Source organism: Engystomops pustulosus, chromosome 4, assembly GCF_040894005.1.
Source record: "Engystomops pustulosus chromosome 4, aEngPut4.maternal, whole genome shotgun sequence".
Taxonomy (NCBI): Eukaryota; Metazoa; Chordata; class Amphibia; order Anura; family Leptodactylidae; genus Engystomops; species Engystomops pustulosus.
In genome coordinates, this window is record NC_092414.1 from 222,459,944 (window position 1) to 222,604,122 (window position 144,179).

At 44.1% G+C, this 144,179-nt stretch overlaps 6 protein-coding genes across 8 annotated transcripts; 4 read left to right on the plus strand and 2 right to left on the minus strand.

Annotated features, from left to right (window-relative positions):
- Positions 1-14,726: 14,726 nt before the first annotated feature.
- LOC140128364 (cytochrome P450 2J6-like) lies at positions 14,727-56,636 on the plus strand. Of its 3 annotated transcripts, XM_072150016.1 has the most exons (10): positions 14,798-14,938; positions 19,293-19,910; positions 25,376-25,538; positions 26,605-26,757; positions 30,298-30,458; positions 35,381-35,554; positions 35,983-36,127; positions 36,214-36,401; positions 37,952-38,093; positions 47,897-50,872. In XM_072150016.1, the coding sequence occupies exons 2-10, from the start codon at positions 19,896-19,898 to the stop codon at positions 48,076-48,078; spliced, it is 1,323 nt and encodes a 440-aa protein (XP_072006117.1). In that variant the 5' UTR covers positions 14,798-14,938; positions 19,293-19,895; the 3' UTR covers positions 48,079-50,872. The 3 variants fall into 3 exon arrangements, with proteins under 3 accessions (XP_072006116.1, XP_072006115.1, XP_072006117.1); XM_072150015.1 differs by lacking the exons at positions 19,293-19,910; positions 47,897-50,872 and adding an exon at positions 56,540-56,636 and having other exon boundaries at positions 14,727-14,938; XM_072150014.1 differs by lacking the exon at positions 19,293-19,910 and having other exon boundaries at positions 14,728-14,938.
- Positions 56,637-60,430: 3,794 nt separating this feature from the next.
- Positions 60,431-61,652, plus strand: LOC140128736 (olfactory receptor 1500-like). The gene is made up of 2 exons (XM_072150434.1): positions 60,431-60,466; positions 60,726-61,652. Exons 1-2 carry the CDS (start codon positions 60,431-60,433, stop codon positions 61,650-61,652), a joined length of 963 nt encoding a protein of 320 aa, XP_072006535.1.
- Positions 61,653-67,099: 5,447 nt separating this feature from the next.
- Positions 67,100-90,987, minus strand: LOC140128737 (olfactory receptor 11L1-like). Its single transcript, XM_072150436.1, has 3 exons — positions 90,662-90,987; positions 69,760-69,838; positions 67,100-68,023 (listed from the first exon to the last, which is right to left on the minus strand). Exons 1-3 carry the CDS (start codon positions 90,985-90,987, stop codon positions 67,100-67,102), a joined length of 1,329 nt encoding a protein of 442 aa, XP_072006537.1.
- Positions 90,988-92,405: 1,418 nt separating this feature from the next.
- Positions 92,406-96,357, plus strand: LOC140128738 (olfactory receptor 11L1-like). The gene is made up of 3 exons (XM_072150437.1): positions 92,406-92,501; positions 93,437-93,486; positions 95,355-96,357. Exons 1-3 carry the CDS (start codon positions 92,406-92,408, stop codon positions 96,355-96,357), a joined length of 1,149 nt encoding a protein of 382 aa, XP_072006538.1.
- A 7,986-nt stretch (positions 96,358-104,343) lies between these two features.
- On the plus strand, positions 104,344-105,267 carry LOC140128739 (olfactory receptor 11L1-like). Its single transcript, XM_072150438.1, has one exon. The coding sequence runs from the start codon at positions 104,344-104,346 to the stop codon at positions 105,265-105,267; it is 924 nt and encodes a 307-aa protein (XP_072006539.1).
- A 7,039-nt stretch (positions 105,268-112,306) lies between these two features.
- LOC140128740 (olfactory receptor 10C1-like) lies at positions 112,307-113,227 on the minus strand. The gene has a single exon (XM_072150439.1). The coding sequence runs from the start codon at positions 113,225-113,227 to the stop codon at positions 112,307-112,309; it is 921 nt and encodes a 306-aa protein (XP_072006540.1).
- Positions 113,228-144,179: the final 30,952 nt, after the last annotated feature.

Here is a 144,179-nt window from a genome sequence, read left to right on the forward strand (position 1 = left end):
AGTAAATCTGCCCCAATATGTTTAGTATTTATCTACGAAAAAAACTGAAATTTGGCTTAAAATTATGTGAAATGGGATGAGAAGAGTTATACTTGCCTGACTGGAGGAAGGGGGGTTATATAGTTAAATGGGGGCAATATCACTCAAAAGAGGGAATTCTAGAAAGGACATTTAATCCCTCATCTGAAGGGAGGTAGTAGTTTAGTGGGGTAAAATCCTGTGACAGGTTCTTATTAAATGTAAAGTGTCGCCGATCTCTTAGCTGTTCATCAATTTGGACTTAAGGTCATAATTTGCATTATATTGTCAACATGGGTGTCAGGATTTAGGATCAGTGGATCCTCTGGACAACCACGGTGGTACAAGCCAAAATCTGGGACCGTAGTCTAAGAGGCACCTGGTCTTCACCAGAGCCCGCCCTAAAGCGGGATGGACTTGCTGCGGCAGGGTACCACCTGGTCAATCCACATGTGCGACTAGTCCGTGGTGGCAGTCGAGGTACCTTAGCAGGAGACAGTCTCATGGTCAGGTTAAGGCTCAGGGTCAGGGCAGGCAGCAGAGATGCAAGGTCAAGTCCAATCTAGGGTCAGAAACGAGAAGTCCAGGCAGATAGGGATGGAAACACAGGACACAGGAACGCAGGAACACAGGAACGCAGGAATAGGAACACAGAGTGGTGGGAACACACAGGAACGCAGGAATATCACTGGGGAGCTTTCTCTAAGGCGTAAGCACATAGATCTGGCAGAGAGTGCAGGAAGAGGCAGGTTTAAATAATATTGCTGAAAATAGCCAGTGCTAACTTACGGCTGGCGGAGTCAATGCTGGATTGTGGCCAGGTGAGTGACTTGTCAGGGACCCGGGAGATAGGTCGCAGGAGCACCCGTGACAGTGGGGATTGGTTTTGAGTGTTTGGTAATTCAATAGTTATTTATATTATTTTATTTAAAAAGTCTTCAAAGTATCATAGTATGTAAAGCTGGAAAAAGACTCAAATCAATCAAGTCCAACCATAAATCAAATTTAAACTAAACCTAAAACAAAATTTTGATCCCCATAACCCGTGATATTTTTACTTTCCTTAAAGGCATCCGAGCTTCTCCTTAACATGCACAAAAGAGTCCACCATAACAAACTCCTGCAGCAGAGAGTTTCATGGTCTCACTGCTCTTACAGTAAAGAATCCTTGTATATAACAATGGTAGAACCACCTCTCCTCAAGAAGTAGAGGATGCCTCCTGTCTATGGTCATGGTAAAACCGCCTCTCCTCTAGGTGTAGAAGATGCCCCCTGTCTATGGCGATGGTAGAACCTCCTCTTCTCTAGGTGTAGAGGATGCCCCCTGTCTATGGCTATGGTAGTTCTTCCTCTCCTCTAGGTGTAGAGGATGCCCCCTGTGTAAGGTGATGGTAGAACCTTCTCTCCTATGGGTGTAGAGGATGCCCCCTGTGTAAGGTGATGGTAGAACCTTCTCTCCTATGGGTGTAGAGGATGCCCCCTGTCTATGGTCATGGTAGAAACTCGTCTCCTCTAGATGTAGTGGATGCCCCCTGTCTATGTTGATGATAGAACTGCCCCTCCTCTAGGTGTTGAGGATGCCCACTGTCTATTATCATGGTAGAACCGCCTCTCCTCTAGGTGTAGAGGATGCTCCCTTCTATGGTGATGGTAGAACTGCCTCTCTTCTAGGTGTAGAAGATGCCCCCATCTATGGCGATGGTAGAACCTTCTCTAAGTGTAGAGGATGTCCCCTTGTCTGTGACAATGGTAGAGCTGCCTCTCCTTTAGGTGTAGAAGATGCCCCCTGTCTATGGCGATGGTAGAACCTCCTCTCCTCTAGGTGTAGAGGATGCCCCCTGTGTATGGTGATGGTAGAACTGCCCCTCCTCTTGGTGTTGAGGATGCCCCATATCTAATATCATGGTAGAACTGCCTCTCCTCCAGGTGTAGAGGATGCCCCCTGTCTATGGTGATGGTAGAACTGACACTCCTCTAGGTGTAGAGGATGTCCCAGTCTATAGTGATGATATAATCTACTCTCTAGGTTCAGAGGATGCACCCTATCTGTGACAATGGTAGACCGGCCTTTCCTCTAGGTGTAGAGGATGTTCCCTGTTTATGGTGATGGTAGAACTGCCTCTCCTCTAGGTTTAGAGGATGCCCCTGTCTATGGTGATGGTAGAACTGCCTCTCTTTTAGGCACAGATAATGTTCCCTGTCTATAGGGATGGTAGCAATGCCTCTCCTCTAGTTGTAGAGGATGTTCCCTGTCTATGGGGATAGTAGAACCTCCTCTCCTCCAGGCGTAGAGGATGACCCCTGTCTATGGGGATGGTAGAGCTGCCTTTCCTTTAGGTGTAGAAGATGCCCCCTGTCTATGGCGATGGTAGAACCTCCTCTCCTCTATGTGTAGAGGATGCCCCCTGTGTATGGTGATGGTAGAACTGCCCCTCCTCTTGGTGTTGAGGATGCCCCATATCTAATATCATGGTAGAACTGCCTCTCCTCCAGGTGTAGAGGATGCCCCCTGTCTATGGTGATGGTAGAACTGCCACTCCTCTAGGTGTAGAGGATGTCCCAGTCTATAGTGATGATATAGTGATAATCTACTCTCTAGGTTCAGAGGATGCACCCTATCTGTGACAATGGTAGACCGGCCTTTCCTCTAGGTGTAGAGGATGTCCCCTGTTTATGGTGATGGTAGAACTGCCTCTCCTCTAGGTTTAGAGGATGCCCCTGTCTATGGTGATGGTAGAACCTCCTCTCCTCTAGGTGTAGGGGATGCCCCCTGTCTATGGTGATGGTAGAACTGCCTCTCTTTTAGGCACAGATAATGTTCCCTGTCTATAGGGATGGTAGCAATGCCTCTTCTCTAGTTGTAGAGGATGTTCCCTGTCTATGGGGATAGTAGAACCTCCTCTCCTCCAGGCATAGAGGATGCCCCCTGTCTATGATGATGGTAGAACTTCCTACCAAACAGGTGTAGTCTGCTGTTGGGGGGGGGGGGCGCATTTCGATTTTCGCCTCAGGCAGCAAATAGGCTTAAATCGGCCCTGGCCCAAACTGCATTTATTATAATCTGCCATTGACCTTTGTTCAGCTTTAAAACTATGCAAACACTGATGATACATTGTAGAGGTTAAATGATGTGTTGCATTTCCTTTAAAAATTATTATTGTTTTTGTCCTCAATAGACTAACCAGCTCCCAGGACACGCCATGACTAGAAGGTCTCTGTGGTTGTGTTTTACCCATCGTGTAGGTATAAATACATCTCCTTGGTTTGCTGTTTGCTCTCAGGCCTCATGAATTTCCTATCACACTGACTACGCTGTAAATTATATTTTCTATTCTGCTTCAAAAAACAAAGGAATCTCTGGACAAGATCTATGCAGGAGCTAAAATCTTCATGAGGTTAGTACTCCCAGACACATTCCCCCATGTTTGACCAGCACAATCCATAGAATAACAAGGGATGAGATCTAGATTCCTGAGGTGGAGCTAAGTCTATAGAATCCCAGGCAAGAGATCAGGATTCCTGGAGACGGAGCGCTATATATTTGATCTATAATTCTACTCATGAAATAATGGAGAAGTGGCTGAGTAGTGTGGAAGCAACACAAATATTTTAGAAAAATTAAAAAAGAGGATTATGGAATAGTGTGGGCTTATTGCAGGTGTGAGATGTTATTAGGAAGTTCAATTTGAAATATCAACACTATTATTTTATGATAACTTAATGTTTCCCTAGTGTTTCTTTCTTGTGATGCAGAAGAACAACCTGACTGCGGTCACCGAGTTTTTCCTCCTGGGATTCCAGGGCAGACAAGGCTTCAGAATTTTCCTGTTCTGTCTTCTCCTGGTGGTTTACTGTGGGACAATATGTGGGAACCTCCTGATCATCACCCTGGTGTCCACCAGCAGGAACCTCCACACTCCCATGTACTTCTTCATCTCCCAACTGTCCATCACTGACATCATGTTATCTACAAATATTGTCCCTAAGATGCTGTACATACTACTGAATAATGGGGGGACCATCACTTATGTTGGTTGTATCACTCAATTTTGCGTTTTCGGTACCTCAGAAACATCTGAGTGCTATCTCCTGACTGTGATGTCCTATGACAGATATGTGGCCATCTGTAACCCCCTCCGCTACACTTCCATCATCACAAGTGCCTATTGTGTGAAGTTATCCATCATCTGCTGGTTTCTTAGTCTTTTTGTCATATTGACCAACAGGTTGACAACATCATTTCTTACATTTTGTGGATCCAACATCATTGACCATTTCTTCTGTGATCTTGTTCCATTGTTGGACATCGCCACTTCTGGCACCTTTATCCCCGAAACAGAGGTTTATATACTGAGCCCTTTCCTACTTATTGTCCCAGTGATCATCATTACAATATCTTACATTAAAATTATTGCCATCATATTAAGGATCCCATCCAGTATCAACAGACAGAAAGCCTTCTCCACCTGTAGCTCCCACCTCGTTGTGGTCTCCATATTCTACAGCACCATGTTAAGTGTTTACCTTTTACCAACAAGAAAATCCCCCAAAATCAGTAAGATCCTCTCCCTGCTCTATACTGTGTTTACCCCATTCATTAACCCCATTATCTACAGTCTGAGGAACAGGGAGATTATGAAAGCTTTACATGAAACCGTGCACAGGCACCTCAGACTGTAGGTTTCTGTAACTATTATTACGCACTCTATAAAGAGAAATGTGCCATCAAGCTTAACCAAGTTTTTTTTTTTGTGTTTCCATAAGCCGTTAAGGAGGTTAATGAAGAGTCATCTATTCAAGAATATTGCCAGGGGATGTCCGCCATGACTGCGGGATTGGCCCAGATGACCAGATGTAGGCATATGCGTGGTCATCTGTCTACTGAGGGCAAGTTACCCTGTGCAGGGACTCCTTTGTAGCTAAAAAAATCTGGTACATTGAGCTCAGTAGTTTGTGTGCACCGTGCAGGGACTGCTTCAGCAATGAAGGAAATGGGGTTCCTAGCAGTCATTGACCTATTAAGTACTGTATTCTATTACTATTATACTTGTTGTGTTTGTATCACATTTGGAGGACTTCATTGGTCTGAGGAACTTTTGTTTTATTAAATGTCCTGTTGAGCCGTTAATTCCAGTCTCTGAGTTTTTGAAACCTGTTTCCTGTCGTAGTGAAGACCATTAACCAGACCTTACTGCCAAACTATGGGTGGGACATTTCACTGCATATAGGGTAAGCACTTGTTCACCTCTCTCAATTGACATAATTTACTGGATATGAGATAGTAACCTGGCAAAAACTTAACCATGATTAACCCCTTAATGACTTGACTATTTTGCGCCTTTCTGACACGGCCATGTTTTCTAAATCTGACATGTGTCACTATAACTGGTCATTACTTAGGAACGCCTTAACATATCGAGGGCATTTTAAGACTGTTTTTTGAGATACTTCATGTTGGTGAAGATACTTAGGCAATATGTTTAGTGTTTTTTCTATGAAAAACCTTACATTTGGCTAAAAATTTTTTAAAAAACTGTTTTCCAAATTTAAAATTTTCTACTTTTTGGAAAGTTAATCATTTCACCAAAATAACTTTATAACTAACATTTTCCATATGTCTGCTTTAATTTGGCATCATTTTTCAAACATCCTTTCCTTTTCAGGATGTTAAGAGGCTTATAACTTTAGGTGAGATTTCTCTGTTTTTCCTGAAAATCATCAAAACCTATTTCTGGAGGAACCAATTTAGCTAGAAGTGACTTTATAAGGACTGTATGATAGAAACCCCCATAACAGAAACCATTTTAGAAACTACACCCCTCAAAATATTCAAACTAACCTTTGCAAAGTTTGTTAACCCTATGCAGTGTAACAATATATTAACAATATATTCATTGAACACTAGATTCTACAATGTTCTGTGCGATTCCATCTGAGTGCCAATACCCCTTATTTATGGGCACAGGGGGGGCAATTGAATGGGAAAGAGGGTCGTTTAGGTTTTGGAAGACAAAGTTTTCATGTGTCAGGAGGCATTTGGAGAGCCCTAGTGGTACCAAAACAGAGGGGACCCCCAACAAGAGACACATTTTGGAAAGTACACCCCTTGGAGTATTTAGCAAGGTGTAATATGTGGTGTAGTGTAATACACGTGGTGAAATAAGCATTTTGAACATACAGGTGGTTTCCTAATATTATGTACAATGGAGCCCAAAATGAAAATTGCAATTAGTTTAAGGAAAGTTTGGTGCCCATTTTGTGACACCCAGTTTGTGCCACAGTGAAATGTCAGGCCTCTGATTAGGAAGCCATTTGTCCTGACGTAACAAAGACCCAACATGTGATCCAGAAAATACAGCAGGGCTCCGGAATGATACAGCACCAGGGGTATTTCAGGCAATCCTTTAGACAAATACATGGAATGTTCTAACAAATGCAGAGGCTTGGAGGGGAAGTAGAACCCCCCCCCCCCAAAAAAAAAAAATGAAACAAACAAGGCATATCGGAGCTGGCTTGAAGCCACCAGACGTGAATCCTTCTACTGATGATTGGTGATGTCCCAGAACGTGTGTTGCCCCCATTATCCCTGTGATAGCAATTGTGCCGAAAATTTCTGCAATTGGCTGGTCTGTATCATGGATCTGGGTGGGGGCGGGTTGTCTGTGAAACCCCTCTGTACCATGGGAAGATGGATGTCTGTTGGGGACAGTCACCATCTTGCCCTGATCACCAGTGATCAGTATTACTGCCGGCATAAATTAATTTGCTGCTGTTGGCTGGTCTGCTCTGACCAGCCAAGAAAAACAATCAATCCAGGGAGGGTGGTGCAACAAAACCTCTGCGGTCCATGAGGCAAGCCGGTTGGCTGTCAGGGAAAGCTGCAAGCTTGCCCTGATCACCGTGTCTGAACTGTGTCGGCAAGTCACTTTTCGCCAAACCATTTCATCACGGTGGACATCGGGAAGGGGTTTAAAGGCTATACGATCTTTTTCTATTTATTTTTTTTGGCAATTTGGACAAATAAGGGCTTATTTTTCACAAGACTAGAAGCACTTTAAAAATACTTTATTTTAGTGGATCTTTAGCTTATTGATGGGATTTTATTAACTCTTTAATGTATGGAGAAAAAATAAATCTACAGTTCTTGTTTTGGATTTTTTATTTTTTTTGGGGGGGGGGCTCTACAGGGCTGGCAGGCTATACACGACTGGGGGCTAGCAGGATATATACTACAGGGGCTGGCAGGATATATACTACAGGGGCTGGCAGGATATATACTACAGGGGCTGCCAAGCTATACACGACAGGGGGCTTGCAGGCTATATACTATAGGGGCTTGCAGGCTATATACTAAAGGGGCTGGCTGGATATATACTACAGGGGCTGGCAGGCTATATACTAGAGGGGCTGTCAGGCAATATACTGCAGGGGGCTGGCTGGCTATATACTACAGGGGGCTGGCTGGCTATATGCTACATGGAGCTGGGTGGCTATATACTACAGGGACTGGCAGGCAAAATACTACAGAGGCTGGCAGGCTATACATTGGAGGGAGCTGGCAGGCTATATACTGGGGGCAGGCTATGTACTGGGGGGCTGTGACCAATGCATTTCCTCGCTCAGCTTATATTCGAGTCAATAGGTTTTTCCAGTTTTAGTGTTAAAATTAGGGGTCTCGGTTATACTCGGGTCAGCTTATACTCGAGTATATATACGGTAATCCCGGTCAGGTATTCCTGGAGACCTTCTGAAGCCTGGTGCCTTCAGCTAATGCACCTCTGCTACGTCTTCGTCAGGAGTCTGAAATAGTTCCTCAATATTTTATTCAGTTCCAGACCTCGGCCTCTGAAATAAGTTGCAATAAGGAAGCTGTGCCTCAGCTTTCGAGAACATGTCATTATAAAACAGAGGTTAAAGCATCTTAATTTCAAGCTGGCTCCCAAATGTCATTCCCAGAAGAGCCTATGCAGTTAGGACGAGCCAAACTCTTACCAGAAGAGAAAGAGACAACTGCTTAAAAATTGACCTGTGTCCTTGTTGTGCAGGTTCTGGTCATCAAGTGAAAACTTCCCTTAAAAAGACAGAAAACTTCAGGACATGGACATAGCAGGAGGGGTTGCCATAAGTTCACCATGTTTCTCTTCTTTTTAAGAAATACGCTAGTCTCTATATACTAACAAAGACCAACAGAACAGTACCAGCCTCTATATACTAACAGAGACCAACAGCGCAGCGCCAGCCTCTATATACAAACAGAGACCAACAGAGCAGCCCCAGCCTCTATATACTAACAGAGACCAACAGAGCAGCCCCAGCCTCTATATACTAACAGAGACCAACAGTGCAGCCCCAGCCTCTATATACTAACAGAGACCAACAGGACATACCAGCCTCTATATACTAACAGAGACCAACAGCGCAGCGCCAGCCTCTATATACAAACAGAGACCAACAGAGCAGCCCCAGCCTCTATATACTAACAGAGACCAACAGAGCAGCCCCAGCCTCTATATACTAACAGAGACCAACAGTGCAGCCCCAGCCTCTATATACTAACAGAGACCAACAGGACATACCAGCCTCTATATACAAACAGAGACCAACAGAGCAGCCCCAGCCTCTATATACTAACAGAGACCAACAGAGCAGCCCCAGCCTCTATATACTAACAGAGACCAACAGTGCAGCCCCAGCCTCTATATACTAACAGAGACCAACAGAGCAGCCCCAGCCTCTATATACTAACAAAGACGAACAGCGCAGCACCAGCCTCTATATACTAACAGAGACCAACAGAGCAGCCCCAGCATCTATATACTAACAGAAACCAACAGAGCAGCCCCAGCCTCTATATACTAACAGAGACCAACAGAGCAGCCCCAGCCTCTATATACTAACAGAGACCAACAGGGCAGCGCCAGCCTCTATATACTAACAGAGACCAACAGGGCAGCGCCAGCCTCTATATACTAACAGAGACCAACAGAGCAGTGCCAGCCTCTATATACTAACAGAGACTAACAGTGCAGTACCGGCCTGTATATACTAACAGGGACCAGCAGAGCAGTACCGGCCTCTATATACTAACAGAGACCAACAGGGCAGCGCCAGCCTCTATATACTAACAGAGACCAACAGGGCAGTACCGGCCTCTATATACTAACAGAGACCAACAGGGCAGCGCCAGCCTCTATATACTAACAGAGACCAACAGGGCAGTACCGGCCTCTATATGCAAACAGAGACTAACAGTGCAGCTCCAGCTTCTATATACTGACAGAGACTAACAGTGCAGCACCGGCCTCTATATACTAACAGAGACCAACAGAGCAGCCCCAGCCTCTATATACTAACAGAGACCAACAGGGCAGTACCAGGCTGTATATACTAACAGAGACCAACAGGGCAGTACGGCCTCTATATACTAACAGAGACTAACAGTGCAGTACCGGCCTGTATATACTAACAGGGACCAACAGAGCAGTACCGGCCTCTATATACTAACAGAGACCAACAGGGCAGTACGGCCTCTATATACTAACAGAGCCTAACAGTGCAGCTCCAGCCTCTATATACTAACAGAGACTAACAGGGCAGTCCCGGCCTCTATATACTAACAGGGACCAACAGAGCAGTACCAGCCTCTATATACTATCAGGGACTAACAGGGCAGTACCAGGCTGTATATACTAACAAGAGACCAACAGCAGCACCTGTTCCATCCATATACTTTAAAGGATCCTGATTGGTGGTTTGGGTCTATGGGGTCCTGCTGGGTGGTGTCCCAGGGAGTGGGGATAATTCCATAGATTCAGCAATTTGTGGGGTGAGACGAGTGCCTCCGAAACCGTGGTAGTGGTTGGGGGTAATGTGGATATTGGCTGAAGATTGGCAGTGATGGCTGTCGTATCTCCAAGGACCTCCTACAGGGGAGAATGTTCAGAAAAATGTATATATATATATTTGTATATGTATATGTAGCTGTTATTCATGTTAATTACTATGTTCATTAGTAAAATGGCTGCTGTGGACAAATTTATCCAACGAGAAATCGGTGTTTGTGTCATTTGTATTCAAAGCTGTATGGAGGTGGAAGACGGAGCAGCTCCACATTGCTGCAGTCAAGGGATTTCTACTGATAAGAAATGTTTGCACATGATCAACATATACATTGGCTATAAGTCATTATTTACCTGCCTTTAGCTAAGAAGATTCTAGCAGCAGCTTCTGCAAGTGTAAGAAACTAATGCACTGGATGATTGGTTATTTCCCCTCCCCCTGCTCTCTTCCTCATTGGCTGCCACAGTTTGTAAAAAGATATTGGATCATTCAGAGATCCTCAATCAACTTTTGGAGGGAGATTGCTGCACTGAAAGTAAAGGGGCAAATAATATAGCACCCCCCACTTTTCGGTTTATTATTTTTTACATGTGTTTAAAATATCCAATAAATTTCATTCTACTTCACAATTGGGTCCCTGTATATATATAATTTATCAAAAAATCTACAGCACCATAAATCAACATTGTTCGGTAGTGTGCATGACACATGGTCTTGACACACCAGACAAAAAAAGATGAGGCTGTACTCCATCTAAGTGGCAAAATGGCTGGATACTTTTTTAACCCAAGGGAACATAAAGTACCTACCTCTTTTTCACTTAAATTTATTGCAACCTCATCTTTTTGGAATATATAGAGTGTGTGTGTGTATATATATATATATCTCCCTGCCTGTCTCTCACTCACTCTGCCTGTCTCTCACTCACCACCCCTACTTGTCTCTCTATCACTGACTCTCTTTCCCTGACTCTCTCTGTCACTCACTCTCCCTGCCTGTCTCGCTGTCACTCACTCTCCCTGCTTGTCTCTCTGTCACTCACTTTCCCTGACTCTCTCTGTCACTCACTTTCCCTGACTCTCTCTGTCACTCACTTTCCCTGACTCTCTCTGTCACTCACTTTCTCTGCCTGTCTCTCACTCAATCTACCTGCCTGTGTCTCTGTCTCACTCACTCTCCCTTGCTGTCTCTTTGTCACTCACTATTCCTGCCTGTCTCTTTCTCTCTCTCTGCCCATCTCTCTTTCTCTCTGCCCATCTCTCACTCTCTGCCCTTCTTTCTCTCTCCGGGGCCTATCTCTCTGTAACTATCCATCTTACCACACACACGAGCGCCTTGCGCTTATTGCCTATAAAAAGATTTATATACATAAAAAAAAGAAAAATTGGGACACTCTAAAAAAGTGGGGTTACTTTATTCCAGGGTGCAAAGTTTCAGCTCCTTTTCACGAGCCTTTCTAGCAGTGTGAAAACATGTTATATCGGGAAGTGACATCACATCAGTGAGAATCGTTACATATTTACGTGAATAAAACGTGATTCTTATTACTTTCTCATAGTACAACAGTGATCTATATCCATATAGTGAAAATACTACAAATAGACTGGACGCTCACGGGTAGTAATGACTGCAGCGGTTTCCTTGGCGTTCACTCCGGAACACTGCGCCTGCCCAAACATTACATAATAAAATTATCCAGACCGGCAGCCTATCGTAGCACGGACACCCCTCCCCACATCATCATTGGATCACCTACACATCATCAGGACATCAGTTCTGTGCCAGCGCCAACCTTGTTAACCCCTTAAGGACACAGCCATTTTATAGCTTAAGGCTCAGTGCAGCGACCCCCCACACGTGGCCGTTACTTGTGTTATGGGGGCACAGCGAGGCGCAGAAGGGAAGGAGCACCCTGCAGCTGCCAGGATTTTAGTTTTCTCGTTGCCCCCTTTTGAAGGCTATAAAATTTTCACTTTTCCGTTATTGGGGCCATGTGACGGCATTTTTTTTGCGGGATGAGATGCTTTTTCCAGTGTTACCATTTTGGGGTTGGTATCACCTATTGTTGAAAATTTAGGAACTTTTTTTGAGGTCATGAGTAGAAAAGGATCAATTCTGTACTGGATTTTTTACTTTTTTTTTTTTTCGTGTTCACCGTATAGCCTAATAATCCTGTTATCTTTATTCTATGGGTCGATACGATTACGGGGACCAGACATGAATATATTTTCTTATGTCTTACTAAATTTGCCAAATAAAACCCTAATGTGGGGAAAAATCTATCATTTTTGCATCGCCTTATTCCAAGTGGCATAACATTGTTACTTTTTTGGCTACAGAGCTGGTTGATGGCTTGTTTTTTGCGGGACATGTTGTTCTTTGCAAAAGTACCATTCTGGAGTACATATGTTTTGTTGATCACTTTTTATTGCATTTTTAGTGGGATATAATAGGTAAAAATCATAATTTTTGGCGGGTTTTTAAAGTTTTTTTTTACGGCGTTCATCATATGGGTTCAATAGTTATTTAGTTTTATTTTATGGATTGTTACGGACGCGATGATACTATATATGTGGGGTTTGTGTTATGATTTAGACTATTTTGAGCGTTATATGTCTCTTTATATGTTTTGGGGCTTATGGGCATTTTTAGTGATTTATAAAGTAATTTTTTATTGAAAAACATTTTTTTTTAAATTTTTTACTTGATCCACCATGGGATATGAACGAGCAATCATCTGATTGCTTGTTCTTGATAATACTCTGCAATACTAATGTATTGCAGGGTATTAGCAGTGCCAGCCTATGCAGATGCATAGGCTGACACTTTGCCTTTAAGATGACGTCACAGACGCCATCTTAAAGGCAATCCCTCCAGACTTCTCTGGGGTCCCGATCGGACCCCAGAGGTGCCAAAACAGCGATCGCCCCCCCCCCCGAAAACGGTGCGGGGGGGGCGATCGTGGGGTAAAGACCCCCAGAAGGCATGTTAAATGCCGCGGTCGCATTGACCGCGGCATTTAACGGGTTAAACACCCGCGATCGGAGCCCACTCCGACCGCGGGTGTTAGCCGGGGATGTCAGCGGTAGATTACCGCTGACATCCCGCGGCTAACGATGCCGGTTCGGCTGCTGTGCAGCGCTGAACCGGCATCGTCTCCGCGCAGTAGCTGTACTGCGCTGAGCGCTAATCGTCGGAAGCTGCGCAGTACAGCTACGGCGCGGAGCGCTAAGGGGTTAAGGGAAAAAGGGCAACCCTTGCCCTAAATGCATCTATGATATATATAAAAAAAACACTACAACCCAGCTCCTTTAGGCCTTAGAAAAAAAAACAGTGCACCATGCGACATATAACGTCATCCGGGTGAACAAACTTGGGGAGCACCATGCTTACAATTGCTACACATAACAAGAAGAGCAGACAAGGAGAGACCGAATACCGCTCATAGGGTAGCTTTGTTATGTATTATATGATGGTATTAGAAATATACGATTAGAGGCTTATTGGATCCGGTCTGCTGGATTAGGCAAAACAGTATTTTTCGCTTGTTGGGCTCTGGTGAGGGTATCTTAGGTGCTGCCTGTAATCGAGACATGGTTGTCAAGGCGGTCTGGATCAGGATCAAGCGGAGTGTGTGGGGGACTGTCAGGGAGGTGTGCACACAATGGGGCACATTTACTTACCCGGTCCAGTCGCAATCCCGCGGCGCATTGTCTGACGCTGATTCGGGTCTGCTGGGATTCACTAAGGTCCGTGGGCCTGATATCCACCAGGTGTTGCTGCTGCACAGAGGTCCGCCGGAGTTCACCTGCTTCTTCCTGGTGCATGTAAGTGCATTATCTTGCGACACAAATGGTTTTTTAAATTCCGAATTCCAGTTTTTCCGAATCCGTCAGGTTGTCCGACGGCCACGCCCCTGATTTATGTCGCATGAAATCCGATCATGTGCGCAAAAATCCCAGAGCAATTCGCCGATAAACGGAAATCGCCGGGAAATAAATCTCTGACCCAAAATATCAAAATAAACATTTAACCAAGCCTTAAGACGTGAAGCTATCGATTGGGGGGTGTATTAACGTACTTGCACCACAATTCTGGTGGTTGTGCGCCTAAAACACTGTCTAAAATGCCTTGCACCACAGTTATGAAGGCTTTTAGACCATTTTTGGCAGCTTTCTGACTTGTCTGAATAAGGGGCGTGGCCTTCAGGAAAATGGGCGTGGTGTAGAGAGAAAGGGCGCTTATGGAAAATCAACCGTGCGCCCAAAATTCGGGCACACAGTTTAGACCAACTAAAAGTAGGTCTAAAGTAGGAACCAACAGTCTTATCCTGCTGGCGGAACCTGAGACACATTGTTACATCCTCCCCAATGTGTGCGCCCTCCCTGACAGTCCCCCACACACTCCGCACTTTTATAGCTCCCACACGTGGTCTCACCTATTCAGTCCATTTAGAAGCAATGGGAAGAATGAACCTGGAGGCCAATATGGGTTTTTACCCTCTATATTTACAAACAAACAGCTACATAGAGGAGTCGATGTACCATCCATAGATTGCTGCCACTGGAGTTAAAAACCACCAAAAATTAAGTAGTAGTAGAAAAGTAGTGACATCAGGTGCGATTTTGTGTGACGTCCTCCAATGAGCTATTATGGTATCACTGCCGGAATTCTGTTCTCTCCTCTAATTTTCTTCCACTCCTATAACTATATTTGAAGAACCTTATCTCCATTTTATGCAAAACTTGTGATACGTTCCAAGTTTTCCTTTTGTACTCTGCCCTTTGCCTTCTTCTGCTATTGTGTGTAGTACGAGTCATTATCGGAGTCTCGTCTCTGGGCGTGGTCACATTCTGTATTGCAGGAAGTTACTTCCGAGCAGAAGCCACTTCAGAATCAGCAGCCAAGCCCCTGGATGATGGATCTCAGCACAAGTCTTCTCCTGGGACTCGTTATTCTGGCTTTTTTATGGCGCAAGGTGTTGCGTAGCAATGACTTCCCTCCAGGACCGGTCCCGGTGCCGGTGTTTGGTAACCTGCTGCAGATGGACTTTACAAATCCTCTGACGGGTCTGAGAAAAGTGAGTAAAGGTTCAGAGGACGAGGGGAACAGGTTCTATTGTGTCATTCAATAACTTGATATAAACAATGGAGTCTTCTTATCACTTGTGCAAACAGTTCCTCATTTACATATGCAGATTTTCTCATGAACCTGGATAGAGAAGGTCATGTATTTTCTCCTTCCGTTGTAGGACATGAGAGAATATCTGTCTGCACCTTGGTGTTAGGACATATACACGGCTTCCATATTCTGTAGGATACAGGAGATCTTGTAGCACCAGGGAATTCAGTGCATCACCCTGTGTAATCCGGCTGCAACCAGATTCATTCGCTTGTCGTACATACCAAGGCGTGTGACATGCAAGCAGCACAGTTAACCCCTTAATGACCTGGGGGCAGTTCTGACTCATTTGCATCACTTTTAAAAGTTGATTTTAGCAGGAAAGTGTCCATGGATAAGAAATATAAAGTTTTCTGTAGTCACAGCGCCGGGATCTATGACTATGTGTCCCTGGTTTATCTACGGTTTATTTTCATGGTAGATTTCCTCTAAATAGTCAACAGCCATGATCAATATTAGCGCAGATCACACGTGTTAGCTGCAGGTGTTTGCTGCATTGAGACAGAAAAGCAAATTGGCGACATTTATTAACCCCTTAAAGGGTTTGGTCATGCGTAATGAAAAGTTATGGAATTTATCCAATTTTCCAATACACTTTCTGTATTAATTTCTTATGGTCTTCAAGATATCAGCTTGCTGTCCTGCTATATAGGAAGCTTCTATGTTTACTTCCAGTGGATATAATGGGGCACATTTACTTACCCGGTCCATTCGCGTTCCAGCGGCGGCTTCTCTGACGAGCGTTCGGGTCTTCCGGCGATTCATGAAGGTCCGCCGGGATGCGCCAATGTCCGCCGGGATGCCCCGGAGTTCATAGTCTTCATCGTGGTGCATGTGAGTATGGCCCCTGCGACCAATTTTTTTTAAAAAATGCAGCGGTTTTTCCGAATCCGTCGGGTTACCGCTTGGCCAAGCCCCCCGATTTCCGTCGCGTGCATGCCAGCGCCGATGCGCCAAAATCTGATCGCGTGCGCCAAAATCCCGGGGCAATTCAGGGAAAATCGGCGCAAATCGGAAATATTCGGGTAACACGTCGGGAAAACGCGAATCGGGCCCTTAGTAAATGACCCCCCAATCTGTCCGTGGTGATGTGATGGAGTTGCAGGTGCAGGAGCCAATATTATCACACAGCTCCTATTACTTATTACTTATTACTGTGATAATAAGCGCTCCTGCAACTCCACCACATCACACGGATAGATTTCTCTCCACTGGAAGCAAACATAGAAGCTTCCTATAGCAGGACAGCAAGCAGAAACCATCTAGAAACCCGTGAGGAATCTATACAGAAAGTAACAATTCACTGAAAGTGGAAGACGTTTTTTTTCCGTTCATTTTCGTTCTCCAACTTAAAAAAAAATTCATGAATTTTTCCCTTTTTCGTGTACAGAGCCGTGTGAGGCTTATTTTCTGCGTGACAAATTTTACTTCTCATTGATGTCATTTATTATTCCATGTCATGTAAGTGATGAAAAAACGCATTTGCGTCACTTTCTTGAGGGCTCAGCTTTTACAACTTTCACTGTGCGCCCCTAATACTATGTCTTCTTTATTCTTTGGATAGGTGCGATCACGGTGATACCGAACATTTTTGTGATTTTTACTGTTAAGTTTAATATCGGTTCACGGTTTGAATTTTGTTTTTACTATTTTTTAGACCCTTTACAGAACCTTAACCCTAGATGGTCTGATTGTTTCTATGCAGCAATAATACTGAAAGCAGTAGTTACGAATCTGCAGATGCCATACAGCCTTGTCACAGGGAGCGATGTCACAGGGAGCGATGATCAAAACAAAGATGGCAGTGCCCATGCGCCTCCGTCTTTTAAATTTTGCCAGTGGAATCAAAGTGTTAATACTCGTACCAATTGTGGGTGTTTGCTGCAATATGCCCAGTGAGCCCTCTTTATAAAGTGTCAGCAGTGAGAGTTAAGAGGTTGGGCAATGTGTGCCCATTTTCTAGCTTCGATTGCACATAAATGCAGTGTGCAAGTTTCCAGTCTTCATCACGTTGCGCTCGTGGTGCAGTTTGCCTCTCTATTAGTAAATGTGGTGCGTTTATAAAACTGACATGTTTCAAAAGGACAAAAGCACAATCAAAAAACGTACGAAAAAGCCACATGTGTCACCAGCCTAAGCTGCATCTCCCACTGCTAATACCACGGAGACCACCAACTGAGCAGCGGAGCCAATCTGAGCTCCAACTAATCAACCCCGGACCACTGCACCAGGGTGCACTCAAAATACTTGATCCACACACCTTGTCTTGTGCAGCATTACTTGATACCCTACCAACAGCATGTGGTGGGCACCCTCCTAGCAGCCTGTGGCGGGCACCCTCCTAGCAGCCTGTGGTGGGCGACCTGCCAGCAGCATGTGGCGTACACCCTGCCAGCAGCCTGTGGCGGGCACCCTCCTAGCAGCCTGTGGCGGGCACCCTCCTAGCAGCCTGTGGTGGGCGACCTGCCAGCAGCATGTGGCGTACACCCTGCCGGCAGCCTGTGGCGGGCACCCTCCTAGCAGCCTGTGGCGGGCACCCTCCTAGCAGCCTGTGGTGGGCGACCTGCCAGCAGCATGTGGCGTACACCCTGCCGGCAGCCTGTGGCGGGCACCCTCCTAGCAGCCTGTGGTGGGCGACCTGCCAGCAGCATGCAACGAGTACCCTGAAAGCAGCCTGTGGTGGAAACCCTGCCAGCAGCATGTGGTGGTAACCCTGCCAGCTGCCTGTTTACAGTTCATTGTGGGCGTCTCTAGCTCAGCAACAGATAAATCCTTAAAAGCATAAAAATAAATTGAAGGACTGTTTTGCGATCACTTTTTCTAGTCTCCCAAAAGAAAATATCAAGACTCCTTTCAGGAATAATCTTCTCAATCAGAACTTCAGCTGTGGTACTTTACTTTCACATTTTAACAGGGCTTCAAGCACTTTACTCTAGAGGGGAAGGCATACACATAGGGGCATGTTTACTTACCCGTCCCGTCGTGATACCCGCCATGTGATGTCCGACGAGGATTCGGATCTTCCGCGATTCACATAACTCGTGCGTCGATTTCCTGCATCCGTCGCTTCCCCTGCTGAGGTCCACCGGAGTTTACCTTCTTCTTTCGTTTTTAAATTCCATGGTTTGTCAGAATCAGCCGGGTTGTCCGAAGTCCACGTCCCCCGATTTGTGTAGCATGCAAGCCGGCACCGATGCGCCAAAAACCCGGAGCAATTCAGAGCAAAACGGTAAAAATTAGTAAAAGACCCCTCACTTTTCCTCTGTGTCAATGAAGTTCAATTATTCAGATTTTTGGTATCAACCCCTTTTTAAAAAAATATTTTTTTAAGTGCCGATTTCCTACGAATGTATTAATATCAATATATGTGTGGAAATCCAGGACTTAGTTGGTGTGAAACCGGTGTCAGAGCCAAGTTTAATGGAGTAGAGTTGCCATGCCAGGCTCCCAAGTTACAACCCTGGCCGGGGCAGCATTTGAAAGACATTTCCTAACTGATATGCATAAAGACAGCACATTGTGGGTGAACTTAAAAGCAACCAATAATCTTCCAATCCAAACCCTGGGACTCTCAAGTGCCAGTTATCCTTGGCATGAATGTGTTGCAAGCCATTGATGGACTCATGGCTCGTGAATTGGGGCCTAAGTATTGGAAACATGTTCATTTTAATCGTCCACCCCACAGAGCCTTACAGAGCCTGCAAAGCTTTCAGACAGTGCCAGATCAAGACAGAGCTGGGAGGAGTCACTGGCCGACTAGGAAGAGTAAGAGTACCGCATTTTGGAGCATTACATGTGCCGGCAAGGCATGAGTTGCTGGTCCCACTGCCTATAGGCACAGGACTAAAGTTGCAAGGTACTACAGTGATGGTGAAACCCGGTCTTAAATTGGCAGGAGTGGCTGTGGGCTGCACCTTGTGCGATGTGCAAGATGGCCATGTCCTGGTTCGGGTAATGAACATGTATGACCATGTAGTGACAGGTCTGGTTAGTCACAGACCTGAAAAAGCACTCTAAGCACGAAATAGTCCGTCGTTTGTGGCGTGTCCGGCACCTCTCTACCTTTTTCTGTTGGCTACAATAAAAGACTGCATTTTTGGTGAGTGACCCGCTTATCTTCCTCTTTTGCCTTTGATTTACATGTATTCATTGGATACCCACCGTTGATTACTATTGCCTGTGGTTCCACTACATACCTTTAGTGCGATATGTGCAGAGGACTCAGTTGCCTGTTTTTCTCTCCTGTTTTATAGTTTTGTCTACTTAGGTACAGATGGGACACTATCCTAAACCAGATGAGCGAGATGACCTCTCACCAAATGGCAAGAGTCTCTGACAGCAGAGAGAGAGGCAGACAGTCCAAGCGGGGGTACTCTACAGGCAAGTGCAGCTACCCTCAGAGATGGGCCTGACCTGACAAGTGGTGGAGCCTTCCAAGGAGGTGGAGGGAATAGTACTGTGGATGCATGAAAAAAAGGACACTTTGGTTCTTCCAAATCTTTTTTCCAAAACAAAGGTATTATTTCCACCCCAGCTTAAGGAGACTAACTGTTGATGTATGTAACAGATGCCGGAATCGTGGACTTGCTCAAGCATCAGAGCAACAGGCACCAGTAAGAAACATCCAAACTTGTTGTCCATTACAGTTACTAATGATGGACTACCTCACTGTGGCAGAATCTCTTCAAAGTTTCAAATACTTGCTGGTCATTATTGATCATTTTTGTTTGCAGTTAATGTCCCAACACGTGACCAAACAGCGGAAACAGCCACCCTGGCCTTATGGAAGAACTTTATTCTGGTGTATGGATGTTCCAATTAACTGAGAAGGTGTAGAGTCAGCTCACCTGAAGATCATGCAGCAGCTTCTGGTAAGGTTGGAGCATGGACAGCTCTTCTTCCAAGTCCAGCACAAGCAAAAACGTGTAGCGGATCAAGCTTCACATAACCATCCAGGGTCAGTAAAAACATAGCAATTTATTTCATATTCTCTAAAAATTCCCAGAGGCACATGAAGATATAGGAGAACACAGATATACACAGCATAAATGCCTTCGCGTTCCGGAAAAAATCCTTCATCATGGCATATCCACGATGCCATGATGAAGGATTTTTTTCCAAAACGCATAGGCATTTACGCTGTGTATGTCTGTGTTCTCCTATATCTTCATGTGCCTCTGTGAATTTTTAGAGAATATGAAATAAATTGCTATGTTTTTATCGACCCTGGATGGTTGTGTGAAGCTGGATCCGCTACATGTTTTTGCTTCCAATTAACTGCACTCTGATCAAGGGGCCTGCTTTGAAGGACAAGTCATTAAAGAGCTATGCCTTCTTTACCAGATTAGAAAGACACGGACCACCCCTTATCACCCACAAGGTAATGGTGCTTGTCAGCGCATGAATAGAACTTTACTGCAAATATTCTGAACCCTGGAAGAGGAGAATAGGGAAAGGTGGCCTGACTTTGTGGCTGAGCTAGTGTGGGTCTACAGCAATACAGTGCACTCTACTACAGGATATTCACCTTTCTTGCTAATGTTTGGGAGAAATGGTCAATGTCCCTTCAGCCTCATGATGGTCCCAAAAGAACATGAGTTGGAAGAATAGACTCCTCAGACATGGAATGGGGAATCATCGTAAAAAAATACAGGACGTGTATACAGGGTCGGACTGGGGTGCCTGGGGCCCACCAGAGGAATTGATTCTAGGGGCCCACCACACCGCTACCGCTGCATTGTGCTTAGCACTACCTTACCAATAAGAATAACGAACTATAACCCTTCACCTCCTCCGTATGTTTTCTGCACCACATAAGAACAAGGTACTGACATTATAGAAATAGTCTAGATAGTTAGCAATTACAGTTACCAGACTCAGAAGTGGGATTCAGTTCCTCACATGTCACACGTCTTCTCCTTTGGGTACTGAACTGCAGGACGATTTCTCCCTTTTTTTCTGAACAATGAAGAATTTTCCACCAGATATCTTCATCTCTGTGAGGCACATCTCCCCACTGTGCAACTAAAAATATCACCGTCACTACAGCACAATGTCACCTGGATAACACTGTCCTACTCTGTGCTCCTAAATAATATCTACCACTCACGACACAACTGACCCCACTGTGCTCCACACAAATATCAAATATACCCCCATATCAAAAAAACCATACCCCCTCTCCATAAATCAAATATTGCATTGCGACTCCTCAGTATATTACAATACACACCCCTGAGTAAATAATATGATACACCTAATAAATTAAATTGGACATAATTCCCTTTAATTACATAATATATAATTTCCAAATAATCATTTCATCTATACAGTCTTACAGTGCTCCTACTTATTTATTATGTTGTATTTAATGCTCTCCTTAGTTATTCTTCTACTGTTTAGTGCTCCTCTTATCAAATATTTTATATAAAAGTCCTAATAAATACTCCTATCCTGTATATATAGACACAGCACAGTACTACTACTCCTATCCTGTATATATGGACACAGCACAGTACTACTACTCCTATCCTGTATATATGGACACAGCACAGTACTACTACTCCTATCCTGTATATGTGGGCACAGCACAGTACTACTACTCCTATCCTGTATATGTGGGCACGGCACAGTACTACTACTCCTATCCTGTATATATGGGCACAGCACAGTACTACTACTCCTATCCTGTATATATGAGCACAGCACAGTACTACTACTCCTATCCTGTATATAAGGACACAGCATAGTACTACTACTCCTATCCTGTATGCATGGGCACAGCACAGTACTTCTACTCCTATCCTGTATATATGAGCACAGCACAGTACTCCTATCCACAGCACTCCTATCCTGTATATATAGACACAGCACAGTACTACTACTCCTATCCTGTATATATAGACACAGCACAGTACTACTACTCCTATCCTGTATATATGAGCAGAGCACAGTACTACTACTCCTATCCTGTATATATGAGCACTGCACAGTACTACTACTACTCCTATCCTGTATATATAGACACAGCACAGTACTACTACTCCTATCCTGTATATATGGACACAGCACAGTACTACTACTCCTATCCTGTATATATAGACACAGCACAGTACTACTACTCCTATCCTGTATATATAGACACAGCACAGTACTACTACTCCTATCCTGTATATGTGGACACAGCACAGAACTACTACTCCTATCCTGTATATATGGACACAGCACAGTACTACTACTCCTATCCTGAATATATGGACACAGCATAGTACTACTACTCCTATCCTGTATATATGGGCACAGCACAGTACTACTACTCCTATCCTGTATATATAGGCACAGCACAGTACTACTACTCTTATCCTGTATATGTGGGTACAGCACAGTACTACTACTCCTATCCTGTATATGTGGACACAGCACAGTACTACTACTCCTATCCTGTATATATGGACACAGCACAGTACTACTACTCCTATCCTGAATATATGGACACAGTATAGTACTACTACTCCTATCCTGTATATATGGGCACAGCACAGTACTACTCCTCCTATCCTGTATATATGGACACAACACAGTACTACTACTCCTATCCTGAATATATGGACACAGCACAGTACTACTCCTCCTATCCTGAATATATGGACACAGCACAGTACTACTACTCCTATCCTGTATATATGGGCACAGCACAGTACTACTACTCCTATCCTGTATATATGGACACAGCACAGTACTACTACCCCAATTCTGTATCTATGGACACAGCACAGTACTACTACTCCTATCCTGTATATATGGACACAGTACTGTACTACTACTCCTATTCTGCATATATGGACACAGCACAGTACTACTACTACTACTACTCCTATCCTGTATATCTGCACACAGCACAGTACTACTACTCCTATCCTGTATATATGGGCGCATCACAGTACTACTACTCCTATCCTGTATATATGGACACAGCACAGTACTACTACTCCTATCCTGTATATGTATATGTGCAATACCCCACCCCCCACCCTCTATTACATATTGTGCCCCCTTACTATACTATATATTTCCCCTATATATTGGCCTTTTATATTCCTGTAACCAGTCCCATTATTGTATATAGTTTTCTAGTGCCCCATTGGAGTCCCTTATTATGTGTTTTCCCTTACCACTGTGACCCCCTATGATATATTTAGTTTAGAAGAAAAAAATAATAAATTTCACTTACCTGTCGCAGCGCTCCCGCGTCCTCCGCGTCCTCAGCGTCTCTTCTCCTGGCGACCGGGAACAAGGCGCAGAGCAGCGCGGCAGCGCGAGTGCATCATCACGCTGCCGCGCATCAGGGGTCACAGTGCGACGCGTGCCGGCAAAAAAATGGCCGCGTCGCACATTCACAGCAACAGCCGTATATTACTGGTACTCGAGTGGCCGCGTACGGCCACATCGAGTACCAGAGCTATCACTCAGTGGCAGGGGCCTCCATCCCGGGGTCCACTGTGGGGACGGAGGCCCCTGCCGTAGTGAAGGTATCGGGGGCCCACCGGAGGATTCTCCGGTCCTCCGGTGGGCCAGTCCGACTCTGCGTGTATATCCTGGTTGCCCACCGTCTGGGCCCTTGTGATCTGGTAGCAAATCGAAAGCTGAGAGAGCTACCCTTGCAGATTGGAGACTGTGTGATGGTGAGAAACAAGACTGCCCAGAGGAGAGGGAAGCTGTGTTGGCGGTGGGAACCACAAACATATGAAGTTGTTCGGCAGCCAAACCCACACATGCCGGTTTTCAAGGTAAGACGAGAAGGGAAACAGGGACCCACGAGGATGGTGCATCGAAATTTATTGAGGCCATGTGCCTTTGTTACTAGACCACCTAAGCAAAGAAAGTGTCCCGCAGCCTCCGGCTACCCAGATTATCGATGAGGAGTGGTGGCTCTCCCGAATGGCTGGTCAACCACCGCTGGAACCCAGGACAAGTGTGCTTCTCGCAGAGATGAGAGAAGACAAAGAGAGTAATACATTGGAGGAAGCTAGCCCACTTCGACACTCTCAACGTTCCAACTTTGGCAGGATGCCAACTCGATTTGAGGATTACGTTGTGCAAACTCAGGTTGTCGGGATGGCAGCCCTTATACCCTGGAGAGAAGGTGTAACAAGGGGTTGCAGTGTAGATCTTTGTCCAGTAGATGGCACCGGAGTGCAGAAGAGGAGCTTCTGGGAGGAGCAGGAAAAGGAAGTGATTTGGTGTGAGAGGTCAGAGGAGCTGGCAAGAGGCAGGAGCGGTTGTGTGGCTGTGTTCTCCTGGCCAAGAAAGACGCTCCTATTAATAAAGGAAAGTACTGGGCCCACAACTCTGGTGGTGAAAGAAACCCCATTATATGATACATTATTATCTGCATTATATGGACATTTTCTGTATTTCTTAAACCTTCAGCAATTGTCTGTCGTCTCCCCTGCTAAATTATATCAGTAGCAGCCAGAGCATCTGATATGGGGCTCACAGCGTCAGGGACTGCAGCAACCTTAGCCAGAGTTCATACTGCGCATTGTACAGCATAATATGTATATAACAGTCTGGCGAGAGATGGAAGAGAAATAATTCTCATGGGGTTGTAAGTGAAAAAGTCATAAAATAGTGGGTGAAATATTCGGGTGAATCATTTTTCAATAGTCGGGGTGCAGCCTAACTCCTCTTGTAGCCTCACCGTAGGATAATGCGCTTCTAAGCTACAGATGACGCTAGAATAAGTCTCTAATTTTACTTGAGAAAGGGACCTTAGAATCCAGAGAAATCTGATTAACCCCTAATAGAGGTGTGAGCCCTCATTTCCTCCTACACTTTTACCCTACACTCACTGTATATAACATCTTCCACAGCATGAAATGGTAACTCAGATAGCAAATGTCGGGAAGAGGTAGGGAAGAGCAGAACGACAGGACTAGGAATCTCCCATCTCTAATTCCAGCAGCTACTCGGGCAGATCTGTATAAGTGTATAAATGTATATATTCGTGAATAAATGTGTGTGCATAAGTGTATATAGAAGTATTTTTTGAGCAAATGGAGGGAGCCCAATTCAGAAGTCATCTATGAGGCCTCTCATGGTTAAGCCCCTGGGGTCAACTGAGCTGGAAACATCTAGGGTTTGTTCAGAAAGTCTGGGGCATAGACCCTGGATCTCATCACACAATGACACTCCTGCCCTGGAGTATACTCTGGCCCAGGACAGGTACCTCCATACCTGGGTATAATTGTATGATCTGACTTTGTTACGCAGTTGGTGTAGCTACAAATGCCTCTTTATCTGTATAATTCACCAAACCATTATATTGCTTTACCAGTTTTCGGATGTATATGGCCCCGTGTACAGCATCTATCTAGGGTTTATTCCAGCTGTGGTAGTTCGAGGATTTAAAGACCTGAGAGAAGTTCTTGTGACTAAGGGCGTTGAGTTTGCAGACAGACCTCAGTCCAGGATTGCCGACGCCATCTCTGGTAAAAAAGGTAATTGCTACATTGTCTTACAATTTTTAGATATATTTGTCAAATTTACACTTTGGGTTGAAATGAAAGGATCTATCAATCTATACAAAAAGCTATCGATGCTTCAGAGATTGTACATGGCCTTAGGCTGCATTCACACATAGGGGGTCATTTACTAAGGGCCCAATTCGCGTTTTCCCGTCGTGTTACCCGAATATTTCCGATTTGCGCCGATTGTACCTGAATTGCCCCGGGATTTTGGCGCACGCGATCGGATTGTGGCGCATCGGCGCCAGCATGCGCGCGACGGAAATCGGGGGGCGTGCCCGAACGAAAACCCGACGTATTCGGAAAAACCGCCGCATTTAAAAACCGAAAATGTGTCGCTTGGGAAGCGCTTACCTTCACCTGGTCCAGCTCGGTGTATTCCGGCGCGTTCCGATGCTTTTCAGCGCAGCAGCGCCACCTGGTGGACGGCGGAGGAACTACCTTCATAAATCCCGTCCGGACCCGAATCCTGTGCAGAGAACGCGCCGCTGGATCGCGAATGGGCCGGGTAAGTAAATCTGCCCCGATGTATGCCCGCTGTACTGTAGTATGGTGGACATACATCGGCTCCGGGGAGAGCGCCACTCACCTCCCCCCCCCCCCCCCCTATAGCTTAACATAGAGCCCGGTGCCATATTACGTCAAAAGATAGGGCATATCCTATATTTCTATGGGCTACGGAAAGATATAATGCCGCACATGGCTGCACCATACCGCTTTCATATGGCGCCATAAGGCCATTGCGATGTATGGGGACATATATACGCCGTAAATAAGTCGGCCATATATACATCCCCCATATGTTTGTGTGAATGTAGCCTTAAGAAGATTGTTTAATCAACAACTCCCAAAAAAATGGGCAACAGGGTAATTCTTTCCCAGGGCAAAGTAATTGAAGGGAATAATATTGATATAATGGATATTGATAAATCTCACATTGATTTGTGTACAGAACTACGGAATTATTGGCGCTTTATCTGTAAATAATAGTTATTGTATGTCATTTGCCTAAGTTAAATACATTCTATACATTTTCCAGGTCTTGTTGCTGCCCCATATGGAAGGGGTTGGAAGGAGCACCGACGCTTTACCTTGTCCACGTTACGCAACTTTGGTCTAGGTAAAAAGTCCATGGAACAGAGAATTTATGAGGAAAGTGGATACATAGTCGAGGAATTTAAGAAAAATAAAGGTGAGTCCGCAGGGATCGATGCAGAAAGGTTGGCAAACAAATCCACCTCAACATTAAACTTATGAAGGCAAATTTAAGGTTTTTTATAAATCTTCTGGATTTTCATAAAATTTGTCAGCTGAAGAACTTCTGCAGGATTTTGTTTAAAATGAAAGTCAAATGTTAATATCCGTCTATCAATTCATTGTCTTATGGGGGTTAATAAAATGCCATTGGCAAACTTCAACTAATGTCTTAAGAAAGCAGAACTTCATGTGCCTGCAGGAATCGTAAGATGAATGTAACAAGAGCTTACAGTCTATGAGGATGAGGGGGGACACAAGAGCTTACAGTCTATGAGGATGAGGGGGTGACACAAGAGCTTACAGGCTATGAGGATGAGGGGGGACACAAGAGCTTACAGTCTATGAGGATGAGGGGGTGACACAAGAGCTTACAGTCTATGAGGATGAAGGGGGTGACACAAGGGCTTACAGTCTATGAGGATGAGGGGGGTGACACAAGAGCTTACAGTCTATGAGGATGAAGGGGGGGCACAAGAGCTTAAAGTCTATGAGGATGAGGGGGGACACAAGAGCTTACAGTCTATGAGGATGAAGGGGGTGACACAAGAGCTTACAGTCTATGAGGATGAGGGGGGCATAAGAGCTTACAGTCTATGAGGATGAGGGGGTGACACAAGAGCTTACAGTCTATGAGGATGAGGGGGGACACAAGAGCTTACATTCTATGAGGATGAGGGGGTGACACACAAGCTTACAGTCTATGGGGATGAGGGGGTGACACAAGAGCTTACAGTCTATGAGGATGAGGAGGTGACACAAGAGCTTACAGTCTATGAGGATGAGGGGGTGACACAAGAGCTCACAGTCTATGAGGATGAGGGGTGACACAAGAGCTTACAGTCTATGAGGATGAGGGGGTGACACAAGAGCTTACAGCCTATGAGGATGAGGGGGGGACACAAGAGCTTACAGCCTATGAGGATGAGGGGTGACACAAGAGCTTACAGTCTATGAGGATGAGGAGGTGACACAAGAGCTTACAGTCTATGAGGATGAGGAGGTGACACAAGAGCTTACAGTCTATGAGGATGAGGGGGTGACACAAGAGCTTACAGTCTATGAGGATGAGGGGGGACACAAGAGCTTACAGTCTATGAGGATGAGGAGGTGACACAAGAGCTTACAGTCTATGAGGATGAGGGGGTGACACAATAGCTTACAGTCTATGAGGATGAGGGGGTAACACAAGAGCTTACAGTCTATGAGGATGAGGGGTGACACAAGAGCTTACAGTCTATGAGGATGAGGGGGTGACACAAGAGCTTACAGTCTATGAGGATGAGGGGGAGACACAAGAGCTTACAGTCTATGAGGATGAGGGGGAGACACAAGAGCTTACAGTCTATGAGGATGAGGAGGTGACACAAGAGCTTACAGTCTATGAGGATGAGGGGTGACACAAGAGCTTACAGTCTATGAGGATGAGGGGGACACAAGAGCTTACAGTCTATGAGGATGAGGGGTGACACAAGAGCTTACAGTCTATGAGGATGAGGAGGTGACACAAGAGCTTACAGTCTATGAGGATGAGGGGTGACACAAGAGCTTACAGTCTATGAGGATGAGGAGGTGACACAAGAGCTTACAGTCTATGAGGATGAGGAGTGACACAAGAGCTTACAGTCTATGAGGATGAGGGGGTGACACAAGAGCTTACAGTCTATGAGGATGAGGGGATGACACAGGAGCTTACAGTCTATGAGGAAGGGACACAAGAGCTTACAGTCTATGAGGATGAGGAGGTGACATAAGGGCTTACAGTCTATGAGGATGAGGAAGGGACACAAGAGCTTACAGTCTATGAGGATGAGGATGTGACACCAGAGCTTACAGTCTGTGAGGATGAGGGGGTGATACAAGAGCTTACAGTCTATGAGGATGAGGAGGTGACACAAGAGCTTACAGTCTATGAGGATGAGGGGGTGACACAAGAGCTTACAGTCTATGAGGATGAGGGGGGACACAAGAGCTTACAGTCTATGAGGATGAGGAGGTGACACAAGAGCTTACAGTCTATGAGGATGAGGGGGTGACACAATAGCTTACAGTCTATGAGGATGAGGGGTGACACAAGAACTTACAGTCTATGAGGATGAGGGGAGGACACAAGTGCTTACAGTCTATGAGGATGAGGGGGTAACACAAGAGCTTACAGTCTATGAGGATGAGGGGGTAACACAAGAGCTTACAGTCTATGAGGATGAGGGGTGACACAAGAGCTTACAGTCTATGAGGATGAGGGGGTGACACGAGCTTACAGTCTATGAGGATGAGGGGGTGACACAAGAGCTTACACTCTAGGAGGATGAGGGGGGGCACAAGAACTTACAGTTTATGAGCATGAGGGGGGGCACAAGAGCTTACAGTCTATGAGGATGAGGGGGTGACATAAGAGCTTACAGTCTATGAGGATGAGGGGGGCACAAGAGCTTACAGTCTATGAGGATGGGGGATGACACAAGAGCTTACAGTCTATGAGGATGAGGGGGTGACACAAGAGCTTACAGTCTATGAGGATGAGGGGGGCACAAGAGCTTACAGTCTATGAGGATGGGGGATGACACAAGAGCTTACAGTCTATGAGGATGAGGGGGTGACACAAGAGCTTACAGTCTATGAGGATGAGGGGGTGATACAAGGGCTTACAGTCTATGAGGATGAGAGGGGTGACACAAAAGCTTAGTCTATGAGGATGAGGGGGTGACACAAGAGCTTACAGTCTATGAGGATGAGGGGAGGACACAAGAGCTTACAGTCTATGAGGATGAGAGGGGTGACACAAAAGCTTACAGTCTATGAGGATGAGGGGGTGACACAAGAGGTAAAAGAGCTTGTATTATTGTGTTGCCCTCTTTTATAAGGAAACGGAATACAAAAATGTAATAACTAGAAAAGCAGCAGCTTCAATCAGTCATCAGCCGCATCTTATATATATAAGTCTATAAGTTAGTGTGACTGCAGAGAACCCTGAAGCTTGGTGTCTGCTGTTTGCCAGATAACAAACAGGAGGAGGACACAGGACCGGTCCTTAAAGAGAGAGTTAAAATTTCATGAAGTTTGTGAGTGTGATGAATTTAAAAAGCTGGGTTTTAAGAGCACGATTGATGCTTTGGGGTTTGGGTTTAGTCTTATAATCTGGGGAAGGGCATTCCAGGGAATTGGTGCAGCTCGGAGAGATCCTAGAGATCTGTGTAAGAGATTAACCTAAAGTCACTGGTAGATGAAATGTGAAAAATTTCTTCTTCATATCAATAATCACATCGGAGCAGTTTTACTGTAGTTTATAAGAGAGACTCATGAGCTCTTGTCTTCTGCACTTTAGTTCTATCAGACGGCTTGATAAGTGTCACATGAGATGTTAAAGCAAAAGTCTCTCATTTTTCAATTCATGCCTGAGTTTTTTCTTGGCAATGTAACGGATTTGTGCCTAAATTTGAGCCTCTGTGATATTGAATTCTACGCTGATGTTTTTCAGAGCCTCTTTATGACCCGCACTTTGTTCTTGAAAACGCTGTTTCCAACATCATTTGTTCCATTGTTTTTGGGAGACGCTATGATTGCGATGACTCAACATTTCGAGATGTTCTTACTCTTGTGCGCGAAAATATGAACATGGCGACTCAATTCTGGGCTCAGGTTTGAAAATTTCTGTAATGACATTTGACACCAAAATATCAGTAAACTAGAACTAAATTCTTCACCATTGAAGAAACTCCAAAAATACCTCAATTTTGAATTGATTGTTAGTAGAGATGAGCGAGCACTAAAATGCTCGAGTGCTCGTTATTCGAGACGAACTTTTCCTGATGCTCGAGTGCTCGTCTCGAATAACGAGCCCCATTGAAGTCAATGGGAGACCCGAGCATTTTTCAAAGGGACCATGGTTCGGGAATAAAATGTGTTAATTAATTGAAAAAGAATGTCTTCTGATAAGTTAGCAGATGTATGCAAACATCTGCAATCTATTCTTCACTGTTCCACGCGTATATTATCTCCCGACAAGTTAGCAGATGTGAAGAACAGTGAAGAGTAGAATAAAAACAGTGAACACAGTGAACACAGGATCATTTAAGTGAAAAACGCAGTGAAGAATAGATTACAGATGTTCGGCACATCTGCTTACTTGTCGGGAGATACGCTGTCCCGGGATCCGCTGCTCTTCTTCCACTGAAGTCTCCCCGATGTCTCCGTGCCGCTGCCCGATGTCTCCGTGCCCCGATGTCTCCGTGCCCCGATGTCTCCGTGCCCCGATGTCTCCGTGCCCCGATGTCTCCGTGCCCCGATGTCTCCGTGCCCCGATGTCTCCGTGCCCCTATGCCTCCGTGCCCCTATGCCTCCGTGCCCCTATGCCTCCGTGCCCCTATGCCTCCGTGCCCCTATGCCTCCGTGCCCCTATGCCTCCGTGCCGCTGCCCGATGTCTCCGTGCCACTGCCCGATGTCTCTGTGCTGCTCCCCGGTGTCTCTGTGCTGCTCCCCGGTGTCTCTGTCCTGCTCACCGTGTTCTTCAATGTGTTCTTCACACATATATATTGTTCTTCCGACAAGTAAGCAGATGTGCCGAACATCTGTAATCTATTCTTCACTGTGTTCTTTACTGTGTTTTTCACTTAAATGATCCTGTGTTCACAGTGTTCACTGTTTTTATTCTATTCTTCATTGTTCTTCACTGTGTTTTTTTAATTAAATGCTCGATCTCGAGCAGGGGAAATACTCGTCCGAGCAACGAGCCGTTTCGAGTACCTTAATTCTCGAACGAGCATCAAGCTCGGACGAGTATACTCGCTCATCTCTAATTGTTAGGTAATGCAAGAGCATCTCTGTTAACCCCTTAATGAACCTGGAGGTAAATGCACATCTATAGGGCTCCTAGTCATGCCCCACCATGATCAGGGGGGGCTGATCATCTCTAGAAGACCCCAAAGTACCCTTCAGCAGCACAATGACAGATCCTGTCAGAGACAGGATCTATCATTGTCCTTGTCAGCCTCACTGCTGTAATCCCCTGCCATACAACAAAATCTTTGATTTCTTATTGATCTCTTTCTTATTTTATCCTGCATGAACTTGTAAATCTTAAAGCTAAATAAACATTTTATTGTCCAAATTTGCAAATTCCGTATACAACCTCATTTTGGGGTTTTTTTTGTGTTCAATGCTTAACAAAGGCTGTTATGATTATTTTGAGGGGTGAAATTTAAAGATGTGGTACTTTGTGGGGGTGGGTTCTAATAAATAGAACTTTTAAAACCCCCATAAATATGACTTGGCCTCTAAAAAAAATTGAATCTTACATTTTTGTGGAGAATTGCTGATCGTTGTGTACACGATCCTTACGTCCTAAGAGAATAAACTAACATAAAATACAAAAAACAGACATACGGTTAACGTTATTTAGCAAACAATTTGGAAGTTGGAACTAATTGTATGATGAGCAAAACATTTAGAAATCAGAAATTTTTTTTCATAAATAAATGCAAAACATTTCAACCTAAATATACCACTAAGGGGAAGTACAATGTGGGACCAAAAAAACAGTCTGAAAATCACCTTAGTAAATTAAAGCAATGTAAGGTTATAGTCATGTAACTTGACACATGGCAGATTTGAAAAATCGGGCCGGTTCCTTAACCCCTTAATGACCCCCTATCGGGATTCTACGGGGGTCATTAAGGGTACTTCTTCTGACGCGACGCCTTTCTACGGCGGCGCGTCAGAAGAAGATTTTGGGACACTGGGTCTTGCTGGTGCCGGTGTCGGGCTGTGATATCACAGCCCAGACCCGGCACTAACACCCGGGATCGGAAAAACTCCGATCCCGGGAGTTTAACCTCTCACACGCCGCGGTCAAGCATGACTGCGGCGTGTAAGCGTGTCCCACGTGGATCGGACCCCCCCCTGTGTGCTTACCGGGGGATCCGATCCCTCCTGCCGCTGCCCCGGGTCCGGCGAGTGACCCGAGGCTTCCGGCTTCTCTTCCCGCCGGGTCCTGCCTTCCTGGCAGGACCCGGCTGTATGTAACTGAGCATAACTGAGTGATCGGATGATCACTTGTTCAAGCCAAAGGAAGGAAAATGTAAAAAAGTAAAAAAAAAACCATTAAATAATTTTATAATAATAAATAAAGAAATAAATAAAATAAAAGTCCCATAATCTCCCCAGTTACACATATAAGGCAAATAAAGTATATAAAACACAAAAACATAAAAAAAGTACATATTTGGTATCACCGCGTCCGTATTAATCTGTACAATAAATCTAAATCAATATTGAACCCACTCGGTGAACACAAAAAACTTCCCGTAATATACAATTTTTCATCAAACACCATCACAAAATATGTTCTAAAAAGTGATCAAAAAAAGCTAAGTTCTCTAATATGATACGAATGAATAGAACAACTCTTTTCGCAAAAAATAAGCCCTCAACCAGATCTGACAACAGAAAAATACAGAAGTTATGGCCCTGAAAAGTTATCAATAGTAAAAACAATGCGATTTTCTCCAATATTGGTTTTGCTCAGTAAAATTGAGCAAAGATGAGCAAAACTATATAAATGAGGTATCACCGCAATCGTAGTGAACCAGAGAATAAAGATAAAATATTATTTTTACGTTACAGTGAGCGGGGGAAAAAAGGGGCTAAAAATCCAAAATAAAAATTGATGATTTTGTTTGTGTCCCCCTTGAAATAGTTAATAAAATCTCATGAATAAGCTATAGACCCCCAAAATGAATTATCTATACATTGTATCTCATCTCGTAAATAATAAGCCCTCATATGTTTACATTACCAAAAAAAAAAAAATTTATAGCTTGTACAATGTAACAATAAAAATCTGCTGTACATGTCGCTGCTTTGATCCTATGCCTGGCCGTGCGTCCATACAGCAAGACACCACCACATATGAGGTATCTCTACACTCGGGAGAAATTGGGCATCAACATTGCAGAGTGTTTCATCATTTTATTTATTATGAAACTGTCAGTTTTGGCCTAAATGAATGTATTTTCCAAAAAAATTTAAAAGTTTCTAAATCGCAGGTCCATATTGTTTTAACCCATGTGAAACACTTAAAGGGTTAATAGACTCAATAGAAGTTGTTTTACACACGTTGAGGGGTGAAGTTTCTATAGTGGGGTAATTTATGGGGTTTAATTATTATTTAGGCCTTTCAAAGTCACTTGAAAGCTGAGTTGTCCCTCAAAATGTGAGTTTTGGCAATTTTCATGAAAATGAGAAAAATCGCACCTAAAGTTCTGCGCCTCATAACATTGTAGAAAAATGACAGGACGCATAAAATATCAGCCCAACATAAAGAAGACATTCCGAAAATGTTAATTATCAAGCTTTTTGGGTAGTTTTACTTCCTGTCTGGATAGCAGAACATTTCAAACTTGGAAAATGAAGAATTTTTACAAACTTTTGCCAAATTTTCACTTTTTTTCAGAACGAAACGCAAAACTTATCACTTAAATTTTATAACTAACATGAAGTACAATGTATCACGAGAAAACATTCTCAAAATCACCTGGATATATTAAAGCATTCCGAAGTTATAACCAATTATCGGGAGACATGTCAGATTTGAAAAATCGAGTCTGGTCATTGGGCAGAAAACTAGTGTCGGTGATAAGGGGTTAAAGGGGTTATCTGAGTTTAGGAATAGTTAAGGGCCAGGCTGGGTTGGGCTATTTAAAAATAATAAATGTGTACTTACCTCCACAGGCGCTGCTGATGTCCCGCGCCGCGGTCCGTCTCATCTGTGCACCGGTTTGTTTACAATGGAGCACAGGGAGCTTCCGGACGGCCAGAAGCTCCCATCCGACACCATTTCCCAGATCTTACAATGCTGAGAGATAGGGGCGGATGGGAGGAGCCGGCCACATCACTGGCCAAAAGCTCTGTGTGAACGGCTTATAAAAAAACAGGGGCACGGATCAGACGGACCACGGCGTGGGACATCAGCGGCATCGGAGAATGTAAGTACACGTTTATTATTTTTAAATAGCCCGCCCCAGCCTAGTTTCTTAAACCCGGATAACCCTTTTAAGGTAAAAATTAGCTTGAGCGTTAAGGGGTTAAAAGGGTTGTCTGGGTACAGTTAATAAATATTATTGTTTGTATAATGAAAACTATTTTTCACTATGATTTCTATTTCAATTCCTTCCGGTTTTCTAGATCTTTTCCTGCTGTCATTCTATAGGAAGCTTTATTGTTGGTTCCTATGGCAAAAAAATGGTCCGTGGTCATGTGATGTGACACAGGTGCAGCAGACAACTCTCATTACTGTCTGAGATTGTAACAACCCGTGCACCTGTGGAACATCACATGACCATGGATCGTTTTTTATTTCCTGGAGGTAAACGGCTTCCTATCGAATATCAACAAGGAGGAATCAAGATGGGGAAAAAAGTTGCAATTATTGGTCGAATTGTAAGGAATTTCAAAATTTTCAAGGATTGTATAGTAGAAAACATAAAAGCGCTAATCAATGTCCCTAATTGTGCTCCAGGCAGGATTTATTTTTAAATTTTCATTTCTTACTTTATTTTCTTAGCTCTACAACGCATTTGGATTCCTAGAGCATCTTCCTTTACCTCATCGAAAGATTTTCAGAAACGTAAAGACTGTTAATAGTTTTCTCCATGAGGTATTGATGGAGCACCGGAGAACCAGGGTGCCTGGAGAACCCCGAGACTACATTGACTGTTATTTAGATGAAATAAACACGGTAAAATGATCAAATATAGCTAAAAAATTATCTCTCATAATTGAAGGGTTTGTCCCATCTAAGCCAGCTAGGTGCCTAACTTTCTGATCAGTGTGGGTCTCAGTGATGGAACCCCCACTGATCAAGAGAAAAGGGGGTCTGATATACCCCCATCACACCCAGAGATGAACGGAGCACATTTGCCTCACTATCTCCGTCAACTCCATAGAGATGAATGGGGCAGCCCGCGCATGCGTGATCGGGGGTACATCAGATCCCCTTTCTTGTGATCTGTGGGGGTCCCATCATTGAGACCCCCAGCGATCAGAAAGTTAGGCACTATCCTGTGGATAGGGTCTAACTTGCTTGGATGGGACAACCCTTTCATTTTTAGGTTGGAGAGGAGCGGGTTGAATGTTATATGACCTCTTAATTTATGTTGCCCATAGGCTCATGAAAAAAGTTACCAGTCAACCTTCGATGATGAAAATCTATTTACGTGTGTGGCAGATCTTTTTGTGGCTGGCACGGAGACCACATCTGCCAGCTTGGATTGGTGCCTTCTTTATTTGATGCTGTATCCAGATATTCAAGGTATGGAAGCCGCCATTTTAAGTCCTGTCTATTTAATCTGCATTTTTCCCATAGCATCTAATCTAATTTTAGCAATGTTATGTTAGAAAAATGCAGAGAAGAAATAGACAAGATCCGAGGAACCAGAGACCATATTGATTATGACGACAGAGTGAATATGCCTTATACGCAGGCTTTTCTACAGGAAGTACAACGCTTTGCATCAGTGGTTCCACTGGGAGTTGCTCACTCACCTATAAATGATGTAAAACTCAATGGTTATACTATCCCAAAAGTGAGTAAAATACATAAATATAATACTTTGAAATAGGTAAGTACATGTAAAGTATGTTTTTGAGAAGAGGTGCATACAGTGGCTTACCTACCAGGGGGGCAAGGGGAGCCGACGCTCAGGGCCCTTGACTCACTCACCCATGCTGTCAAGAGCCGATTGTCACAGTTCATAGAGGCAACTCTCATGGGCAGAGGTAAGGGTACTAGAGTCTGTGGTCCCCCTGGACCACCTCGGGAGATGGTACTAGCCGACACTCGGGATCAGAGTCCACGCCTCCGTGGAACGACCTGGAGTCTTCACCAGAGGTGCCACCAGGTCATTCCATGGGTGCGACTAGGCCCACGGTGGCAGCCAAGGTAGTGGGGATGCTGGAGACAGTCCGAGCTTGGGATGACAGCAGGAGAACAACTTAGAAGGATACACTGGAACTCACGACAGGAACACATTGAGCTGGCACATGGAACAGAAACGCTGGGATGGAGTGGCACACGGCACAGGAATGCAGGAACAAGAATACTGGAGACACAGGAGGACTTTCACTTAGCAGGAATGATGTTGAAGATCCTCAGGAGCGTTCAGAGGTAATTCCGGGCTTATGAAAACTGCAGCGGGAGACACAGCACAGAGAGGGGCATGGTTGTGCCCCTGATCCATGACATGGTTTGCAGGGGCACCCGTGACACCGATATTCACTTATGGAAGCGGTGATCCCTTGGGCTCCATTCAGCTAATGAAATAATTATTTCTCCTCTGCTGTAGGGGACAGATAATTATTGTGTCCTGCAGGTAGCAGCAGGTGAAGCTGCCTCCTGCTGTTGTTAACTGCCCTGATCTGACTACGGAGGATGGAGTAGTAGGAGAATGATCTCCCATCATCCCTGCTTCCCTCCCTAGAGGTTGTGATGTCATGTCCGTACCCCACCGATGCTGTAGCCTTTGTTTGCATCCTGTGTATCACTTAATGGGTGGAGTGGGTGGATTCTATGGTCATGAGGTCACTGCTGGCCCTGTATACATACAGAGACCAGTGGTGACAAGATGGAAATGGCTGGAGGGAGGTAAGTACAGCTTCTATAGCCCCCCAACTCTACTGTTGTTGGTTATGTGCACATGGAGCAGGTAGGTGCAGTGGAACTGCAAATAAAATACATTTTTTAATCATTTTTATTCTGTTTTACCTAAAACTTTGTGTTTGTAGAAAGAGCAATCACACATAAGCTGCATACATCACCTTCATATACACAGGTCTGATATAACTTATCGGCAGTATCATGTAACAACTTAATTACACCAGACATCACTTTAGGCTCCTTTAAGAAGAAGATATTCTATACCTGGTCTGGGACCTGGGCATAGCATATCGTCGGCTGGAGCAGGGGAGGGGTGTGTGTTTGCCCCCCCCCCAATTGAACTGCAACTAGCCACACCAATGGGGGTGGACCATGCTAACTGGATTTTTAGAAGGTATTGTATCATACAATCATACATTTGTGTTATTTACGGAACATATTTGTGAAATAGACTTTAACAAGCTATATTCATCTGTACAGGGGACAGCAATTATAACGGATCTGTCATCACTGAATAATGATGAAAGTCAATGGAAGTTTCCACATGAGTTTCGTCCTGAGAACTTTCTGACTGAAGATGGAGAGTTTAAGAAAGTAGATTCCTTTCTACCATTCTCTGCAGGTATTCAGCAAAGACAATAAAGAAAAACAATGGCGCCTCACGGTGCAAAGTGACCACAAAGGAATGGCCAATGCCACTGGGGTAGTAAGAGGTTGAAATATTTCACCTCTGGTGCCCGTGCTGATCAAAGGGTTGATTTTCAGCAGAATAAGCCATTGCTGCCTATCTGTGCTGGAGACAAGTTGGGCAACCTTAATCATGAAATGGTTACAATTACTAGAGAATAAGGGAGCAAAAAAGGCTGCTGGGTGATGTCCAAAAAAGAAAGGGGAATATGGATAGTGTCCAGAACCTTGCTGCTTGCTGACTGGATCTGACTTGGGTTAGGGAAGGGAGCCTGCTGGGTCTCACTTTACAGTGCTGTGACAGCTCCCCGCCCTCCTAGAACCGGAGTGATATAGATGCCACCACTCATCATATATAGGTTGACAAGACACCTAAGCTATATTATGCATCAATATAACATTATAAGTCCTAAATTAAGCATACAATCGTAGAACAAAAAAGCTCTTGTTAAATTGAAGTTTAATATCAAAAGGACAGCGCTTACAATTACAAGGGTTATTTTACAAAATGGGTGACACATTAAACAGACATAAACATACAATACAAAAGATAAATGTTTGATTACATAAAAAGGGATAAAGAAAACAGAATTTAATACATCACGTGAGGTGTCTGGCGCCTGGGGAAGAAGAAAGGCCGGATCACACTGTCCACATGGGACCCACAAAGAATGACCCATTTTTAGATGGAGAGTTTAATCTTAATAGATTATATCATTTCCTGAGCAGCCCCCTGCTTGAGCTGACACCAGGAGACCTGGCATGGGATAATTGCCTCTTATCACTAGGAGGTGTAAACCTTGTCTGCCTCAGTCTTTCCCGGCTGATCTCTTGCCCTGTGGGCATCCTATAAACTGGGTTTTAATTCCAGCTTTTCCCTCCTAATACCCCACACAGATAAATACTATACATGACGAGTTTATGGCTTATGTAATTGCTCCCTGTTGTAGTGCAACCACCTCTTCGTGGTTGACATAGGCACAGCAGAAGCCTGCCTGTACTTATCAGGGACATTGATGAAGCTGAAATATGAATTATGCCACATTTTCCTTTGATATATAAATCCAGATGGGGACTTATATCTGTGACCTTAAGTATAGCCATAACCTATAGTTGAACTGGTTAAAGGATGTTTAGAGGCTCTCCTCCCCCCATTATTTTTATGAGGGGGTTTGTGTGATAACTGCATGTGTTTTATTGCCCTGGCCGCTGGCATTGGAGGCCAACCGGTTAGTGGTGAAGTAATGATGGTCGGTACCTTGACTGCACCAGGCGTTGTGGAACTGGAAATTAGATAAATGCTGCTGCTCATGCCCCATTTCCAGCATGTGTAAAGTGTGTTGTGAGAATATCTATTTATTGATAATGATGAAGCGTAGACACTTCCACCACTGGTCATAATCTGGTTCTTTTCCAGAGATGAAGTTTACTTTATTTAATTTCAGGATCAGAGACAGCGATAATATATATAGCAATCGGCCCTCCTTAAAATACTGACCCTTCCTACATGAGTTGTCACTCTCTCCTTTCTTGTACATTTCTAGTTCCCACAGTAAACTCTCCCTGCAATTGGGGGTCATTATTATTTTACAACAACCTGACAAATATTCTCTTCTTTGAAACTGTGGAAGGAAAATCATATGACAGGATCCTTATGTTTAGATCTATGTCATTATACATACAGATGTATGTTTTTATGCCTGAGGAAGAACTCAGTTCGAGATCGAAGCAGTATACAAATAAAAAATACATTGGGGATCATTTACTAAGGGCCCATTCGCGTTTTCCCGACATGTTTCCGATTTGCGACGATTTTCCCTGTATTGCCCCGGGTTTTTGGCGCCCGCGATCGGATTGTGTCGCATCGGCGCCGGCATGCACGCGATGGAAATCGGGGGGCGTGGACGAACAAAAACCCAACGGATTCGGAGAAACCGCCACATTTTTTTAAAAAAAGGGTCGCGAAACATGCACTTACCTTCACCAAGTATAGGCTCCTGCCTAGTGAATCGCCAGAAGACCTGAATCCACCGCAGAGAACGCGCCGCTGGATCGCGAATGGGCCGGGTAAGGAAATCTGCCCCATTGTTTTAAGATTTACCTGAAGTATATGCAGCACCTTCACTGTAGTCTCCAATCATCTCCTTGCGTGCTTGTATCCTATATTGCCCTGAGCAATAGCAGTGGGATCTGCCCATTTGCTCTGAGGACGGAGCCAACGGCTAGCAGCAAACCATCCACACTCAAAGCCTATACCATCTTATAACAAGGTGAGCAGAATACATATATTAGTTTTCTACCTAACTATACGTTAGTTACTCCTTGAGTCCTGAGTGCTTGTCCTCTGCTTTTTTCGATATTACCTGGATCCGTCTCGAGATCGTGCAAAGACGTTCCCCTCCAGGATTTTCCAGTTTCCTTTGTCTGCATTGCAGATACGTATAGTGTGAACACCGAAAGGTGCATAAATCGCACACGCTTTATGCAGCAGCTCTGGAATGTCTGCAGAATTAGCCAGGATGTTCTGTCCACAAGTTTAGCGCATGCACAAGGCTCGGGATGTGCATAGACCTGGATTGGTCAAAGGCTGCTACTCATTTCCGTCTTCTAAGCATTGCTAAGGCCTAAGGAAATTAAAAGTTTTTGTAAATATTTTATGTTTTTTAAATAGTTTTGTTTTTTGTAAAGCTTCTGTATTTCCAAAAAGCTTAGTTTTTTATAAGATATTTCTGTTTTTTAAGTTTGTTTTTGTAAATAGTTTAAGTTGATCCAGGAAGTTCCTCTAGGGATCAGGGAGGAATTTTCTGTTAGGATTGGTACACAAAAGACAGGGGATAGTGTGCCCTGAGCTTGCCCCAACCTCTGTCCCTTCCTATAGCCCCCCCACGCTAAACCGTGGGGCGACTACTTGAAGACTCGAAATATTCTGGGTAAGTGTGGGAAGGGGAACACAAACAGACTGACAAACATAAAACATAAAAGAATCGTAAACAAGCCGGAGTCACAACTAGAGGGTACGTCAAAAGCAGAATCAGTAAGCAAGAGTCAAAGTCCAAAACTAGCCGAGTTAGCAACAATATAGATACAGATACAGAGCAATACAAACTAGCAGCAACCAGGTGGAGAAAGGGATTTTCAAACACTGGCACTGGTGACTAGTGAAGCTGCAATTTATGCAGCCAGAACTCCACCTCCAGAACCTGATAGGTGCTGGACAGCATCTGGGAATTAACCCCTCATGGTGCAGAAACAACCAAGCACCAAGCAGAGGTTCAAAGTCCCAGCCACTCCTAGACAGCGCGAGATCTTAGCAGCCGCTGCCCAGGACGAGAGGTGGAGTTTGCGCGGATACGCGCCGGGGTTCGGAGAACGCTGCTGGTACCACCAGAAGAACCAGAAGTCCCAGCAATCTCCCTAGCGAACCTGACAGTACCCCCCCCCTGACGGGGGGCCTTCGGACCCCTAGATCTTAAAGATGGCTTCTGAGGGTAGGTCTGATGAAATAACCTGAGTAACCGTGGAGCATGAACATCTCTAGCCGGAACCCAAGACCTATCCTCAGGACCAAAACCTTTCCAATGGACCAGGTACTGCAGGGAGTTACCTACCCATCTGGAATTCACCACCTTTTCCACCTCAAATTCCAGATTCCCCTCCACAATAGATGGAGAAGGAGGGTCAGAAAGAGGCAAAACAGGCTCAACATAGCGCTTCAGAAGACTCTTATGGAAGGTGTTATGGACCCGCCACCCTGCTGGAAGTGTAATCTTGAAGGAAACCGGGTTAACAATATGAGTAACAACAAACGGACCCACAAACCTGGGCGCAAACTTCAAAGAGGGGACCTTCAATTTAAGGTTTTTTGTTGATAACCACACTTTATCCCCCACCACAAACGTATCAGATTTAGTGCGCCTTCTTTCAGTTTGTTGGACCATAGAATTTTGTGCCCTCTGAATATTCTCCCGAACTTGTGACCAGAGCGAGCGCAACTTGGATGTAATAGCTTCCGCTCGAGGAATATCAGAGACAGGCACAGATGAAAAAGAGAAACGTGGATGAAAACCATAATTGCAGAAAAACGGAGATACCTGTGTGGACGAACTACAGTGGTTATTAATAGCAAATTCTGCCAACGGAAGGAATTTCACCCACTGGTCCTGACTGTCCGAGACAAAGAGTCGCAGATATTGAATCATCTCCTGATTCATTCTCTCGGACTGACCATTAGACTCAGGATGAAACGCTGAGGAGAACGACAGATTAACTTCCAGTCTAGAACAAAATGCTCGCCAAAATTTGGAAACAAATTGTACGCCCCTATCAGACACAATATCATCTGGTATACCATGGAGGCGTACAATGTTCTGTATAAACAAATCAGCCAATTCTTCAGCTGAAGGTAACTTTTTTAATGGAACAAAGTGTCCCATCTTGGAGAAACGGTCCACTACCACCCAAATCACTGTATAGCCTTGAGATGCTGGCAGATCAGTGACAAAATCCATTGACACTTTAGACCATGGCCTGGTGGGAACTGGAAGCGGAAGAAGAGGCCCCTCAGGACGTCTCCTGGGAGTCTTTCCTCGCGCACAGACCTGACAGGCTTGGACAAATGCGTGCACATCATTAGTCATGTGAGGCCACCAGTAACTTCTCTTTAAGAGATCCAAGGTACTCCGCATTCCCGGATGACCTGCCAATACTGAGCAATGCGTCTCCTCCAACACTCTCAAACGGCAAGAAAGAGGAACAAATAATTTGCCTTCCGGAAGGTCTTTGGGTGCAGATTTTTGTCCTGCTAAAATTTGAGAGGAGAGGTGGGAGGAGACAGCTGCCAACACAACACCTGGAGACAAAATATTACTGTCCGTAGTCGCTGGAAGCTCAGGAGTCCCGAAGCTACGGGACAAGGCATCAGCCTTCACATTTTTTGACCCAGGTCGGTAGGTGACCACAAAATTAAAGCGAGAGAAAAACAAGGCCCACCTAGCCTGACGTGAGTTCAAACGCTTAGCAGTATCCAAATATACTAAGTTCTTATGATCTGTGAGCACAGTTATCGGATGAAGAGCTCCTTCCAAAAAGTGTCGCCAGACTTCAAATGCCCACTTAATGGCAAGGAGCTCTCGATTACCAATATCATAATTCCTCTCACAAGAGGAAAACTTTCTAGAGAAATATGCACAGGGCCTAAGTCTGGTGAGAGTGGAGGACCCCTGAGACAACACTGCACCTACTCCTACCTCGGAGGCATCAACCTCCACAACAAACGGTAGAGAGAGGTCAGGTTGAACCAAAACTGGGGCTGACGAGAATGCCGCTTTTAAAGTTTCAAACGCTGAGCAAGCGGCAGGGGACCAGTTGTTTGGATCAGCACCCTTACGGGTTAGATCCGTGAGGGGTTTGGCGATCACAGAAAAGTTCTTTATAAAGTTCCGATAATAGTTAGCGAAACCTAAAAATCGTTGTAGGGCCTTAAGATTGGTAGGCCGAACCCAGTCCGTGAGCGCCTGAACCTTACTCGGATCCATCTGTACATCAGAGGGAGTCACAACATAACCTAAGAAGGAAACCTTCTGGACGCAAAAAACACACTTTTCCAGCTTAGCGAAGAGGTGGTTTTTGCGCAACCTGGTAAGTACTTGGCGGAGATGTTGCTGGTGAGAAACCATATCAGGAGAGAAAATCAAAATATCGTCTAGATACACCACCATAAACACACCGATGTAATCATGAAAAATGGAGTTCATAAAGCCTTGAAAAACCGCTGGGGCATTACTCAAACCAAAGGGCATAACCAGGTATTCAAAGTGCCCCAAAGGTGTATTAAATGCGGTTTTCCACTCATCCCCTTCTCGGACCCGAATCAGGTTATAAGCCCCTCTGAGATCTAATTTAGAGAAAACTTGGGCCCCAGAAACCTGATTTAAGAGATCCGGGATCAAGGGGAGGGGACCTGAGTTTTTTACCGTTATCTTATTTAATTCTCGATAGTCAATACACGGCCGTAAACCACCATCTTTTTTCTCAACAAAAAAGAACCCGGCCCCAGTGGGCGACTCAGAGGGACGAATATGTCCGATTGCCAAACTCTCATCAATATAACTCTTCAGTGCCTCCCGTTCTGGTACCGACAAGTTATATATACGACCCTTTGGCAATCTAGCATCAGGAAGAAGGTCAATTTTACAATCAAACTCCCTGTGAGGAGGAAGGACTTGGGACAAGGGTTTTGAAAACACATCTGAGTAGTCCGAGAGAAAACCTGGAAGACCCTGATCTTCCGTCACTACTGTACATAGTGAAACTCTGGTCAGGTGCTCCTTACAGAGAGGACCCCAATGAACCAGCTCCAGAGTTTCCCAATTAATTACCGGATTATGGATCCGGAGCCAGGGTAGACCAAGAATGACATTTTCAGACAGGTTTTCCATAACTAGAAAAGAACACCATTCTTCATGCATAGCTCCTACCATAAGCTTTATCTGCGGGGTTCGGAATTTGATCAACCCTGCCTGTAGAGGGGTCAAATCCGCACCCGACATCTGGATAGGAGTGGACAATGGAATCAATGACATGCAAAACTGAGAGACAAAATTATAATCGATTAAATTAGTCGCAGCACCTGAATCCAAAAAGGCGCGACCAGTGCAGGAAACAGACTGAAACTTAACCGTACAAGGTAAATACATTCTAGACACAATAGGGAGTACCTGAGCTCCTAAGCAGTCCCCCCGACTACTGCTTAGGAGCGGAAGTTTTCCTGCTGCTGCCTCTTGGAACAGGTGTTGATCTGATGATCAGGACTTCCACAGTAGAAACAAAGATGGCGTCTTATTCGATGTTGCTTCCGCTGTGCAGGAGAGATGCTATCCAGCTCCATGGATTCCAATTCTGGACTACCTGGAGACGGACTGGCCGCTGGCTGACAGTCCGAGGACACCCGAGGTGATCGCCTGGATCTTAGGCGACGATCAACTCGGATGACCAGAGTCATAGCATCATCTAATGTCTGAGGCTCGGCATAAGCTAAGACTAAGTCCTGTACTCGGTCTGACAGTCCGGACATAAATTGGTCTTTTAGGGCGCAGTCATTCCATTGAGAGTCAGTCACATACTGTCTGAACTGGGCACAATAATCTTCTGCTGTCCGTTTTCCCTGACACAGAGATCTAAGGTGGGAAACTGCAAGTGCTCGGCGGTCAGGTTCGTCATAAATCTGGCCTAAAGCTGAAAAAAAAGCGTCAAGAGAAGAACGGGATGGAGAGTCAGGTGGGAGAGAAAAAGCCCAATTTTGCGGATCCCCACGCAACAGGGAAATTACCACGCCCACCCTTTGAATCTCTGTGCCCGATGAACGAGGGCGTAAAGAAAAGTAAAGTTTACAGCCCTCCCGAAATGAAAAAAATTTCTTACGGTCACCAAAAAACACGTCAGGGAGAGGAACCTTAGGTTCAGGCGTGGGTGGCAGTGGATCCTGCGGTGATGTCTGCCGTGGAACCTGCATAGATTCCTGAATTTGGAGACGGGAAGCTAGATCCTGAACAAGCTGAGTTAGGGTCTGGACCTGAGCGACCACAGCTGACAAAGGCTCCATGGAAGGAGAGAATGTAGCAGGTCGGATACAGGATGCAGACCTATGTGTGGCCAGTGTTTCTGTTAGGATTGGTACACAAAAGACAGGGGATAGTGTGCCCTGAGCTTGCCCCAACCTCTGTCCCTTCCTATAGCCCCCCCACGCTAAACCGTGGGGCGACTACTTGAAGACTCAAAATATTCTGGGTAAGTGTGGGAAGGGGAACACAAACAGACTGACAAACATAAAACATAAAAGAATCGTAAACAAGCCGGAGTCACAACTAGAGGGTACGTCAAAAGCAGAATCAGTAAGCAAGAGTCAAAGTCCAAAACTAGCCGAGTTAGCAACAATATAGATACAGATACAGAGCAATACAAACTAGCAGCAACCAGGTGGAGAAAGGGATTTTCAAACACTGGCACTGGTGACTAGTGAAGCTGCAATTTATGCAGCCAGAACTCCACCTCCAGAACCTGATAGGTGCTGGACAGCATCTGGGAATTAACCCCTCATGGTGCAGAAACAACCAAGCACCAAGCAGAGGTTCAAAGTCCCAGCCACTCCTAGACAGCGCGAGATCTTAGCAGCCGCTGCCCAGGACGAGAGGTGGAGTTTGCGCGGATACGCGCCGGGGTTCGGAGAACGCTGCTGGTACCACCAGAAGAACCAGAAGTCCCAGCAATCTCCCTAGCGAACCTGACATTTTCTCTTTACTTCGAACAGTGTGTGGTCCTTCACCCAGACAGATGAGATTTAACACCATCTGATTCTGTTTCCCTGTGGCTGTGCTGAAACTGGTGGTGAAGCCACTGCAATGAGGAGGAAGCGGAGTAGTATGAGGAGGCAAGGAGTGATGCTGGTGCAGTTGGTGGTTCTGCTGGCGATGGTAGTGTCACCTCCTCCCTTTGTGGGGAGAAAGGTGACCTTGTCACTCAGAAGGTGGTGGTATAGGTCGAGACAAAGCTGCAGAGGGAGTCACCGGTGTTTCCATAGTTGTTTGCAGGTGCCTTTTCATACTGATGGATCAAATGGTGCCAATGAAATGTGCTTCGTCTTCTTCAGATTGCTTGAAAAAATACCTTTCGATGGATATCCTGTAACTCTGCCTTTGGTTGATTATTCCGCGGGCACAAAGGCTGGCAGCAACTGAGGTCGTGGCTATGGGCTGCTTAATTCGCCACTTACCATTTCGCATCTTCTGCTTGTTACCTGGGGCTTCTTGACCACCGCATCTTAAACTATCATTGTATTTGATCTATGTTGGGTTTAGGACATCACCCTTCAGATCTACTACCAGTGATCCCTCCTTGTATCCACATTGCAGAAAGTCTCATCAGTTGGCACTTGGGTTTCATCTTCATCATGATAGGAGTACTGCGACGGTCCACTGTCCACATCCTCAACCTACAACCCACACAAGTTGTTTGGCAACTCTATGTCTGCAGCTTGGGCAGGGGCAAGTGTTTGGCCCATGGAATTGCAGCTAGTAGAGTGAACATAGAACATTAGTGACTGCATCATGATGTGAGTCTGAGTAGGCTCTTCTGTTTTGAATTGCCATGTAATTTACAAAAAACCCTCAACTCTGGCTGCAAACCCCTGTGGCCTGCTCGCACCACAGAAAGATGTAGCAGGCACAGACGTAACTTTCATCCCCCTGCAGCACTAGCTCCATCCCAACCAGAAGCATCAGCACCACCGCGTCCTTGTCACCTCACTATAAGATGGTTCTAGAATGTAATTATTTAAAAATTCAAATATTTTAAAATGTATTAAAACATAACAAGACTAATAGAAATTTGGTTTCCATGTGATCATAACGATGCAAAGAGTAAAGGAGAGGTGTGATTTGGAGCTCATAGTGAAAGACAGAAAAACAGCGGCCATAAGAAAATTGTGCAAAGGTGTTTTATCATCATTTTCACTGCATTAGGAAGGTTTTGCCAGCTTCCCAAAAAAACAAGCACTCATACATTTCTGTATAAAGAAAAATAAAAGTTTGGATTTTTGGAGGTGGGCAACAAAAAAAAAAGGAAACAAATGTATGTTCCGGCATTCCGTGGTTGTGTTGTAAGTTGCAGACTGACATTGGATTTGCCACAATGTTTACATATTTCCTTTGTTTGCTGCCGTGTAATGATCTTCTTTCTCACTAGGGCCCCGGGTTTGTCTTGGCGAGAATCTCGCACGCATGGAAATATTATTGTTCTTGACGACCTTGCTAACGCACTTTGAATTCCATCTGCCCGACCCCCTGTCTCCTCCAGACAGGACACCAGTTTTTGGGATTTCTCAGACTCCTAAGCGGTTTAAGATGAGACTTGTGCGTCGTACGTAGATGTTCGGAAGAAAGTAAAATTAAAATCTTAGAAAACTACATTGACTTTTGTGGAATATATATGAATGCTTATGTGTATACAGGGTCGTACGGGGGGATCTGGGGCCCACCAGTGAAATACATTATGGGGGCCCACCTAAAGCTTCATGGGAATATTAAATGTACATTTTTAGGCCATGCTGAAACAATGCATTTGAAACACACTGTAAACGCATAACACAACATTACTAATGATTGTAAAAAAGAAACATAAAGAAAGTTCTCTTTTTAAACACTAACTGTGCCTCCACCATTTCCCCATCATATTGTGACCCCACCATCACCTCCCCCTTATGTGGCCCCTTATCTCCCCGACATATTGCAGCCCCCCTTGTCTCCCCTTTATATTGTGGGCCCCTCTCATCTCTCCCTCATATTGTGCCCTCCAATCTCCCCCCTTATATTGTGGCCTTAAAATATTTTGGCACCACATTCCAAAATATTTTGGCCCCACAACTCCCCCTACTATTGTGCTCTCCTTCACATTGTGGTCTCTCTCACCTCCCCTTGATATTGTTAACTCTATTATATCCTGCTCATATTGTGGCCTCATTTCCTCATAATATGGCCTCCTATCTCCTCCTCCTCACTTCCCCAAAATATTGTAGCACCTCTAGTCCTCTCATCTAACCCTCATATTGTGGCCTTCATCTCCTCCTCATATTTTGACCTCCATCTCCCCCTCATATTGTGACCCCTTTCATCTCCCCTTCATTTTGTAGCCCCCTTGCCCCCCCCCCCCTATATATTGTGGCTTCCTTCATTTTCCCTTCATATTGTGTTTGCTTTAATCTCTCCCTCATATTGTGAGCCCCTCTCAGATATCCCCTCCTATTATGTTCCCCTCTCACACCCCCTCTCATTTTGGTCCTCTCTCATCTCCCCCTCATAATGTGGCCCATCAACTTCCCCTTTTATATTGTCAGGCCTCTCATCTCCTCATAATGTGGCCCCCTCATATCCCCTTCATTCGTGACCTTTCTTTTCTTCTTCTTGTGGCCCCTTCTAATCTCCCCATCTTATAGTGGGCCTCTCTTATCTCGCCTTCATATTGTGATCCCTTTAATCTCTCCCTCATAGTGTGCCCCCTCTCATCTTTTACTAATATTGTGGCCCCTCATCCCCCCTCTTATATTCGGGCTCACTACACAATCACCCCCCTTTATTTTGTGCCCCCCGTTTTATTATGGCCACCCTTAGGGTGCATTCACACTTGGCATTCATAGACTCATGACTCGTGTGTCACCCCCTCATCCTCATAGACTGTAAGCTCTTGTGTCCCCCTCTCATCCTCATAGACTGTAAGCTCTTGTGTCACCCCCTCATCCTCATAGACTGTAAGCTCTTGTGTCACCCTCTCATTCTCATAGACTGTAAGCTCTTGTGTCTCCCCCTCACCCTCATAGACTGTAAGCTCTTGTGTCACCCCCTCATCCTCATAGACTGTAAGCTCTTGTGTCCCCCTCATCCTCATAGACTGTAAGCTCTTGTGTCACCCCACATCCTCATAGTCTGTAAGCTCTTGTGTCCCCCCTCATCCTCATAGACTGTAAGCTCTTGTGTCACCCCTCATCCCCATAGACTATAAGCTCTTGTGTCACCTCCTCATCCTCATAGACTGTAAGCTCTTGTGTCACCTCCTCATCCTCATAGACTGTAAGCTCTTGTGTCATCCCTCATCCTCATAGACTGTAAGCTCTTGTGACCCCCCTCACCCTCATAGACTGTAAGCTCTTGTGTCCTCCTCATCCTCATAGACTGTAAGTTCCTGTGTCCTCCCCTCATCCTCATAGACTGTAAGTTCCTGTGTCCTCCCCTCATCCTCATAGACTGTAACCTCTTGTGTCCCCCTCATCCTCATAGACTGTAAGCTCTTGTGTCACCCCCTCATCCTCATAGACTGTAAGCTCTTGTGTCACCCCCTCATCCTCATAGACTGTAAGCTCTTGTGTCCCCCTCATCCTCATAGACTGTAAGCTCATGTGTCTTCCCCTCATCCTCATAGACTGTAAGCTCATGTGTCTTCCCCTCATCCTCATAGACTGTAAGCTCTTGTGTCACCTCCTCATCCTCATAGACTGTAAGCTCTTGTGTCAACCCCTCATCCTCATAGACTGTAAGCTCTTGTGTCACCCCCTCATCCTCATAGACTGTAAGCTCTTGTGTCCCCCTCATCCTCATAGATTGTAAGCTCTTGTGTCACCCCCTCATCCTCATAGACTGTAAGCTCTTGTGTCACCCCCTCATCCTCATAGACTGTAAGCTCTTGTGTCATCCCCTCATCCTCATAGACTGTAAGCTCTTGTGTCACCCCTCATCCTCATAGACTGTAAGCTCTTGTGTCACCCCTCATCCTCATAGACTGTAAGCTCTTGTGTCACCCCTCATCCTCATAGACTGTAAGCTCTTGTGTCACCCCTCATCCTCATAAACTGTAAGCTCTTGTGTCATCCCCTCATCCTCATAGACTGTAAGCTCTTGTGTCACCCCTCATCCTCATAGACTGTAAGCTCTTGTGTCACTCTCTCATCCTCATAGACTGTAAGCTCTTGTGTCACCCCTCATCCTCATAGACTGTAAGCTCTTGTGTCATCCCCTCATCCTCATAGACTGTAAGCTCTTGTGTCACCCCTCATCCTCATAGACTGTAAGCTCTTGTGTCACTCTCTCATCCTCATAGACTGTAAGCTCTTGTGAGCAGGACCCTCCCTCCTATTGTTCCCTATGACAATGTTATTATTATTATATTTGTATGTTCCCCATAATCTGTTAAGTTCTACATAACGTGATTGTGTTATTTAAGTAAAGATTATTATTATCACTATTATTTCTCACCTCCTTCTAAATAATTTTTTATGATATTCCTTCACCTACATAAAAGTATTGTCCTCTGTCTGAGCCTCTTCGAATCTGATCCCTACTTACAGAAGGATTTTCACTAACATCCTGCTGCCTCACAAAGACCTTCCTTCGCAGAAAAAAATATTTTTCGTGAAATCCTCTTTTTTTAAATGTATTTCTTTAAAAAAAGTTGCCCTGGACATAGGACTTTAAGGAACCTCAGATCTGCAGGATCAAAATACTCCTAAAATACCAATATGGCTGTCACCTTCTCCAAACTGCCCGGAATGGAAAGTCTAAAAGGTCTCACTTTATCCTTCCAACCTCAGGCTCCAGAATCCAAAGTAACTGAATGATCTGAGGTTTTATACTTCATCTTATCGACTAGACTGAAGTTTTACCAAAGCACAAATCAGTTCTGGATATTGTGGAATGAGAACGGCTGAAACCAGAAAAAAACATGTTTTTCCAAATACTCATTATTCCACATTCACATTCCTGAACCCTCGGGGGTTAATATGTTTGGGCACGTTATACATCCTGTGAGGAGGTTTCACACCAGACTATTATTCTGTGGATATAAACCTGTTTGGGTTTGATCTGGTCCAGGTTCTATCTTTGTGTTTTTGTGACTGTATCATATTATTCATTTTCCATATTTAGGCTGCATTCACACTGCCATACGGGGGACGTTTATACGGCCGGTGTATATACACCCCATAGACAGCAATGGACGCACAGGGGGTCATTTACTAAAGGCCCGATTCGCGGTTTCCCGACGTGTTACCCGAATATTTCCGATTTGCGCCGATTTTCCCTGTATTGCCCCGGGTTTTTGGCGTACGCGATCGGATTGTGGCGCATCGGCGCTGGCATGCACGCAACGGAAATTGGGGGGCGTGGCCGAACGAAAAACCCGACGGATTCGGAAAAACCGCTGCATTAAAAAAAAAATAGTGTCGCAAGACACGCACTTACCTTCACTCGGCCCGGCTTGGTGAACTCCAGTGCATTCAGCGCAGCAGCGACACCTGGTGGACGTCAGAGGAACTGCCTTAGTGAATTGCCGGAAGACCCAAATCCACCGTAGAGAACTGCCCCACAGTACCGTTTCGTACCCGATAAAAAGATAAGACATGTCCTATCTTTTCTCGGCATATGTTGTCGTGCGCCATGTTCCTCTCCCCGGCGCGGTACGGCGGGCACACGATAATGTGAATGCAGCCTTATATTGATAAATAAAGGGAGAATTGCATTCCTTTTAGTATTTGGGTGGGTAGTATATGTAGGCACAATACACTAATTAAAGGAGTTTTCCCACGAAGACAAGTAAGGCCCTATCCACGGGATGGGGCCTAACTTGCTCATCATTGGGCGTCTCAGAGAGACGTCCACAGATCGCGAAAACGAGAGGTCCGACCGACCCCTCCTCACGTCATAACAGTAATGGAGCAGATGGCCACGCATGATCGCTCTGCTCCATTAATATCTATGGAGCTGACGGAGATCGGTGAGCGAGGTGCTCGGCAATTTCCATCAACTCCATAGAGATTTGAGCAGAACAGTCATTCGTGGCCGTCTACTTCATCAGTCTCAGGAGCGGCGAGGGGTTCGACAGAGGTACATAGGACTCCATCTGACCGCGATCTGCGGGGGTCTCAGCACTGACACTCCCACTGACAGCAAGTTAGGCCCTATCCTGTGGATTGAGCCTAACTTGTCTTTGTGGGGAAACCCCTTTAAAGGGAACCTGTCACCAGGAGACCCATTTATAGCACTATCCCAGTCCCCACAGAGCATAGTACATACACTGCCAAAGTGTTTTTGTATAAAAATTGGTTTTACAGAAAAAAAGATATGTTATATTGTACCTTGCTGTGAGACTAGGCAATAGTCCACTGGGCGTGGCTGGAAAGGAGCATTTTCCTCCCCACCCTTGGGAAACAGCTTTACCATGTGACCTTTTCAAATATATGAAAACACCCATCACTGGGCTTAGCGACGCCCCCTGCTCCTCTACAGCCAATCCCGAGTGTGGGGAGTCATTCATATATTTAAAAAAGTCACATGTTTCCCAAGGGTCAGGGGGGGGAGCTGCTCCTTTCCAGCTCCTCACAATTGGCAACTGCCTGGTCACACAGCAGACTGGGGGAGTGCTAAAAATGGTTTTTAACGTTTTTATATATATACACTGTACATCAGATTATGGAAGGTATAATTTGTAGCATATTGGAGCACCTAGAACACCACAGAGACCATAAGGCAGGACAAGGTTCTCATGACACAGGATACTTTTTGCTTGACAAAATCTCATTCAATTTTTGAGTCAACATAAGAACAGATGGATACATGGATCCTCAGTACAAGAAAAAATTACTTTCTGTCACAGACGGTCTTGATCCTATAACTCACCATGATAAAACTGTACATAATGATGGTATTAAGGGTGTTTGGAGATGGCTCATGGGCGTAACCCAACCTATATATGACTTACAGGGCATATGGGTTGTTATACAAAACATGCTGCGGCCCATTTACCATACTGCGACACGCTTTTGTTGGACTGTGCAAATTTTTCAATGTTAAAACGTCTTGCACAGGTATAAGAAGTGTCTGCGCTGGGATTGTGGCAGACACGCAACCCTTTTGTGACGCAGCTGCGCTGGTCTTCATGTGATACAAATTAGGGGGCATGTCGTCAGGCGGTACAACTGGTTCGGACAAAGCGCCATATATAACTTTTACCCCCTATGTTTAAAATGATCCACAAAATAGAAGGTGAACTCCGGGGACCTGAGTGGGGAAGCGACACATGCAGGATATCGGATGCAGGATCTTAGTGACTCCCCGCACAGCGCATTATACACGGACAATGCACTTACATGCACCGGGAAGAAGAAGGTGAACTCCAGGGACCTGAGCGGGGAAGCGACACATGCAGGATATCGGATGCAGGATCTTAGTGACTCCCTGCACAGCGCATTATACATGGACAATGCACTTACATGCACCAGGAAGAAGAAGGTGAACTCCGGGGTCCTGAGAGGGGAAGCGACACATGTAGGATATCGGGCACAGGATCTTAGTCACTCCCAGCGCAGTGCATTATACACAGACAATGCACTTACATGCACCAGGAAGAAGGTGAACTCCAGGGACCTGAGCGGGGAAGTGACACATGCAGGATATCGGGCGCACGATCTTAGTGACTCCCCGCACAGCGCATTATACACGGACAATGCACTTACATGCACCAGGAAGAAGAAGGTGAACTCCAGGGACCTGAACGGGGAAGCGACACATGTAGGAAATCGGGCGCACGATCTTAGTGACTCCCCACACAGCGCATTATACACGGACAATGCACTTACATGCACCAGGAAGAAGAAGGTGAACTCCGGGGTCCTGAGAGGGGAAGCGACACATGCAGGATATCGGGTGCAGGATCTTAGTGACTCCCCGCACAGCGCATTATACATGGACAATGCACTTACATGCACCAGGAAGAAGAAGGTGAACTCCGGGGTCCTGAGAGGGGAAGCGACACATGCAGGATATCGGGTGCAGGATCTTAGTGACTCCCCGCACAGCGCATTATACACGGACAATGTACTTACATGCACCAGGAAGAAGAAGGTGAACTCCAGGGACCTGAACGGGGAAGCGACACATGTAGGAAATCGGGCGCACGATCTTAGTGACTCCCCACACAGCGCATTATACACGGACAATGCACTTACATGCACCAGGAAGAAGAAGGTGAACTCCGGGGTCCTGAGAGGGGAAGCGACACATGCAGGATATCGGGCGCAGGTTCTTAGTGACTCCCCACACAGCGCATTATACACGGACAATGCACTTACATGCACCAGGAAGAAGAAGGTGAACTCCGGGGACCTGAGCGGGGAAGCGACACATGCAGGATATCGGGCGCATGATCTTAGTGACTCCCCGCACAGCGCGTTATACACGGACAATGCACTTACATGCACCAGGAAGAAGAAGGTGAACTCCGGGGACCTGAGCGGGGAAGCGACACATGCAGGATATCGGGCGCACGATCTTAGTGACTCCCCGCACTGCGCATTATACACGGACAATGCACTTACATGCACCAGGAAGAAGAAGGTGAACTCCGGGGATCTGAGCGGGGAAGCGACACATGCAGGATATCGGGTGCAGGATCTTAGTGACTCCCCGCACAGCGCATTATACATGGACAATGCACTTACATGCACCAGGAAGAAGAAGGTGAACTCCAGGGACCTGAAGGGGAAGCGACACATGTAGGAAATCGGGCGCACGATCTTAGTGACTCCCCACACAGCGCATTATACACGGACAATGCACTTACATGCACCAGGAAGAAGAAGGTGAACTCCGGGGTCCTGAGAGGGGAAGCGACACATGCAGGATATCGGGTGCATGATCTTAGTGACTCCCCGCACAGCGCATTATACACGGACAATGCACTTACATGCACCAGGAAGAAGAAGGTGAACTCCGGGGACCTGAGCGGGGAAGCGACACATGCAGGAAATCGGGCGCATGATCTTAGTGACTCCCCGCACAGCACATTATACACGGACAATGCACTTACATGCACCAGGAAGAAGAAGGTGAACTCCGGGGACCTGAGCGGGGAAACGACACATGCAGGATATCGGGCGCACGATCTTAGTGACTCCCCGCACAGCGCATTATACACGGACAATGCACTTACATGCACCAGGAAGAAGAAGGTGAACTCCGGGGTCCTGAGAGGGGAAGCGACACATGCAGGATATCAGGTGCAGGATCTTAGTGACTCCCCGCACAGCGCATTATACACGGACAATGCACTTACATGCACCAGGAAGAAGAAGGTGAACTCCGGGGACCTGAGCGGGGAAGCGACACATGCAGGATATCGGGAGCAGGATCTTAGTGATTCCCCGCACAGCACATTATACACGGACAATGCACTTACATGCACCAGGAAGAAGAAGGTGAACTCCGTGGACCTGAGCGGGGAGCGACACATGCAGGATATCGGGCGCACGATCTTAGTGACTCCCCGCACAGCGCATTATACAGGGACAATGCACTTACATGCACCGGGAAGAAGAAGGTGAACTCCGGGGACCTGAGCGGGGAAAGCGACACATGCAGGATATCGGGCACAGGATCTTAGTGACTCCCCGCACAGCGCATTATACACGGACAATGCACTTACATGCACCGGGAAGAACTGTGCACTCCAGTGACTCTGCTACAATTGGTGCTGTTCAACAAAGAGAACATAATAGAAGAATAAAAGACACAATCACAAATATCTGTCATATGACCGGGACCATAAAATCTGATATTGCTATAGTAGATAACAAAACACATTGCAGTTTTATCTCCACGTTCTCTGTAGGACAATGTCATTGAAATAAGTTTACTTTTTCCCATTTAGTTTCTTATGCCCTTATTACTTATTCAGGGATTAAATTCAAAACTTTGTAATGTTTTCTTAAAAATGAAACTTCACCAGGATAAGAAGTTAGAACTTTAATAATAGAAAACTTTAAATATAATGATTGGTTTTTGTTCTCAGTAGATGAACCTTGGTCCCAGGACACATCATCAGGACCCAACTCCCAGGACACGCCATGACTAGAAGGTCTCTGTGGTTGTGTTTTACCCATCGTGTAGGTATAAATACATCTCATTACTTTGCTGTTTGCTCTCAGGCCTCTTGAATTTCCTCATCACACTGACTACGCTGTAAATGATATTTTCTATCAATGTTTAATAAGAGAAGAATGAAGAAAGGAATCAGTGGACTTGAAAGATCTAAAACTTCATGAGGTCAGTGCTCCCAGACACATTCACCCATCTCTGACCAGCTCAATCCATAGAATAACAAGGGATGAGATCAGGATTCCTGAGATGGAGCTAAGTCCATAATATAACAAGGGATGAGGAGTTCTGGAGATGGAGCTAAGTCCATAGTATAACAAGGGATGAGGAGTTCTGGAAATGGAGCTAAGTCCATAGTATAACAAGGGATGAGGAGTTCTGGAAATGGAGCTAAGTCCATAGTATAACAAGGGATGAGGAGTTCTGGAGATGGAGCTAAGTCCATAGTATAACAAGGGATGAGGAGTTCTGGAGATGGAGCTAAGTCCATAGTATAACAAGGGATGAGGAGTTCTGGAGATGGAGCTAAGTCCATAGTATAACAAGGGACGAGGAGTTCTGGAGATGGAGCTAAGTCCATAGTATAACAAGGGATGAGGAGTTCTGGAGATGGAGCTAAGTCCATAGTATAACAAGGGATGAGGAGTTCTGGAGATGGAGCTAAGTCCATAGTATAACAAGGGACGAGGAGTTCTGGAGATGGAGCTAAGTCCATAGTATAACAAGGGATGATGAGTTCTGGAGATGGAGCTAAGTCCATAGTATAACAAGGGATGAGGAGTTCTGGAGATGGAGCTAAGTCCATAGTATAACAAGGGATGAGGAGTTCTGGAGATGGAGCTAAGTCCATACTATAACAAGGGATGAGGAGTTCTGGGGATGGAGCTAAGTCCATAGTATAACAAGGGATGAGGATTTCTGGAGATGGAGCTAAGTCCATAGTATAACAAGGGATGAGGAGTTCTGGAGATGGAGCTAAGTCCATAATATAACAAGGGATGAGGAGTTCTGGAGATGGAGCTAAGTCCATAATATAACAAGGGATGAGGAGTTCTGGGGATGGAGCTAAGTCCATAGTATAACAAGGGATGAGGAGTTCTGGAGATGGAGCTAAGTCCATACTATAACAAGGGATGAGGAGTTCTGGAGATGGAGCTAAGTCCATAGTATAACAAGGGATGATGAGTTCTGGAGATGGAGCTAAGTCCATAGTATAACAAGGGATGAGGAGTTCTGGGGATGGAGCTAAGTCCATAGTATAACAAGGGATGAGGAGTTCTGGAGATGGAGCTAAGTCCATAGTATAACAAGGGATGAGATCAGGAGTTCTGGAGATGGAGCTAAGTCCATAATATAACAAGGGATGAGGAGTTCTGGAGATGGAGCTAAGTCCATAGTATAACAAGGGATGAGGAGTTCTGGAGATGGAGCTAAGTCCATAGTATAACAAGGGATGAGGAGTTCTGGAGATGGAGCTAAGTCCATAGTATAACAAGGGATGAGGAGTTCTGGAGATGGAGCTAAGTCCATAGTATAACAAGGGATGAGGAGTTCTGGGGATGGAGCTAAGTCCATAGTATAACAAGGGATGAGGAGTTCTGGAGATCTGGTGCAGTTCAAGGTTGTGTTCCAAGATAAAGTTGTTATCAGTTTTTTTTCTTTGTCCTTTTTATTTCTGTGGACCCTAGTGTTGTGGTGATTGATCTCTGGGCTGTCTTATACCATGAATTAATGGAAGTATAGATACATATCAGATAAAAGAAATCTGTAGATGTCATCAAGCTTAACTTCACTGAGAATTAAAGGGGTTTTTAAGGAATGTATAATATTTATACACAGCTGGGGGGCTTACCCTTACTTACCCTGGTGCCCCCAATGTGGCACCGCCCACCACTGCCGGCGTTTACAGAGGCCGTTTCTCCATTCCTGTTATGCACTGAAACAAAAGCTATATAGCAGGCGCACAGTAATGGACGGGACCGGAGCAATGGCTTTGTAAACAAACATAGGCCAATGGTGACAGGAGGTGCTGGGGGAGATTCGGAGCCCTGTTGGGGGTGAGTATTAGCTCTCTATTCATTTTACGCCGCCCCCCCAACCATGTGTAAAAAATATTATAGTATTCTGTCCTCAATTGTCCCTAATTATTTTCTTGCAGCTTAACTTCCACCAGTCATCGTTTTACTTTACTCCATTAACTATTTATTCTCATTTGTTTCAAAGATGGGAAAGTTGTCTGATTATGTGGTCCGATTTCTTAAAAGTGATAGAATGGGTATCTGTATTACGGTCACGTCTGCTCCAGTGTCCTCCTCCATCCTAACTAGTAGGTTTAGGAGGCGTAGAATTTAGTTTGATCGGGCAGTCTGAAGTGGGAGAGTGGACAGATATCTACCATGCCCTTCACTCTGCATTTGTCATGAAAGAGTTAACTCTGCGTACCTGCGTTTACTTGCTCTTCCCTACTGTGAAAGGCCTGGACTCCCTATAAGTATTCGGCTCAGGTTGCAGTTCTTGCTGTTCAAACTTCTTTGAAGCCAGTTCTCCTTGCTGTGTTCGTGTTTTAGCTATCTTGGTTTCTGATCTCGGCTTGTATTTTCTTACTCTTTTTGGATTACAGTTCTGTCTTCATTTGCCCCCTCTGCCGCTGACCCGGTTTGTCCACTGCGCCTTATTGTGTGTGTGTATCCATCTATTGTGTTTCGTATTCACACTTGGCAGTGGGAGGAAACGTCGCCCAGTTATTGGTCATTGCTTAGGGGAGACCCAATAAGTAGGCAGGGACAGATTGGGGGCTCAGTGCTTGGGCTCACTGTCCTTGTTTTTGTCCTGCTATTACTATTACAATATTTGATGCAACAGTGTAGCACATGAGGAAAATGCAGAACTGTTAACAAGAAATTAAATAAGTTCAATTATTTTCTGTGATTCTCCTCCTCTTCTTCCACAGGTACAATCTCATCATATTCATCATCTTGATCATCATCCAGTTTTTGATCTGCCAAACTGATGTCTTCCCCTCATCTTCTCTACATCAATGTAAGTATTTGCACTTCTTTTTCTAAATGGAAAAGGAAGAACGATCTTTTAACCCCTTAAGGTCGAGTCCCTTTTTTGTTTTTTCATTTCCATTTTTCACTCCCCACCTTAAAAAATCTATAACTTTTTTATTTTTACATGTAAAGAGCTCTTTGAGGGCTTATTTTCTGCATAACAAATTTTACTTCATAGTGATAATATTTAATAGTCCATGCCGTGTACTGGAGGGTGGGAAAAAAATTCCAAATGTAGTGAAAATGTTGAAAAAAAAGCATTTGTGCCATTTTCTTGAGGGCTTGGATATTACAGCTTTCACTGAGCGCCCCAAATTACATGTCTATGGTAATTTATTCATTGGGTCGGTGGGATCATGGTGATAACTAATTTTGTATAGGTTTTATAATGTTTTCATAAATTTACATTATCAGTTCTAGGGAAAGGAGGGTGAGTTGAATTTTGGGTTTTTTTAATATTTATTTTTTCCTTTTTTTCATTTTTCCTTTCACTATTTGTCATACCCCCCAGGGTACCTTGACCCTAGGTTGTCAGATTGATCCTACCATAAACTGCCATATTACTATGGTAGTTCTCATTTATTACAATGTGCAAATCGCTCAGAAGACCCAAGGCTGTCATAGCGGTAGACCCAAGGCTGTAATCGTTGCTCTCCGATGACGTCACGGGGAGCACTGATCATCACCATGATGGTGGCACCCATGCGCCTCCATCTTTTTGAAGCCGACGGCAGCTTTGCCAATGGCGAACAATGGGATATCATCCGCTATCGGTGCTAGCACCAATCGTAGGTGGTAACGGTAAGTTTTACAATATGCAGTAAAGACTTACAGGCCATGGAGAGGGCTCAGCCCATGAGCCCTCTCCATGCACCCGCACCCTACAGTCCCTGCAGCAGTGAAGGAAGCAGATCAACTACAAAGGATTATTATGGGATAGTACGGGATTACTGCTGGTATGATTTGTTGTTGGGTTGACCATTATTTGATCTGTTCAGTGCAAAAATGACAAATATACTTTGGTGATTTTTTTTTCTTGTGATTCAGAAGAACAATCTGACTTCGGTCACTGAGTTTTTTCTCCTGGGTTTCCAAGGCAGCCAAGGTTTCCGAATTTTCCTGTTCTTTCTTCTCCTGGTGGTTTACATTCTAACTTTATGTGGGAACCTCCTGATCATCGTCCTGGTGTCCACCAGCAGGAGCCTCCACACTCCCATGTACTTCTTCATCTCACAGTTGTCCATCAGTGACATTGTGTTATCTACAGATATTGTCCCCAAGATGCTCAATAATCTTCTAAGTAATGGGGGGACCATCACTTATGTTGGTTGTATCACCCAACTTTGTTTTTTTGGCACCTCAGAAACTTCAGAGTGTTGTCTCCTAACGGTGATGTCTTATGACAGATATGTGGCCATCTGTAACCCCCTCCGCTACTCCTCCATCATCACAAGTGCCTATTGTGTGAAGTTATCAACTATCTGCTGGTTTCTTAGTCTTTTTGCCATATTTATCAATAAGTTGACAACATCATTTCTTACATTTTGTGGATCCAATATCATTGACCATTTCTTCTGTGATCTTGTTCCATTGTTGGACATCGCCACTTCTGGTACCTTCATTCCAGAATCGGAGATTTATATACTGAGCCCTTTCCTACTTATTGTCCCAATAATCATCATTACAATATCTTACATTAAAATTATTGCCATCATATTAAGGATCCCATCCAGTATCAACAGACAGAAGGCCTTCTCCACCTGTAGCTCCCACCTCGTTGTGGTCTCCATATTCTACTGCACCATGTTAAGTGTTTACCTTTTACCAACAAGAAAATACCCAAAACTCAGTAAAATCCTCTCCCTGCTCTATACTGTGTTTACCCCATTCATTAACCCCATTATCTACAGTCTGAGGAACAGGGAGATTATGAAAGCTTTACATGAAACCGTGCAGAGACACCTTAATCTGTAGGTTTTTGTGACTAAAACCAAGACGTATTTGTATATAAACTACGTAATTGGTGTCATGTGCCATCAAGTTTAAATAAAGACAATTGTATCAATTAATTCTTTTTGAATAGACATTTCTACTCATTTATTTCTGATGAGTGTTGATGAAGGATTTAGATACATTCTGTCCTTTTTAGTCTGAACACTGCTTTACTCCTGTCCTGTCTGTGTTAATCACGTTTCACCACTGCCATCAGCAAGTTCTCATACATCGTCATAAACATCAGATGTTGATGTGGGTTTCAAACTTGAGATGGACAGAATCTTCTTCCACTCACATGTCTCTTCAGCTGGTCTGCCATGTCTAAATCTCAGAGAATTGGTCCAAACTTCATCACACAAATTACCTGCTCTCTTTTTTTGACCTATTGCCTGTCTTCTGACCATCTGTTTGTATCTGGATTCTGTACTGCACTGTTCTTAGTTTTGACCTGTATCTGTTTGACTTTTTTGCCTCAGTTTTTGCACTTTAGTGCAGGAAGGGAACATTGCGAGTTGCGACCTATTGATTGGAGTAGACAATTGGAGTGGGATTAGGTAGGTACAGCTGGGAAGGGGGGTTAGACTAAAGGGTCACTCTTTATGTCTGTCCTTATGGGCATCACAGTGAGAACCATTAAATGCAATAAAGCTGGGACTGGTCTGGTTAATAGTGGACTTTGTTAGGTTGTGTATAGGTAGTATCTTATTTGTAATATAACAATGACAAGGCTACAGTGACCGGGGATTTTATGCGAATTTTCGTAAGCGGCGGTTTAAGGCCATAACTCTTTTTTTTTTGTTGTGTGCTTCCTTAACATTTATTGTGATGTTATTTTTCGGGACACATAGAGCTAGTTGAAACATAATAAAAGTTCAAACTGTTTTATAACTTTTATTTTGGGTAAAAAGTGGATAAAAAGTCTTTTTTGTAATTTATAGTACATATGTTTTTTTTACTTTTCAAATTAACTCAAAGTGAACATCAATAATAAATTCCCTATTTTGTTTTGGTAATTTTTATATATTATATATATAGTTTGGGGAAAATGGGGCGAATATGGCGGTGTTTTTTGTAGTGTAGCGGAGGTTTTATTTTTATTATATTGGGAAATGTCAATGGGGGACATTTTCACTTTTTTTTTAATTTTACTTAATTCTTTTTCTTTTACAAGTTTTCCCCTGTAACTGAGGCATCTATAAGAGCCCCAATTACAGGGAAAAATGACCACATGTGACTGGTGGTGCTGTTTAGAGCTGGACTGGGTTTAATTAGACCCAGCAGCTCTTATAAACCCCTTTAGACCCGGCGTGCAGTTGACCTCCGAGTCCATAGAGCCGGCGGCAGTGCCTCCTCTGCTCCTTTATGCGTTGTGCTACTTCAGCGCGATGCTCTGAGGAATGGAGAAGCGGTAGTAAACCGCATCTCCCTAGAATCTTCGGGTGTCCCTCACACCGGTCCTGCTCTCATGGCTAGTGCGAGAGCAGCAGAAAAGGGAAGGTGAACAAGGAAGAGGGAGATTAACAGAGGGACAGGGAGGAGTGGGGATACAAGTACTCAGCCAACTGCGGGAAGCTGGTGTCTTCTGTGTGGCGATCCTCCTAGCTCGTCTTGAGAGAGATACCTGTCTGCCTCCATCCTCAACCACCATGCCCTTATAAGTCTCTCCTTTATATCTCCTCCAGATAAACAACAGATGTTTAACCCTTCCTATCCTCTAAATACAATACCGGGTGTGTATTTTGTCACCCATTCAGCCTCCCACTGGTGGGGGTAGCAAATAACCTGGATTCCCATCCTGACATAGAGGTGTGAAGAGTCTCTAAATAACTGGCCCTGCTTTATTGAACCATAAATAACTGGCCCTGGGGAGCTGGGGGGTGACATCCTGATGCCCAAGGATACAGAGGTGTGAGATTGCCCTCAGCACATCCTGAGTAAGGAAAGCAGATGGGCACTTTCTCAGGGGAAAGGAATGGGACAGAGGGACATATATATATACACATACACACCTATGTACATGAACAGACACTTCCCTTTACAAACTCCCACCAGTGAAGGACCTAATGGAAAAAAAAATCCAAATACCTTAATCACCACTTTTTCAAATTTGAAAAAAAAATGGGCGTCTACTCCCCAAAATGGTGTCAATGAAAAGTTTAAGCTGTTCTTGTAAAAAGTACAAAGTTTTGGCCGTCAGTAGGTGGAGATGGGACAATCATTTTGTACAAAAGATTTAAAAAAATGTATTTTCTGTATTTTACATCCCCATTGGGTAAAGGACAGGTGTCAGGGGGATGGCCCAGGGAAAGCCATAAAAACAGAACCAGTGAGAAAATGGGGCACATTTCTATTTTATCAGTTCACTGCATCAACATTGATGCAATATTAAATAGCAAATATAATAAGTACCACATATACTCGAGTATAAGCCTAGTTTTTCAGCACAAAAAAATGTGCTGAAAACCCAAACTCGGCTTATACTCGAGTAAAAATATATAGGTTTTACCAGGTTTTTGTGGTAAAATTAGGGGCCTCGGCTTATACTTGGGCCGGCTTATACTCGAGTATATACGGTACTCATTTAGGAATCTCTCATACATCACCTCAAATAGAAAAAAAATGAAGGTTCTAGTTTTTGGAAGGAGGTTTTTGGAGTGCAGTTTGCACTAAGACATAAACTTTCACACTTACATAGCAAAGCATCTTCTCATACACTGTCACACATACAGTACTAACCATTGGTGAAACTGTTGGCTTCACCCCCACCACTCAGGGCATCAATGGAGGAGGAAGTCTGTAGAACATGAAGTGTCAGCAACATAGGAGCAGAAGGGGGAACACAGAACGAGACAGGAGTTACATGTGCTCCTCTGCCTTCACACTGGCCCCCTCACCTCTGCTCCAAAAGCTCCAAGAAGAAGGGGCAGAAGTACGGAGGATAAAGGACAGCCAGACACAGAGGAAAGGGTAATACTCACCATCCTCCCCCCACTGCTCTGCAGAGCCTCCATTCCTATAGTAGAGAAGGGTGAAGAAGAGCAGAGCTGGACATAAATCCAGCAGGACTGCAAGCAGAGATCTAGAAAACCGTGAGGAATTGATACAGAAAGTGTATTGGAAAATTGTATAACCTTTCCTTACACAAACCATATCAAATATTTGCTGAAAGTGGACGACCCCTTTAAGTTTTGTTTCTTAATAAACCATGAAAGTTTCGATTCTGTTTGCTAAGGAATAGAGATTAGTTTATGCCTTTATATATTTTTTGGACCAAGATCTAGAAAGTAAATCTAGAAGCATTTTTCTAATATTTTAATTTCATTTTTATTTCAATTTAATAAAATCAAACAGAATATCAAAAAACTCACAAAAGATGCAACAATTTCCCATCTCATGTGATTCCACGGTAACTTCTTCCCGCAGCCGTATAGAGCACAGACGCTTAGAGAATGTTTTCATCTTATTTACATCAAAGCCCCCAATTTTTTAGAAATTGATTATTAAAAAAAAACGATGTATAGTCTTTTCTAGTTTCTGCTGTTTTATCTGTTTCGGTGACAACACAATCCTATTTCCCCCCCAATATTATATAATACTGAGAGCTAATCTACTGAGAGCCGCATCTGTAGGCGGCTGTAACCTACCACAATAATCATAATAATGTAGGGCTTAGAGGACCCCAAGCATGATGTTCATGTTCATGCAGAACATTGCAAGTTTGGGTCCCGGACTTTGGGCTCACCCCCATAATGGTCAAAGGGAAAATGGGGAGTGCATGTGCTGGTGTCATGTAAGTGCGGCTGATGGATTTTCAAGCATCATTTAAAGACATAACACCTGTGATTTGTGCCGGGGTGTCACCGGTGGGTGCTCCAGTTCGTTTCTCCTAATGGGACTTCTGTTAAAAGCTCAACTGAACAAGGTGAATCCGAACCTAAATGGGTCACTTAAGCTCTACTAGACATAAATTGACTAAATGATTCCCCTTTTGAGGATTAAAGGGTAACCGTCATTTGAGATAATTTTGATATTGTGTTTCTGGCGATGTGGTGAATATTTTTCTTATATACTTCATTAACAAATTCTGCTTAGTGTGTAAAGAAAGAGTCAAGCTCCCCCCCCCCCCCCCCCGCCCAATGAGATGAGTATTCAAGCCTGTACAGTGTGTGTCTACGGAGGCTGCATGATCTCACATCTAATCTCCCTGAGAGGAGAGGATTAACCCCTTCACTTTCAGCTTGATGTTTGAATATAGTCCTCATAGCATACTACAGCCAGGGAGAAAACAGAAGTCTGAACATTCACATCCGTCTACACAACAGAAGAGAGGAGGGAGAGACCCGTCTTCAATCCAAAGTAACATTGCCACTAGGGGGCACATTGTGGTCTGTTCTTTACAAATTAAGCAGAATTTATTATTAAAATATATTAGAAAAATGTTCACAACCCCTTCCCCCACATCTCCACACACAATATCAAAACACATCTGGAATGATAGTTACACTTTAAGTAGCAGTTTCCAAATAAAAAGTGAAATTAGAATCTAATTCCGGGACTTTTTAACCTTTGTTTTTTGGGATTTCAACATTTTTCCCAGGTTTTTACTTTATTGTTGAAAGAAGGAAAGTTCCAAGTCTTTTAATTCTTTAGATTATACTCCCAGATCTAACATATTGGGACAAAGAAGCAATAAAATTACTGTATTTTTCGGACTATAAGGCGCTCAAAAAATCCTTTGATTTTCTCAGAAATCAAAGGTGCACCTTATAGTCCAGTGTGCCTTTTATATGAACCATACTGACAGACAACAGCTGCTTTGATCTATGCACAAGTCTGCCACCTGCTGGTCACACATCCTTATAATCAGGTGCGCCTTATAGTCCAGTGCGCCTTATATATGAACCTAGACATTTTAGCAGGCATTTATTGATGGTGCGCCTTATATTCCGGTGCGCCTTATAGTCAGAAAAATACTGTAAGAATGAAAGAAAATCTACCATGAAAATCAAGCATGATAAGTTAGGGACACTTTGTTATTTGTTAACCGTGGCTTTCTTCCTAAAGCCATGAGGCCCCTGGGGGGCGTTACCATGGAGGAGTCAGTATAACAGCCCTTGAAGGTACAGCATGGATACAGAAAACAATTCCATGCATGAGGAAGCATTAGGAAACTGATTATACCCTGGCCACTCCCACACCGTACCATCCTGATCTAGAGAGAACATTTACCTGTATATACCGGTAAGGACAAAAAAATTTTTTGGATGAATAGGTAGGAAAGACAAAGCTGAAGAATAAACATTGAAGTTGTTAACAAATGGCCCAGCATTCTTGCAATTAGAGTATATTTGGTGGGTAAACTCTGACGATAAGCTAAGTATTCTTTATATTTGATACAGATTGGGGTCAATAAGGACTGAATGAGACTATGATATAGATTGTGACAAAAACTTATCCAATGCATTCTTCATCTCTTTATTCCTCAGGCTGTAAATGATGGGGTTAATTAAAGGAGTCATCACGGTGTATAGCAGAGGTAAGACCTTACCATTAACTGACTTATCTCTGGTCGGAAGAACATAAGAACTGAACAACGTCCCATAGAAAAGAGAGACCACGGTCAGGTGGGAGCTACAAGTGGAGAAAGCTTTGTGTCTACCAGTGATTGATGGGATCTTTAAGATAGAAGAAATAATAAATATGTAAGAAATGATAATAAAAACAAATGGAAAGACAAGTACAGGAATACTAAGAAGGACGATTTCCAATTGAACCATCGAGGTGTCCGAACAAGAAAGGTCCAGAAGAGGGAAGAGATCACAGAAAAAATGGTCGATAATGTTATTTCCACAAAACCTTAGCATGCTGATGGTTATAACCTCCAACCACATTACACATAAGCTCAGGATCCACGAAAGGGAGACCAGTTTCTGACAAAAGACACGTTGCATCAGGGTGGAATAACGTAATGGAGAACAAATGGCCAAGTATCTGTCATAGGACATCACAGTTAGATGAAGACACTCGGAGCACTCAGAGACACCAAAAAAGTAAAACTGAATGAAACAACCTACAAAATACATCAATTCCTCTTTATTCAACACAAGATACAACATGTTGGGAACGATGGTTGTGGTCAACATGATGTCTGATACAGAGAGCTGAACCAGGAAGAAATACATCGGAGTGTGAAGACTCTTGGTGTTGGACACCAAAGTGATGATCAGAAGATTTCCACAAATTGCCAAGACGTAGATGAAGAGTAGAAGAAGGAAAACAATGACTCTAAACCCCTGAAGATTCTGGAATCCCAAGAGTAGAACCTCATTGACCCAGGTCTGATTGTTCTCCTGGTGAAAATAAGATTTATAAACAAGTAAAACACTGCCCAAGTGGACGAAATCTTTCAAAAACATCATATCAAGGATCTATTCCATCACTGAGTGAAACAATAAAAGGAGATCTCGATTAAGGGAGTTAGTGAATCTTGTTGGCACTGTACACAATAAAATGTAATATATATATTTTTTTAAACAGCCTCATATAACTTTTAGGATATATATTTTTTTTTTTGCAGAGACTGAACAACAAGGCATGTGTAAGGGGGACTGGGACTCAGGAAGACAAAGACTGTGAGCCCTAAGCCAAGCCCCCAAAGCTGACACCTGCCTATTGCCTTGGTGAGTCCTAATGACCCAGGACAACTAGAAGACAACGAGACAAACAAACTTAAAAACAAATCAAGAGTGGACAAACTGGGTCAGCAACTGCCGGAGTAAACATTGCCAATATCGAGATCCACAAAGTAGTAAGAGGCTCAAGGAAAAAGTCAGGTACCAGAAGAGAATTAGAAAAAAATTACAGAACAAGTGTGAATGAAGCCAGACAGTAATTTGACCAGCAGCCTATGGAGTGAGTGATGAACACTTATAGAGAGGATTGGACCTACTCCAAGTGAAAGGAGCAGACAATCACAGACTCCCACAGTTAACCCTTTGTCATAGAAAGAGAGAAGGTTCGGCAGAAATCAGGTCAGCGAGCCACTAGAACCCAGTTCAAACTGCTGGATAAGGACATAACAAAAACTCAACGTCTCCTCAACCTACTAGTGTAGATCGAGGAAGACGCTGATGCAAGTGGGACAACATGCCTAAAAAATAGTATGGGAGGAGATTCTTACTAAGATCATTCTGTAACATTGGGGCAGATTTACTTACCCGGTCCATTCGCGATCCAGCGGCGCATTCTCTGCGCTGGATTCGGGTCCGGCCGGGTGGCGCTGTTGCGCTGAAAAGCATCGGAACGCACTGGAGTTCACCTGCTCAGGCTGAGTGAAGGTAAGTGCAAGCTCCGCAACAGATTTTTTGTTTTAAATGCGGCGGTTTTTCCAAATCCGTCGGGTTTTCGTTCAGCCACGCCCCCCCCCCCCAATTTCCGTTGCGTGCATGCCAGCGCCGATGCGCCAAAATCCCGGGGCAATTCAGGGGAAATCGGCGCAAATCTGAAATATTCTGGTAACACGTCGGGAAAACGCGAATCGGGCCCTTAGTAAATGACCCCCAAGTAATGTTAAATGACACAACAAGTAATGTTAAAGACCCAAGAATCTCCAGTATTTTCATTGCCCTGTTACAATGGGTCTTTATGTAGGTTGAGCTCCTTTTCAAATATTTCCCACTAATTCAGAAAAAAAAAACCTTTGTTTCAGGCAAAAGAGCAAAAAAAAAAAAAAAAAAAGATTATAAACAATAATTGAAGCTGCATACATGTAAGTGCAGTGCACAATATACTGTATACTGTATGTATAAAGATGTGCAGACCCTCCGATAATGAGGCACAGAGGTGAGAATATTATCAGGAAGAGGATACAGACATAAGAGTCATCAATTCATTCCTTGTATTTGGTGGTGAGAACATTGCTCTGGTGGGCCAGTGGGGAAATGGTGGATGGAGGGCGCAACCTTATGTTTGTAACTTTTGTAACCCTAACCCTATCAGACTAGTCAAGTAGAATGTTGGGTAAAGATTCCAGAAGATGAACCAGAAGATCATCACTTTCCTTCTCGAAATCTTTGAGTGAACTTACCTTCCAAATCATTAATGTTTTCGTATAGTTCCAAGCACTGGTGACGAAATGTGGAAGATGGAAGTCCAGATCAATGCAGCTAAAGAACAAACACTGGAAGACTGCAGACTGGATATGATGGACCTTCATCTCCTTTCATCACAATTTCCTGAATTTTGTAGCTCAATCATGTTTTATGAATTCATTAGAATCTCGTTACCTGGATCACAACTATTCATCTAAGAACAAAAGTGAAAAAATTTGAAGACTCATTAGAGGCAAATAGAGAAATGCTCCAAAAACTTTTGACTTTCTGGATTTTCGATCACCGAATGATGTGCCTGGTATTCCAGAATCTCTACACAAACGAGCAATGATTATATTTTTAGGATAATTCTCAATGGGAATGACTGTAGTCTCTATCCATTAAGTGCTTTCCCAAGCAGATTACATGTGGCCAAATGATATGTAGAACTTTATGATCATGGTTAGAAATCACTTAAAAAAAAATTCCTCTAAAGTTGATAAAGACGTGAGTATATTGTTCCCAGATATATCATTGTGTCCGCGCCAGTTTTTCGTCAACATTTGTATGAAAAAAAGTGTCTCAGATCTTGCATGTGTAATTGTTATAATTATTATGTGTTTGCTCCACAATTGTGTTGCAGTTGCCCTTTGTCCGAAACTTTAGAAAACTAAACTTACTGCTTAGAATTTGCCACATGAAGCAAAGTAACAAAAAAAAGGTGCAACTGTGTCACCTCTTAAAAACTTGAAAACTGACCGGATTTACTAAGAGCCCGAGACACTGTTACATAATGCGCCGCAACTTTCACAAAAAAGTTTAAACTGCACCCAGGCAGATTACACCAGTTTTTGTATATACTGTATCTGGGCCATGATATATTGTAATACAACTTCTTCCCATACACATCACACTGGGAGTTATTTGCTGTATAATAATGCCAAGTATTTGGAATTAATGTCAATATAATGTAAAATAATATAATATGTCAAAGTAAAAGATATATAGAAAATAATGTAAAAATATGTAAAAACCAATGAAAAAAGTAACAACATAACTGGAATTCTCTAAAACTTTAAAACACAATAGTATAAATTATCTTATTCCTAAGAAAACATAAAGCACATGAGGAGATTCTGCTACTTTACCGCAGGAGAGACCATCAGAACGTTCTTCTATAGAGATTTCCATCTTCACATCAAGTCTAAAGTCAGAAAATAGTAAAGTGCATAATATAAACAGTGCAGGACTATATATATATATATACAGTATATACCGACCTGGTGGGAATAGTCTGCAGCTCCGGAGTCTGCGGGGAGGAAGCTCCAGCCAATTATTTTTACTAAGGTCGTTAGGATCTTTGAAGCCTCATTAGTTACTTAAAGTTTAATAAAGTAAAAAAAGATTTGTAACACATATTAACTTTTATTAGAAAAGTAAAAAATACAATAATTCTACTTTCCAGATACTCTCCATTGGCTTTGGATGTTATGACCTTATATTCACTGTAGATGGTTCAGCTGAAACTTATGTAATTACTGCCAGCCCTGGTGACTTGAGGACCCTGGTTAGTATTTAAGGATGAGTGGACCCTTTAAGGTTTGGGTTTGCTCCCCCCCCCCAACCCAGAGACACTCATGATAAGTGGCATTGACCGGAGATATTATCGTTTAAAAGCTGCCGGCAAAGTGCTGCCGTTTTCCCAAGGATTGTCCCTCCCCCAATAATGTCACTTTGCCTGCATCCTTTAAAGAGTTAACACACATGATGCCGGCACCTATGGCTGTTGTTATCAGTGGAGGTTTGAGTGGTATTCAGAGACCCGGGTTTGGGTCTGCACATTACCCTTAGTCTGCCTATATATTTTTTTCTTTCAAGATACATTTAGATATATTTATGACATTATATATTCATTTTGGTTTTATTTACTGCAAAACCCATATTAACTTTATTAAGATCCCTCCTGTCAATGATTCCAGATTTCTTAGCTAATGAATTATGCTTAAGTTGAATGTATTATAGTATAAAGCCCCCCTTAGTAATTGCAGCCCCCCCTTGTGAATCAATTAATACTAGAGATGAGCGAGCAAACTCGTCCGAGCTTGATGCTCGTTCGAGTATTAGCATACTCGAAACGGCTCGTTGCTCGGAAGAGTATCTCGCCGGCTCGAGATCGAGCATTTAGTTAACAAAACACAGTGAAGAACAGTGAAGAATACAATTAAAATAGTGAACACAGTGAACACAGGATCATTTAAGTGAAGAACACAGTGAAGAACACATTGCAGATGTTCCGAACATCTGCTAACTTATCCGAAGACACGCGTCTTTATCGAAGACACGCATATGGAAACATCTGCAATGTGCTCTTCACACATATTGTTCTTCATATACTATTTTGAAGAACACCGTTAGGCGTGCGTGTCTTCCGATAAGTTAGCAGATGCTCGGAACATCTGCAATGTGTTCTTCACTGTGTTCTTTCAGCGAAAACATCTGCAAACATCTGCAATGTGTTCTTCTTTAGTGTTCTTCTTTCAATGTGTTCTTTCAGTGAAAAATGCTCAAGTCTCCCATTGACTTCAATGGGGCTCGTTATTCGAGATGAGCACTCGAGCATCGGGAAAAGTTCAACCCGAGTAACGAGCACTCGAGAATTTCAGTGCTCGCTCATCTCTAATTAATACGCATCATCCCAATTGATGCCTCATAAATAGCTATGTAAAGACCCCCTCCTACACATGTAAAAATAAATAAAATTGCTATGAAAATGAACAAACTAAAGGCAGATATTGCTTTTCCTTCAGGCTCTAACAGAATTAAAAAAAAAATAAAACTCATGGACAGAAATGATGGTTCCCTTAATTTAATATTTTGGTGAACAACCTTTTGAGGCAATCGGACCACTCCTCATAAGTTGTCTGGGATTCGGCCTTTTCCAGATGCCAGGTTTCAGCTCCTTCCAAAGATGCTGAATAGAATTTAGGTCCGGGCTCATGGAAGCCACTGCACAATAGTCCAATGTTTTCCTCTTAGCCTTTCTTGGATGTTATTATTAGCTGTGTTTTAGGTAATTGTCCTGTTGCAAGACCCATGGCCTGCGCCTGACCACAAGCTTCTCTTTAGAATCTCTTGATAGTCTTGAGATTTCATTGTTCCCTACACAGATACAAGACCCCCTGTGCCATATGCAGCAAAGCCCCAGAACATAATGGCCTCTTCCATGTGTCACAGTAGGGAAAGTGTCTTTTCAAGATATGCTTCATTTTTTTCGTCTGTGAACAAAGAGCTGATGTGTTTTGCCAAAAACTTTGAATTTAGCCTCATCTGTCCATAGAACATTTTTCAAGAAGCTTTGTGGTTTGTTAACATCTTCTTTTTCAAATTCCAATCTTGCTTTTTTCAGCTTTTTTTCAGCCATGGTGTCCTTCTTGGTTGTCTCCCATTAATTCCACTTTGGCTCAAACAACGACGGATGGTACAATCTATGCAAATTAGAGACAAGAGAGCATGTGTCATGTAGCAAAAAACAAAAATACTTTATTTCAATACATATATAGACATAAAGCAAACATCAATAGGACAAAAAGGATAAAAACATTTAAATAGGATTCAAATCCAGTGCACCCATGAATAAAGAAACAACTGGAGCCTGACACCTGATATTGTCAGGTCATCCAGACCTGGGCCCCCAACAAACAAACCCCACAACACTAACTCCAAAATATAAATACAAGGCAGGTGTATGTGAGCTGGAGAGGGTGTGCAACAATCTGTGCACTCACTGTGCATAATATCCGTCCATGCCGGCACAAACCAGTGATAGAATAAAGTGCATAGATCTAGAAATGCAAGCCAATGCCAATGAGTGTTTCCAAAAAGGTGTGAGATGGGGATGAGGGCTCAGGAGGAGTCGCCTCACGCGTTCCGCTGCTAGCCGCAGCTTCCTCAGGGGTCAATGCTACAATCTGACACTGATGTTCTTTAAGATTGAAGTTCACCTTTAATCTCTTTAGAAGTATTTCTGGGCTCTTTTGTATTGAATGTGGAGTTTCATATTGCACCGAGGTGGTGCGGATGCCCCTGCTGCATTGGCAACTTCCTCCTCCTCAAGCTGCCACTATATCATATTAGTGGCATATTAGAAGCAGTTCAGCAGTAATCAAATGTATCTAGCTCTGTATATCCAGAGATCTGTGTACTCCAAGCCAGAGTCAGAACTCTGTGTACCTCAAGTCTGTCTGGAACTCTGTAGCCCGAAACTGTCTGGAATCCTGTTTACCCCAAAGCTGCCAGAAACCCTGTGTACTTTGATCCTGTCTGGAATTCTGTTAATCCTGAGACTGTCAGAAACCATGTCTACCCGAATCTGTGTTTATCTGACCCATTCACCCTCTCTGGGGGATATTTATCATACGCTGGCGCTCGTGATAGCCCCGCCGCTGCAAGTTCGCAGCCCGATATATCAAGAGGCTTCCGCCTCCGCCTCTTGATGTATCTGGGCTGCCGGCAGCACAACGTTTATCCTACGCCAGGCCCTGCCTGGTATGAAAAGTCGCCGGCAGCAGCGAGTGCGCAGGTGCGGGGACAGCAACGCCCCACGCCGGCCCACTCCCCACTGGCGTGAAGGTGGTGGATCGGAGCAAATAATCACAAAAGCTAGCAATAAGCTAGCATTTGCGATTATTTCAGGGCCTCTGCGCCACTGGCGTGGCACAGAGGTCCTGATAAATATGCCCCTCTGTGTCTATTATTATCTGAGCTTATTCACATAACCTGATACTTAGTGCAGTATTCAGAGTTCTTGTGTATAAACCAGTGTAACCAATGTAATCCATCATCCATCTACCTATCATCTGTTTACCTCCTATAAAATCCTCCTACAGCCCGTATTACAGATACTTACCTACTACTGTGTGTAAGTACAAAGTGTAATTATTTTGCAGGACTAAAGGAGCCTCTTACTGACTGTGACTGTACATATAATTAGAGATGAGCGAGCACTAAAATGCTCGGGTGCTCGTTATTCGATACGAGCTTTTCCCGATGCTCGGGTGCTCGTATCGAATAACGAACCCCATTAAAGTCAATGGGAGACCCGAGCATTTTTTTAGTAAAAGAGAACATTAAAAGAACACAGTGCATAATAAAATATCCCAGATGTTTACTGATGTTTTGCTTGTAAGAACACATTGAAGTAACACTATTCTTCACTTTGCAGGTGTGCGCGCGTGTCTCCCGATAGGTTCGGAGATACGCGCGCACAGCTGCAAAGTGAAGAATAGAATTAAAACATTAAAAACAGTGAATACAGGACCATGTAAGTGCAGAACACATTGAAAGAACAATATTCTTCACATTCCAGATGTTCCGAACATCTCCTAACTTAGCGGGAGACACGTGCGCACACCTGGAAAGTGAAGAATAGTGTTATTTCAATGTGTTCTAACAAGCAAAACATCAGGAAACATCTGGGATATTTTATTATGTAATAAAAATACTGTTCTTCACTTAATTTAATGCTCGATCTCGAGCCGGCGAGATACTCGTCCGAGTAACGAGCCGCTCCGAGTATGCTAATACTTGACCGAGCAGTATACTCGGACGGGTATACTCGATCATCTCTACATATAATAGTTTATTTTGGGGCCCCACTTTTAGTTTTGCCCAGGGCACTTAGTCTAAAACCAACCGTGACCGTATGTTACCAGCATTCATGGTGCAAAGAAGTCCAAATACTTTTTGTATTTTAACTGGTTAAACTGAAGGCAGAATGGAAGAGGAGAAGGAGCTGCAGGGAGACAGGGCTTATAGTTTGCAGAAGTACATGAACTATACTTTGGTAAAGGTTTAATCAAGTTTGCTACTTCTTAAAAAACCTTAAAGGTGAAAAAACCGGAGGCAAGGCCATAAGCCAAGGCACCTAATTTTAACACAAAACACAGGAAAAACCTATTGACTCAAGTATAAGAGTGGAAAATGCATTGGTCATAGCCGTCCCATTATGTAGCCATGAAGCACATACCCCCCAGTATATTACCAGCCTTTGGCCCCTAGAATATAGCCAGCCGCTATCCCTAGTATATGCCTAGCACCTGCCCCCTAGTATATAGCCTGCCCCCTAATATATAGCCACCTGCCCCTAGTATACTGGCAGTCCCAGCATATGTCTGCTGTACATAGGTAGTCCATAAAATGCCACTAGTAGATAGGTAGTCCCAGTACATGCACCCTGTAGATAGGTAGTCCAGTACATGCCCCCAGTACAGTCATGGCCAAAAGTTTTGAGAATAGTACAAAGTCTCCTGCATCAGGTTTTATAATGGCAATTTGCATATTCTCCAGAATGTTATAAAGAGTGATCAGCTTAACAGCAATTCATTGCAAAGTAAATATTTGCCTACAAAATGAACTTTTTCCCCAAAACACATTTCAACTTCACTGCAGGCGCCTTAAAAGGAGCAGCTGCCATGGTGTCAGTGATGTCTCCAGTAACACAGGTGCGGGGGCTGATGAGGACAGGGCTGGAGATCAATCTGTCAGGATTAAGTAAGAATCCCAACACTGGACACTTTACCAGGAGGCTGGTGCTTGGCATCATTGTTTCTCTTTTGTTAACCATGGTTATCTCTAAAGAAACACGTGCAGTCATCATTGCACTGCACAAAACTGGCCTAACAGGGAAGAGTATCGCAGCTAGAAAGATTGCACCTCAGTCAACAATCTATCGCATCATCAAGGAATTCAGGGAGAGAGGTTCCATTGTTGCCAAAAAGGCTCCAGGGTGCCCAAGAAGGACAAGCAAGCGCCAGGACCGTCTCTTAAAAGCGCTTTGGCTTAAGGATCTGGCTCCCAGCAGTGCAGAGCTTTCTCAGGAATGGCAGCAGCAGGTGTGAGTGCATCTGCACGTACTGTGAGACTGCAGTGACTCTTGGAGCAAGGCCTGGTGTCAAGGAGGGCAGCAAAGAAGCCACTTCTCTCCAGAAAAATCATCAGGGACAGACTGATATTTTGCAAAAGGTACAGGGAGTGGACTACTGAGGACTGGGGTAAAGCCATTGTCTCTGATGATTCCCCTTTCCGATTGTTTGGAACATCTAGAAAACAGCTTGTTCGGAGAAGACAAGGCAAGCGATACCACCAGTCTTGTCTCATGCCACCTGTAAAGCCTCCTGCAGCCATTCATGTGTGGGGTTGATTCTCAGCCAAGGGAATCGGGTCTCTCACAGTCTTGCCTAAAAACACATCCATGAATAAATAATGGGACCAGAATGTCCTCCAAGAGCAACTTCTCCCAACCCTCCAGGAGCAGTTTGGTGATCAACAATGCCTTCTCCAGCATGATGGAGCACCTTGCCATAAAGCAAAGGGGAGAACTAAAGGGCTCAGGGAGCAAAACATAGAGATTTTTGGTCCATGGCCTGGAAACCCTCCAGATCCTAATCCCCCTGAGAACTTGTGGTCAATCATCAAGAGACGGGTGGACAAACAAAAAACAACAAATTGTGACAAAATGCAAGCATTGATTGTGCAAGAATGGACGGCTATCAGTCAGGATTTGGTCCCGAAGGAAATTGAGAGCTGCCAGGGAGAATTGCAGAGGTCCTGAAGAAGATGGGTCAACACTGCAAATATTGACTTGTTGCAGTAACTGCCAATAAAAACTTTTGTTACTCATAATATGATTGCACTTGTATTTCTGTATGTGATGTAATAGTCATGTAATAGTGTCATGTAATAGTTGTGTCATTCTCAAAACTTATGGCCATGACTATAGATAGGTATTTCAGTACATGCACCCTGCAGATAGCTAGTCCCAGCACATGCCCCCTGTAGATAGCTAATCCCAGCACATGACATGACCCCTGTAGATGGATAGTCTCAGTACATGCCCCCTGTAGATAGCTAGTCCCAGCACATGACATGACCCCTGTAGATGGATAGTCTTAGCACATTCCCCCTGTAGATAGCTAGTCCCAGCACATGCTCCCTGTAGATATCTAGTCCCAGCCGATGCCCCCTGTAGATGGCTATTCACAACAAATGCCCCCTGTAGATAGCTAATCCCAGCACATTCCCCCTGTAGAAAGCTAGTCCTAGCACATGGCCTCTGTAGAAAACTAGTACCAGCACAAGCCCCCTGTAGAAAGCTAGTCCTAGTACATGTCGCCTGTAGAAAGTTAGTCCTAGTACATGCCCCCTGTAGATAGCTAGTCCCAATGTTTGCTCCCTGTAGATAGCTAGTCTCCGTACATGGACCCTGTATATAGCTAGTCCCAGTACATGCCCCCTGTAGAAAGCTAGTCCTAGTATATGCCCCCTGTAGAAAGCTAGTCCTAATACATGCCCCCTGTAGAAAGTTAGTCCCCGCACATGGCCCCTGTAGATAGCTAGTCCCAATGTTTGCTCCCTGTAGATAGCTAGTCTCAGTACATGGCCCCTGTAGATAGCTAGTCTCAGTACATGGCCCCTGTAAATAGCTGGCCCCAGTACATGCCCTCTGTAGAAAACTAGTCAAACAACCACCATTATATATGCAGTGCAGCAAAATAAAAAAAAAATAATACTCACCTACCTGTTCTCCCTGCAGATTTCCCCTTCTTCCTGTGTCAGCAGGTTGCCAGGAGGCTGCGACTGCACCCTTCTCTCTATGACCCAGCCACCGTCACCTAGACAGTGATGTTGGTGGTGACATCTGGGACCCATGAAGGGTGCAGACAGCGATGTATGCATCTGATCGCCTACCCTTATCTACCCTTGTTCCGTCCCTGGTGTTGGCAACGATCGAGAATATAACTCTATAAATTCTGATGGTTTCACAAGCGTTCTGCCATTTTCCTGAGTAGGGTCACTCCCTGTGATGTCATCTTCAGTACAGATCGGCGGTGTTACCAGTCCAGGATGAGCCCCAATGCCAAACCTAAACTTCTGGCTGAAGTCCAGGTTTGGGGACCCGAACCCACCATGTTCTACAAGGGCCAGAGCATTGTGGGTTCAGGTCCACTCAACACTAGTACTTATGCGGCACTTTTAAATGGATAAATAAGTCTCAAGTGACACCAAACATGTATTGGTTTTACTGAGGAAACATTTATGATGTTTGGTGAGTCAAAAGTGTCTTGTAAAACTTGGACTTGGAGTACAGGCAGTCCCCAGGTTACATACAAGATAGGGTCTGTAGGTTTGTTCTTAAGTTGAATTTGTATGTAAGTCGGAACTGTATATTTTATAATTGTAACCCCAACCAAATTTTTTTTTGGTCTCTTTGACAATTGGATTTTAAAAATGTTGGGTTGTCATAAGAACCAGGATTTTACAATAAATCTTAACTACAGACATATTTAATAACAGTTATTGCTGTTTATTGTAGCCTGGGACTAAAGTACAGTAAATTACCAACTTCCAGAGGTCCATTTGTAACTAGGGGTCGTCTGTAAGTCGGGTGTTCTTAAGTAGGGGACGGCCTGTATATGAAATATTCACTAGCACAAAATTCTGTTTGATCCATGGAAAATCATTTTAGGTAACTAATTTCGTTCAATTTGTTAAAAAAATTCACAATTTTACAACATAAAACACGTGACATATCACAGCTTATTGAAAGATCAAATATTACCATACAAATATTCCGGGGCATGTGAGAGAAAATTTGTTGCATACATCTATTTGATCAAGGACAAAGATAGTCGATCCTGTAAGCATACATATCCACTTAGCTGTGTCCCTTTATGGGAGTAGTGAGATGGACATTGTGTGGACAAGGTTATTCAGAACTTATAAAACAAAAACAACAACAACTAGGGCACAGAGTATGCTATGAGGATCTATAATTAGGATGTACTGCATATTATTTTAGGGGACTGAGAGAGTACCGGAAGGCCCACCCATAGAGGAACAGAGTTGGGAGGAGGACCAACTTTCCCAAATCAGTTTGGGGTTGTGTGATCTCAGGAAGCCATAGGACATTGTTTCCTCATACATGTAAACTGTGTTAAGTTCAGTAATTAGTTCCTCCCTGGTAGGAATCAGTTGGGATTTCCATTTTCGAGCAATGAGGAGTTTAGCCAGTGTCAGAATTTTTACCAAAAGCTTCTTATAGGGCATTGAGATTCTGGGGATCCCTATGAGTAATAGGGCTAGCAGTGGGGACCTGGGGAAGCTATGGAAGAACACTTACCTCATAAGGGAGAACACACTTGTCCAATATGGTTGTAATAAGGGGCAATCCCAGAAAATATGTGTCAATGAGCCCCTTCCCCCACATCCTCTCCAGCAGAGATGGGATGCATTTGGGTACATCTGACTGAGGCGGACTGGTGTATAATACCAATGCAGCATTAATTTCGTAGTTAGCTCTACCTGAGCGGTGTTCTTAAGTGCTCTTGATATTATTCTCATAGACGAGCACCAGCTTTGAGGGGAAATAGGTGTGTTAAGCTCACGCTCCCACATTCTTAAAGGATAGAGATATTGGAATGTCATACATTGAGTAACTTTGGTGTAAAATGGTTTAATACCCTTGCCTTTACGAAACATAAGGATAAAGATATCTTTATTAAAAGAAGGGTTGTTTGTCAGTTTTGACTCAATTTATTGTATTAATTGGGCATGTCGTAAAAACTCGGTGTCTGACAATGCGTACTTTTCCTTAAGTACTTTGAATGGTATGGCTTTCTCCCCACCAAACAGTTGCTCGCAATGGTTTATCCCTGCTGTCTCCCATTTAGATAGCGATATTGAGGGAATAGCTACGGTAAGGGTAGAGAGTGGGAGATCTGCCCACGTCAACTGGTTTCCAGCTGTTGTGTGGAGGGATCTCCAGGCGCATAGAAGTGCTTTTAAAGGAGTTGAAGGGGTGTTAGGTAGGGGAATGTTCCAGATGGATGCAATTAGAATATTACACATATCTAGGCCGCCACACATAGCCGATTCAATTTGCATCCAAAGGGTCTTGTCTTTAGCATTGTGCCAGGAGGCACCTTAGGCTAGTAGAGTAGCTATATAGTAAGCCTTTAGGTCAGGTACTCCCAGACCTCCCATGCTCTTGTGTTTAACCAAGATGTGTTTTGCTAATCCTGTTTTTTTACCTGTCCAGATGAATCTAGAAAGCACAGACTGTGCCTTGTTCAAGAAAGAGCTCAGTATGGGTATGGGGAGTTGTGATAATAATATTACTCCTCCACAGTTTGTTATATATATATTTTTTTCGTTCTTTGTGTTTCATTCTGCCTGTTATAAATCATTAGGCTCCATTTGTTTAAGACCAGCCAGAAGATGAGCCTGGCAGGGGGGTTATAAAACCCCAGGGAGTCTATGTTTGATCAGAGAAGCATGGTCTTCTAAGTGGTAAAATTAACACCTTTCGGCCAGAGTAGTCTAGCTAGTGGGGGATGAAAAGAAGCCACAGACTGCATGTTTTTCCCTCCAAATTAAGATAAAGGGGAATATCATAGCTGCCCATAACTGGGACATAATTCATAATTATAGGTCCCAAGTTACACAGGACAGTTATGGGGTCTAGACACACTTCTGGACCGAAAATCAGAACATTAGCTGCAATGGAAGGCAGCCAATAGCAGAACACCCCTGATATTAGGCTAAGACACCCCGAGTTTGGTATGGGGTGTAATAACATGCCCGTTTGGTTGGAAGCCAAGGCACAATTGTGCCATCTCCCAATCAAAAGTTATGGGGTTCTGATAAAAACCCAGATCCAAAAAGTAGCTCACTGATGGGAGGGGGATAGAAAAATCCCCCTCACAGTGACATCACAGCCAGGGGTGGGAGTCAAAAAATCACCTGGGCTTAAATTAATGAAGCAGCCACATAGTAGTGTTCAGACTGAGTGACTCTATGACAATAAAAGGCTGGATCGATGCTTATGCCCTGTCCTCGGGCCAAAGAATTTCTTCCTATTCCACTAGCAAGAATTTTTTGTTTCTTCTTCCATAACTGTTTGTAAGTATTGTATGTGTATTGTTTTTAATCCTTTTTTCATTTTATCTGACAATTTAATTCTTTGAGTGTACTGCATTTTTATGTAAATTAAAACTTTTTAATAAGCCTCTGCTTGTAGCCTTAAAGAATCTGAGTCTCTGAAGGGAATCACGTTACCAGAGGTCATTATTAGCATAGTCCATGTAGTAAGCGATTGCATGTTCTGTGTGAATTAATAATTGTAATATCGTGTAAGTAGTGAGTGCATGTGCTGAGTTATCATCAGGGTGCATTGTCTGTGTGGTTGAGGTGCCTACGGCCTTCTTTGCATAAGTAACTCGTGGGTGGTGGCAGTGCGGATTGGCTGGGGCTGAGATTCTGTGGAGTAAATTTAGCGTAAGGACGCCATTTTGTGGAAGTGGGCGGAGCTTAAGGGCTAAATTCTGGGACTCCATAGAGTAGTTATCCCAGTGTGTGAACTCCGGTGAGTCGGGTTCGTGACAGGAGTGTTCTGAACATATACATCCATTTGGGTAGCAAGAGCATTTTAAACGCAGCGATAGGGCCCACCAGGACAATTCTCCTTTTTGTAATGACGTGCACTCTTTAGCAAGCAAGGGAGGAAAATTGCTGTGAAAGAGGTGAGTTAGTGAGAGTGATACCTAGGTATTTGACTGAGGCTGCTTGCCAGTCCAGGGTATATTTAGTTTTCAGGAAGTGGAGGGAATCTGAGGGGATATGAAGTGGGAGAGCTTGGGATTTATTAATATTGAGTTTATAGTATGAGTTTTTACCGAATTCCGTAATTATGGCCATGACCGCTTCCAGGGATTTCTCCGGATCCAGCATTGTTAGGAGTATGTCATCTGAGTATAACGATATGAGATGCGAACAGCCCCCAATCTGTACCCCTTGGATGTTTGGATGTGCCCTGAGTAGCCTTGCTAAAGGTTCAATAGATAAAACAAAGATTAGTGGGGAGAGGGGACACCCCTGCCTAGTCTTGTTGGTAATATTGAATGACTCTGATAGAGTTACGTTTGCAAAGACCCTGGCAGTAGGGGAGGAATGTAAGGCCTGGATGGATCGGAGTATAAAACCATCTATGCTCATCAATCTTAATGCCGAGAAGGCGTACGACCAATTAATGCGATGTCTAATGTCTATAACTCTACGGGTGTTGTCAGAGGCTTGACGGACTTTAATAAAGCCTGTCTGATCGTCGCTTATCAATTGAGATATATATGGCATGAGTCTGGCTGCTAACACTGCTGCATACAGTTTGGTATCCGCGTTCAATAGTGAGATAGGTCTGAAGTTTTGAGGGATCTCAGGAGATTTCCCAGGTTCGGGTATTGTTACTATCCGAGCTTGCTGGTTCTCTGTCGGGAGTGTACCTCACTCCGCAGCCGCATTTATAAAGTTTGTGAAGTGGGTAGGGAGGACGGCAGAAAAGGTCTTGTAGTATTCTGCTATAAACCCGTCAGGGCCTGGGGCTGTCTGCGAGGGCATAGAATGTATAGCCCTGATCACCTCATGTGCAGTAAATGGGGCTCTTAAAATGTGACCTTGCTCTGGTGTTAGTTTTGGAAAGCCAGCAGAAGTGGTAGGTACATCCTACTATCTATATTTATAACATGCTTCCAGGTTCCAGCACATACAATTTATTTATGTAATGTATGTTAAGTTTTAGTGAGCCTTTTCACTGTTTTTCCCCTGTACCAGGATGGACAGGGATGTATGATATCCTTTGGTGTGAGCAAAAATTGTGAAAGCTACATTTTAGCATTTTCTAATAAAAGTTATATTTTAAGTGATTACCTCTTTGCTTCTATATAGTCTAGTCTTAGACTATGATTAAGAACTAATTTTGTTCGAAACGCGTCAGTTTTTTTTCACCATGGATCCTTTTTTAACGTATTTTAAAGGATGAAATAAAATTCTATTTTTTATCAACTTTGTCTTTATACCTGCCTGGCTGCTGGATTCACAATAGTGCACTACTGTTTTCATAATGATAATGCTTAAAATAATATTTATTATACTCACTCATTAATGGCCTCATCCGGGGCATAGCCGCATCCAACTTTTGGCCGTAGAGTGCACCACTAATAGTACAAAAGTCCTGATCAATCAAGTTACACATTTAAAAAAAATATAACATTTTTCTACTATACCCTACATATCTATCAGAACACAATAAAAGTAATTGACTCCTCAAAAAAACATTTAAATTCAAAGTCTGCATTTCTTGAATGTGTCTGTGTTTGTGTCTATGTATGTACCTTCACTATTGTATACCCCCAATGCTGGACCTAGGTACACCGCAATTCCTTCAGGGATAAATACATTTCTTTTGTATTGTTTTGTATTATAAAATCATTAGCTTTTAGTTTTTTTTATTTCCTATTAAATGATTGCAAATAAAGTCAGTCCCAAGGGAACTCGTCCTTTCTGGGGTTCTCAATGAAGATAAAAAACACAAAGGAAAATGTGCTGTGAAAAATAGGATTATCCAAAAAAAAAAAATCTGTATCTTTATCCTGTGTGTTAAATACTAAAGATTTCGACAAAAATTTGCTACAAATAAGTGTTTAATATTCCTAGAAACCAGTGCAATGTTTATACAATTTAATATAATTTATCTCCGTGAATAGAGTTTGGAAAAATATATATTTTCTGGGTAAGTCAGTGTAGACAGAACCTCAGATCCCATCACTCTCCTCAGTCCGGTTCATGATCCTCTTTCTGAAGATTAAATCTTTGACTCCTAATAGTGGAACACGAGGAGCAGAAAGTTTCTGTAATATTCAGGGAGAAACCAATGACCGGCATCTTATAAGCAGAAGGCAAGGTCCTAAGAGGAAAACATCATCTCGTGTGTAATACAATAAATGTAATAAGAAATATAAAAGAAATATAAAAATAAAACTGTGAGCGATTAGAAACTGATAACAAAGGAGAATCTAAGAAAACTTCAGATGGAGAAACTTTTATCATCAATCTGATGCCTGGAATGAAGATAATGGGGCAGATTTACTTACCTGGTCCATTCGCGATCCAGCGGCGCGTTCTCTGCGGTGGATTCGGGTCCGGCCGGGATTCATTAAGGTAGTTCCTCTGACGTCCACCAGGTGGCGCTGCTGCGCTGAAGAGCATCGGAACGCACTCAAGTTCACCAGCCTATACCTAGTGAAGGTAAGTGCAAGCTCCGCAACACTTTTTTTTTTTTAAATGCGTCGTTTTTTCCGAATCCGTCGGGTTTTTGTTCGGCCACGCCCCCCCAATTTAGGTTGCGTGCATGCCGGCGCCGATGCACCACAATCCAATCGCGTGCGCCAAAATCCCGGGGCAATACAGGGAAAATCGGCGCAAATCGGAAATATTCGGGTAACACGTCAGGAAAACGCGAATCGGACCCTTAGTAAATGACCCCCATAAAGTTCTGTGACGTTGTCTAATACCTGTCAGAAAATATACATTTTAGACCTGTGGTAAAATGCAAACGTCGGAGAACTAGATGTTCAATACTTATTAACCCCTTGTAGGATCCTAAAAACTTTTACTTAACTTTCATTTTTTCCTTTCTGCAGAGTTCAGTTGTTACTATTTTATAGACATTTAATTTTAGTTTTTTGGGGGGGACCGAAAGTAGAATTTCTGGTTGGATTTATATTATTTTATTTTAAATCCAAGATACAAGGTGAAAATAATATTTTGATAGTTGCAGTTACTTCTGTAGTTACTGTTACAAATTTACAAATTATTTCATACACATTATCACGGACACTTTGCTTCTCGACGTACTCATTTTCTATGCTACGAGATACCAACTCTCATAATCAGGATGATGCATCTCCCCTTCTTCCTCTCAGTTTCTATCACCAGCTACCTAGACCTGGACAATTCTCCGATTCTCCTAGGAAACAACCTTGACTTAGTCTTCTCCTGACTCTCATTAGTTTTTGATTGTGTTAATCCTCCTTTTCCACTTTCAGACCAATACGCCCACCTTTCACACCTACAGGAACCATGTATAATATTCATAGCCAAAGGGGGGTTTCTGCACAGCTCTAAATGTAGGACAATAAGACAAAAAAGTCAAAACTATAATACAAACCAAAATACGGCAATAGAAAACCATTTAAAAAGTACACACATACATATAAACATGAACCGGCTTAGTGTGGACACTGTCTCTTCCAAAGGCCCAAATTAATTCCAAATAATCAAGTCAGATTATATGCCAAGTAGCCATGTGTCTGGATGGAACTAATGAGTTGAGTCACTCCAGTATTGGATAAAAGCAGTGCATGCAGTAAAATGTAAACCCAAATGAAAAAGATATCTCATGATCCATCTAAAAGGTTAGTTCATACAGATTTTCAGGGTAGGAGAAATGCAGGACAGAAAAATCCCTGCTCATGTAATCCCGCACCCCTCCTTGGGTCAACTAGTACCCTACTTTATTGATCATGCTAAATCCTACAAGCTAATTTTCCATATGGTACAATACCCCAATAGTACTCCATAAAATGAATCCTAAGATCTTTCCACAAAGTCTCAAAATGCTGGTGGTGGCGCAAGAGAAGGAGGCCTAGGATCACAACGTGCGGATTCTCCTGCATCCTCTCAGCAATCCACCATAATCTCCTCTCCTGCATCGAGAGTACAACTCTCTCTGTCTCTCAAGCCTCAGCTTGGGAACCTGTGATGCCTAACAGCGCCTAGCCTTTACACTGTGACACACACCTGTCACTGGTGCCCCTGCGATCCATGTCTCAGATCGCAGTCACACCCGTGGCCCTCTCTGTGGTGGCACCCTGTCCCGAATTAACTCACCTTTCCGCGTTTCTGCTCCCGTCCTGGCTGGTAAGTACATGCATCCCCTCTCGCTAGGGTGCGCAATCGCCGGCACTCGCAGATTTAAAGGGCCAGCACACCACTGATTGGCACTGGCCACTTTCAGGATTTTTAAAAAGCCGGCTGCTCCCAGCAACCCCCGCCGGATCTTTGAGCTTCCTGCCACTGAGAAAGCTTCCCTCTGCGTTTGTTCTTTGCCTTTTGACCTCCTGTTGTGACCCTGACCTGACCCTGACTTTTCTCCATTCGCTGCCAGCCTTGACCATCTGCCTTGTCCCTGACCTCGCATCATTGCTTCCTGCCTTAACCGTCTGCCTGTTCCTGACCACGAGTCTGCCCAGTGATTCTGTACCTCGACCTTGGCTGCCACCACGGGCAAGTCACACCTGTGGAACAACCTGGTGGCACCACACCGCAGCAAGACAATCCTGCTTTGAGGCAGGCTCCGGTGTAGAGCGAGTGCCACTTAGATTCCGGTCCTAGGTGTCAGCTTGTGTCATCGTCCAACACCATTATTGCAGGTGAGCCAGGGCACAGCATTTACTCTTGCCAGTTATGCCTTTGAATGATGTCTTATACACCCCAGTGTCAGAGGGGATGCTAAAATCCCCACTGCTCTCTTCACTGCACCAGGATATTCAAGTAGCCTTACAAACCTTCCACAATGAATGTATGGCTTTGGGAGGACACACATGTAGAGTCTAAAATGGCGGAACTGACATTTGGTCAGAATGAGCTCGTGGACAAGTAACTGTAATTAAAAAAAAAACATGTGAGACACACCCCTCTCTCTCCTCTCTAGGAGGTAGGTGCAGGAAAGTCAAGGACGGTAGGCGCACGACAGGACCCGGTAGTTTCTCCAAAAAATGTTTTCTTTATTTATGTTAATATTAAAACAGACTGAAACAGGTAGTCACAACGCGTTTCGGGGTTCTGGGGTCCCCTTTTTCAAGTAAATATAAAATCTGTTGGTCAGTGAAGGACACAAGACATGTACAGAGGTGAGAGTGGGTACAAAGGGTAAATTGGATTGTAGTTAATAGATACAGTAAATCAATAACTTGATTTATGAAGTAAAAAACAATCACATTATCAAATTGATGTTATAAATGTGGATAATTGAGTGATTAAATAAAAAATAAATAAATAAATAGATGGATGAACATATATATATATAAATATATCAGGATGTAGATGGATTGATGATGTATACCGTTAAGATCATGATAAAAATGAATAATTTATGAGAGGGAGGAATATGAGTTATATCGGTATAGGTAGGCGATTAATAGTATATGCATATGCTTAGTTGTTGGAATAGAGTATAAGTATGAGAGGGGATTTATCAAAAATAACGCCGGCAGTCATGAGCTGGGGAGACTTACCAAGCTCTGGAGAGGGTTCGGGAGTCGGTCCAGTATGTATGCGAGCGTTCTGGTGCACGGGTTAAAAGTCAGTGAAACTATCTGTTCGGGCGGGTTCGCGCGGGCTGTGCGCATGCGCACTGGATTGAAACATAGGGGGTCATTTACTAAGGGCCCGATTCGCGGTTTCCCAACGTGTTACCCGAATATTTCCGATTTGCGCTGATTTTTCCTGTATTGCCCTGGGATTTTGGCGCACGCAATCATGCATGCGACGAAAATCAGGGGGGGGCGTGGCCGAACGAAAACCCGACGGATTCGGAAAAGCCGCCGCATTTAAAAAACAAAAAGTGTTGCAAGACTTGCACTTACCTTCACCAGGAATAGGCCGGTGAACTTCAGTGCATTCCAGCGGGCCTCGGGGAACTTCAGCACAGCAGCGCCACCTGGTGGACGTCAGAGGAACTACCTTAGTGAATCCGGGCCGGACCCGAATCCACCGCAGAGAACGCGCCGCTGGATCGTGAATGGACCGGGTAAGTAAATCTGCCCCATAGTGTCAATGAGGAGATTGATAATAGGACTTAGGACACGCTGTGAGCTACATGGTGTAAAAGAATGAAAGATATTTTCTGGTACATTCTACATCTATATATATATATATATATATATATATATATATATATATATATATGTTCATTCATCTATCCATTTATTTATTTTTAATTTTTTATTTAATCACTCAATTATCCACATTTATAACATTGATAATGTGGTTGGTTTTTACTTCAAGGATCTAGTTATCTATTTACTTATTTATATATTTATTTATTGATTCATTCATTTACTTTATGCTTCTACTAATGAATGTACTCAATATTATATGGAATGTAAATTTAAAATTTAAAATTTTGTATCTATCAACTACAATCCAATTTACCCTTTGTACCCACTTTCACCTCTGTACATATATCTTGTGTCCTCCATTGACCAACAGATTTTATATTCACTTGAGAAAGGGGACCCCAGATCCCCGAAACGCGTTGTGACTACCTGTTTCGGTCTGTTTCAATATTAACATAAATAAAGAAAAAGTTTTTTGGAGAAACTACCCAGTCCTGACTTTCCTGCACCTATTTCCTAGCTCCAACTGATCTAGCATCTTGTGCTTGGAGCATCCAAAGACATTGGGGCAGATTTACTTACCCGGTCCATTCGCGATCCAGCAGCGCGTTCTCTGCGCTGGATTCGGGTCCGGCCGGGATTCACTAAGGTAGTTCCTCCGACGTCCACCAGGTGGCAATGCTGCGCTGAAGTTCCCCGGAATGCACTGAAGTACACCGGCCTATACCTAGTGAAGGTAAGCACGAGTCCCGCAACACTTTTTTTTTTAAAATGCGGCGGTTTTTCCGAATCCGTCGGGTTTTCGTTCGGCCGCGCCCCCCGATTTCCGTCGCGTGCATGCCAGCGCCGATGCGCCACAATCTGATTGCTTGCGGCAAAAACCCGGAGCAATACAGGGAGAATCGGCGCAAATCGGAAATATTTGGGTAACACGTTGGGAAAAGGTGAATCGGGCCCTTAGTAAATTACCCCCATTGGCTGCAACTCGTCCCTATACACAAGAATAAGCTCTTGAAGAATAGACGCTTTAGGCTGGTCAGACCTTGCTTGGTTAAAGTGGAACAATATGATAAACCAAGGTCCACATATTGTCACCTAAACAATTATTTACTAAACCTCCCTAAATTTGAGTCAAATAATGCCTCAACTATGGAAAACTTTTTTGCAGAAGACAATATAGAAAATATATCACCAGATGTTGTGTTGACCGTATGGTGCTCAAAAAGTGCCCATCAAGTTGATCCAACTTGTGGGAGGGGCTTCTGGAAACAGTGGGGGGTATTTCTCCAGATTATCTCTGCAAATTACCAGCTAGAGGTCAAAGATCTTCAATGCTGAAATTGCCACAGAAGGAGCAAAGGGGAAGGAGAAAATGATTTCAAATGAATAAAAAAAATATTTCAAACCTTGCCAATGTCTTTATTTTCCATTTATTCAGCAATTCATTTGAAAATTGAAAGTATGAGTTTTTATGCAAAAATTGTCTTGGTGACCCTAAACTCTTGAGCGGTACTCTATATAGTGTACCCACATTATTAGATTAGATTTGTTTTATATATAGCTCCTCAATTGACACAAATATGACACATATAGAGCCCCCCCATTCATATATTCAGGGGTTAACTTGAGGGGGCTGGGCTGCTTTGAAAACTATGACTTACACTGCCAGTGGCCTCCTATGGGGACAGAAATGCATGGCACAGGTGTTGGGGGCCATCGGTCAATGGGTGGGCCAGGCCAAGCTTGCATGTAGACTAAAGTCCTAATAACATTGTCACAGTTTGGAGGGGGCAGAACTGTCTGATAGTCTCTTAGAGAAGAGTCTGTGGACCCCCTGGACCAGCACAGGAGGTAATGGAGCTAGCCGCAGGAGGTAATGGAGGTCCAACCTGCAGAAAAATTGGCTCAGTACAGAACCGGGCTGGTGCAGACAGGCCCTCTCCAGGACCTGGACCTGTCCATCCACAGGGATAGCGGATTCTTGAGAGGAATAACCAGAATGTGATGTCGGGTGACCTGAGCAGCATCCACAAAATTCCTGCAGAACCAGAGTCCAGGAATGCTGAGACTTGTACAGAAGAGCGAGCACAGGATGAGCACAGGAACCGACAGAGGTGGAGACACAGCATTAACAGCAAGGGAAGAATCTCCCAGAAGCCTAATGTGTTGGGATCCGCTGGACATGTGAGAATGGAAAGGACAAACCCCAATGGAGTGTTCAGAGCTAGCGCAGTACAGTCCAAGTTTTTCCCGAAGACATCTGGAATGCTCATGGGTGATGAGGCGGACTCTCTCGACCTGCATGAGCTCCACTTCAGACTGTGTGGCAGGAGGTTTGGGCAGTTTTTGGAAAACCAGAGCCAAACATGGCTGACGTGGAAGCTGGACTTGAGGTTGCTCGTGATGCAATTCTCCATCACGTTCACTGAACCACATGTCTATCCAGGTGGCCAGGGTAAGGAGACCAAATCATGGGCAGCAAATGCGTCTTTCATCTGGGGGACAGTCCTTGCTTGAAGGTTGCTGACAAGGCCGCATCATTCCAGGAGAGCTCGGAGGCTAGAGTGTGAAACTTGAGAGCATAAGAATGTCCTTGGCGCAGGTTCAGCAGAGCAGCTTCAGCTGAGGAAGCACGAGCAGGTTCTTCAAATAAGGAGTGAAATTCAGCCAGAAAGGTGGTATGGGAAGCCGTCACTGGGTTGTTTCTGTCCCACAGAGGAGTAGCCAAGGCCAGGGCCTTCCTGGAAAGGAGGCTGAGGATGAATGCCACCTTGGGGTGTTCGGTAAAAAACTGAGTTGGCATAAGTCCAAAGTGCAATTAGCACTGGTTGATGAAATTCCTGCAGAGTTTGGGATCACCATCAAATTTATCGAGCATAGGAAGTCTGAGTCTTGGCTCTGCTGAAGGAGGACATGCTGGGGTGGGTGGAGGAGTAGCAGGAGGAGACTCAGAAGCCTGATGCTGGGAGTCAATCAGTTGTTGAAGCGCGGAGGCAACTTTGCCTAGTAGTTCTCCATGATAAGCAATTGGCTGAGACTGCCAGTCAACAACGCTGGATAGATCAGCCAGGAGGCTACGTGGTTCCTTGGTGAAGTCTGACTCCTTGGCGGGATCCATGGCTGGATCTTACTGTCACAGTTTGGAGGGGGCGAACTGTCTGAGAGTCTCTTAGGGAAGAGTCTGTGGACCCTCTGGACCACTGCGGAGTGTGATGGAGCTAGCCGCAACCCGGGACCAGAGTCTAAGTGGCACCTGGTCTTCGCCAGAGCCCGCCGCAAAGTGGGATGGTCTTGCTGCAGCAGAGAGGTGAGCCCGGGGCTGGGGAGTGGGACAGCAGCAGCAAGGACCGTGGAACCGAGAGGGGCACGGGTGTGACCGCGATCTGCGGCATGGAACTAGGGAACATTCGTGACAAACATGTTCACATTATAACAGTGACTGAATCAATGCTGTATTTCTACACTCTATGGACATGAATTTCATTTATGAATTTTAGAAAGCAGAGATGCAAAATTATAGATTTCATTTGTCTAACATTTTATGAAATAATTGCTGTTGAGATCTTGAGGAGATGCTACTAATTGTCACGACTCTTCAGAGATCACAGTAGACACATGAAGTATAAATTAATCTCTACAGAGTATTTCCTCCCATGGGGCCTCCTTTAGTGTAGTGATCTTAATGCGTATAAATGCCAGTGTGAGGAGTCAGACCAGGACACACACTGCAGGACATGTCCAGGGGTCTGGTCACTACACATCATCACACAGACACTACACACAGAGGATTCCTTCTTCATGGTAATTATATAGAGATAAGATCTTTGTCCAGGGGTCTCCAGGGATCACGATACATGATCACTCAGAGGATTCCTCCTACATTGCAGTTAGAAATAAGCAAATTGCATGGTAATGAAGACCTGGACAGGAAAGTCGTCAACCTCATGAAGGTACTTACTGCATACCCCGGAGCATCTTCCTGATCACAGCAGAAGGAGATAGGTGGCTCTCAAAATATGCTGGCTTCAAGGAAGGTGGCTATATGTCCCTGGTTTGTCCTGGTGATATAGGACCAAAGCTGCAGTTCCAAGGAAGCATCCGCTAGGTATCCCCCTTCATCTAAATCTGGGATTGGGAGGACCCAGTCACCAAACCCCAGGACTCCAGGAGGCCTGTACTTTTTGGGAGTCTCCTGGTCTTTGCAGAAATTTGGTCACAACCAGAGCAAGGCTCATTGCAATGCCAGAAAGAGCTACAGGAGATCAGAGGGGGGTTTCTACAGTGTTGGAGTGTTATTACAGAGACGCAAATTTGCCCCATGGAATAGACATGGCATAGACTTAATGAAAGAAATTGGCTCTAACGGTCATAGAAACATTGCTCAGTGATATCAGAATTTCTGCAAAGGTCTGGAGGATCTCATAATGTAGCTACCCTCCTAGAGACCAGTCTCAGCCTGGGTCCTCTACTTCCCAGACTTCCAAGAAGGGCGCCACCTTTAGCTCTGGTTCCTCACCTCTCCCAGAACAAACCAGGGCACTATGGTCGGTTGAGTTGAATTTCGAGAGAAATTTGAGAGTGAAACAGAGAGAGAAGATTTGAGAGAGAGGTTGAGAGTAATTTTTGGATCCCTAGTAACTATATAGGTATGCAATTTATGTCCCCAGGTCTGTTCCTATTGTCACACAAACACTGAGGATTCCTCATTTTCCATCTTCCATTTTCATTTTTAGGATCTGTAAATTTATAAGTCATGTGCAAATGATAGAAGCCGTGTTGTGATGGGAATCATCATGGGAACTTGGTGACTATCAAGACAGTGACTATTACAGACAGACGGTATTGAAGTATTTTTTCAGACTTCCCTACTGACTCTCTGTGTTAGGAATGCATTAATAACATTAAATCAATATCATTGCAGCAGATCATATACCGGTAAGTAAGTTCTGTCATTATATTGATCCCATGGGTCCTTAGATGTTCCCTATTATTTTGGTAACCTTTTCTTCTCCATGAAGCTCTGACATGTACGGTTATCACTTTTTAGGTGACTACTGATAAATATTTTCCCATGATGTGCCATCCTGGCAAAACATGGCACGTTGGGAACCAATTGAGAGTGATTTAATGGACTACATAAGACTTCTGTGTTCGGGTCAATAGCAGATAATTCATGATTAGGGATAGGTTCTAGTCAGGGTAGAAGCTGTTTAGAGCTGCAGCCCCAAGCTGAGGCCTATATAATACGCTCACCTAGAGGAGTTGTGCACAACATAAGGCACAAATCTTGTGGAGGAAAGTTTAAAAATTTTCATTGGGTGCAGCGGGCAATTTTAACCTCGAGTCTGGATTGCTGCACCAGTTGGAGTTTAGACATTAGGAAAGGAAGAGGAGGGCACAAACCAAATTGGATTCCATTTTGTCAGTTACAAATGTGAATTACTTTTTTTTAAAAAAATGCATCAGACAGAACCACAACAGCCACGGCAGCAGGGCAGGGCTTACATTATACTCCAGCACACAATCTGCCTTCTTCTTTCTCTTGTTCCCCTATAAACCCTTTAGAAAGTGCCCGTTGGAATGAACTACCTCTTAAAGGAAACCTACCACTTGATCCAAGCCGAAATGACCTCCTCACACCACCTTCTGGGCTCTGTACCACTGACCCAGGACAAAAACCGATAGTTTAGGCAAAAAAAGGATTCTATAATCTATAGAAATGAGCCTTCGGCGCTTCACTTATGTACCCTTGCAATTCCGCGCACCTCCGATATATATAAAAAGCGCGCCCCATCTTCGTTGTGTTCCTCCTCTTTAGACCGAAAGCTGGTGATGTCACTCGGCTCTCGGCACTTCTCGCACATGCGCAGGCAGTGAATCTTGGACAGCTGGTTGTGACACATTGCAGCTGTACATATACCCAAAACAAAGACAAGAGAGGATACGTATAATGGACTAAGGTATCAGAAATTTTTTTTATTAGTACAAAAATACACATAATCATGACAAAAACCACACATAGAATAAAAGCACTAAAAAAGGGGCACCTAGCAAGGTGCACTTAACCTCCCTGGACCAATGTGTCCAGGGCTCCCTAGCCCACAACTGACCAATTGAAACAGGTAAGAAGGTATGGTATCAACAACAATGCTAAATATACTTGAAACACATGAGGCTGCAGCAGAAAGTACATGCATGAATAAAGTGACCAATGCAAAAAAATTATAATAAAGAAGGCAGTCCTAAAAATGGACTTCCTCAGGGGTATATCAATTGCAGCTGTACGAGATTCACTGCCTGCACATACGCGAATCATAAATCGCAAGTTTTTATTTTCACAACCATAAATAGTCTCAGTAGAAGTTCGAAGACTTGTATCCAGTGAACTTGTGTAACACCTGTGTGCAGTGTGTTATACAGACTGTTACACTGTACCTGCAGATTATACTTCTACTAGGTGAAAAGTTACATTTACCGCTTGTTGTATCAATTGTTTCACAGCCTGTCGGCTGTCTTTGCTGTGAAACAAAATAAATAAAGGTTATATTTTATTTTTCCCTCTTTCCTTCTTACCCCAATTCCCCCTTTAATATAACATATCGATAAGCAAGCCCCAATGTAATACTGAAACCCGTATACCTGCCAACAACAAACCACGATGGGTGTCACCATTTACACGTCAACAGCATATTCCTTGGGCTATGCCAGCACCGTTTGTGGGTTTTTGCAGCGGGGGGAGGGGGGGCGTTAGCAACGCCGAACAAGAACTTCTGGCTGAATGTGTGGTATGGTCAACATTGCAGTTTCATCCCACTTATCCCTAATCCTGACTTTACAACTAAATCTACATTTTCATTCTTAATGCAGGAGAATCAGACATTGGTCACAGAGTTTGTCCTTTTAGGATTTCATGGAAGCCAATTTTTACAATTAATTCTTTTCTGTGTTTTCTTGATGATTTACAATGGGACAATATGTGGGAACCTCCTGATCATCACCTTGGTGTTCACCAGCAGGAACCTCCACACTCCCATGTACTTCTTCATCTCACAACTGTCCATCAGTGACATCCTGTTGACTACTACTGTTGTCCCCAATATGCTAATACTTCTCCTGAATTATGGGGGGACCATGCCTTTTACTAATTGTATGGCACAGCTTTATTTTTTCTGTGCTACAGATGGATTTGAGTGTTTCCTCCTCACAGTGATGTCCTATGACAGATATGTGGCCATCTGTAACCCCCTCCGCTACACCTCCATCATGACAACTGCACGTTGTGTGAGATTGATCATCATCAGTTGGGTCTTAGGACTTTCCACTGCGTTTATTGACACTTTACTGACACAGATGTTACATTTTTGTGGTCCAAATATCATTGACCATTTCTTCTGTGACTTTGATCCATTGCTAAAAGTTTCTTGTTCTGGTGCCTACCTGGTTCAGGTTGATCTCTACTTACTAAGTTTACCAGCTCTCATCATACCAACCATAATAATCATTACTTCTTATGTTAAAATAGTTTCTGTCATCCTAAGAATCCCATCCAGTATTGGGAGACAGAAAGCCTTCTCCACCTGTAGCTCCCACCTCATCGTGGTCTCCATCTTCTACTGGACTTTATTTGGTGTTTACATTGTACCATCTGGAGAAGAATCATCAACTATCAATAAAATTCTCTCCCTTTTGTATACTGTGTTTACTCCTCTGATGAACCCCATTATATATAGTCTGCGGAATAAGGACATTAAGAAAGCCCTACAGGAAGTAATAAAAAAATACATTCTACATCATAATGACCTGTAAATAAACTAGGGGATCTTATTGGACTTGTACACTCAGATTCAGAATGTGTGCATGAAATTTTACAAAGTTGGTGCATCTTTTAATCCGTCATGAGATGGACATTCACTTTCTATGAACACAAATAAGTATTTGTAGAATCGCTCGACCAATCACCAAATAGCCTCCTACGGACAGTCTATGTGGCGAAGCACGCTACCGAATCCTTGACTTTCACAATCCAAATTTCAGAAAAAAATTTAATGGTATTTGGCACTCCAGAAAACCACAATGTCTGGGATCGACGCGTTTCGACGCTAGACGTGAGAGCGTCGAATCACGTCCATCCCAGACGTTCTTATCATTCCATGTAAATATGTGTAAGTACGTTGTGGTTTTCTGGAGTGCCGAATACCATTACATTTTTCTCTTCACTTTCTGTGCTCTCATTCTAAAATGTCCTAGCTGATAAATCTACCTGAAAACTCTGTAAAAAACAACCATCAGTGGATTTCGGAAAACTGAAAACTGAGGGATAGGATGTCGCTTACTAGGATGTAATTGACTTCACGGAAAGCATTTAAGGGTTAAGAATACAAATACATACTTAATGTTTTGTATTGGGGTACGCTGTTCAGATTCAGCTGCCCAGATGTATTGCCGGATTAGTAGCCTAAAGGGCGGACGAACCCAAATGGGAAAGGCAGATCTTCTCATGATCTAGCTTTTCCAGGTGAGCCTGAACGGTGAAACCCAAATTCTGGCAGAATTCTGGTTCAAATATTCGAATACTGCCTTCCTCCACCTTATAACCTCAAGATAAAGACACTAAACACAGTTATATATGGTGACTGCATATTACAACCGTTAAAGAAAGCTGGGTAAATAGCGGTATACAAAGTAATAAGCGGAGTCACCAAGTTAAGTACATTTCACACGGCTTTTTTAAGTGGGCTGAAAGGTCTAGTTGCCAGGGATAATTTTTAGTCCTAGTCTTGTCCTGAGGCTGCGATCACACATTGCACTTGAATTGCATTTAGAAACTTAATTTGAGTGGGGAGGAGCTCCTTGCAACATGAAAAGACACAGGAGCAATGACACAAAACTCACGTTTATGTGCAGGAAGGCTTAAAGTGTATAATAAATGGAGTATGAATGTGACAGCAGCCCACTAGCCACGCCCTTTCAATTTTTGCCACTTTTTTGGAAGTGATGCAGCTGTTGAAACTGAAACTATATAATAAGGAACTGAAAGATAGAAAATGTGGCAAAATTAGGGGAATGTAAATTTATTAGTAATTATTATTGTAATTTTTTAGCCTTCCTGAGACACCATGCTGCCCATTTTCTTCAGGTCAGAAAGTGCAGACACTGAACAACCTCCCTTCCCCTACCCTTTTCCCTGACACGACTACAATACTGCAGGGTATACTGCCGAACCTCACATATAACAGCAGCAGGAAACCGGTAGAGAGCAGAACAGAGAGAAAGCAGTATTTACCTACATTTGTGAAATGACTGCCGCTGAAAGATCTCTGGTATTCCGTAAATTCCATCCCTACTCCAGACTGCTTCTGGAACTGACTTCAGTCTAATGTATTTATATCATTTAAAATCTGCCGTCCTCTGCTGGCAGCAGGTGCTTCTGCCCGAGGCAAAGTCTTCACCGCGCCTCATGGACAGTGTGCCACTGTTTAGAGTTGCAGGAGGCACAGGGAATATGACTGCTCTAAATCTATCCGTGACATAGTAACAGGCTCTTTTGACTGATTCAGAACCTTTGGTGTTGGGCCAGTCTAGCACTCCCATGTGCAGAAAAGCCTTCAAAGTTGTTGCATCTGAAATAAATTATTTTACTGAAACATCTTTATAGGAAAGCGGCTTCCTGAAAAATTAGATGTCAGGCTTCTGGGGTAGTGAACCCCCAGGACCACCACGACCATGACACAAGCCGACACCTGGGACCGGAGTTTAATTGGCACGCAGTCTTCACCAGAGCCCACCGCAAAGCAGGATGGTCTTGCTGCGGTCTGGTGCCACCAGGTTGTTCCACAGGGGTGACTTATCCGCGGTGGCAGCCAAGGTTGAGGTACAAAAACGCTAGGAGGTCTTGAGGTCTGGGACAGGCAGGTAGTCATAGCAGGCGACAATGGTACAGAATCAGGAAAGTAGCCGGAGGTCAGGGCTGGCAGCGAAGGAGCGAAGTCAGGGTCAGGTCCGGGGTCACAACAGGAGGTCAGAATATAGGAATCGCTCACGAGTAGCTTTCTCTTAGGCATACGCTCAAAGATCTGTCAGGAGTTGCTGGGAGAAGCTCATTTTATTTCAAGAATCCCACCGCCAATCAGGGGTGCGCGTGCCCGTTCCCGCTTCCCAGGCAGGACAAGAGCAGGAACTCTGCGAGTTAAGTGAGGCCGAACTGGTGTGCCGCCACGTAGAGGGTCACGAGTGTGCCTGCGATCTGAGATGTGGATCGCAGGGGCACCGGTGACATTAGACATGTGTCCCTGATTGTTGTTGCTGGAGATGAGTAAATGATTCAAATGATTCAAAATCCTGTGCCAGATTTTTTATGGGAATCGATTAGGGTTCGAAGGGAGTCAGTTCAAACCTATAATGTTTGTATTGACCTCGAAATCAGTATATGACCCCCTCTAGTCCTCTGAAACATTTTGGGGTTGTGCTGGACTCGTTTGTGCCGTAAATACAATCACTTGCCCTTTCCTGCCACTTGCACCCCAAAAACATTTCCAGAATCCTTCCTTTTTTGAACATGGAAACCGGTTTTCACACTGATTGACTACTGTCACTCCCGACTAATCGTTCATCCGCTTACTAAACTCTCTCCTCTACAATCTATTCTTAACCTTTTTCGCTTTTTTTCTTTAATTCCTTCAACAAGCTATAAGTTTTATGTTTTTTGGGCACTATAGATGTATGTGGTTTTTGGGGTTAAAAAGTAGTTTTTAATCGCACAGTTTTGGGATTCATATGTCCTACTAGTAAACTTTTATTAACTCTTTCTATATAGAATATAAGAAAATACAAATCTGACGTTCTAATAAAAAATGTTCTGCCTAAATAACATAATTACTTTGTCTCTGAGTAGATACACATCCAGCAATGCCAAGTTTTTCATTTTTTAATTACCTTTCTTTGCATAATGAAATATAATTTAAGGAAAAAATGTGGCTGTGTGAGGGTTTATTTTTTGCAAAAAAAGACTTTTTAAAAAGACATTTTATTTGTATACATTTGGGGTTCATAAAGAATTTTTATTGTAATTAAACATTTTTTTGTGTGAGGAATGATTATAAAATGTCAATTTGGCATTGTTTTTCCTTTACTTTTCAAAAGTTTTTTTTTTCCTACGGGAAAAATACTAGAACACTTTTGTAGTAATTGTGTGGAGGTTTTCTTATAAAGGGGTGGTCAATCTTTTTGTTTTTGGTGTTTTTCCTACTTTTTTTAAACATTTTTTCTATTAAAGCATATTTATTTTTCTTGACTTTCTATCTGCCTCTTACTCTGATTTTTTCTGCCAGGAAAGAAATGGCTGCCATTAGGTCAGACTGAGGACAGTCAGCAGGCCACCCCATGTTAGGAGAAGAGGATTACTGTGTCCTCCTTTGGAGCAGAAGCTAGTGATAGTGATGAGGGAACAGGAAGTCAGGGACATTGCAATCAGGCACTGGAGGCTGATGTTGCTGCTGCTGTCGCCACAACTGGTGGGCCTAACGTTGCTCCTGCCAAATCAAACCCACCAAACCCCTCTCCGAACAGTCATTGCAGTTGAGCAGGAGCCCATAGGACCTCCCTGAAGCTGCACGTGGATGGGCAATGATGTTCATAGTCAGAATCCAGCAGTATAGAATGGACATCTTGATAGTCAGTTAGTTTCTCCTGGCATGCCAATTGTGCTTTGCCATCATCCGCCATCTACCCCGCTCTCCATCTACCCCACCCCTCCTCTTGTTTGTAATTTTCCTCCTCAACATTCCTTAACACTAACATCGTTCTTGCTGCCTTCATCCTCCATCTCTGGACGTTTTGCCTCCAAAGGCATTATTTCCTGTGTACATCAGCAAAGAATCAGTGAAGGCCTTCAGCTGTTCATATAACCAACCCACCATGTGGAAGGTGGAGTTGCACTGGGTGGACACTTTACAATGTGAGGCAACAATTTCCTGCCTCTGCAGATAAACAAGGACGTGTTTAGCCTGATATGAATGGCTGCAGTACATATACATTTTCCCGTAATTGTTTAACATCCACACTAAACATGGGCACCATGCCGGGGCCATGGATCAGCCCTACTGATGTCAGACGAGCTTGGTCATGTTTTTGAGTTGGTGAGAAGACAGTCGGGTTTTCATTTCTTTTTGATGCAGGGATGGGCCGGTGCTCCCTGAGTGTCTGCTCCAGCTCCCCCTATGAAGATTTTAAATCTTTCTACCTTTATTTTTGTCCTTTTGCTACAATAAAAAGTTGTAGATGGTTTAGATTTTTTAATATGTTCTATATTGTCTGCTGTGTGCACCATAGTTGAGTGTTTTACCTTTTGTTTTATTGTATTGTATTGATAATTCACTGTCTCCGTGAAAGGAAAGGAAGCTTCTCTCCATTTTAGGTTGGCTGCATATAAACCTGCTCGGCCCACAGAAATGAGACAGTGGGGCACATTTACGTACCCGGTCCGGAGGAGCTCCCGAAAGTGCATTGTCCAACGACAATCCACTGTGCCGCGTTTCACTAAGATCTTGCGCCCAATATCCTGCATGTGTCGCTTCCCCGCTCAGGTCGCCGGAGTTCACCTTTTTCTTCCTGGTGCATGTAAGTGCATTGTCTGTGTATAATGCGCTGTGCGGGGAGTCACTAAGATCCTGCGCCCGATATCCTGCATGTTTCGCTTCCCCGCTCAGGTCCCCGGAGTTCACCTTCTTCTTCCTGGTGCATGTAAGTGCATTGTCCGTGTATAATGCGCTGTGCGGGGAGTCACTAAGATCGTGCGCCCGATATCCTGCATGTGTTGCTTCCCCACTCAGGTCCCTGGAGTTCACCTTCTTCTTCCTGGTGCATGTAAGTGCATTGTCTGTGTATAATACGCTGTGCAGGGAGTCACTAAGCTCATGAGCCCGATATCCTGCATGTGTCACTTCCCCGCTCAGGTCCCTGGAGTTCACCTTCTTCTTCCTGGTGCATGTAAGTGCATTGTCTGTGTATAATGCGCTGTGCGGGGAGTCACTAAGACCGTGCCCCCGATATCCTGCATGTGTCACTTCCCCGCTCAGGTCCCTGGAGTTCACCTTCTTCTTCCTGGTGCATGTAAGTGCATTGTCTGTGTATAATGTGCTGTGCGGGGAGTCACTAAGATCGTGCGTCTGATATCCTGCATGTGTCGCTCCCCGCTCAGGTCCCCGAAGTTCATCTTCTTCTTCCTGGTGCATGTAAGTGCATTGTCCGTGTATAATGCGCTGTGCGGGGGTCACTAAGATCCTGCGCCCGATATCCTGCATGGGTCACTCCACCGCTCAGGTCCCCGGAATTCACCTTCTTCTTCCTGGTGCATGTAAGTGCATTGTCCGTGTATAATGTGCTGTGCGGGGAGTCACTAAGATCGTGAGCCCGATATCCTGCATGTGTCGCTTCCCCGCTCAGGTCCCTGGAGTTCACCTTCTTCTTCCTGGTGCATGTAAGTGCATTGTCCGTGTATAATGTGCTGTGCGGGGAGTCACTAAGATCCTGCGCCCGATATCATGCATGTGTCTCTTCCCCGCTCAGGTCCCTGGAGTTCACCTTCTTCCTGGTGCATGTAAGTGCATTGTCCGTGTATAATGCGCTGTGCATGGAGTCTCTAAGATCCTGCGCCCGATATCCTGCATGTGTCGCTTCCCCGCTCAGGTCCCCAGAGTTCACCTTCTTCCTGGTGCATGTAAGTGCATTGTCCGTGTATAATGCGCTGTGCGGGGAGTCACTAAGATCGTGCGCCCGATATCCTGCATGTGTCGCTATCCCCGCTCAGGTCCCCAGAGTTCACCTTCTTCCTGGTGCATGTAAGTGCATTGTCCGTGTATAATGCGCTGTGCGGGGAGTCACTAAGATCCTGCACCCGATATCCTGCATGTGTCGCTTCCCCACTCAGGTCCCTGGAGTTCACCTTTTTCTTCCTGTTGTATGTAAGTGCATTGTCTTGCGACACAATTTTTAAGTTAAATCCCGCGGTTTGTCTGAATCAGTGAGATCGTCCGATGTCCCACCTCCTGATTTGTGTTGAATGGAAGCCGGTGCCGCTGCGCCAAAATCCGGTCGCGTGCGACACAATCCCTTTTTAAATCTCTGTCACAGCGGCGCAAATCCGAAAAAAAGTCAGAATATCCGACGAAAGTGCTGTCCGCGGACCATTAGTAAATGAGCCCCAGTATTTTGGTCTTATCCCATCGACTGAGAGTTACCCTTTGGTTTGTTTCTCCTTTTTGATCACATAGGGGCAGATTTATCAAGCTGTCTAAGAGCAAGAATGTTTTAAGTTGTCCATGGCAACCAAATAGAGCTCAACTTTAATTATACCAGTGCTTAAAGGGGAGCTGTAATTGGGTGCTATGGGCAACTAGGCACATTCTTACTCTTAGACAGCTTGATAAATCTTCCCCATTGTGCATCTCCTATAATAGTTTTTATTGTGTTCCCCCTCCAGCCTGTATAACTTATAGGTCTCTGTACACACGGCTGATACCAAACATATTTGCAAAACTTTTTTTTATGAAAAGTTTGTTAAACAAGAAGTAAACTTATTTCTAAGTTTCAGAAAGTGAGTGATCTTGTCCCCGGAGTATAATCTCTCCCGGAGGATGACTTCACCATGTAACTGATGGAGAACTTCTGTATAAGAGAGAGGGAGCAGTCGTGTTGTGTCTTCTGCTATGGAGAACACGACATAGAGACGGAATAATAATCATCCATCAGAGACAATGTGAGTAGATTGTGTATAACATTGTATAATATATTTCCTTAACCAAAACCAGGAGATTTTCCATAAAAAATACCAAAACTTCCACTCACATTTATATCCACTTCAGCCTTAAAGGGATCTGGGCATTGACATTTAAAATAATTCATCTGCCATATACATACATTTCTTCAGATGGATGTTATTAAAAATGTACTTTTGTGAAGATATCCTATTGTGTATACTGTAGCAAAGTTGTCCATTAAAAACTAGATTGCTGTCATTGGATACGACCACCTCTGCTGCATATAAAATTGTTGGTAGTTACTGTACGTCCTGCAGCCATCCTGTAGTCATGAATGCTGAATATAGGTGGAGAGTAACCTCAATATCACATGTCTAGCCACAGCTGCCAGGGTGCAGGGCTGGCCGTATCCAAGGACAACATTCTTGTTCCTAAAGGGACATTTATTGGAAATTATCTTAACACTTATACATTTTTTTAATAAAAAATCCTTTACAATACTTTTAAAGGTAGGTGGGTGCATAACAAAACTGCACTCAAGTAGAAAACACATAAAGCATTTCTTTTGTAGTTTTGTGTTGACTGTCTTTGTGTAGTAGGTGAGTACTTTCCATGAAAACTTTTTAGTAGGTGTTCAGAAAAAATACATATTAAAAATGAAAAACAAATTATAAGAGCTGAGTATAAAAAATGTAAAATCAACAGAAGCTAAAGGAGGAATTTTAGAAGTCGAAGAATGTGAAGAGTGAGTGGGACACCGTCTCCGTTTTATACCATAATTGTTACTAAGTGATAACCTGGGATGAGCGTCTCTTTGTATTTCCAATACTTTGGTTGACCAACTTTTTCAACTGAAAATTCTGGAGCCACTTTATGGCCAACTCATTGGAGCCAACCATGCAATGTCAGTAATGGGAAATCCTAAAATACCTGCAGTGAGATGACAGTAGATCCTTACAATCGGTGATGAACATCTCTATGACAAACCCACCTCTTCTTTATTGTAGGTAAGAAAAACAGAGGAAACTGTCCCTGGAAAATGAATGTTAGTGGAGTGTCGGAGATTCTGCTTTTGGGATTTCAGAATTTGGAAAGTTTAAATCCTCTGTTCTTTCTTCTTCTGTTGCTCATCTACTGTGTGACCATATGTGGGAACCTCCTGATCATTGTGGTGGTGTCCTCCAGCAGATCCCTCCACTCCCCCATGTACTTCTTCCTGACACAACTCTCCTTCTCTGATATCCTCCTGACCACCACCATCGTACCCAACATGCTCCACACCCTGTTGAATGATGGCAGTTCTGTATCTATTAGCGGCTGCTTGTCTCAGTTTTATTGTTTTTCAGCCTCAGAATCACTGGAGTGTCTTCTCCTGACTGTGATGTCCTATGACAGGTACCAGGCCATCTGTAACCCTCTACACTACTCCTCTGTGGTGGACCTCACATTTTGTCTACGAGTCATTCTATGTTTTTGGTTTGTGATTTTCCTTATGGTTTTGATGATTTTTCTAACATTGAGTCATTTGGATTTCTGCGGACCCAACGTCATTGACCACTTCTTCTGTGACCTGGAACCAATCCTGGAGCTTTCCTGCTCGGACACTTTTATAATGAAGATGGAAAGTTTGGTTCTAGCCATTGTTTTTGCATTTTGTCCACTTACTATAATAATAGTCTCCTATGTGTATATAATCTTCACGATACTGAAGATCCCCTCAGTGACCGGGAGGCAGAAGACCTTCTCCACCTGTAGTGCCCACCTCACCGTGGTCTCACTGTTTTATGGATCACTTATCATCATCTATGTATTTCCTCGGAAGCAGAATTCAAAGACCATTCTATCCTTATTCTACACTGTAGTAACTCCTCTCCTAAACCCCATGATCTACAGTCTGAGTAATTCAGATATTAAGCAAACTATTAAAAAACTCTTCTACATTCCCAAGTCCCGGATTTCCTGATCACAGACCAGTATTTCCTTACAAGACAGTGTGAAAGTTACAGATGAGGAACTTGGCCTCAAATGTCTTCCATAGCAAAAGCAGGGCTGATAGAGAGAGGAGGAGTCTCCATCATCCTCTTGTAGGCCGGACTGAAAATAACTCAAGAGACCAGTCATGATGTGGTATAACAGGTCATAGCCCTGAGATATAGATCAACCATTTATGTGATGGTCTCCAGCTCATGAAGACACAAAGTACAAAGGGAAACTCAATTTTTTGCCAGATAATGGGACATAATTTAAGAATACTTGGGGTCCCCTACTTAAGGACACCCGACTTACAGACGACCCCTAGTTACAGATAGACCCCTCTCCCCACCGTGACCTCTGGTGAAGCTCTCTGGATACTTTACTATAGTCCCAGACTACAATCATCAGCTGTAAGATGTCTGTAAGAAGCTTTATTGATAATCCTTGATCCAATTACAACCAAAAATTTGGGGGCAACTTTTTTTTGTCTGTAACTACAATGATAAATAATACAGTCGCGACTTACATACAGATTCGACTTCAGAACAAACCTATGGAACCTATTCTGTATGTAACCCGGGGACTGTCTGTATTCTTCTCTGGTAAGTTTTTTATATATTATGCATTTTTTACGCTGTTACTTTCCCATGGTTCCATGCAAATGTTTATTTATGTGGGAGCAAATGGGTACATTCTAGAAGAATTGACTTGCTCTGATTACGGATTTTTGTGACATATCTGAAATGCACATATTGTATTATGTGAATTAATCAAACTTTTGATATTTATACCTGTATTACAATTTTCGATCTGCATTTACCTACATTCATCTTACAACAAATGCCATATTTTGGGGAAACAGGCTCTTAAATCATCATTGGTTCTGTACGTTGAATTAAGATAAAAGTGAAATATGAGAATTATAATGTTCTCCCCTGTAATATAACAGCCTCTCTACCCACAGACTTTAGGAAGAATAAAATTTACAGTAGATGATACCAGACATCATGACTAGGGATGAGCGCACTCTTTAAGTTTTGGGTTTGCTGAGTTCAGTCAAACCTATCGGAAAATTCAGGTTGGGTACCCGGATCTGAATGCTCACCCCCGGTGGTAACACTTGCATTCGATGTTGGCACCGATTGGAGGTGTTACCACATTTGAATGGAGATGGTGCATGCACGCTCCAATTTACCCTTGTATAGTCGTCCTCTGTGATGTCATCAGACATCGGCTATCCTAAAAAAAAATGGTGGTGTATCAGCTACAATTGTGGGTGTTACCAGCCGAGGGTAAACCTGAATACCAAACCCAAAAACCTGGACCCCTATTTTGGCAAGGACCCAAACATTTTTGGTTCAACCCAACAAGTTTTGCTGGGCCACTGTACTGTTGGGGCAGGAGGGGTCTATCAGAAGTGGTTAGAATTGGAGCCCAGGATACATTTGCCACCAGATGTACTGCAGGGGGCCCCCTACTAGTAGGATTAGGGTCTGTAATATGTTATACTTGATAAGTGTGTGTATGTGCTCTAGGACATGTACACTGAGAGACTTGCTGTGAAAATCCCAGCATTAAAAACTTTCACTTTTATTTTTCTTCTTTAAAACTTCATAATGTGGAAAATGAATAAAACTGACTCGTTTTAAGCTGAGATTTGTTCACGGTTCAGTGTTTTAAAAAGGGAAATTTTGTGATGGGTTTTCCTTCTGCTGTTAAAGTCATGTGACCTACCTCCAGTCTGGTTGGTTTTCACTGTTGCGCTGCGACACCACATAAGGGGGAAATTTGTGCCAATTTGAAGGGTGCTAAAGATCCATAGGGGTGAACTGTGTTGCATCTTTTACTATTTTTGTTATTTTTCTGTAAAATTGATTGCCGTCCTGGCTTCTTAATTGTAAGAACGCAGCCACAGATTCTGAATCTCAGAGTCTAAGAATCCAGAGGTTTCTTGTTACCAGCTACAAAGCCTAAGAAGCTCTAGATAAATGCTCCGTACCGATAACATGGAGGTCATACTCTGTTATCTGAGTGCACATAAAACCTGCATCATCCCCAGTTTGTGACACCAATATGGACATATTGTAGCCGGGGTCACCCACCTAATAGCACATACGTGTCTATAGACGGTGTCTTGGCACACAATCGGTCACAGATGGAGAGTATCGGCACTCTTGATCCCGGATTACAGATATCTCTGTTTTTTCTTTTCTTTTTTGGAGGTATTGTTGTTGCATAAAAATCCTATATAACATAATACAAAGTATCTAAAACAAAGAGGAGGCCCCGCCACTGACAGCAAGCAGCATGGACCTCTCGCAGTAGTCAGGCAGACAGGACCACTTCCAGCAGCTTTTGAGTTAGGGAATGGCCTCCTCTTTGATTTAGATACCTTGTATTATGTTATATAGCCCCTGATGAATCTACTGCTACCTTAGAGGAAACGCGTTGGGCAATAAGAAAATTTAATCTGTAGCGCAGGGATATCGGGCGTAGGACTAGCTGTGGACTGTCCTTGTTAGGACACGAGCATTCGGGTTTGGTGAGGGCCAGTGACTTATGATAGGGTAAGATTAGCGATGTTTGGCTGGATGCTCCCCGATCTGGAAGCCTGGATCGCATCAATTGGATCCCAAGACCCATGAACACAGCAACCCTGACCATCACTGTGCATCTTTTGGTACACACAGCATTTGTACAATCTCTACCCTGCGCTTTAGGTATCAAAACTCTCATTGGAATTTTTGCTAAATTTATATGAGCTACAGCACTCAGTATTGTTTCGTATATGTTGGCCTGTTTTATTTGTCTCTACATAATGGATTACGGGATGTTTCCATTTTTTATAATTATTTAATTAAAAGTGATGTTTTAACTACTTTATTTACCAGTGCTTACATATGAAACCTATAACAAATCAGTACAGGTGGTCCTTGATTTAAGGACACCCAACTTACAGGCAATCCCTAGTTACAGACAGACCTCTCCACCCACCGTGACCTTTGGTGACCTCTCTGGATGCTTCACTTTAGTCCCAGGCTGCAATGTTCAGCTGTTAGGTGTCTGTAATGAAGTTTTATTGATAATCCTTGTCCCCGTGATGGCACAAAGCAAAATTGAAATGTCACAGGGACAGAATTTTTTTTTTCTGCAGTTACAATTCTAAAGTACCTTTTCTGACTTACATACAAATTTAACTTAAGAACAAACCTAAAGAACCTAACTGTGTATGTATCCTGCCTCTACACTATTCAATCCTCTTCATTCATTGGCCACTTCCCCGTTTCTATGGTCCCTGCCTCAAATTACTCCAGTTATGCAGTCGTTAGCGGAGTAAAGTCACCCCTAATATTCTGCTCCATTGTGGATCACACACTGATATGTACCTATGTATAAAATGAGCCACATATAGACCACTAGGCTGGAACAGGTAAATCCCCCATGAGACCACCAGGCTCTGTATGAGTGCTACATTGCAGAATATACCAGAGTATAACATATTAGTATAATCATATAGGTTATTATGTAACAAATTCCTCTGTACATCCTCAGCTAAATTTACACTACCATTCTTTCTCTCTATTAAAAAAAGTTAAGTATGGAGGATTGACGGAGGTTAAACAGCATGTCCCATCGACATCGATGTAAATTTTATGTCATTCGTTACTGTCAGTTTGGCCGGATCCACTATCCTTGTATTTTTTTCATACGGAGGAAAAGTCCTGCAGTCTCCATCATTTTTTTCCATCCAAAAACCGCATGAATAACAGATCCCTGGCTAAACATAACCGACAACACAAAATTTACATTTATGTCAATGGGATTTTTAATTGTTACGTTAAACCTCAGGTAATTCTCAATTTTTTTACGGAGGCAACTGCAACATCCCCCATCGGGGCCTTTTTTGGGGGTCCTGGAGGCAGCCGGGGCCCAGAATACTGGAGTGACTGGCCTTTGCAGCCCAGGACATGCTGATGTCACGGTGCTTGGTATGGGGACCGGAGGGCTGTCCTACAGCCTGGCAGCTCTCCAGCAGGTGGTGTGTGCAAGAAATATGGGGGGAAAGGCTGATGTACTGGTTTCTCCCTGGGGCAACCCCTGAGGTGGCTTTAGGATGAATGATGATGGATGAGGAGCCCGTGGTGGTAAGCAGCCATTTCCAGGGATCAGACGGAGGCAACATTGTGCAAATCAACTTCGATTTCAGCAGCAAAAATGTCAAGCTAGAAGAGTCATGGAGAGCTGGTCCAAAGGAAGGTTACATGCAGCCTGGGGTGTCTGTAGTATGAATCACTGGGTGATGGATAGGTAAGTTCATGGTGGTAAGCAGCCTGGATACAGAAAATAGATGGAGGCAAAATTGTGCAAATCAACTTACAGTTCTTTATTCAACAGCAGGCAGTGACCAAACGATTAAGCAGCAGATTTGGCAAGCTGGAAGAGTCATGGAGAGCTGGTCCACAGGAAGGTTACATGCATCCTGGTAGCAGATTCAGGCTGGGCTTGTGCGCTGGTTTATGGCCAGCCACTGGAGTTTCACAGCGTGATACATCAAGAGGCTCTGGTCTCTTGATGTATCGGACAGAGTCCTGCGAAATGATTATTTCTACGCCATGCCCTGCCTGGAGTAGAAATAAGCGCAGCCGGTGACTTATTACGTGTAAAAAGTTGCCAGCTGCAGAAAGTGTGCAGGCCCGTGGACAGTGATGCCCCACGATGGCCCACTCCTGGCTGCCCGCACCCCCTTCTCGCCCCACTGGAGTGCAGGAGGCGGATTGTACTAAATAATCGTAAGTGCTAGCAATAAGCTATATGTTCTTATACATGGAGACCCCCCAGTATGAGGAGACGGATCCTTCCCCTGGTCAGTGCAGGGTCGTCTATCAGTCCATATGTTCTTATACATGGAGACCCCCCCCCCCCAGTATGAGGAGACGGGTCCTTCCCCTGGTCAGTGCAGGGTCGTCTATCAGTCCATATGTTCTTATACATGGAGACCCCCCAGTATGAGGAGACGGGTCCTTCCCCTGGTCAGTGCAGGGTCGTCTATCAGTCCAGATCCTCTTATACATGGAGACCTCCCATGTAATTACCTTGGTAAAATGGTAGAACTTCTCCAATCAGCTCCCAGCTTGCTTTACAAGAACATTGGACAGTAACATCTCACAGTGTTCACTCTTGTCATACCAGGCAGTGACTACAGCTGCAATCACTAAATTCTCATAGCAGAAGCTTCTGAATGAGTTATGCAGGCTCACCAGATAGATCCTGACAAGGAGAAGGGGCTATTCCCTATGCATTGGCAGGGATTTTGCAGAAGGAACCGAGGGGAGGAATGGTAGTGTGAAATGAGCCTTACCTTCACTAAATACTGACCTATTGCTACTTTTGTACAAAGTTAAAAGAAACCTACCATTTGATATGATACATTATGAAGCAAACATACCTTGATAATCCTGTAGCTACACTGATACAGGATAATATCTTGGTTAATCCCTGTGCTGAGTGGTTTTGCTGATAAATTATAAAATTATGATAATGAAGCTGTCTCACTTCTGTGGCTGGCTCAGCGCTTCTCCTATCACATTAGTTATTCACTGCAGGAGAGGATGATTGTCACGGGTGGCATGCGATATGAGGCATGGATCGCACACATCTGTGACAATGATGTAATCCCTGGGTTGTGCCTCAAGGCAAAATAATCAATTGCTGCACCATCCCGCAGCTTCTATGAATGAGTGATCCATCTCAGGTTGATTAGTTCTGTCTGGACTAAGCCCTGGGTGTAATACAAGCTGTAATACAGGCTCTGTGTAACTTGTGCAATCTAGCTTTCCCAAGGTCCTAAATGTCATAATAGTTTTTCAGAAAAACCACTCAATTCGGGGAATAACCAAGATGATCCTACATCAGTATAGCTACTGAATTCTCAAGGTATGTTTGGTTCATAATGCATAAAATTAAATGCTATGTTTCCTTTAATGATTTCCTGATGGAGTGAAGAGACCATAGGAACGTTCCCTGTGGACATGTCTGGAGTATGGGTCTGATCACATCTGCCATAGCTGCAAACCTTATAGCAATGTTGTTGTGTAGAGGGATATGAGAGAAGAGCCCTTGCCACAAACCACAACTCAATTAAAGGGTCCATAAGTAGCATTGATCAACGCCAGCAATCAGCCAATATAAAGCAGATACATATTTTTAATCTTTTTGTCCTATTGTTGACCGTCAAGGTTGCAGATACATATGCAGACTATGAGGATCGGGTAACAGGTACAAGATCAGGGTACAAGCTCAGGAACAGGGTACAGGTTCTGATATGGGTTTCAATGTACAGGTTCATGATTCAGGATCAGGCAGGGCACATAGTTTAGAGTGTCATATCAGCTTGGGGTACATATCATGTCAGAACAGGGTAACTGGATCAGGGCAGGATGCTGGTTCCTGGATCAGGTCCAGATATTGGGTGTTGGATGAGGTCAGGATACTGTGTTCCAAATACGTCAGGATACTGGGTTCCATATCAGGTCCCGGTTCCAAATCAGGCAGTATGCAGTATCAGGAACAGTTAACAGTACACACTGGGGTTCAGAGTAGCGGCTCAGGCTGGAAACAGGCTTAGATAAAGGATCCAGTTCAGACACGGGTTCGAGATACAAACTAATGCAGGATACGGATTCAGGTACCATTCATACTAGGATTCAGGGTATCAGTACAGGCTGGATACCAGTTACAAGTTTAGGGTTCGAGTCCAGCAAACAGGATTTAAAAAAATACAGTTTAAAGGAGAAACTATAACCAATCCTGAGTGAACTGAGCCCTAGGAATTTATCCAGCCCCTGGATGCCACCCCCAGCAGCTAACAGGCCTGCCCATGCATCATTCAACCCAAAGCTGAGTCTAACACAAAGCTCCAGAACTGTTCAACTAACTTTCCAGGTTTCCAGTTACTGCAAGGCAGCCCTCAATATGTTTTGTTCAGTCTTTTGGGACAATCAATCACCATTATAACACTCACGATTACTTTACCCTTTGACAGTCATCTTAATCTTATGGAAAGCTTCTTTAAAGTCTTTGTTCCTCAGGGTGTATATAATAGGATTAAGCAGTGGGGTCAGCACAGTATACATCAGAGACCAGACCTTACTTAGTGTTGTTGCTCTTCCCCCTGTTGGAAACATATAAACAATGATTAATGTCCCATAAAATATGGTGACAACAATGAGGTGGGAGCTACAGGTGGAGAAGGCTTTATGTCTTCCGGTATTGGATGGGATCTTCAAGATGGTGATGACAATGTACACATAGGACATCACTATTACTAGAAAAGGTGAAATGACAAATAAAGATCCCACTATAACAGCCTGGACACGAATCATGGATGTATCGGAGCAGGAGAGCAGCAGAATCGGTTCAAAGTCACAATAGAAATGGTCAATAACACGTGGTCCACAGAAATACAGATAATGCATAGAAACAACATAGATCAATGTCACCAAAAATGCAACCACCCAAATCACAATTACCGAGGTCACACAAAACATATGCTTCATGATGGAGTGATAACGGAGGGGGTTACAGATGGCCAGATACCGGTCATAGGACATCACCGACAGGAGAAGACATTCGGAAATCTCAGAGGTGACAAAAAAGAAGAACTGGATGATGCATCCGACAAGAGACATAGTGCTCCCTCCATGCAGCAAAGTGTGAAGAAGGACGGGGACAACATCAGACGTAACAAGGAGGTCACACAATGACAGCTGCGTAATGAAGAAGTACATGGGGGACTGAAGGCTTTTACTCACTGAATACAAGACTGTTATAAGAAAGTTTCCTAAAATTGTCCCACAGTATATAAGAACCAGGAGGGAGAAGAAGAGCAATGTGAAGTTCTGAAGATTAGGAAATCCCAGAAGGAAGATGGAGGTGATATTATTCGTCATGACCATCTGGAGAAGGCAAAAGGAGGATTTGAAGTTAGGTATTTCTTTCTTCGTACAATTTATGTTATAACAAATACAAGTTGGAACCTAAGAAACGAGGTAAAGAGTCAGATACAATTATGCAAAATGTTAATTGTCTTATTCTAACGTCGTACACATTGGGGGTCACCAATTATACGTTGAAAACGCTAAAAATAAAAAAATTAAAGAAAACCAGTTTGGTGTGTGCCATGTTCTCTATGTGGATTATGGATGGACTGAGAATCCTACATTGAGCACCACCCATACATGGTTTCTATGTGACAAAACTTTTGGCCACCCTGAGTGGTAGCTTATATTACTATATGCTCATTATTCTAGGAATATTATATTATATTGTGCACATATATGACATTATCCTGTACTGATCCTGAGATACATCCTGTATTATACTCAAGAGCTGCACTCACTATTCTGCTGCTGGTGCAGTCACTGTGTACATACATGACATTACTTATCCTGTACTGATCCTGAGTTACATCCTGTATTATACTCCAGAGCTGCACTCACTATTCTGCTGCTGGTGCAGTCACTGTGTACATACATGACATTACTCATCCTGTACTGATCCTGAGTTACATCCTGTATTATACTCCAGAGCTGCACTCACTATTCTGCTGCTGGTGCAGTCACTGTACATACATGACATTACTGATCCTATACTGATCCTGAGTTACATCCTGTATTACACCCCAGAGCTGCACTCACTATTCTGCTGCTGGTGCAGTCACTGTGTACATACATGACATTACTTATCCTGTACTGATCCTGAGTTACATCCTGTATTACACCCCAGAGCTGCACTCACTATTCTGCTGCTGGTGCAGTCACTGTGTACATACATGACATTACTTATCCTGCACTGATCCTGAGTTACATCCTGTACCACGTGCCACATCAGAAAGGCAGAGGGAGATCAAGGAGGTAAATAAGTGGCTCAAAAGTTGGTGTAGGAAAGGAGGGTTTTGGGTTCATGGAGAACTGGACTGACTTTTCTGTCGGCTACAGGCTCTACAGTAGGGATGGGCTGCACCTCAATGGGGAGGGGGCCGCTGTTTTAGGGGAAAAAATGGCTAGAAGGTTGGAGGAATGTTTAAACTAGAGACCTGGGGGGAGGGCAACTACACTTGTGCAGGGCAAATAGACAGTGTACATAGAGATCTGGGAAGAGTCATAGTCCATGGGGGAGGAAGGGGGGCTGGAATGAGATTGGGGAATAAGGACAAAAGGAATACGGACAGGGAAAACCATATAAAGTGCATGTACACAAATGCCAGAAGCCTCACAAACAAAATGGAGGAACTGGAACTCTTGATGTTGGAGCGGAAATATGATATAGTGGGTATCAGCGAGACATGGCTGGACAGTAGCTATGACTGGGCTGTTACTATAGATGGTTATAGTCTTTTTAGAAAGGATCATATAAATAGACAAGGGGGAGGGGTTTGTTTATATGTGAATTCTTGCCTCAAGCCCGTTCTGCGAGATGACATCAGTAACGCAAATGTGGAGTCCCTATGGGTTGAGATAAGAGGAGGGAAAAAGAATAATAAAATATTACTGGGGGTTTGTTATAAGGCTCCAAATATAATGGAGGCAGCAGAGGAAATGCTGATAAGTGAAATGGATGCGGCTTCAAAGCATGGTGAAGTACTTATCATTGGAGACTTCAATTACCCAGATATCGACTGGGGGGCAGAAACCTGCAGGTCCTTCAAAGGCAGCAGGTTCTTGTCAACAACAAAAGACAATTGACCTGTCTCAACTAGTCCTGGAGCCAACAAGAAGGGGGGGCACTGCTGGACCTTATCCTAACCAACAGACCTGATAGGGTATCAAAACTACAGGTTGGGGGGAACCTGGGTAATAGTGATCATAATATCATTGATTTTGTACTACGCTTTACTAAGAGCGTTAGTGAAGGGGCAACCAACACTCTAAACTTCAGGAGGGCAAATTTTCAGCAACTAAGGGAAGACCTTAAAGGCATAGACTGGGATAATGTTCTCAAAGACAAAAGCCCCCCCAAAAAATGGGACTTTTTCTCATATATTCTGAAAAAGTCCTGTGAGAAACACATACCTTATGGGAAAAAGCATAAAAGGAACAAGAAAAAGCCTATGTGGCTAACTAGTCTTGTAAGGAAAGCAATAAGCGAGAAAGATAAAGCGTTTAAGGTGCTAAAACGTGAAGGTAGCGATGAGGCATTACAGGATTATAGAGAGAAAAATAAATCCTGTAAAAAGCAGATAAAGGCCGCAAAAATAGAGACTGAGAGAAATATTGCCAGGGAGAGCAAAAATAATCCCAAATTATTTTTCAAGTATATAAATGATAAGAAACTAAAAACAGAGAGTGTGGGTACCCTTAGAAATAACATGGGGGCTATGGTGGAAGGAGATGAGGAAAGGGCCAATCTACTGAATGTCGCCTTCTCAACTGTCTTTACCCAGGAAAATCCCCTGGTGGAAGACACAATGAGGAATAATGTAAATTCTTTTTATAATGTCAACAGTTTAACCCAGGAAGAGGTACGGCGCTGCCTCGCAACCACTAAGATAGATAAATCACCTGGGCCAGATGGCATACACCCCCGGGTTCTGCATGAATTATGTACGATGATAGACAAACCATTATTTTTAATATTTGAAGATTCACTGAGGACTGGTTATGTTCCCCACAGGAATGGCGCATAGCAAATGTGGTACCAATATACAAAAAAGGATCAAATAGCGATCCTGGAAACTACAGACCTGTGAGTCTAACTGCTGTGGTGGGGAAAATATTTGAGGGGTTTATTAGAGATGCTATCCTGGAGTATCTCACTGTGCACAACCTTATAACCCAGCGTCAGCATGGGTTTATGAGAGATCGGTCCTGTCAGACTAATCTGATTGGTTTCTACGAGGAGGTAAGTTCAAGACTGGATCTGTGGGGACGCTGTACATGTTGTATATTTGGACTTTTCAAAGGCATTTGACACCGTGCCACATAAAAGGTTGGTATATAAAATGAGACTGCTGGGAATAGGAGAAAATCTGTGTATTTGGGTAAGTAATTGGCTTAGTGATAGAAATTAATAGAGATATTAATGGCACATTCTCAGATTGGGTTGATGTTACCAGTGGAGTGCCACAGGGGTCAGTATTGGGGCCACTTCTTTTTAATATTTTTATTAATGACCTTGTAGTGGGTTTACACAGTCAAGTTTCAATATTTGCAGATGATACTAAGCTGTGTAAAGTAATAAATACTGAGGTTGATAGTTTAGCATTACAGAGGGATTTGTGGAAGCTTGAGGGATGGGCAGAGAAATGGCTGATGAGGTTTAATGTAGATAAATGTAAAGTTTTGCACTTGGGCCATGGAAACAAAAAGTATAATTATGTTCTAAACGGTCAATTACTTAGTAAAACTGAAGCTGAAAAGGACTTGGGGGTATTGGTGGATGGTAAACTTAATTTTAGTGACCAGAGCCAGGCGGCTGCTGCTAAAGCAAATAAAATTATGGGATGTATCAAGAGAGGAATAGATTCTCATGATAAAGAAATAGTTTTGCCCTTATACAAATCCCTGGTCAGACCACACATGGAATATTGTGTACAGTTTTGGGCACCAGTGTATAAAAAGGATATAGTAGAGCTGGAACAGGTGCAGAGGAGAGCAACCAGGATTATTAGGGGAATGGGGGGATTAGAATACACTGACAGATTAAAAAATTTGGGATTATTCAGTTTAGAAAAAAGACGGCTGAGGGGAGACCTCATTACAATGTTTAAATACCTGAACGGACAGTACAAGGATCTCTCCAAAGATCTTTTTATACCTCGGTCTGTGACCAGGACAAGGGGGCATCCTCTACGCCTAGAGGAGAGGCGATTTTACCATCAACATAGACAAAGGTTCTTTACTGTAAGAGCAGTGAGATTATGGAACTCTCTACCGCAGGAGGTTGTTATGGCGGACTCTATGTACATGTGCAGGAGAGGCCTGGATGACTTTCTGAAGAGAAAAAATATCACGGGTTATGGGGATAAAACATTTATTTAATTTCTTAAAGGTTGGACTTGATGAACTTGCGTCTCCTTCCAGCCTTATATACTATGATACTATGATACTATGATACTATGATTATACCCCAGAGCTGCACTCACTATTCTGCTGCTGGTGCAGTCACTGTATACATGCATGACATTACTTATCCTGTACTGATCCTGAGATACATCCTGTATTATACCCCAGAGCTGCACTCACTATTCTGCCGCTGGTGCAGTCACTGTGTACATACATGACATTACTTATCCTGTACTGATCCTGAGTTACATCCTGTATTATACTCCAGAGCTGCACTCACTATTCTGCTGCTGGTGCAGTCACTGTGTACATACATGACATTACTTATCCTGTACTGATCCTGAGTTACATCCTGTATTATACCCCAGAGCTGCACTCACTATTCTGCCGCTGGTGCAGTCACTATGTATATACATGGCATTACTTATTACACATATAATACTTAGATAAGAGACATATATAAGTCCTTAGTGCTGTCAGTGGATATTCTCTCACCTGTATGATGTGTGGCAGCTGCATTAGAAGGATTGCTATGGAGGCAGTTGTCCTGGTGGGTGCCACTAGCCTTGTCTTTCCATGTACTGTGAGATGCTTAGTGAATGTAGCAGTGAGGAAAGTAGATGGATGTGTGAAGTTCTCTGCTTCCAAAATGCAAAGTTAAAATTCTACAGTTAGTTAAAACAACATATTGTATGTGCTGATAAGATCAGAGCAATAAACCCCACATAATACCTGTATACAGCGTCATAGGGAGATAGAGGGATAAGGCTTTGTTCTGCGCACATTTTATACCTTTATGTGAGGACTGATCTGTATCTGGAGATCCCAGAGAGGAATCCACCAGCCTCCCCTGTGTACTGCGCCAACATAAGAAGAAAGTTAGTTGAGATAAAATCCGCAAGGAATTAAAGTCAGAGACTCATCTGTAATGTAAGAACGTCTGGAAAAGTTTGGACTAATATTCATTGTCAGAGACAAAAAGTTGTAGAGAAGTGCAGTAAGTGTCCTGGTGCTCTCTATAAAGCTCCTGGAGTCGGATATTGGGCTCCAGTTCAGACAAAACATCAGAGAACTGGAAAAAGTTCAAGGAAAGAGAACCAAGGTCACACGAGGTAGGGAAGATCATAGCCACGAAGAACGGTGGAAAAGTGAAGGGGGGGGGGTGTGAAGAGGTCTGTGAATAATCACAAATCTCATTTAATATATTATTTGACCCCTGGAGCATAAATCATGGGGTCACTGCTTATATCAAGTGACAACTCGTCATAAAACTCGATGGACTTACCAGCCCTGCCAAGGGAAAAATTATGGGAGGGGCTCCTGTAGTGGTGGAAGTGATCAAAGCCTCAAAATAAAATTAGAATTCTTACTTCTGGACTACAACGTCCTTTCTCTCTGGGCACTTATGGGCCTCTAAGAATTTTTTTTACATTTTTTTTATTATCCCCTTTCTACGCCTATAATTTTATTTTATCTTTCTATTGTTGTGTTTTGCAGTACCCGCTGTGTTTGTGAATAGCATCATATCCAGATACATATGACTTTCTACATATAAGACATATTGATTTCCATTTTTTTCCAATCAACATTAATTTTTATTTAAGTGATAGGGGATAGACAGATTGGGCTACACATTAAGCACATCCAATATAATATATAGGTGAAAAACACAAATCTAGATGGATCAACGTTGTTCAAAATGATAAGATATCATGTCCTTGTAGCCATGAGTTATGGGATGTTCGTGGATGCTGCCCTTGTCTCTCAGCGTCATCTTCCCATGTTCCATCTCAAGAAGCTGCTGGTCATCTTTTCTGTCAGTGGACAGATTCTCTATGACCAGGTCCAGTACTGCCCTTAGCCAATTTAGAGAGTCAAGGAGAGACTTTCTTTTTACATGCTTCCCCAGTCCATGTCATCTGTTCTTCTGTCATCTGTGGTGCTGCACCTTCCATGGTTGCAGCACCACAAACCTGTGCTCAACTGGCTGACCCAGTGAAGTTCTCTGCTGGGGACCGGAATGCCGAATACGCTGTTTGGACGTACCTTGTCCCATCTCCACCATGTCTTCTCCAATGTCCTTCAAGCCACAGATGGATCTCCCTGCTCCATATTGGGGCTTTGCTGATGTCTTCTCAGAAAAGCAAGTAGAGACCCTGCCACCGCACTGCCCCTATGACTGCCCTATAGACCTATGGCCCGGCGCTTCTCCTCCATGGGGTTGAGTGTATCCTCTTCCTGTGCCTGAAACCGTGGCTGTGTCTGCCTACATGAAAGAAAACCAGCAAAGGGGACATATTTACAAGTCCTTTTCCCCTCTCGGTGCAGAATTCTTTTTCATGGCCAAAAAGGATGGGTCACTCTGTCCCTGTATATACTATTGCGGACTTTACACTAAACTTGAGAAGTGCCAGTTTCATCAAAAAAGTCTTCCTTTCCTTAGGTACACATTTTTGACAAGGGACTTTTGATGCATCCTGCTAAGTTATCTGCGGTACTTCAGTGGCCTTGCCCAGTAGGAATAAGTGCTATCTAGAGGTTTGTGGGCTTTGCTAACTAATACTGGCAGTTTATACCGCATTTCTCCTCTCTCATGTCTCCCATCATGACGCTGACTAAGAAAAACTCTAATCCAAAGCTCTGGCCTCCGGTGGCTAAAGAAGCTTTCTCCAAGGTTAAGTCTGCCTTTGCCTCTGCTTCCATTCTCACCTGGCCTGATACGGAGAGATCTTTCCTGGTAGTGGTTGATGCCTCATTGGTTGGTGCTGGAGCCGTTCTCACCCAGAAAGGGCACAAAGGTCAGACCCTCATTTGCGGCTTCTTCTCCAAGACCGCAGAGGCTATCGTAAGATTCTGGCCATAAAGCTAGCCTTGGAAGAATGGAGTTATCTGCTGGAGGGAGCTTGTCATCCAGTCTGTATCTACACAGACTACAAGAATCTCCTTTATCTCCAGACCAATCAGCATCTCAATTCTCGACATGCTCGTTGGACCCTTTTCTTCTCCTGCTTCAACTTCATGATACACTGAACAGCTGGTTATTGCTGCTACAGTGGACCTTTGGCAACTTCCTCCTGGCAAGGCTTATGTCCGACCTGCTTTGTGTAAAAATATACTGCCTTGGGGACATTGCTCTTGTGTGGCTGGGCATCCTGGGGTGCAACACTCTGTTACCCTCATTTTCCGTTTCTACTGGTGGCCAAATCTGGTCAAGGATATATGGGATTTTGTGGGCTCCTGCACTTCCTGTGCCCGAAACAAGCCATCTTATCATAAACCAGCTGGTCTTCTTCAGCCGTTACCGATACCCAGCTGCATGTGGACTCACAAGGCAATGGACTTTATCACAGATCTCCCATCTTCCTCGGGTAATACAGTCATCTGGGTGGTAACCTACATCTTTTCCAAGATATTCTACTTTGTTCCTCTGCCAGGTCTGGCATCTGCTCCATGACTTGCCATCTTGTTCTTCACTCAAATCTTCTGGCTTCATGGTCTCCCCCTGCATATTGTATCAGGACGTGGGGTCCAGTTTGATTCCCGATTCTTGCGTTCTCTGTGCAGCCAGCTTCAGGTGAAATTGGACTTTTCTTCAGCGTATCACCCTCAATCTAATGGACAAGTTAATCAGATCCTAGGCTGTTATCTCCATCATTTTGTCTACTCCCGACAGAACGACTGATTCACTCTGCTACCATGGGCAGACTTCTCCTACAACATCCTGGACTCTGAGTCTGCTGGTGCCACTCCATTCTTTGTTGTGTATGGCAGACAGCTCTGCCTTGCCCCCATCATGCACATCTCAAATTCCTTCCACGTCTCCCTGCTGAAACCTGTCATCCTGTATCGCTTCTCCCGGCAGGTAGCTTCTCCTGCTCCTGAAGTTGATGCTTCTGATGTCAACGAGGTTAAAGAGGTACTTCATATAAAGATGGTCAGAGGGAAGCAATTCTATCTTGTCGACTGGAAGGAGATGGGCCCGGAGGAAAGATCTTGGGAACCCGGTGACTACATCCTGGATCATACTCTTAAACACAGGTTCCTCCAGTCCAAGAACAGGGGGAGGCCGAAGGGGGAGGGGGGTAACTGTCACGGTCACGGGTGCCCCTGCAACCCATATACTGGGTTTCAGGTGCCTTAATATGCCCTAGGAGCCCGCCTGCTTGTTAACTCACCTCTCCCGACTCCAGCGGCAGTCTGCTCGCTCCACATGGTCCAGCACACATGTTCCCATCTCCTAGGCACTGTAACATTTAAAGGGCCAGCAGAAAAAAAAGTTCCTACATTTTCAACAATATGGGATATCTACCCCAAAATCTAAAATTTTATAGCCTACAAAAGGGGCCAATGAGGAAACTAAAATCCTGGCAGCTGAAGGGTGCTCCTTCCCTTTTGCACCTCGCTGTGCACCCATAAACAAGTAACGGCCACATGTGGGGGGTCTCTGTATTTGGGAGAAATCGCAGAACAAACTGTAAGATGGGTTTTCTCTTTTTATCATTTGGAAATGCGTAAATTTTAGGGCTAAATGAATGTATAACCGACAAAATTTCATCTCAATTTTGATTTAATTAATATGAAGATCTCAAGGGGTTAACAATCTTCCTAAAAGCTGTTTCTGACAGGCTGAGGGGTGAAGATTTGAAAATGGGATTATATAGGGGGTTTTGATGTTAAATATGTAAAATTTCATTCAAAACAGTATTTATCCCCAAAATAGTCAATTGTGAAAATACGGAAAACTCGATATTCGATTTGTAAGCCGTGTGACATCAAAATACATTATCCAGACATTTCAAAAATTATGAAAAGTAAAGCAGACATATGGGAAATGTTATTCAGCAACGTATTTAGATGGTAAATCTATCTGCCCTTAAACACAATTATGTTGACATTTCAAAAAAGGGAAATTTTTCCAAAAATTTCATCATTTTTTTCTTTTTTTGTACATAAATGCAAAAGTTATCATCCAACGTTTGCCACTCAAATTACTTACAACATGTGAGGAAAAAAACTATCTCATAATCACTTTGATAAGTAACAGAGTTCAAAAGTTATAACCATATAAAGTGACGCAAGTAAGAATACAAAAAAATGGGGCTGAGCCTTAAGCTTCAAAATGGCTGCGTCCTTAAGGGGTTAAGAGGAAGAGTAGTATTGACCAACTTGATCCAGGGTCAGAGTATGTTCAGACATCCTAAACCTCGCTATCATTTTCCAGGCATAATAAAAGGTTGATGTAAAAAATACTTGGTACGTGGTGGATTGGAACAGCTACAGAGCTGGGGAAAGCCGGTGGTATAACAATGTGACTGCACCCTAGCCCACTTAAGGAGGAATTGGCACAGCAGGGGAGATGCCACCTTAGTCATCCCACCGCCCACAAACAAGAGGTGATTAGGGGAGGCAAATAAGTCAGACTATGCCTATATGGACTTTAAGACTACAGACTAGTTCTTAAAAATTGTGCACCAAAACGTTTTTACATTGTTTACTAATAATGAATGTTTGTATGACTGATGACGGTTAAGAAGGATTAGTAATTTAACCTGTGGTTAGAGAGGGGTGAAATTGTTAAAATTCGGTTCGTCCCGATTCGCAGAATTTTTTTGAAAAATTTGAATCGGTCCGAATCAAATCACAATGAATCACGTAAAGAAAACATGTATTTCCTGGCTGCAGAGAACCTGTAGGGTGTAGAACATTGTGCCATGCTAAAATATGCATAGAGAGCGTGGTTTGGTCTTCAAACAATGCTGTGTTTTAGTATGACACACACATGACACTCTTCACTTCCATGGGCACTTACATAGGCCAACTTCACTAGAGATGAGCGAACATGCTCGTCCGAGCTTGATGCTCGTTCGAGCATTAGCGTACTCGAAACTGCTCGTTGCTCGGACGAATACTTCGCCCGCTCGAGAAAATGGCAGCTCCCGCCGTTTTGCTTTTTGGCGGCCAGAAACAGAGCCAATCACAAGCCAGGAGACTCTGCACTCCACCCAGCATGACGTGGTACCCTTACACGTCGATAGCAATGGTTGGCTGGCCAGATCAGGTGACCCTGGGATAGACTAGCTGCTGCCCGCGCTGCTCGGATCATTCTGTGTCTGGATGCCGCTAGGGAGAGAGCTGCTGCTGGTCAGGGAAAGCGTTAGGCTGTTCTATTAGAATAGTGTTAGGCAGGAGTGATTCTCCAAGAACCCAACAGGCCTTCTTAGGGCTACAATAACGTTCTACTTTTTTTTTTTTTATTTGCATCTAGTACCATTTTGTGAGGAATTAGCAGGGGGACTTGCTACCGTTGTGTTTAGCTCTTAGTGGCACACATATCCACCTCAAACACCAAAGTGGGAAAATTTAGTAGGGGTTGGATTTCAATTAGGCACAGTCTGCCATTTTTCCTTTTTTATTTTACGTTTATTTTGTTTAATAACTCAGCGTCATCTCATCTGGCATAGTAGTGTGCTTTCATACTTGGCTAGAAAATAGCCATAGGAGAATCCAAACGGCTTACTTACGCCTACAGTAGCGTTATATATATTTGATTTCTGGTTGATCTGCTGGTGGCTGTACTTGCTGCAGTGCATCTACTAGCCAATTGTGAGCAATTTGTAGTGAGACTTGCGACCGCTGTGTTTTGCGCTTAGTGACGCACATATCCATTGCAAAGACCGAAGTGGGAAAATTTAGTAGGGGTTGGATTTCAATTAGGCACAGTCTGCCATTTGTCCTTTTTTATTTTACGTTTATTTTGTTTAATAACTCAGCGTCATCTCATCTGGCATAGTAGTGTGCTTTCATACTTGGCTAGAAAATAGCCATAGCAATAGGATAGCATCGTTTGGTTTTAAAAACTCAAAAACACAAAAAAAAAAAAACACAAAAAAAAAATTAAAGCTATAACTCTCATTTTAAAAATGTTTAACCCGAGGGCTAGGGGTAGAGGACGAGGGCGGGGACGTGGGCGTCCAACTACTGCAGGGGTCAGAGGCCGTGGTCCTGGCCGGGGTGAGACACCACCTGCTTATGAGGGAGCAGGGGAAGGCGCAGAGCTACACTCCCTAGGTTCATGTCTGAAGTTACTGGGACTCGTGGTAGAGCACTGTTGAGGCCAGAACAGTGCGAACAGGTGATGTCGTGGATTGCTGACAATGCTTCGAGCAATTTGTCCACCAGTCAGTCTTCCACGCAGTCCACCCATGTCACCGAAATCGCCACTCCTCCAGCTCCTGCACCTCAGCCTCCTCCCCCCCAGTCTGCCCCCTCCCAGGAAAATTTGGCATTTGAACCGGCATACTCTGAGGAACTGTTTTCTGGACCCTTCCCACAGTCACAAACCACTTGTCCGGTTGCTGCTGAGCAATTTTCCGATGCCCAGGTTTTCCACCAGTCACAGTCTGTGGGTGATGATGACCTTCTTGACGTAGTGGAAGTGTGTAAAGAGGTGTCCGACGATGAGGAGACACGGTTGTCAGACAGTGGGGAAGTTGTTGTCAGGGCAGGAAGTCCGAGGGGGGAGCAGACTGAGGGATCGGAGGATGATGAGGTGACAGACCCAAGCTGGGTTGAGAGGCCGGGTGAACACAGTGCTTCTGAGACGGAGGAGAGTCCTCGACCAGAACAGGTTGGAAGAGGCAGTGGTGGGGCCAGACGGAGAGGCAGGGCCAGAGCTGGTGCATCAGCGCCAAATGTGTCAACTAGTGAAGCTCCCGTGGCGAGGGCTCTTGCGGCGAGGGCTAGATCTTCAGAAGTCTGGAGGTTCTTTAAGGAAACACCGGATGACCGACGGACGGTGGTGTGCAACATTTGCCAAACCAGGCTCAGCAGGGGTTCCACCACTATTAGCTTAACTACCACCAGTATGCGCAGGCATATGAATGCTAAACACCCCACTCAGTGGCAACAAGCCCGTTCACCTCCGGCCGTGCACACCACTGCTCCTTCCCCTGTGTCAGCTGATAGTCAGCCCCCTGCCCAGGACCCTGCCACAAAAACCCCATCGTCGCCTCCACGATCCTCCACAGCATCCACCAGCGTTCAGCTCCCCATACCCCAGACGCTGGAGCGGAAACGCAAATATAGTGCAACCCACCCGCACGCCCAAGCCCTTAATGTCCACATCTCCAGATTGCTTAGCCTGGAGATGCTGCCCTATAGGCTAGTAGAGACCGAGGCCTTTCGCAACCTCATGGCGGCGGCCGCCGCTCGGTATTCGGTCCCCAGCCGCCACTACTTTTCCCGATGTGCCGTCCCAGCCCTGCACCAGCACGTGTCAGACAACATCATCCGTGCCCTGACCAACGCCGTTTCTGACAAGGTCCACCTGACCACGGACACGTGGACGAGTGCTGCCGGGCAGGGCCACTATATATCGCTGACGGCACATTGGGTTAACTTGGTGGAGGCTGGGACCGAGTCTGACCCTGCGGCTGGTCATATACTGCCGACGCAGAGGATTGCGGGGCCTACCTCGGTCCAGGTGTTTCAGGCCTACTATGCCTCCTCCTCCTCCCACCCCTCCTCCACCTCCTCCTCCGAACTACCATCCGTGGGCACGGCGCCACCAGTCGGTAGCTCTAGGCACAGCAGCAGTGCCGTCGCTAAGCGACAGCAGGCGGTGCTCAAACTGCTGAGCCTAGGCGATAAAAGGCACACCGCCCAAGAGCTATTACAGGGCATCACGACGCAGACTGATCTGTGGCTGGCACCGCTGAACCTGAAGCCAGGCATGGTTGTGTGTGACAACGGACGTAACCTGGTGGTGGCTCTGCAACTCAGCAGACTGACACATGTGCCATGCCTGGCCCATGTGTTAAATCTGATAGTTCAGCGTTTCCTCAAGACATACCCCAATCTGTCTGATTTGCTCACAAAGGTGCGCCGCATCTGTGCGCATTTCAGGAAGTCCAGCACAGATGCTGCCACTCTCAGGGCAGCGCAGCGCCGCCTCCAACTGCCCGCTCACCGACTGTTGTGCGACGTGCCCACGAGGTGGAATTCAACACTGACCATGTTATCCAGAGTTTACCAGCAGCGCCGAGCGATTGTAGACTGCCAGATGTCAACTTCCACCAGAACTGGTAGTCAGGTCAGTCAGCTTCCTCAAGTCTACAATGAGGAGTGGACGTGGATGTCTGATATCTGTCAGGTGCTGAGTAACTTTGAGGAGTCAACACAGATGGTCAGTGGCGATGCCGCCATCATCAGCCTCACCATCCCGCTGCTTGGCCTGTTGAAAAACTCTCCGATCAGCATGAAGTCGGAAGCTTTGCGCTCGCCACAAGAGACGGGGGAAGAAGATTCCCTTGTTGATAGCCAAAGCACCCTCAGGTCTGTTTCTCAGCGCATATCGGAGGAGGTGGAGGTGGAGGAGGATGAGGAGGAAGAGGAGGAGAATGTTGGCGAGACACAAGAGGGGACCATTGTTGAGTCCTTCACTGTTCAGCGTGTATGGGCAGAAGAAGAGGAGTTGGAGGAGTTGGAGGAGGAGGAAATGGACAGTCAGGCCAGTGAGGGGAGTGAATTCTTACGCGTTGGTACTCTGGCGCATATGGCAGATTTCATGCTAGGCTGCCTATCCCGTGACCCTCGCGTTCAAAGAATTTATTCCAGCACCGATTACTGGGTGTTCACTCTCCTGGACCCATGGTACAAGCAAAATCTTTCCACTCTCATCCCTGCAGAGGAAAGGGGTGTGAGAATGCATGAATACCAGCAGGCCCTGGTGCACAAGCTGAAACAGTATTTCCCTTCTGACAGCGCTAGCGGCAGAGTGCGTAGTTCAGCGGGACAAGTAGCGAGGGAGAGTAGGCGAGCAGGCAGCTTGTCCAGCACTGGCAAGGGTACGCTTTACAAGGCTTTTGCCAGCTTTATGTCACCCCAGCAAGACACTGTCACCTGTCCCCAGTCTCGGCAGAGTAGGGCTGATCTTTACAGAAAGATGGTGAGGGAGTACGTAGCTGACCATACCATCGTCCTAAATGATCACACAGCTCCCTACAACTACTGGGTTTCAAAGCTGGACATGTGGCACGAACTGGCGCTGTACGCCTTGGAGGTTCTTGCCTGCCCTGCCGCTAGCGTCTTGTCCGAGCGGGTTTTCAGTGCAGCTGGTGGCATCATCACCGATAAGCGTACACGCCTGTCGACTGACAGCGCTGACAGGCTGACGCTTATTAAAATGAATAAAGGCTGGATTTCTCATAATTTCCTATCTCCACCAGGTGAAGGAAGCTCAACCTGAATAATTGATCCACTCCTCCTCCTCCTCATTTTCCTCCTTCTCCTCCTCTTTGTACAGTAAAGCAGAGGAAACTGGCTATTTTTTGACAGGGCCCACTGGCTCTAGCTATAGTACTTTATGCATTTAATTTTTCTGGAGGGCCACCTACCCGGTCCTCTGTTTTAAACAATTTTTGGGAGTGCCACATACAGGCACTCAATCTATTCAATTTTTCTGGAGGGCCACCTACCCGGTCCTCTGTTTTAAACAATTTTTGGGAGTGCCACATACAGGCACTCAATCTATTCAATTTTTCTGGAGGGCCACCTACCTGCTCCTCTGGTTTGAAAATTTTTTTGGACTGCCACATAAAGGCACTCAATCTATTCCATTTTACTGGAGGGCCACCTACCTGCTCCTCTGGTTTGAAAAATTTTTGGGACTGCCACATACAGGCACTATCCAAATTAAATTGTCTCCATAGCAGCCTCCACACGTTGTCTCCATTGCTACCTCCAAAAGTCGTCCATATAGCTGCCTCCATGCATCGTCCCTTTATCAAACGAGGTGTGTCAGGCAGAAATTTGGGTTGTTTTCATGGATTCCACATCAAAGTTGTTAACTTTGTCGCCACCCTGCTGTGTTATCCACAAAATATACTGGCAAACTTTTATCATTTCCCAATATTATTTCAGCGCTTCTTGCGCATCTGTTTACATTCCCCTCACCCGGCATATCCTAAACTTATAAGAACGCTACTACACTTGATCTTATACAAAAGGTTCTTAGAAGTGCTGTTTGGGGAGTAGCCTAGAGACAGGGGCTTGGATTGGCGAAAGCTCGCCTGGCAGCGGAGCGCCAGCTCCATGCGCATCAGCCGCTTCTTGCGCATCTGTTTACATTCCCCTCACCCGCCATATCCCAAACTTATAAGAACGCTACTACACTTAACTTGGTGCAGGCTGGGACCGAGTCTGACCCTGGGGCTGGTCATATACTGCCGACGCAGAGAATTGCGGGGCCTACCTCGGTCCAAGTCTCAAAGGCCTGCTATACCTCCTCCCAACCCTCCTCCTCTTCCGAATTACCATCCGTGGGCATGGCGCCATCAGTCGGTAGCTCTAGGCACAGCAGCAGTGCCGTCGCTAAGCGACAGCAGGCGGTGCTCAAACTGCTGAGCCTAGGCGATAAAAGGCACACCGCCCAAGAGCTATTACAGGGCATTCCACATCAAACTTGTTAACTTTGTCGCCACCCTGCTGTGTAATCCACAAAATATACTTGCAAACTTTTATCATTTACCGATATTATTTCAGCGCTTCTTGCGCATCTGTTTACATTCCCCTCACCCGGCATATCCTAAACTTATAAGAACGCTACTACACTTGATCTTATACAAAAGGTTCTTAGAAGTGCTGTTTGGGGAGTAGCCTAGAGACAGGGGCTTGGATTGGCGAAAGCTCGCCTGGCAGCGGAGCGCCAGCTCCATGCCAAGATCCAACTAACATAGTTTTAACTGCAGCACCTTTAATCTACTACTAGTTCACTGCCTCCATACATGGTCCCCTTATCAAACGAGCTGTGGGTTGTTTTCATGGCTTCCATGTTAACTTTGTCGCCACCCTGCTGTGTAATCCACAAAATATACTGGCAAACTTTTATCATGTACCGATATTATTTGAGCGCTTCTTGCTCACTTCCTTTGGTTCCTCTCTGCCACCCATTGGTTTGAAGCCTGAGTCCATTTAGGGTATGTCGCCATGCCACTCTCTAGCCTGCTGCCGCTGCCTCTGCATGCCGTCCCCTATAGTGTCAGGGTCAATTATTGCATGTTTTAGATGCTATCTAGCTTCATTCTGTCACTCTGTCATGGCCATGCTGTTGCCCATAATTTTGGCATAATGGTGCGATTAGGCAGCCTCAAAGGCATCCATGCATGCTGCCCCTGCTGTTTCCTGTCCATTTCCGTGGTGTTTCCATCCTTTTCTGAGGTTCCCAGGTGTTTGGCCAAGCTTCCCTGTGCAGAGCCTTGGTCCCCTTGAAAAATGCTCGAGTCTCCCATTGACTTCAATGGGGTTCGTTATTCGAGACGAGCACTCGAGCATCGGGAAAAGTTCGTCTCGAATAACGAGTACCCGAGCATTTTAGTGCTCGCTCATCTCTAAACTTCACCAAATAAGTGAAGCGGGAACACAGCCTGACATGGTAATGTCTGTGCCAGCTCGAAAGGACCGATCTGAGGGCCAAGATCCCACTATAACATCACAGAGTGCACTCTTTTTACACTGACATCAGATGATTCCATAGATTACGACAGAACCTGTTCTGTTAAATGTGGATACATGCAGAAACCCCCAAAAAGAGTGGAAAGGGTGTCGGCAGTAATTTTGCGTTGACGTCACTGATCATTTTGCCCTTCTTTTCATGCGTCAGTGTCCGGATGATGGTCAATAATCCATCAGTATTGCTAAAGCCAAAAACAAACAGGAGTGGATCCAGAACAGAGATGAGCAGTAAATGGGATACTTGCATGTCCTCTGTGTTCTGTATCCACTCCTATTTTTGGCTCAATCCTGAAGCTTTTCATCCTTCTGGCAGATGAAATGAAGGCGAAAACTAAACATAGTGGCAACGTCATAGAGTGGTGGAGGGTGAACAGCATTATGGAAATCACAGGGTGTTCCAGGGAGAACGCGGTCAGTTGGCAGCAGCATGAGTAGGCTGCAGAGTGGCACAATGATAAATTATGGAGGTGGCGGCGACATGGAAAGCCACAGAGTGGTCCAATGTGGAGGTGGTGGCAGCATCAGCAGCAGCAGCTGGAGGCCACAAAATGACACAATGACAACAGTGTGGAGGTGGTGGCAGCAGCAGCAGGAGCCTACAGGTGGCAGCAACATGGTGGCAGCAACAGGGAATGCCACAAAGTGGCACAATGATAGGGTGTGGAGGTGGTTTCAGCACCAACAGGAGCTCACAGAGCCCACAGCAAAGGAGGCCACATTGTGGCACAATGACAAAGTTTGAAATTAATTTGAAGTTGAAATTTTCAATTTAGTTTTGAATTTGAAGAGACACCACATGCATAATACATTACAGTTTCCCTGAAAATATCAGGTGTTTGCCAAAAAGAACTTCAAAGGTGAAACCAGCAGTAGCAGCAGCATAAGGTCAGACGTGTAGAGGTGGTGGCAACATGGTAGGAGCCCACAGAGTGGCACAATGATATAGTGTGAAGGTGGCATAAGCAGCAGCAGGAGGAGCCCACAGAGTGGCACAATGATATAGTGTGAAGATGGCATCAGCAGCAGCAGGAGCCCGCAGGGTGGCACAATGATATAGTGTGGAGGTGGCATCAGCAGCAGCAGGAGCCCTCAGGGTGGCACAATGATATAGTGTGAAGATGGCATCAGCAGCAGCAGGAGCCCGCAGGGTGGCACAATGATATAGTGTGGAGGTGGCATCAGCAGCAGCAGGAGCCCGCAGGGTGGCACAATGATAAAGTGTGGAGGTTGCGTCAGCAGCAGCAGGAGCCCACAGCCAAGGAGACCACATTGTGGCACAATGACGAATTTGCAGCACTTACTGTGCTGCAACATCCAACCTTTCTGTTTATGAGGCACAGACAATGATGATAGTGCACGGATCACGAATTCAGAAATGAGTAGATTTGGGCTCTCCCATTGTAGCAGTATAAAAACTTTTATTTCACTTACAGCCAGGGTTGGATTATCCACAAACAAATGAGGTTGCATTGCGTAAGGTGGCCAGTAGAGGCGCTGGCTATTGAGAAACTGAAAATCGGTATAAGTAAAATTGTGTTGCACAAAGCTGCCCTCTCCACAGTGTTGAATGTGTGTGCTTTTAGAGATAAGTCAAAAGGTTACACAGTAGTGATGGGAATTATGGCTCTTCTTAGTGAGCTGGCTCATGAGGCTCAGCTCACTAAGAAGAGCCAGCTCTTCTGGTTCCGGCACTTTGTCAGTGCTGACGCTGCATCAGGAATATTGACGGATCTAGTTCTGAGCTGAAACACTTATCTGTATTACTTTTATCTGTAAAGGGCTGATGTTTAATACGCCCCCTTTACTTTTTCATGTTTTAAATAAAAGTATCTATATTTTTGAGAGAAGGAGCGCATCAAGTGGATTGTTGTACATGTTCACTAACCAAAAAAAAGCTCCTGGCTATCATGCCGGGCTTAATCCCTACAAGATACGGACCCCACAAGGCTGCACCAACTGAAAAGGTCAACATCAATATGTGTATAGGGTGGTTGTGACGGAACACAACTATCTTAAATGTAAAAATTCACTAAAAATGACTAAACTAGATACCTTTTTGCACTTGTACTTTTTCTTTCCACACATTGGGGCAGATTTACTTACCCGGTCCTGTTGTGATCCCGCGGTGCGTTGTCCGACGAGGATTTGGGTCCGGCATGATTCACTGACATTGTGCGCCCGAGTTCCTGCATGTGTCGCTGCTGTGCTGAGGTCCGCCTGAATTCACCTGCTTCTTCCCGGTGCATGTAAGTGCTGATCTTGCAACACATTTCCTTTTTTAAATTCCGCGTTTTTTTCTGAATCCTTCAGGTTGTCCGACGGCCACGCCCCCCGCCCATTTCTGTCACATGCAAGCCGGCGCCGATGCACCACAATCCGATCGCGTGCGCCAAAAACCTGGGGCAATTCGGTGCAAAAAGGAAATAATCGCGAAACCCGACTAAAGTGTGGAGTTCGGACCTTTAGTAAATGAGTCCCATTTTCTCCTTCTTAGGACTATGGTGTATATACAGTATATATATATATATATATATATATATATATATATATATATATACACACTGTCGTGTACATCTTACGTTGCATTCTGAGGATCATGTCTTTCCTACTTCTCCTAATGGAGCTTCCTCTGGTTGCTAGAAAATTAAGACCAGATGGGGGAGGGGGAGTTGAAAGCTTCAGTGGCTGATGCTAAAGAACTGACCCTCCTTAGTGCCCCTGCTGTTTCCCCTCAGCTCCCGGTTGTAACAAATGTAAAAGTTTTTTATGTATTCTGTCCATATATGAATGTGTATGAATACTGTTTCGGCATGAGTGTGCATGTATACAGTGTGTGCAAGAATATACATGAGCATTTATGTATTCTGTATGTGCTTGGGTGTGCATCTACTGTATAGTGTGCACACATGAGTGCATATGCATCCTGTACTTGCATGAGTGTGTATATGTACTGTGTGTGAATGAGTGTTTATTAATACAGTATGTGCCTTAGTGTATATGTATTCTGCACTTCTATAAGTGTGTATATATACTGTACATGCATTCATGTGCATGTTTACAGTATGTGCATGTATTTTTGTATACCATACATGCATGAGTTTAGAACATCAATGTTTGACAGATATATACTGAAAACACCAAATAGCCAAAGTTATGTATCAACCAAATCCTCTGCACAACAGAAGAAAAAAGGACAAAAATAAAAAATCAGCTGAGTAAGCATGAAAACTAGGCATGAGCAAAGAAAATGTATTGCCTCCCAAATGTATCCACAGGGTGAGCAAACATAGGGCATACAGTGATCCCTATAATGGTATGAGCCAGGATCTATCTTTTGGCTCATAACTCCTGGACATGGACAGTACCATGCACTTGACCTACAGCTAGTGACCCCCGGGATCCCTCCCCTGACACATTTCAACTTTTATGAGTGTCTTCAGATCACTTCCAGACTTCAGAGGAAGAACGCTCCTCTCTTTCCCCTAAAAGGACCCCAACAGCATCTACTCACATCCAGGGGGTTCAGCGCTTCCTTTGTTATCTGCAGGGGCTGTAATATATGTGGCCTCTGCATACAGTTCACTCCCCGACATGAGGATGAGACTGAAGGAGATGTTTAATGTCCAGAGAGACCTTTTAGAGATTTACATTGGACGTATGTTCCTCAAGGTCCTCAATCTGATTTATGACACTTTTACTGACACTCGTCCTGATTTTTGTTCATTATTTTCATACATTGGTTGTTTTGCCGCTGTGATTGTATCTTCACAGTCATCTGTGTTGTGGGCGGGGCTGGGGTGTGTCCCTCCTACCATGTTTGTAATTAACTGCATTCAGTTAATGCCTCATCCATTATGACTAAAGACATAATTTTCCAAAACACGTCATTAGCTTTCTGTTTTCAACAGATTTTCAATAATTTTGTATATAGCCTGCCAGCCCCCTGTCATATATATCCTGTCAGCCCTTGTAGTATATAGCCTGCCAGCCCCCTCCAGTATATAGCCTGCCAGCCCGCTGTACTATATAGCCTGCCAAACCCCTGTAGTATATAGCCTGCCAAACCCCTGTAGTATATAGCTAGCCAGCCCCCTGTTGTATATATCCTGTCAGCCCATATAGTATACAGCCTGCCAGCCCCCTCTAGTATATAGCCTGCAAACCCCCCCCCAGTATATAGCCAGCCAGCCTCCTGTAGTATATATCCTGGCAGCCCTATGTAGTATACAGCCTGCCACCATCCTGTAGTATATAGCCAGCCCCATGTGGTATAGAGCCAGCCAGCCCCCAGCATATAAACTGTCAGCCCCCTTAGTATATAGCCTGCCAGCCCCTCTAGTATATAGCCTGCCAGCCCCTGTAGTATATAGCCTTCCTGCCCCTGTAGTATATATAGCCTGACAGCCCCCTGTAGTATATACAGTATAACCTGTCAGCCCACCCCAGTATAGAACCTGCCAGCCCCTGTATTATACAGTCTGCCAGCCCCTGTAGTATATATAACCTGCCAGCCCCCCAGTATATAACCTGCCAGCCCCTGTAGTATACAGCCTGCAACCCCCCTGTAGTATATTACCAGCCAGCTCCATGTAGTTTACAGCCAGCCAGCCCCCTATAGTATATAGCTTGCCTGCCCCCTTAGTATATAGCCTGCCAGCCCCTCTAGTATATAGCCTGGCAGCTATACTCAAGTAGAAGCCGAGTTAGAGTTTTTCAGTACTTTTTTTGTTCTGAAAAGCGTCAGCTTATATTCGTGAATATATGGTAAGCTTTATTGTTTTTATTGTTAATCCTGGTTCTTATGAAAACCCAACTGTTTTAAAATCCAGTTGTTACAGAGACGAAAAAAAAATATGGCTGGGGTTACAGTCCCGACCTAAATACAAATTCAACTTAAGAGCAAACCAACAGAAACTTTTTTGTAGGTAACCCAGGGACTGCCTGTATATGATTTTTAATGTATTTTTTAAAATATTTTAAATAAAAAGGCTTGTAATTTGTACATGAACTGGAGCGCCCAAATGGAGTTTTTTTTGGAGCTATTTCATAGCACCGAATGCTATTGCCCGTCCATTGGAGCAGTGAGATGGAGTTTGCAGGTGGTGACTCTTATAATATACTGTATTTAGAGAAAAATGCATTTCTTGTTCTCAAAAGCAAATAAAAGTTGAGCAATGAGTTTGTAATGTTGTTTACTTAGATGTTCGTGAAACATTCCATATTTTTTCATTTTAACATTATCTATACAAGTGGTCCCCTACTCAAGAGCACCCGACTTACAGACGACAACCTAGTTATAAACGAACCTCTGGATGTTGGTAATTTACTCTACTTTAGCCCTAGGCTACAATGATCGACTGTAACAGTTATCAAAGGAGTCTGCAATTACCGTATAATTACTCAATTACTCAAATATAAGCCGACTCAAGTATAAGCCAAGACCCTTAATTTCAACACAAAAAAATTTAAAAACCTATTGACTCAAGAATAAGCAAAGGGTAGAAAATGCATTGGTCACAGCCCCCCCACTATATAGCCAGACCCCAGTAGTATATAGCCAGCAAGCCCCCTGTAGTATATAGCCTGGCATGCCCCTGTAGTATATAGCCAGCCAGTCCCTGTAGTATATAGCTTACCAGCCCCTGTAGTATTTAGCCTGCCAGCCCCCTGTTGTATATATCCTGTCAGCCCATGTAGCATATAGCCTGCCAGCCCCCTCTAGTATATAGTGTGCCAGCCCCCTGTAGTATATATCCTGCCAGTGCCCTGTAGTATATAGCCAGCCATCCCCCTGTAGTATATAGCCTGCCAGTCCCCTGTAGTATATAGCCTGTCAGCCCCCTGTAGTACATAGCTTGCCAGTCCTCTGTAGTATATAGCCAGCCAGCCCCATGTAGTATATAGCCAGCCAGCCCCCTGAAGTATATAGCCTGCCAGCCCCTCTAGTATATAGCCTGCCAGCTTAACTCGAGTAGAGTTATGGTTTTTCAGTACATTTTTTTTTTCAGAAAAACTCCGGTAAAACTCGTGTATATACGGTAAGTTTTTTTGCCAATCCTCGTTCTTATGAAAACCCAACTGTTTTAAAATACAGTTGATACAGAGACAAAAGAAAATTTTGGCTGGGCTTACAATTATAAAATATACAGTCCCGACTTAAATACAAATTCAACTTAAGAACAAACCAATAGAACCTTTCTTGTAGGTAACACAGGGACTGCCTGTATATGATTTTTAAAGTATTTTTTTAGTATTTATTTTAAATAAAAGGCTTGTAATTTGTACATGAACTGGAGTGCCAAATGGAATTTTTTTGGAGCTATTTCATAGCACCGAATGCTATTGCCCGCTCATTGGAGCAGCGAGATGGAGTTTGCAGGTGGTGACTCTTATAATATACTGTATTTAGAGAAAAATAAATTTTTTGTTCTCAAAAGCAAATAAAAGTCGATCAACGAGTTTGTAACATTGGTTACTTAGAGGTTTGTGAAGATATCGTCATGTATACTCTGGTCATAGCACATTAGCGTATAACTCATCAATGGGGGGAACTATCAGTGCGAACCCTACATGCGTGAACTTGGCTACTTCAGTGCCAGATGCAAAACCTGCTGCAGCTCCTGTCATTTAGATGTACAATTCTTGTGATTATTGTGGGATGATGAGCAGACGAGGAGCTCGGCTTACGTAGGTTGAAGCGCCTCCGACTCATTAAAATATTTGTGCAGGAGGTGCCAGATTCATGAAGAACGGGTGCAACAAATCTTGAATCTGGCGCCCCCTGCACACTACACAGGTAACTGCACATAGTACTAACAGCGCTGTTTTAGTAAATGTGACCCAATATCATTATCTAAAGCAAATGAAAAAAATATAATACCAATCCAGTTAGTTTTGTGACAAGTTTACTCATCAGAACCGTGCTGTGTCTACTGTTGACCTCCCCACAGCGCATAGTTTCTTCATCACAGATCTCATCTCTTGGTTTCTCAGGCAGTATATTATTGGGTTAAACAAGGGAGTTACTACAATGTACAGAAATGCAATAAATTTGTTTAGGGTCAAGGTATCTCCATTAGCTGGAACCATGTAGATGGTGACTAAGGTTCCATAGTACATGGTGACCACAGTCAGGTGGGAGCTGCACGTGGAGAAGGTTTTCCTCCTTCCTTTTGCAGAGGAGATGCCAAGAATTGTTATAAAAACATAGATATAACTTATAATAACGAGAATAAAAGGTATAACAATTAAAGGAACAGCAACAATCAGGATCATTAACTGAAAAGTAGCCTTGTGAGAGCAGGTGAGCTCAACAAATGGAGCCAGATCACAGAAGAAATGGTTTATCACGTAGGGGCCACAGAAATGAAGTTGACAAAGAAAATTAAGAGTAATCTGAGTCAAAAGGAAACTGAAGACCCAACAATAAATGACCAAGAAAATCTGAAGTCTAGTGTCCATGATGGTTTGGTAGTGAAGAGGGTCACAAATAGCCAAGTATCGGTCATAGGACATGACTGTGAGCAGGTGACATTCTGTGCACCCTAAGGCACAATACAGATAAGCCTGGAGAATGCAGCTCCTAACGGAGATTAAGGCTCCTTCAAGCCATATAACACGCAACATGTTAGGAACAACAACCGTCAGGAACATTAATTCAACCAATGATAACTGCTGGAGGAAGAAGTACATGGGGGAGTGGAGCTGAGGCTTTAAGGTCACCAACACCAGGACCAAAGTGTTTATTATGAGCGTCATTGTGTAAATCACAAGTATCACAGAAAATAAAATAATGGCTCGAAAACCAGTAACATCTGGGAATCCTAAGAGGAGGAATTCACTGACTGTCCGGTTGCTTTCTCTCATAGTTTAATCGCTGTGACTAGTTTATCCGCTGGATTCTATACACGTCTAGTCTTAGTCCAAAGCAGTCCTGAAACATTATTTGTTCTAGTTGGGGAAACATTGCGTGATTTTCAGGCCCGTGCTTGCTAAACTCGAATGACATTCCAAATCTACAGTCACCATTGACTTGAGGATCAAATACTTGTATGTGTACCGGTCACTTATCATGGTTAATGGTGGACACTGATTTCTCTTAGTTTTTTATATGTTATTGAACGCCATGAGAATTGGTTGTTTTCGTAAAATCAATAAACCAACAGGGAATATACTTGCACTCCCAATGCAATTAAGCAGTGTAAACTTAATAAACAGAGATAAATATTCTGAAAAAATATGAGTTTTTAATGTTTTAATGTAAAAATCTATTCAAATTAATCTTTTATAAATACAGTAGTTTAGAAATGTAAACTTTAATATTTTACAAATTACTGATGTTTCTATATATGTGTAGATGAACAGGTAGGTCAAAATGTGGGTCCCATTGGTTTACCACAGTTACAAAATTTGGCAATACAAACTCAATTGATATCAATGGGGACTAGGTCAGATCAAGATATCCTCTCTGAGGTAAAAAAAAAAAAGCTTTGGGAAATACCAGACACCCTTCCTCTTACTGTGGTTAAATTTCTGATAATGCGGAAAGTCAACATTTCAAGTTAAAGTTCCTGGAATGTGAAATTTACATTTTATTCAGACACTGGCAAAACCAAGTTCCATGGGATTAATCCCTGGTTCATCCTAGTACACTTTAGGATGTCCACATTGGCTTTACTCAGTGGAAGATTTTTCTTCCTACTCCTCCTGTGCATCTTCCCGGTCACATTCCATTGTCACCTCCTCCTCATCCTTCTGCTCCAAATCTGTTCCCTGGTTGGACAGTGCCGATCTCACAATCAGAGGTAGTGGATCCACTGTACCACCATGGGCGATGATGTAAGCTGACACCAGGGACTGGAGTCTTAGTGGTACCTGGTTTTCACCAGAGCCCGTCACAAAGCATGTTGGATTTGTTGCAGTGTGGTACCACCAGGTCATTCCACAGGCTGGACTTTGCCCGTGGTGGCGGCCAAGGCGTAGTGCAGAACCGTGAGGCAAACTCGAGGTCAGGAAGAGGCAGGTGGTCAAGACAGGCAGCACAGGTTCACAGTCAGGGACACAGCAATAGGTCAGGACAGGCAGCATGGAATCGGAGTTAGGAACGGAATCAAGGTCACATCAGGAAATCTGAATAGACGCAGAGGGTTTGGAATACATCTTTTTCTCAGGCATCGAAGCACAAAAATCCAGAAGGGAACACAGAAAGGGGCCGGAACTTAATAGGGCAAGCAGCTGGCCTGCGCCAATTAGCAGCGCCCTGGCCCTTCAAATTACAGAGTTTGCCACTGAAGCTGGGACAGATAATACCAGTGTCATCTTGTTCCGGACACAGCAAGCGCAGGAACTCACAAAATCTCGAACGTCCTTGACTAGATCTGGCCGCCAGTAGTAACGAGATATGAGAGTAGCAGATCTCTGCACCCAAGGGTGCCTAGACACTCGAGAGCAATGTCCCCAAGTTAGTATCTTCTTCTGAAGGGCAGATTGGACATAAGTCTTGCCAGGAGGAAGCCGCCGCAGATCCACAGGAGCTGCCATAGTCGTTCTGGAGGAACAATATGACGAGGAGCCGATTCTTCCCCAATGACATGAGAGGCACATTCTTCTCTGCTGGACCAAAGTGTATTATAAAATTGAAATGGCAAAAGAATAGGGACCAACGAGCCTGTCGAGGATTGAGATGCTGGGCGGTCTGGAGGTATAGGAGGTTCTTGTGATCCGTGAAGATACAGACCAGATGAAGAGCTCCCTCCAGCAGATCACACCACTCCTTCAATGCAAGTTTTATGGCCAGAAGCTCCTGATCAAGTCTTTGAAAAGGTCTTTGAGGTGAGGGTTCGACAATTGGGCACTTTCTTGGTGAGAACGGCTCCAGCTTCTACAGAAGAAGCGTCAACCTCAAGCTTGAGCGGTTTCTCCATATCAGGCCACCTGAGAACAGGAGCAGAGGCAAAGGCATGTTTCAATTTAGAAAAGGCTTCTTCAGCCCCCAGAGGCCTGAGCTTAGGGTCAGCATTTTTCTTTGTTAATGCCACAATAGGTGACGCAAGGGTGGAAAAATGTGGTATGAACTTCCAGTATTACTTAGTGAAACCCAGGAATATCTGTATAGCTCGTAGTCCAATTGAGCGAGGCCAGTGGCTAACCACAGATAACTTGGAGGGATACATCTGTAGGCCCTTGTCAGAAATGGTATAGCCAAGGAATGGAAGACTCTTCTGGTGGAACTGGCACTTCTAGGCCTGATGGGATTCCAGGTCAGTAGAGAACACCAGGATATTGTCCAAATAGACCACAACACAGGTATAGTCTCTGAAAGTGTTGTTGACAAATTCATGAAGGACAGAAGGCGCAAAGGGCATGACCAGATACTCGAAGTTCCCATCTCGAGTGTTGAAGGCAGTCTTCCATTCATCCACTTCATGGATGCGGATGAGATTATATGCCCACCGAAAGTCCAACTTAGTGAAGACCTTAGCTCCACGGAGGCGGTCAATGAGTTCTGTGATCAAGGGTAGTGGGTAGCGATTCTTCACAGTAACTTTATTAAGCCCACGATAGTCTATACAGGGGCGGAGAGAGACATCTTTGTTCATCACAAAAAGAATCCAATACCAGCAGGAGATGAAGACTTGAGGATGAACCCTTTCTGCAGATTCTCTTTGATATAGCCTGACATAGCTATACTATTCTGGTGGAACTGGCACTTCTAGAGTTTTGCATATATGTGATTGGCCCTTAGACGACTGAGAACCTGTTGCACATGGGCCTGATGGGATTCCAGGTCAGTAGAGAACACCAGGATATTGTCCAAATAGACCACAACACAGGTATAGTCTCTGAAAGTGTTTTTGACAAATTCATGAAAGACAGATGGCGCAAAGGGCATGACCAGATACTCGAAGTTCCCATCTCGAGTGTTGAAGGCAGTCTTCCATTCATCCACTTCATGGATGCGGATGAGATTATATGCCCCCCGAAAGTCCAACTTAGTGAAGACCTTAGCTCCACGGAGGCAGTCAAAGAGTTCCGTGATCAAGGGTAGTGGGTAGCGATTCTTCACGGTAACTTTATTAAGCCCACAATAGTCTATACAGGGGTGGAGAGAGACATCTTTGCTCGTCACAAAAAAGAATCCAGTACCAGCAGGAGATGAAGACTTGAGGATGAACCCTTTCTGCAGATTCTCTTTGATATAGCCTGACATAGCCATAGTCTTGGGTACGGACAATGGGTATACCCAACCTTTAGCGCGAATTAGCGGTCCGCTGGCCCTTTAAATTTTACAGAGCCAAGGAGCGTGCCCTAGAGCATGAGAGCACGGGCGCTGGAGCGCGGCCATTATGGGGATCGCCGCTGGAGCCAGGACAGTTGAGACCAGACACTGGGGCACACAGCAGAAGAAGACAACTGATCCAGAAACCCACTCTGAGAGCCTTGTGTGGACTGGCCTAGAACCACGTCCCTATCTTCTTCCTCGTCTGCCACCATTTCATTCCCCATCATGGCCTGAAGACCTTTTTCAAGCAGTTGATAGATGGGGATGGTAGCTGATGATGGCATAAATGGCACTGACCATATTTGTGGCATGTTGGAAGCTGTGCAGCACGGAACAAATGTCCTCGTGGAGGCTAAGTTGTTGGCCGTGAAGTCCTGCTGATCATTACTTTGACTCATCTTGGCATTCTGGGCTGCTGTTTCTGACAAACCCTTTAAGCATATGTAAATTCCACCTAGCTGTTATTTCACATATGCGCGGCTGAGCCTGCCAAAGTTCTTCTGCAGTGCAGATAAGCAAGCAGTGGAAGAGGGTGAACATTGAAAGTGTGAACATGTGGCACACACTTTAAGCAGCAGCTCCGGCAGCTCTGTATATTTGGCCAAGAACCTTTGCACCTCCAAGTTGAGTACATGAGCAATGGGACGTGTGTCAAATTTGCTGAAATCCAAAGCTACTACAAGGTTATGGCCATTGTTACACACCATCTTGTAGGGCTTGAGGTTTAATGGCAAAAATAAGCAGGAGGGGAAAATGCGGAGTAGGAGGCGGAGGCAAGTGGAGGAATCAAGTGATGTCTGGCAATCTTCAGTGTGGGCAGAATATGAACCAGAGCACTTCCTGCCTATGGACAAGCTGGCAGTACATTAACCCAGTTGGCAGTTAACAAGATGAAATTTCCCTGCCAGTACTTACTGGTCCATGGGTAAGTGTGAGGTGCACCTCAGAACTAACAGCATTGCACATTGCACATCAGATTTTGTGCATAACCTGTTGGTGAAGGACAGGAACTGCCTGATGGCAAACGTAGTTCCAGCTTGGAAATTCAAAAAAATGGGACAGCCTCAACCATGAGATATTTATGTCCGTCTTCATCAGCCTGAATCAGAGAATTTCAAAGCTCAGTAGTTTGGAAATGCTCCTATTCAGAACCAGAGCTCATACATGCAATGGGTCAAACTTATGATTGCTCTCCATTATTTCGGAGATGGAGAGCTTAATGGACAGTGTTGCTTGGTGATGGCAATGGTTGTGCTGCAGCTGGTGGTAGTGACAGGAGCTGCTTTATGATTTTTTTGGAGCTGAAAACTATACACAGACAGGAACTTCAAGATCTTGCTAGATGTTGCAGTAAATGCTAATATTCCTGTCTGGTCTTTGCAGGTATTACTGTATAATCCTCCAAAATCAGTAAGAATATCCTTTTACTGTAGCAGCATATGAGTAGCTTAAGTTCGATCTCCAGAGTGCTCTGAAAATATTTTTTTCTCAGATTTCCACTTGTCCCTAATAACAGCAGCGTCCTCTCTATATCTAAGAGCATTGAAAAGGACAATCATTGATATTTGTGAAGTCCCTGCCTATCTGACTAAACCAGGGTCTCCAAACCACGGCCCGCGGGCCACATGCGGCCCACGGACCGTTTCTTTCCGTCCCCCGTCGTCATTGGCACTCTTGGAGTGCCAGCGCCCTCCCCCGGATCCGGATGTATTGGTTGTGGGCCCCCAGGCTGGCACTCCAATAGCGCCGATGATATAGACCGCAGTCTTCGGCAGTCGGGCAGGGGCCTCCGTCCGTCTGGACAGGAAGCTCCTGTCCCTCACTGTATAGTGCTCAATGTGGCTGGAAATGGGCGCTCAAGCACTATTACTGGAAGACAACCCTGGCGCCCATCACTCTTTGAACCTGGATGTGCGGCCGTGTGATGATGTCATCAGAGGTGAGTCCAGGGTTTTATTTTTATTAAAGAACAGTAAAAAGATTTTGCCAGCCCAGGGCCCAACATATGAAACAATTCATTGTAGGAGCATATGAAATAACTTATGATGGGGGGTTCCATATGAAATAATTAATTATGATGTGCAGCATAGGAAGTAGTTAATTATGATGGGCAGCATAGGAAATAATTAATTATGAAGGGCACTCTAGTAATTAATTGGGGGGGCAGCATATTCAATAATTAATGGGGAGGGGTCCCAGTATATTTAATAATTAATTAACCCAATTAATTTATTTGTTTGGCCAATATATAAAAAAGTAAACAAGGGGGTGCTTTATATTAAATAATTAATTGAGTGGGGTCCAGTGTATTACGGATGTGGTCACATGTGCCCCTATTTATTTTTAAACTTATTTTTAAATTTAAAATTACATGTTTAAAATATTTAGTCCGGCCCTCCAACGGTCTGAGAGGGATAGTGAACAGCACCCTATGTAAAAGGTTTTGGGACCCCTGGACTCTATACCCACATAGACCTATCAGAAAATGATAGTTACAAAATCAGTTCCAGGCAATTTTTTATTTAATTGACTGAATTTGACAACAATATAATATTCTACATTGGACAATTACAATTCTCCAAAGACAATGAAAGACAATTTACTTCTTCATGTTTTGGTGGCTGAATGGGACAGCTGCTGGGACTGGTGCTGGATTCCCCAATGACCCATTGCAATAAATAAAATGTTCAGACATCTCCACATGTTCCATTTATTTCACATGAATGGTCTGTTATACTGCACAAGTTCTTCTCATCCAGCGAGTAACTCTACAGCTCAACCAATGAAGGATCCTAAACAGCATAACTGAGGCATCATAAGGCTCCATGTTTCTGCTGGTAAGATGATGTCTATGATTGTATTACGCTCATTGGGGTATATTTACACTGCCTGTCTAATGTGCAGGGGGCGCCAGATTCATGATTTGTGTTGCCCCTTCTTCATGAATCTGGTGTCCCCAGCACTGCTCCGACAGAGTCTACTTTTTTTTTTTTTTGGTGCACCGTTAACATGGGGCATGCGAAACACTTCTGCCTTATTTTGCATGTT

What these genes read in the sequence shown, in the direction of transcription:
- LOC140128364 (XM_072150014.1), top strand. Translation starts at nt 14,774, where the DNA reads ATGATGGATCTCAGCACAAGTCTTCTCCTGGGACTCGTTATTCTGGCT. An exon ending in CTCTGACGGGTCTGAGAAAA is followed by an intron (nt 14,939 to 25,375) that starts GTGAGTAAAGGT and finishes TTGCTTTACCAG; the next exon opens with TTTTCGGATGTATATGGCCC. An exon ending in ATGGTTATACTATCCCAAAA is followed by an intron (nt 36,402 to 37,951) that starts GTGAGTAAAATA and finishes TCATCTGTACAG; the next exon opens with GGGACAGCAATTATAACGGA.
- LOC140128736 (XM_072150434.1), top strand. Translation starts at nt 60,431, where the DNA reads ATGGGATATCATCCGCTATCGGTGCTAGCACCAATC. An exon ending in TATCGGTGCTAGCACCAATC is followed by an intron (nt 60,467 to 60,725) that starts GTAGGTGGTAAC and finishes CTTGTGATTCAG; the next exon opens with AAGAACAATCTGACTTCGGT.
- LOC140128737 (XM_072150436.1), bottom strand. Translation starts at nt 90,987, where the DNA reads ATGTGGTTCAGTGAACGTGATGGAGAATTGCATCACGAGCAACCTCAA. An exon ending in AATGCTGTGTCTCCACCTCT is followed by an intron (nt 69,839 to 90,661) that starts GTCGGTTCCTGT and finishes TTTGTTCTTTAG; the next exon opens with CTGCATTGATCTGGACTTCC. An exon ending in AAACATTAATGATTTGGAAG is followed by an intron (nt 68,024 to 69,759) that starts GTAAGTTCACTC and finishes TATTTTCACCAG; the next exon opens with GAGAACAATCAGACCTGGGT.
- LOC140128738 (XM_072150437.1), top strand. Translation starts at nt 92,406, where the DNA reads ATGATCACTCAGAGGATTCCTCCTACATTGCAGTTAGAAATAAGCAAA. An exon ending in AAGTCGTCAACCTCATGAAG is followed by an intron (nt 92,502 to 93,436) that starts GTACTTACTGCA and finishes TCTCTGTGTTAG; the next exon opens with GAATGCATTAATAACATTAA. An exon ending in TTGCAGCAGATCATATACCG is followed by an intron (nt 93,487 to 95,354) that starts GTAAGTAAGTTC and finishes TCAACATTGCAG; the next exon opens with TTTCATCCCACTTATCCCTA.
- LOC140128739 (XM_072150438.1), top strand. Translation starts at nt 104,344, where the DNA reads ATGAATGTTAGTGGAGTGTCGGAGATTCTGCTTTTGGGATTTCAGAAT.
- LOC140128740 (XM_072150439.1), bottom strand. Translation starts at nt 113,227, where the DNA reads ATGACGAATAATATCACCTCCATCTTCCTTCTGGGATTTCCTAATCTT.